Raw genomic sequence first — 121896 nt, forward strand, 5'->3', positions numbered from 1 at the left:
AAAGCACTATAGAATTTAAAGGTGCTTTCATTCAATTTTTTTTTTAAAAAGTGTGAACTATTACCTAAAATAAAAGTGACCTCAAAACTTGAAAAAAAATTTTTTTAATAAATAAATTTTAGGGAATTCCCTGGAAGTCCAGAGGTTAGGACTCCAGTTTTCACTGCCAAGGGCCTGGGTTCAATCCCTGGTCAGGGAACTAAGATCCCACAAGCTGTGCAGTGCAGCCAAAAATAAATTAAATATATAAATAAATGTAAAAATTTTTAAATTCCTTTTTTAGAGAGGTTCTCCATGACCAACCTTAATAAACTATCTCCTTTCCATCACTCTCATCCCCTCATCTGCTTTATTTTTATTCATAATCCTGTCATTGACTACCATCATTTTAAATGTTCATTGGCTGATTATTGTATATCCCTCCCATTGAAATGTCACCCTGTGAGCAGGGGACCATATCTTGCCCCAGTGTCAGAAATGTGTCATAGATCCCAGAGGGAAAGAGTGAAAATCACCCCAGAGCTGCTCACCTGCCCAGCTATGTGCATCTCCACACACTATCCAGGGCTGGTTGACGTCACACCCAGGATTGAACCTGGCACACCATTGGTGCTCAATAAATGTTTGTTGAGTGAATAAAGAAATGAACATCTAAAAGAATTTTTAATAGATGGACACATACCATCCAGAGGGACAAGCAAAACCTTTGAAGAGGAAAACACCTAGAAGAGATACTGGCATAGAGGAGTTAGGCCATATGTGGTAGTGACTATAATTATGCTAAATTGTAAATGACTTACCTGAGTCTCTTTCTTTGAGCAGAAAGAAGAGAGCCCTGAGAAGATTGAGAGGAAGCAGTTCCAGAGACCCAAAAGTCTTCTTTGGAGTTTTTCTCCAATAATTGTATCATTTCCTTTTCCTTTTCAAAAATCGTCTGTTGGTGTGGGCCTCTGCTTGCCTTCTCCCCTCCCTGCTGTAGGACATCTAGACAGGAGCCCCCATCAGAGAAGCTACAGCTTCAGATTCGTGATCAGGAAACCAACAGTCCCCACAAGGGACCAAAGGGGCCACACTTAGGTGTTGGGGACTAGGAGAGCAGGGAGTGACCGTCTCTTACTCCCCATCCACCCCCAGGGCCCCTCCAGGCCCGACTCCTAGCTGCCTTGAGAGGCTACAAATGTGCAGTGGAAGGGCCTTGACTTCTAGAATGTGGATCCTGTCCCAGCTCTCGACCTTCCAGTACATTCTATGCCTCAGTCACCTTACCCACTATTGGATATGTCTGGTTTTATTTCACCCCCACATCTTTGGGAAACAATTGTGCTATTGCCCCATTTCACAGCTGGGGAGGTTGAGGCCAGAGAATCGCTTGCTCCCACATTGTAAGAGTGTCCTAAGCCAGGAGTCCCGCCCAGCTGACCTGTGCTCCCATCCCCTACCACGCTGCCTTAGGCAGGTGCTCCGCCCAGGGATCCTCAGTTTCCCTACCCGGAAAATGAGGAAGATGGAGGCTCCTCTTCAAGTTTATTGTGAACACCGAGTCACTTAAAAAATGACTCACGGAAGCGTTTGACCCAGGAGGGGCTCGTCAAACGTCTCCTTCCCTCCCATGGGAAGCCCTGCATCCGCTCCCATGGACGGCAGCCTTGGACGTACGGCTTCTTCCGTTTCCCGTGGGAGTGGGATGAGGGTGTGGGGAGGCACAGATGGAGGACGGCTGGGAGGATCTGCAGGGGCGCCGTGCCCACCAAGCCCGGCGTGGGGAGGGGCTGGGGCTGACAGCCCACGTGCCAGGACCCTGGACCCCCTCCGCACCTGTCCCCACGGGACGCGGTGCCTGCTGCCGTCCGCGCTCCAGCAGGGCTGCGAGGATCTGGCAAAGGAAACTAGACAGAGACGAGACAGTGGCTCCCTCCCAGCTTTTGTCTCTTCTTTGCAGCGCTGATTTTTGGTGGGTTTTTTTTGTTTTTTTTTTTTACTTTTAATCCAGCCACGCTGTGGTCCCATCCGGGGCCCCCTGCCTCCTCCCATCTCCTCACTGGTGGCTGTCACACGATAGACATTTTTAGTGGTGACAGCTGGCCTTGTGGAACTCGGCTCCAGTACGGGAATGGTTTTTTAAAAAACGAGCGAGCCAAACCACCGTCACTTTAAATAGCACTGCCTGGGGAGGAGAGGCGGGGAAACACGTGCAGGCAGGAGCTCCGTGTCCCCACGTCCCCACGTCCCCACGTAGGGCTGGGCTTCCACACGCAGCAGCATCGATGGAGGGAGGTCCAAGCCGCCAGGACCTCAGAACCCCTGGCTCCCTCCTCTGCATTTGACTAACGGAGAAACTGAGGTCCAGAGCGGGAGGACGTCAAGCCCAGGATCACAGGCGCTTGGGGTTGGCACGGTGTGTGTGCGGGTCCGGCACCACGCCCTTCACTGTGAAAAGGCCCCGCCTCCCGATGCCCCCTGTCCTTCCCTGACTTTGGAGACAACCCACTGCAATGGACGCTGCTGAGACCAGTGTTCCCAGGCTGAGCCACCATGAAAGCAAAGCCCCCGCCATCCTGCCCGGGAGCCTAGAACAGGCTGGACCTCAGTTAACATCTGTAAAGGAAAGTCAGGTCCAGGCTTGGATTCCCAGGGGTCCACAAGCCTCCCGGCAATCCTTCCTCTTTGTAACTGCAGGGGTCTGAAGCCTGTGGACTCCCCGTCCAACGCCAAGTCCTGTCACGTCTGTCCCCGCCACATTCCCTTCGGTAGTGTGAAACTGACCACCACGGGCCACTGACATCACAGGATGGACAGATGCCACCACCGCTTCACACACAGGCCCTGAGCTTCTGCTCCAAGCCCAGGAGACCTGGGCTCGGATCTCGCCTCTTCTCCTTGCTGTGGGCCAGGCAGTTCATGCCACACTGGGCCTCCATCAGCATCTTTGTGGGTGAGGATAAGACTATCTGTGGACCTGACTGTGAGAATCAATTACAAAACGCACGTAGCGCCCAGAGCCCAGCACCTGCCTCAGTTAGGTGGCGGCCGCTCTTACAGTTACTAAGGCGACACAGTTCCTTGTCCTTTCACCACCCAGGTCACCCCTCTCTGGACATCTGCCCCTTTGCTCTGACACCCGTGCGGGGCAGCCGATGCTCAGCACAGAGGTACACCCCCTTCCTTGTTCCAGAGACCGCGCTGCTCCTAGTGTCCCCTGAGGCTGAATCCCCAGGCTTCCCCACCCCTGTGCTTTCCTGCCGCGTTCTCTCCGTGACACTTACCTTCAATGCCATGTTGGTTGGTTTCACGTGCATCTCCCCACCACCTACACAATGGGGCTCCATGAGGGCAAAGGGTTTGCTGCAACATTCAGAGCCCTGCCTGGCACATCCGGGAATTTAATACACAACCATGAGGCTTGATGGGGCTTCCCTCATAGCTCAGCTGGTAAAGAAACTGCCTGCAATGCAGGAGACCTCGGTTCAATTCCTGGGTCAGGAAGATCCCCTGGAGAAGGGATAAGCTACCCACTCCTGTATTCTAGGGCTTCCCTGGTGGCTCAGTCGGTAAAGAATCCATATGCAGTGCAGGAGACTTGGGTTCAATCCTTGGGTTGGGACGATCCCCTGGAGAAGGGAACAACTACCCACTCCAGTGTTCTTGCCTGGAGAATTCCATGGACAGACAAGCCTGGCAGGCTACAGTCCATGGGGTCACAAAGAGTCAAACACAACTGAGCGATTTTCACTCACTCATGAGGCTCTAACGTGGCCCTGGGGCACCTCAGCTAACTGACAGCTTCTCCCTGTCTCATCCAGAACAACCTGGGCAGTCATGGGAGATGTTAAAAATTAGAGAAAGGAAGTATGAAGTGGAAGGGAGAGGTGAGAGAACAGCTCCTGCATAGCAAGAGCGAACCTTTGTATCCCAGGAACCTTGGTTTAAATACAAACCTCCATATGCTCTCCTCCGCTGACCTACTGGGTGTCTCTCATTTGATCTGAAGACAGCCTGGGAGGTGAATTTTTTTTTTTACCATCTCTTTACCTGATTTAACAGAGAAGGACACTGAGGCTCAGAGAGGTGAGTACACTTGCCCAAGGTCACAAAGCACAAAGTGTGAGACTTAGAATTCTAACCCAGCTCTGACCCTAGTGCCTGAACTCTTGCTGTTAGTAACCTATTGACCGTCTTCAGCCCTGCCCAAGAGTCATCCTGCATCAGGGCAAGGAGAGAATCCTCTTCACCATAAGGAAGATTCGGAAATTAAACAGGTTGGGGACTTCCCTGGCAGTCCAGTGGTGAAGACTCCATGCTCTCACTGCAAGGGGCACAGGTTTGATCCCTGGTCAGGGAACTAAGATCCCACATGCCTTGGAGTGTGGCCAAATTTTTCCTTTAATTAAAAAATTAAACAGGCTGTTATGTAAAGCAGAGAGCTCTCCATCATTAGAAGTTTTCAAGCAGAGGCTTAGCAACCCCCAGAGATGGACAGGATGCCAGGGTTCCTCCACTGGGTGTGAGAGTGGGTGTCAACTAGAGGGACTTTAGGATCTCGATGCTGACTTTTTGATTCTGTGATCTATACCACAAACTGTGAACTTTGGGTCTGTGCTTCCATAAGCAACACAGTTACTCTCTGTTTCAAGGCTTAGAAAAGAAAAAACTAACCCAAAGGGTGAAAAAAATGTACTAGCATATCATGTCATAAACTGAGAAACACACTTATTTTTACCTAAGAAAAATTTTCGTTAATATCTAATATTTCATGGAGTTACTACATGCCAGACTATAACAATTATTTTACTATATCAAGTTATTTAAACATATTAGCCCATTTAATCCACACTGCAATCCTGTGTAGTGTATCCTATGATCATACATGTGGATTAGTCAGCTTTCTCCTTCAATCCTGCTGTGTAACAAACTGCCCCACCAATCTAGAGGCTTGCCACAATTTCTCTTCCTCTCTCATAGACCTGTGAGTCAACCCGGGTGACACTGCTTCATTCTGTGGGTCAGCTTGATTTAGCTTCAGTCCACGGGTCAGATTCAGGTCAGCTCCATGAGTGTCTCCTTCTAGAACCATCAGCTATGTGGGACATTTCGCCTTGTAGCACATGGCGGAAGCTCAGGCAGCCAAGCCCCAAACTCAACCATTTATCAAGCTGGTGCTTTCGTCACATCCACTATGACCAACCTAGACAGCATATTAAAAAGCAGAGACATTACTTTGCCAACAAAGGTCCGTCTAGTCAAGGCTATGGTTTTTCCAGTGACCATGTATGGATGTGAGAGTTGGACTATAAAGAAAGCTGAGCACCAAAGATTTGATGCTTTTGAACTGTGATGTTGGAGAAGACTCTTGAGAGTCCCTTGGACTGCAAGGAGATCCAACCAGTCCATCCTAAAGGAAATCAGTCCTGGGTGTTCATTGGAAGGACTGATGTTGAAGCTGAAACTCCAATACTTTGGCCACAAAGCGAAAGAGCTGACTCATTGGAAAAGACCCTGATGCTGGGAAAGATTGAGGGCAGGAGGAGAAGGGGACAACAGAGGATGAGATGGTTGGATGGCATCACCGACTCAACGGACATGGGTTTGGGTGGACTCCGGGAGTTGGTGATGGACAGGGAGGCCTGGCGTGCTGCAGTTCATGGGGTCACAAAGAGTCGGACATGACTGAGCGACTGAACTGAACTAATGTCAAACTGGCCGAGGCAAGTCACATGGCCGAGCCCACACTTCAGCAGGCTGGGGATTATACTCTGGCGACTGCAGTGGGAGGTGTACCACAAACTCACATAGCAAAGAGCATGGATATATCATCCTGTTACAGGAGGGAATGAAAATTTGAGAATAATATCCAATCTGCCCCCAAGAGGTGTCACAGGTGAGAACCCAGCCTCACCTAACGACACAAGTGACCCAAGGTCACATGGCTGGTAGCTGGAATTCCAACCGAGATTCTGACCTAGGTTGTCTGACATCGAAGCTCTCCACTCCCACAGGCTGTAGGGCAAGTACCTGATACGTACTAGGTGCTCCATAAATTATCCGTTCACTGTTAAGGTGTGCACTTCAAATGGATGCAGTTTATTGCACGTCAATTATAGTCAATGAAACTGATGAACTGTCTTTAAGAAGAAAATTTAAAGAACAAGAGAGAAATAATCAGTCGATGCCTTCATTAGATGCTAGCTCCTGGCGCGAGACTTGGTTTTGAAGAATGTCAGCTAAGGACTGGTGCTCAGCTTCCACAGTGAGAACCAAGAAGCCTCTGTGATGTTCGTAAGGGGCTGTTCACAGGGGAGGTCAGGCCTCCACGGTGAGGCTGCCCTGGAGAAGAGGCCAAAGAAGCTCTCATTCTTCAGAACCGAAGGTTGAGAGCGAGCAACTATAGTCAGCCTGGACGTCGAGGAGGTAAGGAGAGAGGTGGGTGCGCTGCTTGCTGGGATCTGCCCCAAACATCCCTTGCACTGAACCAAAGAGGGTGATGGCCCGGACTCAGCCAGTGAGCTGGGGTGGTCTGCCAGATGCAGGGGACAGGGCCAAGGCTGTGGCCCAACGTCAATCCCAACACTACATCTGCCCTTGCACTCCCTGGGTTGCAGAAGTGACCAAGGGTGACCACAGTGAGGATGTAGCCCTTGCCCAGAAAGGGCCCTTTGCCTTGCAACCCAGAATTTGGGTCACACGTTGCGGCAGAGTCCCAGATTCCTCCTTAGTTAAAAATAAGAGGGCAGGAGAGGAGGTGGTAAAAGATGGTAAATAAAGGGAAAGGTTGGACCATCTGTTCTACCTGTCCAAGCAAACTGTATCACCTGGTGCCCAAACATAGACGAGGAACATCCCAGCTAATTGGTGAAGCCAGGAGAGTGCTGGGCTAGCTGCACGGGGCAGCCCCCAGTGATTTAATGGGTCTGGGCCGTGATGGGCAACCAGCTGCAAACCTCCCCAAACCAGAAATCAGAGGGTATCATGCCCAGCGGGGAAACAACGCCACCACTGTGAAGTCATCTTACTAAAAACAGCGAACTCAAATCTGGAAGAGCCTCAGACCCAAATACCAATTTACAGAAAATACAAGAGCAGAGAAACAGGTTAGAAACTGCCACGGAGACATAGTCGGCAAGATCCAGATCAAGGGGAACTCTTCATGACAAATATATCGCAAGGAAAACAAGACTCAGAGAGCCTATTTAAGAACAGATTAAAAACACTTGTCAATTTCAGTGTGTGGTCCTTATGTAGATGCTGATTCAAATGAAAATAATCACATATGAATGCATGTTGTATATATATTTTCACATATTAAATACATAAATATAAGTATACATTAAATATCTAATATAAGAATACCCTAAATATCATATTAAATAGATAAGTGTTTATGTGTTTAACACAAATTGAGACCATTGGAAATGTGATGACACCGTATGTTTTATGTGTATAATTAGGTATGAAATATATTTACACTTAGAAACATGATTATTTGATTTGAGGTTTTTAGGTGTTAGAGTGATAGGTTACAATTTTTTCTTTTTTAATTAATTTTTAATGGAGTATAGTTGCTTTACATGTTGTGTTATTTTCTACTGTACAGCAAATTGAGCCAGCTATACATATATATGCGTGTGTGTGTATATATATATATCTCTCCCCTCTTTTTTGGATTTCCTTCCCATTTGTCACCACAGAGCACCGCGTAGCGTTCCCTGAGCTGTACCGTAGGTTCTCATGAGTATCATTAGTAATCTATTTCGTAATAGTAGTGTATATATGTAATCCCCATCCCCCAGTTCAACCTATCCCACTTTCCCCCCTTGAGGTCCACACGTTCGTTTTCTCCTTCCATGTCTCTTGATGCGCCCCGGGTACCTCAGTTGGTAAAAGCATCTGCCTGCAATGTGGGAGACCTGGGTTCAATTCCTGAGTCGGGAAGATCCCCTGGAGAAGGAAATGGCAACCCACTCCAGTATTCTTACCTGAAGAATCCCAGGGACAGAGGAGCCTGGCGGGCTACCGTTCACGGAATCACAAGAGTTGGACATGACTTAGCGCTACCTTTTTCTTTGGTTTCTGTGTCTCTATTTCTGTTTCGCAGATAAGATTACCTACACGGTCTTTTTAGATTTTATGTGTGTGTGCACCGTTGCTCAGTCATGTCTGATTCTCTGTGACCCCATGGACTGTAGCCCACCAGGCTCCTCTGTCCATGGGATTCTCCAGGCAAGAATACTGGAGTGGGTTACCATTTCCTACCCCAGGGGATCTTCCTGACCCAGGGACTGAACCTGAATCTCCTGAGTCTCCTGCATTGGCAAGCAAATTCTTTACCACTGAGCCACGTGGGAAACCCCCAGATTCTACATATATGCATTAATATACAATACTTATTCTTCTCTTTCTGACTTACTACACTCTGTATGGCAGTCTCTAGGTCCATCCACTTGGATAGGGCTTTATTTTCCAGAGCTTCATTCTGAAGTATTTCCAGATGAAACAATATGATGTATAGGATTTGCTTCAAAGTGAATAGAGAGGAAAAGCAAGTGGGACAAGAGGTGAAATGACACTGATCATGAGCCAGGTTACAGGCACACGAGCTCACTGCACCATCCTCTCCATTTTTGGGAAATGCTTTATATTTTCCATCCTGAGAAATTAAAGCTAAATAACTCCCATAATAGAAAAAAATTTAGAAAGGTTTTTTTTTTTTCCATTTTTTATTGGAAACACAGAAAAACAAAATTTACTGCCTTAGATATTCTTAAGTGTACCATTCTGTAACATTAAGCACATTCATACTGTTATGCAACCATCACCACCATCCATCACCAGAATCCTTCTCATCTTGGAAAACTGGAACTCTGTCCCCATCAAACAATTCCCCATTTCTCCCTCCCCACAGCCCCTGGACAGTTCAGTTCAGTTCAGTCACTCAGTCGTGTCTGACTCTTTGCCACCCCAAGGACTGTCAGGCCTCCCTGTCCATCACCAACTCCCAGAGCTAGCTCAAATTCATGTCCATCAAGTCAGTGATGCCATCCAACCATCTCATCCTCTGTCGTCCCCTTCTCCTCCTGCCTTCAACCTTTCCCAGCATCAGGGTCTTTTCCAATGAGTCAGCTCTTTACATCAGGTGGCCAAAGTATTGGAGTTTCAGTTCTCACAGTTACAACTCTCACATTCAAACATGACTACTGGAAGAACTATAACCTTGACTAGATGGACCTTTGTTGGCAAAGTAATGTCTCTGCTTTTTAATATGCTGTCTAGGTTGATCATAGCTTTTCCTCAAAGAAGCAATCGTCTTTAATTTCATGGCTGCAGTCACCATCTGCAGTGATTTCAGAGCCCAAAAAAATAAAGTCTGTCACTGTTTCTATTGTTTCCCCATCTATTTGCCATGAAGTGATGGGACCAGATGCCATGAACTTAGTTTTTTAAATGCTGAGTTTTAAGCCAGCTTTTTCACTTTTCTCTTTCACTTTCATCAAGAGGCTCTTTAGTTCCTCTTTGCTTTCTGCCATAAGGGTGGTGTCATCTGTATATCTGAGATTATTGATATTTCTCTCAGCAATCTTGATTCCAGCTTGTGCTTTGTCCAGCCCAGCATTTCTCATGATGTACTCTGCATATAAGTTAAACAAGCAGGGTGACAATATACAGCCTTGACGTACTCCTTTCCCGATTTGGAACCAGTCTGTTGTTCCATGTCCAGTTCTAACTGTTGCTTCTTGACCTACATACAGATTTCTCAGGAGGCAGGTCAGGTGGTCTGGTATTCCCATCTCTTGAAGAATTTTCCACAGTTTGTTGTGATCCACACAGGCAAAGGCTTTGGCATAGTCAACAAAGTAGAAGTAGATGTTTTCTGGAACTCTCGTGCTTTTTCAATGATCCAACAGATGTTGCCAATTTGATCTCTGGTTGCTCTGCCTTTTCTAAATCCAGCTTGAACATCTGGAAATTCACGGTTCACATACTGTTGAAGCCTCACTTGGAGAATTTTGAGCATTACTTTGCTAGTCTGTGAATGAGTGCAAGTGTTCAGCAGTTTGAACAGTTTTTGGCACTGCCCTTCTTTGGGACTGGAATGACCTTTTCCAATCCTGTGACCACTGCTGAGTTTTCCAAATTTGCTGGCATATTAAGTGCAGCACTTTAACAGCATTATCTTTGAAGATTTGAAATAACTCAACTGGAATTCCATCACCTCCATTCAGTTCAGTTCAGTTCAGTTGCTCAGTTGTGTCCGACTCTTTGCGACCCCATGAACTGCAGCCTGTCGGGCCTCCCTGTCCATCACCAACTCCCAGAGTCTACCCAAACTCATGTCCATTGAGTCAGCGATGCCATCCAACCATCTCATCCTCTGTCGTCCCCTTCTCCTCCTGCCCTCAATCTTTCCCAGCATCAGGGTCTTTTCAAATGAGTCAGCTCTTTGCATCAGGTGGCCAAAGTATTAGAGTTTCAGCTTCAACATCAGTCCTTCCAACGAACACTCAGGACTGATCTCCTTTAGAATGGATTGGTTGGATCTCCTTGCAGTCCAAGGGACTCTCAAGAGTCTTCTCCAACATCACAGTTCAAAAGCATCAATTTTTGGCACTCAGCTTTCTTTATAGTCCACTGCTCACATCCATTCATGACTACTGGAAAAACCATAGCCTTGACTAGATGGACCTTTGTCAGCAAAGTAATGTCTCTGCTTTTTAATATGCTGTCTAGGTTGGTCATAACTTTCCTTCCAAAGAGTAAGTGTCCTTTAATTTCACGGCTGCAGTCACCATCTGCAGTGATTTTGGAGCCCCCAAAAATAAAGTCAGCCACTGTTTCCACTGTTTCCTCATCTATTTGCCATGAAGTGATGGGACCAGATGCCATGATCTTAGTTTTCTGAATGTTGAGCTTTAAGCCAACTTTTTCAATCTCCTCTTTCACTTTCATCAAGAGGCTCTTCAGTTCTTCTTCACTTTCTGCCATAAGGGTGGTGTCATCTGCATATCTGAGGTTATTTATATTTCTCCCAACAATCTTGATTCTATCTTGTGCTTCATCCAGCCCAGCGTTCCTCATGATGTAATCTGCATATAAGTTAAATAAGCAGGGTGACAATATACACCCTTGACATACTCCTTTTCCTATTTGGAACCAGTCTGTTGTTCACTAGCTTTGTTCATAGTGATGCTTTCTAAGGGCCACTTGACTTTGCATTCCAGGATGTCTGGCTCTAGGTGAGTGATCACACCATCATGGTTTTATATGGGTCATGAAGATCTTTTTTGTATAGCTCTTCTGTGTATTCTTGCCACCTCTTGTTAATATCTTCTGCTTCTGTTAGGTCCATACCATTTCTGTCCTTTATTGTGCCCATCTTTGCATGATGGTCCCTTGGTATCTCTAATTTTCTGTGAGAGATCTCTAATCTGTTCCATTCTATTGTTTTCCTCCATTGCTTTGCATTGATCACTGAGGAAGGCTTTCTTAGCTCTCCTTGCTATTCTCCTTGCTACTCTGCATTCAGATGGATTTATCTTTCCTTTTCTCCTTTGCCTTTATCTTCTCTTCTTTTCTCAGCTATATGTAAGTCCTCTTCAGACAACCATTTTGTCTTTTTGCATTTCTTTTTTGGGGGGACTGTCTTGATCACTTCCTCCTCTACAATGTCACAAATCTCTGTCCATAGTGCTTCAGACACTCTATCAGATCTAATCCCTTGAATGTATTTGTCACTTCCACATAATCATAAGGGATTTGATTTAGGTCATACCTGAATGGTCTAGTGGTTTTCCCTACTTTCTTCAATTTAAGTCTGAAGGAGATCATGATCTGAGCCACAGTCAGTTCCCAGTCTTGTTTAGCTGACTGTATAGAGCTTCTCCATCTTCAGGTGCTAAGAATATAATCAGTCTGATTTCGGTGTTGACCATCTGGTGATGTCCATGTGTAGAGTCTTCTCTTGTGCTGTTGGAAGAGGGTGTTTGCTATGACCAGTGTGTTCTCTTGGCAAAACTCTGTTAGCCTTTGCCCTGCTTCATTCTGTACTCCAAGGTCAAATTTGCCTGTTACTCCGGGGATCTCTTGACTTCCTACTTTTGCATTCCAGTCCCCTATGATGAAAAGGGCATCTTTTTTTGTTGTTGTTGTTGTTGTTGTTAGTTCTAGAAGGCCCTGGACACCACCATTCTATTTCCTGTCTCTAAGAATTTGACACCTTTGGCACCTCATATGGGTGGAATCATACAGCATTTGTCCATTTGTAACTGACTTATTTCACGTAGCAGAGAAGCCTAGCGGGCTACCGTCCACGGGATTGCAAACAGCCAGACACAACTTAGTGAGTCAACAACAATGTCCTCAAGCTTCGTTCACTTTGCAGCATGAGTCAGGATTTCCTTCCTCTTTAAGCTAATATTCCACTGCACTTATAGACCACATTGTTTTATCCATTCATCCATCAGTGGTCACCTGGTGTCTTCCACAGTTTGAATATTGTAAATAATGCTGTGATGAACATGGCTGTATAAATGTCCTTTTAAGTTTCTCTAAGAAGATAATTAAGGCAGCCATTCTTTCCACATCAGAAGTGGGAACTCATAGCCTGACATTCCTGCAACATTCAAAATAAGACACATTAGGGGATTTCCCTGGTGGTCCAGTGGTTAAAACTCCATGCTTCCAGTGCAAGGGACACCAGTTCAATCCCTAGTCAGGGAACTAAGAATCTGTCTGCTGTGTGTCATGATCAAAGATTTTTAAATAAATAAATGAAAAATGCTGGGCACCTGCTAAATGCCAGGTGCCATGTTAGAGTCTATGGGTCCCCCAGTGAGCAAGACAGATACACCCTTGGCTGAGTGGAGCTGCCTGTCCCTTAGGACCCGTCAGGGCACAGGCCTCAAGGGCATTGCAGGTCAGGCCTGTGCTTTAGGGAGCTCTGGCAGGGTGTCAGGCTGAAAGGGAACAAGTTTACCAGGCAAGCAAAGGGCAACAGCATCATCAATGTCACTGTCCTGCCCCATCCAGGATGTGACCCCTCATCCCTTCCCTCCATCCCTCCCTCCTAACATTGGACTCAGGCAGCCCTGCCTGTCAGGCCAGCCAGCCCAGCAAGACTCAAGGGGTCACCTCTGCTTTTAAAGTGAAAGTGTCAGTCACTCAGTCATGCCCAACTCTTTGCGACCCCATGGACTGCAGCCCTCCAGGGTCCTCTGTCCATTGGATTCTCCAGGCAAGAGTACTGGAGTGGGTAGCCATTCCCTTCTCCAGAAGATCTTCCAGACCCAGAGATGGAATCCGGGTCACCCACATTACAGGTGGCTTCTTTGCCCATCTGAGCCACGAGGGAAGCCCTTACTGGAGAGGGCTTGCCCTACAGACAAGCTTTTCGAGAGAAGTAGAATGCCTTTCTTTTCTCTTTCCTAATCGGTGTCCAGGAAAGGAGGGCGGTTCCTGAAGTGATGATGGCTTTTTTTCAGAACCTAAGAAAGCTGGGCCCATGCATTCTGTCCACTCACTGTGAGCCCGCATGTGCCAAGGCTTGAGGGACCATCAGGGAGACGGAGGTGGGCACATCCCGATTTCTGTTCTCAAGGGGTTCACAGTCTAACTGGAGAGCCAGACACACACCCAACGGCAATGCATCCCAGAAAGTGCTATGATGGGAGATGTACAGGCACAAAGAGGGTCCCAAGCCCGCTGCACGGGGATACCTGGGCCAGAAGGCACACCTGGGCTGACTCTGGAGCATGGGGAGGCAGTGTGCCTCCTGAGGCTCCGAGGGGAGGGTGGCTGTGGGACTTCAGAAAAGAGGCTGGGCAGTGGGCAGGGCCAGGGAATGAAGGGCCTGCAGGCAAAAGGTCTGGATTTTACCCAAAGGCATTAGGGAGCCATCGAAGACTGTTCAGTAAGAGAGAGAACTGAGCACATATGCCCTCGAAAGTTCCATCACTCCGGCTGCTGTGGCAAAGATGGGAAGTAGGAGGGGGCAGGGTAGAAGATGGCAGATGGGTTGGAAGGTTCCACAGCATCACAGAGGGTCTCCAGCACCTTCTTGGGAACCTGCCTACAGGGCAAACACCCTCCCCGCCACCCTCAGCACTGGAAAACTCCAGAAATGACTAGGGCCACTTCTTTGGCCTCCACCCCAGTCCCCTGCCAAGGCATTCAGGAAGACATGGCTAAAAACTCAGAGCTGCGAAGAGTCCACACAGGCCTAAACGATTAGCAACTTGAGATGGAGATCAGAGAGACCGGCTGGCACACCTGGTATTTGCAAAGCCTTGAGGTCATCACTTCTCTGGGCTTTGGTTTCCTTGCCTATAAAATAGAGATAATGCATGTGCTTCCCCTTCAGGGAGGCAGAGAGAATCAATGAGAAAATAAAATCCAGTGCTACCACGGTGCTTGCTCAACAAAGGTTAGTTACTGATCATCAGTAACAGTATTACTATGACACAGGTCCCAGCAGTTCACAAACTCTCAACCCCTCCACCACAAGCAGCTTTGTTCAAGTGTTCCTGGCCTTTGCTACCTGCTTTTTTGTGACTCTTTCTGCTCTGAACAGTCCCTTCCCTGACTCTCAAGCCAGTGAAATCCTGCCTGTGCCTCAAAGCCCAGCCCAAAGATCACCTCCTCTGCAAAGCCTGCCCGAATTCCCCCTCCCCACAACACAGAGACTCTCACACCCACAGCCTTCAGGGCTCACCTCTGGTGGCAGTTCCCAGTTTCCCACGAGGTAAGAAGCTTGTGTCACCTTGTCACCTCCCGCTCTGGTCTTTGAGGGCTGAGGTTCCAGCATAGGGGCTGGCATACTGACAGAAGTTCAGTAAATGTGGGATGGCTGTGTGGACAGGTGGACAGAAGAATGAGTGAAATGAGCTTTCTGCATCAGTCAGAACTAGTTGCAAGTACAGAAACCCAGCTCAAACTACTGTAAACCAGAAGGCAGAGACTGCTTCAGGCAAAGCTGGATCCAGGTGTTCAAACAATGGCCTCTCTTTCTTTTTCTCCATCTCTCTCCATCTCTCAGCACTACTCTCTATTATGTTGGCTTCATCTTTTCCCAGGCTGTCCACTGATGGTTGACCACATATCTTATACCCTACCAACTTTGACCACCAGCAGAAAAGATTTTCACATTCCCCTTTATCTGAGCCCACATCTCAGGATTATGTCTTGTTGCCCTTCTTTGGGTCACATGATGACACCCACCAAGCCCTCTGGCCAGGGAGATGGCCAGGCCAGGATCATAGGCTCATCCCCAACAGAGGATGAGGAAACCACTTGAACCAGGAAACTGAGGGTGAGGCTGGGGTGCTGGGCAGGTAAAAACAACAGCCACATCCCATGTTCCCAGCCCCATCCCCAGTAGTGGATCTTCAGGCCAGGTTTGGCTCTGACCAAAGTGGAAAGAGTAGACAAGAGGGCCGTCCTCAGAGAACTCAGCCCCAAAGAGGAAATGGATGAGTAAACATATCACTAGGAGCCTCGCTGTCCAGCCATAGGAGCCAAGCAGATGGCCTGAAGGAGGTGACCAAGGAGGAAGCCTCCTGGATGGTCAGGAGGGGCGTCCCCAGGAGAAGCTGAGCAGGGTCATCACACCCACCTTGGCCAGGCATCCCAGAGCCTCCTCCACGGGCTCACCTACCCCCCCCCCCCACAGGCCACACTCAGATGGGGTAGGACAAGGCCCACAGATCTCCAGCCTCCACTGGCTCTGATCCGGAGGGTGGTTTCCCCCAACACGCAAGAGAAGGGCACCCACCCCACAGTGCGCACTCAAGGCAATAAGAACAGGAGTCATTTAGATGGCAGTCAGTTCAAAAGCTGTCACCTCCTCTTCCGCCCTCCTAGGAACCATGGCAATAATAATAACAATATGCACACCACACCCCGTGCAACCCCGGGAAGCAGCTGCACACCACGTTATCACCATTTCCAGACAAGGACTCGAGGGCCAGAGAAGGACGCCCCCTGCCCAGTGTCCCACAGTAAGCGCCGAGCTGGGACTGGAGCCTGGGTCTGGGTGACCCGGAGCTGTGTTTTCAATGCTTCACTGCTGCCTTTCACTCCAGCCCACTGTCTCCACACTCAGATGCCCATCACCACTGCCTGGGGAGCTGTGTATAAAGCCTTATTCCTGGACCCCTCTTCAGATCCTCTGCACCAGGGTCTCAGGACAGAAGGAGCCCAGGAATCTGCATTGCACCAGTCTCCAGGTAGACGCTAATACAGCCAGACTAGCAGGAGCCTGGGAAAACCATTTGGTTCCCAGAATAGCCCCATCAAAAGGGTGAGGAGCCAGGTAGAGACAGTCCCCAAGGAAGGGACCTCAGTAACAAACACCCCCCCTTGGTCTTCCTTCCCCCTCCTCATGGCCCCACATATTCTAATCTTTTAACTTAAATGTTCAGAGTCCCCGCCCCTGTTCAAGCACAAATGTGTAGTTTCCACCAGGATTTCAGGGGGTGTGGGGGGAAGGTCTCAGGCCAACACTTTCTGTGTGTCCCAATCTTCTCATGAAGAAGAGGCCCTCGACCCTCAAGATAGATTTTTTTTTCCTACCGTCTGAATTGCATTTGTGAAGGGGTCATTGATTCGCTTCCCCATTTTTTATTAATCAAAGACAAACCACAGCCAGACAGGCCTCTGATCTAGGGGACGTGGCCACTCTGAGATGACCCCATCCTTACCCGGATCACAGACACCCAAAGTTTCTGAGGGGATCCTGGGAGCTTCGTTCCTACTGGACTTTCTCAAGAATCCAAAACACTCCTCAGAAGTCCAGGAGCCCGAGGTGCCAGTTAGGGGGCCTGGGTTCCAGGCAGAGGGGAGAGAGAGTAGGCTGAGAACAATCTGCCAAGATTACCTTGGAAGCAAAAAACCCACGTGCTGTGAGCAGTAAGGCAGGGCTTCCTGCCAGTCCCTGTAGATGTGACCAGAGCCCAGAGCGTCCCCAGGGTCTCTTGGCCACAGGGCCAGAGCAGAGCAAACCAGAGCGGCGACCCAGGCAGAGCTCATTTTCAACAGCAGAGACCCAAACACACACCCCCCAACCTACCCCCATGCAACTAGCTGGGCCTGCGGACACCCAACATCTGGCCTGAATCCTTCCTGCTTCTGCCACATCTGGGATGGGAGGGAGGGTGTGAAAATAACCTCCCCTATTTCCCAGGGCTTGTCCCTGACAGTTGGGAGAGTCGGAGGAGGAGAAGGTTCCTCTTGGATCTCACACAGAAGTTCATTGGGCAGAAATTTGCCAAAGTCTCAGTTTCCCCTCCCAGTAACAGGGATGCTGAGCCTCCTCCACCCCCAGCCGCAATTCCGCTCTCTCCCTGCCTGACTCCTGGAACAGCTCCAGGACGGTAGCAGACTGGCTTCTGCTGCAGCCCTGCCCTGGAACAAGCCAGGACCCGGAAACAGGGTCCCCTAGGCTGGGCCAGGCTCCGCCACTGACCCCTTAGGCCGGACATCCTGCCCGAGAAACAGTCACCCATCCATTTGAGATCAAATGAACACTGCTCCCCGTGATTCCAGGTCCTTCAGAGGCCCCCCACTCGACTCACCACCTCTCACACTGGCCTCAGCCCCGAGACCCCTCTAATAAGCCTGAGAGCCCTCCCTCATGCTGTTCCCTCCGTCTGGAACACCTTCACCTGCTCCTGATCTGGCCAGCCCGGGCCCAGTCTTAATAACACCGTCCAGTATCTTGAGCCTTTTTCAGGCCCCTGGGCCGCCCTCGCCACGATTCAGGTGGGGTCATCATTATGTGTTATTGATGGTTGACTGTGATCCCTCCCTCTCATGCGCACTCTAACCCCAAAGCACCAGACACACAGTTGACAACGTTTGGCCAACGGAGACTGGAAAGTTTTCCGTGAGATCACGGGTTTTAAAGCGCGGGCTCGGACGCCGCTGGGGGCTGTCAGTGAGAGGAGGGTGGGTGACTCAGAGATGAGGGCAGGCGCCCGGCTCCGCCCCTTAAAGGGCTCCCGGGGGAATGCGAGCGAGTGATCCAGAGGTCTTCAGCGTCCTGAGGGTTAATTCAAAGGGTCTTCCAAGAGTGTGATCTCCACCCAGGAGAAGGGCCTGCGCTCCCACGCCGACAACGAGCCCCGCGGGTGCCTGGGTGCCCGGCGGCTCGGCGTACATCTGCGCCGGCGGCGGCGCGCCCGGGGCGATGGGGATGGACTACAACTCCCATGATGCCGCGCTCCGTGGTGTGCCCGGGCGGAGCGAGCGTCCGCAGCACCGCCCCTCACGGCCTTCTGGGGACTGTAGTTCTCCCCAGAGGGGCGCGGCCTGGGCACTGAGGCGTCTGGGCGGGCTCTTAAGGGAAATACGGAGCCTCCGCGGCCTGCTGGTAGGGAGGGGCTGAGGACGCCGACGCCCCGGCTGGGGCTCCCTCCACTCCAGTAGCTGTGTCTCCCACCATCATTTCTTCTTCATCTTCATCGTCATCATCACCACCATCAGCTGCAGCAGCATCACAGACTGTTTCGTGAGCAGCTACTTTGTGCCAAACCCTGAGCTCATCTCTTGGAAGACAGGGATGAAGACAGACATGGTCCTCCGTCGTTGCTGGCACACAGTCCAGGCAGGGAGACAGACTTGGGAGATTTAACTGCACAAATAATTACTTGTGTGTGAAGGAGTACAGCATGAGGCTCTAAGACAGGGAAGGTGACGGTGACTATTTTCTGAGCTAAAGACAGACAATGAGTGTAGACTGGAATCTCTGAAATTCAAAGAGTGAATTTGATGGGTGGAGTGGGAAAATCCAGAACCCTTCCTGTGCAAATCTCTTCATTCTCCCCCAAAAGAAATTTGTCCAGAGAGGTTCGGGGACTTGCCGGAAGTCACATAGCAAGTCAGAGGAAGCTGGTACAAGTAGGCAGCCCCGGAGGTTAAACTCCCCAGGGACTGGGCCTGGGTCTTCTGTCTTCTAGATGCACCACCATTCTCTCTCTCTCACACACACACACCCCCCTCTCATCCCGCCTTGCACACAGTGATGTGAGGAAGAGTTCCAGGGGCAAAGACATCTCATGCCCAGCGTCTCCCTCAATGTGGCAGAGCCCAGCCCTTCACCCCCTTGCAAAAGTCTTCTCCCTGAGCTGTTTCCCCATCACGGTAAAGGGGGCACAAAACGCCCGCCTCGCGGGGTAGTTCTAGCAGAAAAACCAAAGATGGTGAACCTGAAACCCATGTTTGACAAGCAGGAGAGGTGTCAGTGCGAGTCACTTTCTGTTCTGTGTCCCAGTGCAATATTATGGGACGACCAGGAGCCATCTGTGGACAGCCATTGGGTGCCAGCCAAGGGACAGCTGCAGTGCGGGAGGTGAGCAAAGGAGAGAGCTGGGAGTCGGAGGCCCTTCTCTGAGGAATTCAAGTTTAATCTGAGCCCTGAGGACGTCCCCCTTCAAGTCCCCAAAGTGAGGGTGGAATGTGTCTCCGTCAACAACACATTGCAGGTACTCAGCTTACATAGCAAAGCTTCAGTGCAAATACAGCCATGTCACCCCTCCTGAAAAGTCATCCGTGGCTCCCTGTGGCCTCCGGTAAACTCCACAGTCCATTGTCTGATCCCTGCCCACTCCTTACCCCAGAATTCACCAAATCCTTCTCTTTTAGGGAGGGAGGGCTTTTGGCCAAAGCTATGAGTTGGCAACCCAGAGGGCATTCCAGTCCCTCTCTCTCTCTTTTTTCCACTGTAGAGATGAGCAAAATTGTAAAATTCCTTTTTTCCCAGCCTCTCTTGCAGTTTGAGGCAGCCAGGTAACCCAGTTCTAGCTAATGAAAGGGAACAGAAGTCCCTGGGGAGCAATTCTTTTCTGAATAAGGAGATGGAGTTGGGCAAGGAAAAGGCCTTTTCACCCTTTGCTCTTTGGCTTCTATCTCTTTCTTATTCTTCCTGCCTGGAACACAGACATGAGGCCCAGAGGTTCGGCAGCCATATTGTGACCATGAGGCAGCAATGTGCATTTTCAAGGCCGCCCTGCTGAGGATAGTGAAAAGGAAGATAGAAAGAGCCATGGTACCTGGTGGCATCTATAAACCTCTATATCACCCCCTGATTTCTCACAACCCCCACCCCACCCACCATTTGTTGTTGTCCAAGTCAGAACCCTCTATCTGTTTAAGCTGCTATAGTATAGTTTATTTATTTGACATGAAAGCAATGCTGATGGTACATGACCCTACCTGAATGTCCCCTTGTTGCTCTCCTTGGGGTTCAGTGCTGCACCCTCTGTCCTGGCCTCTTTTGGTGCTTTGACCACACTGAGTTCATTTCTGCCTCAGGGCCTTTGCACTGCCCATATCCACTCTTGGCTGGCTCCTTCCATCATCCAAGCCTCAGCTGAAATGTTACCTCCTCCAAAAGTCCCTCCCTGGTCACTACACAGTCTGGGGGAGCCTCCCTAGAGCCTCCCCTCTACCATTATGACCTTGCTTAATTTTACCACCATTCCTATTGCTAGCTGATAGTTTCTCTGTAAATTTATTTCTTAATTTGCTTTTTATACAGAACATGAGCTTTGTGGGAGGGAAGTTGTCAGGATTTATGCCTGAATTATTCACCTCTATATCCCCAGTGCAAGGCACATAGTAGGCGCTAAGGGTTTGTTGGATTAATTAATTAATTAATATGCTGATTAATGCTGCTGCCCTGCCTGACATGCGCTCTCTCTCTCCCTTTTTGCTTGGGAACTGGAAATGCCCACTCTTTCTTGGAGCCACCCCTCCTAGGAAAGCCTTCTTGGTGCTCCTGTATTTGAGCTTGGCCAGGTCTAGTTCCCACACTCAGGGCTTTGCATGTCTCGCCTCCTCTGCCCTTTCACAATCATGATCACAGGGCAGACGACGACGTCTTCATCTGTTAGATGTCATCTCCCCCTCCAGGACGTAATCTCTTAAGAGGATTGTCTTCTTTGTTCCTCATTCCATGGCCAGTACCTGGCACAGGTAGAAGTGTTTGGGCTTGTTTTTTTCTTTGTTTTTAAATTTTATTTATTTATTTTTGGCTGCACTGGGTCTTCATTGCTACATGCAGTCTTTCTCTAGTTGTGAACAGGGGCTTCTCTCTAAATTGCAATGCACCGGCTTCTCATTGAAGTGGCTTCTCTTGTTACAGATCACAGGCTCTATGGTGTGTGGCCTTCAGTAGTTGTGGCTCACGGACTTAGTTGCTCCATGGCATGTGGGGTTGTCATGGATCCGGGATCAAACCCGTGTCCCCTGCATTGACAGGTGGATTCTTCACCACTGGACCACCAGGGAAGTCCCAGAAGTGTTTGTTGAGTGAATGAATGAATGACAGGAGCTACTTGCTGTGTGCCAAGCACTGGGGAAGGGGCTGTTTCAGTGACTTGATCACTGCCCCAGACTGGAAGATCTCGGTCTTAAGGGCAGGGACCACTCAAGTACCATCTCCCCTGCCCCACCTGCTACAGGAAAAAACGAAATCAAAGCCGCGCAGCCGGTTCAGATCTGCCCAGCTCTGAACAAAGGGGCAGCCGGGGCTTCTGCCCAGACAGGCGCCGGCACCAGCAACACAAGCAAAACCAGGCTGCCTGCGCAACCCCAGGGGCTCCAGGCTACTTCTCTGCCAGAGTTTGCCCCTTCCCTTCACCACATCCTTCTTCCTCACCCTTTCCCCCAAATAACAGCACAAACCCTCAGCCCTCGCGTGGAATTTTTCTTCTTCTAAGCACTTTACAAACATTAGCTCATTAGCCAAGCGGCCCCTTGACACCAGGAGGGTGCTCCCTGGGTGTCTTCTGAGTCATAGCGCTGGAGTTTACCGACAAAAACAAGTTTTTCCCATAGAGCGAGTGCTGCGCCCCAGCCAAGAGCACTGTCTCAGAAAAAAGGAAGAAGGGAGGAAAGAAACACCGCCTCTGGTGAGCACAGCCAAGCCTGGTGTCAGCATCAGGAGAGCCGAGGGGTGCCAGGCTTGGGGTGGTGCCACCCAGCTTCGGTCCCCTGCCCAGGGCCCAAGACCCCCACTCGAGAGGAACTGCTGGAGCATCGCCCCTAGCACCCTGGCACCTCTTCCTGCCTCTCCCTCCTGATCCACATCTGCCTCCCCACCGCTGGGGAGCTCCTCACCCTCCCACCCCCCCAGCCACACGCAACCCACCCATGGTGCGTGGAGGATCACCACCCCGAATCTCAAAGAGGTGGCATCAGTCATTGGTGCAGAGGGCGGCTGCTTTGGGACTGGGCGACCCGGGTTCAATCCAAGATTGGCACCCACAAGCGTGGGGGCCCACGGGCAAGGGACTGAGGGTCTGTCTCCCCCTCTGCAGGGCAGGGCCAGGTTGGCACCACCTCCCTCAGGGGTGGTCCTGAGCCCTCGGTGGAAGACAAGTGAGAAGCATATGGCACTCAGGGGTCTGCACTGTTCTCAGCGAAGGGGGCAGCCCCCTCCCTCCCTCTGCAGGGCGTGTCAGAGGTAGGCCACAGGTCTCCGTGGAGGGACCTCACCCCCGGGCATCACTGAAGCCCATCACAGAAGTAGGCTCTCTCTCCCAGGGAGGGCCTGGTCCCAGCCACCCCCGCCTGCATCGCCTGTGCGCCTCATCCACGGAGGAGGCATTTAGTGAAGGCCTAACTGAGGGCCCAGAGAACCCCACCTAAACCGCTGCAGAAGCTAGACCGGCTTAGGGTAAAAGCCTGGCAATACTGCTTTCTAGAACTCCCTCCCCTTTTTCCCAACAAATATTGACTGAGCCCCTACTGTGTGCCAGCCACCGCATTGGACAGAGGATCCTACTTCCAAGGATAGTAAGAGAGAGCTAAGGGTCTCTCCTGTGCACACACCAGCTGCTTGCTACTTCCTCCTACAGTGGAAAGCTCCAAATGTATGTGGCCCCCCAGATGTGGGCTCCTTGAGGACAGAGAGTCTGTTGGGCAGATAAGAACACTGCTGACCAACTGGGTGTCCATTTCACCCCCATCTCCCCTCCTAGGGGAACCTTGGTTTTAAGTGAGCAAGTATGCTCATATAAAATATTCACCTCCCAGATCCCATTGCAGCTAGCTGGGTTGGTTGACCCAATTCTGGCCAATGAAATGGAATTAGGAGTCTCCTGCTGGAACACCCAGGAAATCAGTTGTTTTTTTCTGATTAAAAAAAAAGAGGAATTCATTTGACAGAGGCCTTTTGTCCTTTTCCCTTCACTTTTCCCCAATCTTTGCCCTAATTTTCCTGCCTGGAATGCTGTCATGATACTGGAGTTAAAGCAGCCATTTTGTGCCATAAGGATAAACGGCACATCGTAGGGATAGTGGAGCAGGAAACCAGAACATCTTGAGGTTGCCCAGCTATGACCGCCTCTCCTAGGACTGTCTGGGATGTGTAAGCTATCTTGGTTGGGTTTCTATAACTTGCAGCTAACTGTAACTCCTGCCTCATCACCAGGCCACCTCAGAGACCCTCACAATGCCCAGTAGAAGGGCCAATACACATGAGTGAACAACAGAGTGAATGAATGATTGGGGACAGACCAGCCCGGAGACTGCAGGGCCTGAACTGCAGACTCAACCCAAAGGGAAGCCCAGCAGACAATCCCGTCAGTGAAGAGACCTGTGTTCCCAGCCAGCCCTCCTTGAGCCATGCCGTGTGACCTTGAGCAAGTTTCTTCCCTTCTCTGAGCCTGTTTTCCTATCTGAAAAATTCATGTGAGCCTTTGATGGGTTTGCCAAGGGAGCAACTAGATTCACAGGCAGTGGCCACCGTGGTTCTCCTTTCTTTTCTTTCTGGTGAGGGCGGAAGGGCGCTCCTATCACTGTCAAGCCAAATTCCACAGTGGGGGCAATAAAGGAAGAAGCTGCTGGGTTTGGCTGTTATCTGGGAAGCACTGCCCTTGAAAGAGCTTGCCCCTGTGCCAGACACCACCAGCTGTGTGTCATCTCCCTGAATCTTCACCTCACCCAACTAACTGGGTGCTCTTACTATCCCGACTTAAATGAGGAAACTGAGGCTCATGAGTTTAAAAGTTGGGCCTACTTTACAAGGTGAGCATTTGGCAGAGCAAGGACTTGTGAGCCAAAGGAATGAGTCCAGACACAACTGTGATCCCCACTGATGGGAACAGACAACCGGAATCTACAAGAGGTGACATTAGTTTTCCCAAGGTCCCAGGGAAAAATTCAACAGGAAGTCCCCAGGACCCGACCCCAGGTCTTTCTGCCTCCAAAGTAGTTGCCTCCTTCCAGAAGGAGCTGGCCATTGAGGGTGAGAGAGGGATAGGAGAGACCGACATCAGTGTGAACCCAGCCCGTGGAATTGGCTTGCTCAGCAGAGATGCTCAGAGCCACGGAGACAAACAGAAATGAATGATTCTGATGGGGACATCAAGAAAGGCTTCCTCGAGGAAGGGGCATTAAAAAGGGACATTTTAAAGAGTTGGGAACAGGGAAGGGATTGGAGTCCAGGCCTGAAGAGCCAAAGGAGGGCAGGACACTTGCTCTACCGTGTTCTCTGAGTGTGGGGGAGGCCGACAGTGGAGGCAGCCTGCCCATGACTGTCTCCCCCATCAGACAATGTGCCCCTCAGAGTCTTCCTCACGACTTAGCGCAGGCTGGGGATCAGGGGAGGGAGAGTGGCCAGATGAGGTCTAGCTGAGTCCCAGAACATCTTGGGGTGAGCAAGGAACGAGGGCAGGAATTTTTGCCCAGCCCCAGCATGGCATACAAGGCGGCATCCTCCCTGATGGGCTCCTACCTTTTCCTGCCACTCCCTCCTCTGACATCCCCCACCCCCACCCAAAATTCCCCAGCTGCCCCTGGGCTGCAGGAAACGCTGGCTGGCAGTGGAGGCCAGAGGGGAGTCTGGGGTGATTAGACTCACCACTCCAGAGAGCCTTTATGATCTTACTCTCCCTCCATACACTTCTGCATAATTAACAAGCCCTCATGTGGTCCTGAGGCACAGCCAGGTTTGAGAACCACTGACTTAACCTGCTCGAGTCTCAGTTTCCTTATCTGGAAAATGGGCCAATACATGTCCCACTCCCATAGCCTAGCTATAGAGACGGTGAGATGGTGGACAGGAGTGTTTAGCAAGGGGGAGGAGCCCTGCAGGTAGGTGCTGGTGACTGGCCTTCCACACATTCAACTGGTAACCGACCACAGCAATGGCCCTGACCTCCACCATAGCCCAGGAAGTGGCCCAGAATCTGTGCAAGAAGTGGAAGTGTTATTTTATTTGTGAAAAATTCATTGTGACCAAGTAGTTATTCAATACCTCCCAGATCATTTTTTAAAATGCAAATTTTATCAACAAAGAGAAGAGCTTAGTGCAGTAATTAGCGGAAGGGAAAGCAGAAAAGTGAATAAAATTGAAAAGCAAATCAGCCTCTTCTACCCACTCCCACACATCCCCAGCAGGAGTCAAATATTAATTAATTGCTTCTTCCACTTGGACTCCCTGTTTGCAGGATTCATTCATGTTTGTTATAACAAACACTGCAGGAGCCAACCAACAAAGCCCATCCATCCCTTCAGAGGAAGACGTGGAACCCAGTCACCAGCAGGACAGACACCAGGGTGGGCTGGACCTTGCAGAGTTCTCTCTTAAAACAAATGTACCCTAATTTTCAGTCATTTGTATATGATACCAAGGAGTGGGAGTAGGGTGAATTTACCTGGAATACAAGTATTCACAGGTGTTTGGAGCTATCAAAAACTTGCATTCTTGAAAACAATAACCCCACAGAACATTTAAATAATAATCATGGTATGCAGGCACAGAGATCATTTCAACAAATTCCAAAGTCAAGCACATTCTCCACACAGTGAAATAAAATTAAATTAATAGCTATAGAGGGTTCTTTTAATCTACCTTGGTGGAAATTTGAATACTTTTTTCCAAGTTAACTCTTGAGATAAACAGGGAATTTGAAAGGAGATTACATCCTACTTGGATGTTTCATACTATTTGAACATTAAATACAATGAGAGCGTTGAACACTAAAACTTACAGGGTGCAGCCAAAGCAATACTCAAAGGAAAATTCATATCCATAAATATACCTAAAAGATATTAAGTCCCTAAGAAAGAGATTCTTTTGGCAAAAAGTTGGCTTACCCATCAAACAGCCCCCAATAAGAGGAAAAACTTCTGTCTAGTTGCCTTGCCAACGTTCCTTAAAGCTCATACAAAAGACAGATTGCGAATACACAGTTTTCTTTCCATTTCCGAGCTTGAGATGTATGGTGACGAAATTCCAAGAACAGCACAGATGCATCAGTATATACTGGGTTTACTATTTTCAATAGACAAATAAAGAAAACAAGCTAGAGAAAGTCAGTAATGCCTACACAGAACCCTCAGCCCTGGTTCTATTCTCTTTACTGGCTTAGTTACCAGAAGCCTCCAGATAAGCAGTGGACTGGGAGTATCAGTTCAATTCAGTTCAGTTGCTCAGTCGTATCCGACTCTTTGCGACCCTGTGGACTACAGCATGCCAGGTTTCTCTGTCCATCACCAACTCCCGGAGCTTACTCAAACTCATGTCCATCGAGTCGGTGATGCCATCCAACCATCTCATCCTCTGTCATCCCCTTCTCCTCTCACCTTCAATCTTTCCCAGCATCTGGGTATAAAAAGACCAAAATTCTAGACCCTGGCTCTTCCATTCATTAGCTGTGTGACCTTAATGAAATCACTGAACATTTATGTAGTAGTCAGCTTTTGCCATAATGATGCTGTTTAACAGACAGCCTCAAACTCTCAGAAGCTTCCTCAGTTCAGTAGCTCAGTTGTGTCCAACACTTTGTGACCCAATGGACTGCAGCACGCCAGGCCTTCCTGTCCAACACCAACTCCTGGAGCTTGCTCAAACTCATGTCCATCGAGTCAGTGATACCATCCAACCATCTTATCCTCTGTTGTCCCCTTCTACTGCTGACTTCAATCTTTCCTGGCATTAAGGTCTTTTCCAATGAGTCAGTTCTTCGCATCAGGTGGCCAAAGTATTGGAGTTTCAGCTTCAGCATCAGTCCTTTCAATGACTATTCAGGACTGATTTCCTTTAGGATTGACTGGTTTGATCTCCTTGCAGTCCAAGGACTCTCAAGAGTCTTCTCCAACCCTACAGTTCAGAAGCATCAGTTCTTTGGCACTCAGCTTTCTTTACAGTCCAACTCTCACATCCATACATGACTACTGGAAAAACTATAGTTTGACTAGATGGATCTTTGTAGGCAAAGTAATGTCTCTGCTTTTTAATATGCTGTCTAGGTTTGTCATAGCTTTTCTTCCAAGAAGCAAGTGTCTTTTAATTTCATGGCTTCAGTCACCATCTGCAGTGATTTTGGAGCCCAAGAAAAGAAAGTCTGTCACTGTTTCCATTGTTTACCCATCTATTTGCCATGAAGTGTTTGGACCAGATGCCATGATCTTAGTTTTTTGAATGCTGAGTTTTAAGCCAGCTTTTCAGTCTCCTCTTTCACGTTCATCAAGAGGCTCTTCAGCTCCTCTTCACTTTCTGACATGAGAGTGGTGTTATCTGCATACATGAGGTTATTGATATTTCTCCTGGATTCCATCTGTGCTTCATCCAGCCCGGCATTTTGCATGATATACTCTGCATATAAGTTAAATAAGCAGGGTGACGATATACAGCCTCCTTTCCCAATTTGGAACCAGCCCATTGTTCCATGTCCAATTCTAACTGTTGCTTCTTGACCTGCATACAGATTTTTCAGGAGGCAGGTAAGGTGGTCTGGTATTCTCATCTTTTTAAGAATTTTCCAGTTTGTTGTAATCCACACAGTCAAAGGCTTTGGCATAGTCAATAAAGCAGAAGTAGATGTTTTTCTGGAACTCTCTTGCTTTTTCTATGATCCAATGGATGCCTATTCATTTATTCTCATTGGTCTGTAGGTTGGTTGCAGTTGTCTGGACTCAACTGGGTAGTTCTGTTTTAGGCTGTGGATCCCTTGAACTTGGCTCCAGACTGTGAGCTGGGCTCATGCATCCCATGAGTTTCCAAATTCCTTTTGTGATCAGAATCTAAATGGGGTGTATTTTGTTGTGACAGATCACAAACATGCAAGATGTAGGGCAGTAGCATGCACTATCTCCCAAGGCCTCCTCTTCAGAGACATACCATCTCTTCTTCCCACAGTCCCTTGGCCAAAGTCATGTGGCCCAAAGTCAGTGGGTCAGGAAAAATGATTCTACCTCAAGGAGAAGGGGAGTGAAGAATTGCTGAACAATAATCCAATCTCTTCTACTTTCTTAGCTTCAACTTCCTTGTCTGTGAAAGGTAGTTGATGGATATTTCTGGGTTTGATCCCTGGGTTGGGAAGAACCCCTGGAGGAGGGCATGGCAACCTACTCCAGTATTCTTGCCTGGAGAATCCCCGTGGACAGAGAGGAACCTGGTGAGCTACTGTCCACAGGGTTGGGAAGAGTCAAACACAACTGAGCAAGGGAGCACAGCACAGAAAAGCTCGGGTCTCTTCGTCCGCAGATCGGGGACGATACAGCAAGCTGCCCGACACGGTGTATGAAAGTTCTGCGGTGTGAACCAGCAAGTGCAGGGCCTCGTACGTACTCAGTTCTCAGTAAACGATGGTTCCCATCCCTTCCCCATGACTGTGAAATACCAAACAGGCTGCCTTTATCAACACAGGGTCAGAACTAGTCACTAAATGTGGGGTGACAGGGCAAGTTGTATGAAGTGCCTTATAAATGTCAATTAGTCCAATGAGTCAAACATCCAGACTTTAGCAAATCTAAGATGTTATCAATGGTAAGACACATAGAAATTTCAAGGGTGTTAGATTGAGGTCAGGGGACGGGCAGGGTGGGGAATGGGTGCCTTAGATTAAACTCAGTGTTTGGTACTACAGGTGAGAAATCAAGCCATGGTCCCAAGGAATTCAATGGCATCTGCTTCTATTACCTTGAAATCACCTCATCTCCCTGAGTATATTGCATCCCCTGGAGAATGACTGTCCTTTCCCTTTCCCTAGTGCCCTGAAAGGGATTAGCACATAGCAGATACCCCACACACATCTGTTAAAGAGTGAATCAGTCTCTCCTCCCATGCGTCTGCGAATCAATGGACAAATCAGCAATGAATGACACTTGTTTTCTTTTTAATAATTGTATTTATTTATTTACTTGGGCTGTGCTTGGTCTTTTCTCTAGCTGCAGAGAGTAAGGGGCTCCTCTCCAGCTGCGGAGCTGGGCTTCTCATCGCGGTGGCTTCTCTTGCTGCAGAGAGTGGGCTCTAGGGCACAGGGGCTTCGGTGGGTGCAGCATGTGGGATCCGTAGTTGCAGCTCCCAGGCTCTAGAGCACAGGCTCGATAATTGTGGCACATGGGCTCAGCTGTTCCCAAGGCATGCGGGATCTTCCCAGATGAGGGATCAAACTCATGTCTCCTGCAGGCAGATTCTTTACCATTGAGCCACCAGGGAAGCCTGACACTTATTAATTTAAGAAAAAAAACTGTGTTCACCACTAGGAAAGGACTGCTGCTGCTGCTGCTGCTAAGTCACTTCAGTCGTGTCCGACTCTGTGTGACCCCATAGACGTCAGCCCACCAAGCTCCCCCATCTCTGGGATTCTCCAGGCAAGAACACTGGAGTGGGTTGGCATTTCCTTCTCCAATGAGTGAAAGTGAAAAGTGAAAGTGAAGTCACTTAGTCGTGTCTGACTCTTAGCAACCCCATGGACCGCAGCCTACCAGGCTCCTCCATCCACGGGATTTTCCAGGCAAGAGTACTGGAGTGGGGTGCCATTGCCTTCTCCGACTAGGAAAGGATTAGATTGGTTAAAACATTTTTTTTCTTTTCAAGAGGGATTTCCATGCTAGTTCAGTTGCTCAGTCATGTCTGACTCTTTGCGACCCCATGGACTGCAGCACGCCAGGCCTCCCTGTCCATCACCAACTCCCAGAACTTGCTCAAACTCAAATCCACTGAGTCGGTGATGCCATCCAACCATCTCACCCTCTGTCGTCCCCTTCTCCTCCTACTTTCAATCTTTCCCAGCATCAGGGTCTTTTCCAAAGAGTCAGTTCTTTGCATCAGGTAGCCAAGATGGACATTAAAAAAGAATTTTGTCCACATCTAATCCATGCAAAGCTAAAACAGTTGCTCACCAAGATCCTTTCACACAATGTTTGTTCATGGAACAGATAGAAATTGGGCGCCTATTATGTTAGGGACTAGAACAAGGTACCAAGTACAGAGAGCTGTTTGTGGGCTCTGCCCATGCGGGACTTCCCTGGTGGCTCAGTGGTAAAGAATCTGCCTGCCAATGCAGGAGACATGGATTCGATTCCTGATCCGAGAAGATCCCACATGCCACAGAGCAACTAGACCTGTGCACCACAACTATTGAGCTTGTGCTCTAGAGCCTGGGATGCCTCTGAGACCACAGGCCACAAATACTGAAATCCATGGACCCTAGAGCCCATGGATGCTAAGTAGCAGTCCAACTTTTTGAGACCCCATGGACGGAAGCCCACCAGGCCCCTCTGCCCATGGGATTCTCCAGGCAAGAGTACTGGAGTGGGTTGCCATGCCCTCCTCCAGGGGGTTTTCCCAACCCAGGAATCGAACCCACATCTCTTATGTTTCCTGCGCCGCTAGACAGGTTCTTTACCACTAGTGCCACCTGGGAAGCGCCCCTAGAGCCCATGCTCTGCAACAAAAGAGAGGCTCTTTACATCGCCCTGCAATGAGAAGCCCATGCACCGTACCTAGAGAAAAGTCCGTGCAGCAACAAAGACCAAGCACAGCCAATAAATATATAAATAATACAAAGTTATTTTTTAAAAAAAGAAATGAATGGAACTAATGATGTCCTCACTGCCAAGGAGGAAAACCAGGCACTGAGGAAAGATCCTGCCATGAGGAGACTGCACGAAGAGCAGATGAGGCTCTAGCCTCGCTGTCCAGAGAGGTTCAGTAATGGAGTGAACCACCCTCCCAGCCCTGAGCGCTACAAACCGGTGAAATCAGGCTGAAAAGATGAACCAGTCCTGCATCAGAGGTTCACGAGTTCACAAGGACAGTCACCAGCCTCAGCTCTCAGAGTCCTGGAGGCCACCTTCTTCTTCCGGCCACCTGCATATCCAGGTGTCAAGGTTAAAAGAGCCGGCTCCGGAGGCACGCCAGGCTAGATTGCAGTCAATTCACCTCTCTGAGCCTCAGCCTCCTCCTCTGTAAAGTGGACAGGATAACAGAAGGATCTTAGTCATAGATTCTATCATGAGGATTCAACAAGATGATTCATGTCTAGAGCTTGGCGGCTAGTACCCAGTAAGCGCTCAATAAGTAGGCTAAGAGGAGGCCACTGGGAGCCGCTACCAAGGACGCAAGGCAGAGACCCACTTTGCTACATCCTGGGGTCAGTTCCGGGGAAAGGTTCTGACCCTCTAGCACTAACCACTAAGGTTCACTCTCCAACCTGTAGGTCTCTCCCCTCTTCCTCCTTCTCAGCCAGATTATTCCCAGCCCCTTTGAGGTCACAGGCTGGGGTCCTTCCCTCATTTCCACCCCTCTTGAAGCCAGAGTTGTCTTGAGCGTGTGTGTGTGTGTGTGTGTGTGTGTGTGATGGGGCAGGCAGTGTGAAGCCATGTGCTCCAGCCTCCCTCTCCACCACGCATTAGTGGAAGGACCCACACAGATACTTCTTATTTCTGCACCTCGGTCTCCTCATCTGTATGACAAAGGTAATGATGGGGCCCAGGTCCCCAAAGGGCTGGGTGGGTTTGCTAAGGACATGGATATCGAGAGCCCTCCCGGGTTCCCTTTCACCAGCACAAAGTGGGAATTGACATCCTATTTAGGCCCATGTTTTTAAAAATCTCTAAATAAAAAGGAGCTCAGGAGATGAATTGAGGACAGATCATCAGTACTCACAGGGCTGTCTCTTTCGCACTCTCTTTGTTCACATACACACGCTTGAGAAATGATTTTTTTGTTGTTGTTTGAGAAATGCTCTCAAAACAAAAACAAAAACTCTGCTCTGTTCCATGTAAGCAGCATTAAAAATTCACCAGTTGTGGGGAGCAGGAGGGACAGAAGTGCAGCCTGAGCTCAGAACAGATTGCTAGAGAGTCTGGGCCTCTGAAGCAGGGACTTGGGCCTGGGGAAGGCCAAGGGTTGGACGGAGGGGGCCCAGGGAGGGGTGGGAGCTTGGGAGCCTGGGAGGCTGGTCAATTCCCCACCACAAAGCCCCGTTTACTTCGTTATCACCCTCTTTGCAATCTTGTTTATTTATCTGCTTACTTTTTGCTTGTTTCCTGTCTGGTCTAGAATGTAAGTAAGGTCCTCGAGAGTGGGGTTGTCGTGGTTCTAGGAGTTGATGCAGAGCCTGGCGCACAGTGGGAACCTAACATTTGTGAAAGAACAAAAATACGAAGTGAATGAAGAAGTAAATGGATGAATGGACAGAAGAACCAGGATGAGGCATAGTCAGTCAAGACAAATGAGACAGTCTTTCTCTAGCTCAGATCAGAGTCTGGTACCCACAGACCAGCAGCAGCCTGGAGGTGTGTGGCCTCCGAGTTTCAGGTCCCTGGGCCTCACTTTCCTCAACGGTGAAAGGGGGATTACTCTGCTACCCACCTCATCAGACTGTTTTGAGGATTAATGGGAAAAATCCATGTTAAACATAGTTCTGCACCTGGCACAATGGTCTAGTTTTAATCACTGAGTGGGGACGTGGAGGAGGCAGGTGGCACACACACCAGCTCCCACCAGTCAAATGAAAACAAACAAACGAAAATTCTAAGATTCAGTTCCTAAGATCCAAGGAGCTTCTTACTCCTTAGAAACTCCCAGCTGAGGCCAGGGAGAGGACAAAGGTCTGTACTAAGTGAGTTATAAAAACAACTCTGAGCCAGGAACCACTGAGGGGCCCCCCCACCCACCAGTACACACACACACACACACACACACACACACACACAGGACCGTTGGGATTAACTCTACCCTACCCAGCGTGTTCCATTTCTGGGAAGATTTTGAAAGAAGAAAAGAGGGAGGGGAGCAGTTTCCCATTTCCTTTCATTACCAGTCTCCTCAGCTCTTCAAACACTTTCCTGTTATTTGATGCTCACAGTGCCTCCTGGAGGAAGGTGACAAATGAGGAAACTGAGGCCCGAAAAGGCTGATGTGTATTTCCTGAGGGTTACAGGGCCAGTCTGGGGCTAGAACCCATTTCTCCCAACCTCCAGACCCATTCTGTCTGCTTAACCAACCCAGATGTCCAAAGCACTGAGCAGACACTCCCTCCTCATCCCAGGGGCAGCTACCCAGCAGGTTTGCCATAAAGGCTCCCAGCTGAGCCCTTGGCAGACATCACTAATCAACTGGGGCACCCGCCAAATCCCTTCCAACCCAGGGTTCCAGGCAGACACTACCAATCAATCAGAGTTGGCCAAGGAGATTAAAAGGATCCTCTCAGCCCTGCTCTGGGCAGACAGAGCTTTCTGGTGTTCCTTTAGCATGGCGACTGCTCATTGGCCGGTATTTGTTGCCGTTCGGTCACTAAGTCGTGTCCGACTCTTTGCGGCCCCACAGACTGCAGCAGGCCAGGCTTCCCTGTCCTTCACTATCTCAGTCCCTGGTTATTGAGTGAGTGAATGAATGAGTGAGTGAGTAAGTGAGTGAACGAACAAATGGGCACCCAACCTGTGCCAGGTGCTCGGGCAGAGGCCCCCAGGTGAGATCACGCCCGCTCTGCATGCACATTCCATCGGGAAGGACAGAATTCGTTCAAAAGCCAACAAATCCAAAACTAGCAGCAGGGGTCTCCACTCCTCCCCTGCTGCTCGTGGTGCCCCCCGCCCCGCCCCTGCCCCAGAGCCCTGGGATCAGAGTCGCTTTTCCTCCCTTGCTGGAGGAGCCCAGTGAAGTCACCCAAGCCCTGTGAGCCTCACATGCTTCATCCATAAAATGCAGATGATAACCGAACCTGCCTCAAAGGTTGCTGTGGGGCTTCAAGGAGACCAGCACGGGAGGCAGTGGCTGGCAGAGAACAAGAACTCCAAAAAACCAAGCTGCTGTCAACCTTCCACATTACATGTAAGACCTTGAAGCCAGGAGCCATGATGCCTTCCTGGGCACTGAGCCTGTTGCCTTGGACCATGCTGGGCAAACACAGACGGGTCGTTAACCTGTATGTGGGACAGTGACAGGATGCTGGGTCTTCAGGGCAGGAGGGGTGTTCCCCAGCTCTGGGACCCCAGCCAAGCTCCCCAGTGCCCAACAGCCACAGAGCAACTTTTGCAGGGTGTAGCACCTGGCTCCCGCATCCAAGCACCATGGACCCCGAACCTCAGAGAGGACTCAACAGTGACCCCTGCGTCCAGCCCTGCCCCACGCTTTCTCTGCCACTGCCCACAGTGTCAAATCTCAGTTCCCATGGAGTAACCCCCACTCCAAGCCTTGGAGACAGCAAGCTGGGGCAGCCAGAGGCTGGACTGGGAGGTGGGATGTCTGGGTTCCAGTTCCATCTCTGGGCGACACACTCAGCACATCCTTCCTCCTCTCTGGATCTCAGTTTGTGTGCGTGTATGCTCAGTTGCTCAGTCATGCCCGACTCTTTGCTACCCTTCCAGGCTCCTCTGTCCATGGGATTTTTCAGGTCAGAATACTGCAGTGAGTTGCCATTTCCGCCTCCAGGGGATCTTCCCAACCCAGGGATCGAACCCACATCTCCCGTATCTCCTGCGTTGGCAGGCAAATTGTTTATCACTGAGCCATCTGGGAAGCCCTTGAACCTCAGTTTACCTATCTGAAATTAGGGATGGGGGCAGCCTGATGCCTAGGACCCTTCCAATCCTAACAGTGTCTTCTGCATACTTACACTTACTGATTGATTGATTTCACAAATGTTTATTGAGCACCTACTGCATACCAGGCCCTGTGCTGAGCCTCAAGCTGTTCTCTCTTCTAAAAGACCCCTCCCCATCCTTGGCCTCCCAGTCTCAGCTTCCTGCAGGAAGCCTTCTCCAGGACAGCTTTGGGGACCCTCCTGTGCCCGCCTCCAGCCCCTTCCTTCCTATCATAGACTTATCACTCTGCGTCATCTGATCTGTTTATCTCCTCTGCTTTCCTCTGAGTTGTGGTCTCCTGAGGGCAGGATCACAACTTGTTCCCTCTAATCCATTTGCAGGGATTCCAGAGTAAGATTCTAGAAACATCTATCTGGCCAATGAACAAAGGAATGAATATGTCAATTCCAAATCCTCCTTCTCCCAACACAGACCTTCAATTAACCTTTTTGCCTCTGCATCCTCTTCCCCAAATTGGTCCCTGAGAACCCACCAAGCGAGTCCCAAAGCTGACTAGGAACTTCCTGGCATGTCTGCCCCTCTGAGCCCAGTGACCAAAGGTGTCCCCAGGCCTAAGTGGCATTTCAAGGTGTTCGCAGCTCCAGTGACACTTCCTGAGGTTTGACAGGAGCCCAAGTCCCGATAGTTTTGTGACCTGCTCTTCACTGTCCCAGCACTCTCTCAGTAAATATTTAGGCATGAATTAACTTCCTCCAGAGAGCAGCGACTCAGGGCCAGATGTAATCCTCCAGCTTTAGGGGGAAAGGTGAGTGCCCCAACCTTTCTCAGGCACCCAGACCAATAAGGCCAGTTCTTCATCCCAAGAAGCCTTGTCTCACTTGGACCTGCCCTCCGGCACACATGCGCACGCGGATATTCATACACACATGTATACATACACATACTCGATGCCCTGGACGGTCCGTAGTCCCCTGCTCTGAGCCATTGGCCATCGGAACAGAAGCCTTGTGTGAGACCCACCCATTCGGTAAATATCTGTGAATTCATACTGTGTACCCTCCCGTTTTCACTGTTCCCAGGGGCACCAAATAGCTCAGCTGTTGCGTTACCTCCTTCAGTAACTGTGTCCTTACAACAGCTGCAGCAACTCCCCCTCTCCAGGCCACCCCAAAAAAGATCAAGGGTTTTTATTAATCTAGACAACTGCTTAGCCCTCTCCACTAGCCCACCTCTCCATTCCCGAAAAGGAGATGAGACCAAGTGAACATGGGCCCCAGAAAGGAGGACCCAAAGAATGGGGCCACACAGACGGGACTGACCACTCCTCAGCTGGCCCCAGGGAGCAGAAGAGCCTTAGCAGAGCTCAGACTTGAGGCAGAGGCTGAAGGGGAGGCTGGTTCCCCTGCCCTCAACCTGTGGCTAGGGAATCCATTTCCCTCCCTACCCTGGTGTCCCATCTAGGCCCCCAGAGTGAGGAGGTGCTGCTCTGAGAACGGCTGTCAATGATGAGCTGAGCTGTGAGAGAGATTTTCTTCTTTGTGGATCCCACAGGCCCTGGTTTCAGAGCAGTTGGCAGGAAAGTGGTGGGATGTTGATCAATCAAGTTTACGTTCACCATGAGCTGAGCCCTGAGAACTGGACTCAGATTCACCCACGGCAGAAGCAAGTGGCTGATTTCAAAGAACCTAAAGCAAGTTCCACTGCTAGAAACAGACCTGCGTTCAAATCCTGCCTTCACCCCTTCTTGACTGTGTGACCTTGAGCAAGACACAAACACTCAAAATCTTAGCTTGCCCCAATAAATTCTGGGCAAAGACAGAATGAAGGTCCCAAATGAGCATTAATAATACATTCTTAGACTCTCACAACGTGCCAGACACTGTCCATCCCAGACTTGACTGTAGAAACAGAACCTCCCACTCCTCTCCACATGGTAATGACATCTCAAAGGTGGACTTCAAAAATAAATGAATGAGGGATCTCCCTGGCTGTCCAGAGGTTAAGACTCTGAGCTTTCAATGCAGGGGGCGCAGGTTCGATCCCTGGTCAGGGACTGAGATCCCACATACCTTGCAGTGTGGTCAAAACAAAATAAATAAAAGAATGAAGTCTTTGTGTGTCTTTAAGTCAGGCCCTAGGGAGGTAAGGAGCAGTATATTTTTATTATTACAAATACTATCACATGAACAAGTTGTATTCTGTGTGTCCCTGTCAGCAGATCACCAATACAATGGAAGTAAGACACCTTTTCTCACAGTTCCCATAAAGTGTCAATCCTGGCTTCTCTGGGTGGGGGCAGAAGAGGTTCTTCCGATCACAGGGGCTCAGACCAGTTTGGGGTTGTGCACATGGCATGCAAATGCCAGAGCACTGGACCTGGAGCTGTGGGACCTTGGGCAAGTCTCTTCTGCTGTCAGCGCCCCAAGTTTCGTCTGAAAACGTGCTCCTTAAATCTGTTTTTATCCTTGCTGCCTGGCACTGAGTAGATGCTGAAAAATTGTTGGAGGAAACAGACTTGGAGAATTCCTAAATCTGAGGGGACACTGAGAGAGTACTGGGTGGGCTGGCTGGGTCTCTTTACTCCTGCCAAGGGAAGAAGCAGGTGCTGAGGACAACAGACCCAACAAAAGAAGAGACTCGGAAGAAACCCCAAGGAGAGGGTGAAACAGCAGAAGTTTGCTCCTGAAACCTCCTCCCACCCAGCATCCCCTCCACACACACACAAGGCCCACCTAGCCTTCATACTCTCTGTGAAGCCTGTTCCTCCTTCAAGGGCCAACTCAAGGACCCCCTCCTCAGGCAAATGTCCTGCCCACTTCAAAGAGACCCTCCCACCCAGGTGCCTTGGACACCCCCCCCCAACTCTAAGCAGCAGTCACTCCCTTTCAGGGTAACCAGTCCAGATCAAAAGCCCTCTGGAGAAAATCCCCACCGTCTCAGCTCCCAGCTGGAAGGAGGTGGCCCCATGAACGATTCAGGACAAGAAGGAAAACTATCAACAAGAGTTAATTTGGCGAGTTCCTCAGCAGCATGATTTCCCTAGAGTCACCCTTCTCCTCTAAGACTGAGGTCCCTATCTGCAGGCAGTCTCGGGGAGGGAGTCAGGGGGTTTCTGGAAGGGCCTCCCCCATACTAGGTACATAATAATAGTCCCTATTGTCATTATTATTAGTTAGGGAATAAAGGAGAGGTTACAGGACGGGTGATTAGGACACTGGATGTCAGCTCTCAGAACACCTTTTAGACCTCAGGTGTTTGCCAGAGGCAGCCTCCAAGCCTTCTCCATCTGGGGAATTCAAAATTCACCGTGTTTGGGGTTCTTCCATCAGACCAACGGAGAGGACGGCCCTTCTCCGAGTGTTCTCTGAGGCCCCTCAACCAAAAAGTCAAGGAGTCAGATCCCACATTCCCAGCGACTGAGGGGACTTCTTTCCCCTGAGGAGTCCCCACAGGTCAAGCCGGCGGCCCCACGAGTCTCTTGCAAAAGCCTTGGGTCCAGTGGGTCACCCAGGGGGGCGACAGATCAGAAAAGAGGTGCCGCGTGGCCGGGAGTGGGAGTTGCGCGCACCTGCCGCAGGTGAGGCCCAGCCATGCGGAAGGGGGAGGAGCCGTCGCAGCAGCACGCAGGTGAACAGACCCTGGGCTCCCAGGAACTAGGCCGAGGGCTGCCACGGGCTCCAACGTGACGGCTGCGAGGCGGCCACGTCGCAGATAGCGGCCCCCGTGACTCCAAGTCCCGCGCGGCGCGGCAGCCCCATGAGAACATTCGAGGCAGTGGCGGCGTTGGAGGCCCGGGGTCCGTTCGGTATTTGAATAGCACAAAGGAACCGCCTTGGTCTGATTGGCCAGCTTAGTGGCCCCGGGGCGGGCAGCGTCTGTCACTCGGGAGGTTTGGGGAGCTCTGATTGGCTTATCAGGTGTGGGGCGGGGCCCGGACGCCCGGCTAAATAGCTGGGGCCCGGGCCGGCCGAGGCTCATTGCTTTGGCGCCGTCTGTGGAGCACGAGCCCGCGGGTGGCGCGCAGCGCATGGTGGCGGCTCCTCTCGGAGCGCAGCCGACCCGCCGACTCGGGCTCCGTTTCCCCTGCCCAGCGCGTCTCGGAGGCCGGCTGGAAGCCGAAACAGCAGCAGCCTTAGCAGCAGCAACGGCCGCGGCTGCTCCGCCGCCGCCGTCTTCAAGGGAGCATGGAGTGCGCCCTGGACGCCCAGAGCCTGATCAGCATCTCCCTGCGCAAGATCCACAGCTCCCGGACCCAGCGCGGCGGCATCAAGCTGCACAAGAACCTCCTGGTGTCCTACGTGCTCCGCAACGCGCGCCAGCTCTACCTGAGCGAGCGCTACGCCGAGCTCTACCGGCGCCAGCAGCAGCAGCAGCAACCGCCCCACCACCAGCACCAGCACCTCGCGTACGCGGCGCCGGGCATGCCGGCCAGCGCGGCCGACTTCGGCCCTCTGCAACTTGGCGGCGGCGGGGACGCGGAGGCGCGCGAACCGGTCGCCCGTCACCAGCTGCACCAGCTCCACCAGCTCCACCAGCTGCACCTCCAGCAGCAGCTGCACCAGCACCCGGCGCCCAGGGGCTGCGCGGCGGCGGCAGCGGCCGGGGCGCCCGCGGGCGGCGCGGGGGCGCTCTCGGAGCTGCCCGGGTGCGCCGCGCTCCAGCCGCCGCACGGCGCGCCCCACCGCGGGCAGCCCTTGGAGCCGCTGCAGCCGGGTCCTGCGCCGCTGCCGCCGCCGCCGCCACCCGCCACTCTCTGCTCGCGGGACCCTCGCGCCTCGGCCGCCTGCTCCGCGCCCTCCGCGCCCCCTGGGGCCGCCCCTCAGGCCGCGGCCGCCGCCTCCCCCCCCGCCTCCCCGGCCCCCGCCTCCTCCCCCGGCTTCTACCGGGGCGCGTACCCGGCCCCCTCGGACTTTGGCGTGCACTGCAGCAGCCAGACCACCGTGCTGGACCTGGACACTCACGTGGTGACCACGGTGGAGAACGGCTACTTGCACCAGGACTGCTGCGCCTCCGCCCACTGCCCCTGCTGTGGCCAGGGCGCCCCGGGACCCGGCCTGGCGTCCGCCACCGGCTGCAAGCGCAAGTATTACCCTGGCCAGGAGGAGGACGACGACGACGACGACGATGCGGGCGACCTGGGGGCCGAGCCCCCCGGGGGCGTCCCGTTCGCCCCCTGCAAGCGCGCTCGCTTCGAGGACTTCTGCCCGGACTCATCCCCGGACGCGTCCAACATCTCAAACTTGATCTCCATCTTTGGCTCGGGCTTCTCCGGGCTGGTGAGCCGACAGCCGGACTCCTCCGAGCAGCCGCCGCCGCTCAACGGGCAGCTGTGCGCTAAGCAGGCGCTCGCCAGCCTCGGCGCCTGGACTCGAGCCATTGTCGCCTTCTAGGGACCCCCGAGGGCATGGGGACCCGGGGCCCCGCGGGGCTGGGGCCAGACAAAGACTCGGCCAAGGGGCGAGAGGAGGGAACGAACGGGCGCCCGGCCACTTCGGGCTGAGCAGGGGGCGAGCAGAGGGAGAGGGCTGATGTTTTATAAATTGTAAAATAAAAAAAAAAGAAATCTAAGATCTTGGACTTTATTTTTGCAGAGAGAAAAAGCGCCTATTTAAGTATGCTTTGTGTTTCTCCTACTCTTTTTTTTTTTTTTTTCTTTCTTTTTATTGTAGTGATTGCAGTGGTGTTTAGCGAGGAGCCAGCCACGTGAGGAGGGGCTGCTGCCCGGAGGAGGTGCCGGGCAGCCGGGGGGCGAGGCAGGGCGCCGGGACCGACGGGGCGCGCCGGGGGCGCAGCGCAGGAGGGCGAGGGGTCCCGGACGCCGATTCCAATCAGTTGTCAGACCCAGGAAGCCCGGAGCTCTGTTCTCTCCAGTCCCTCCGCGGGGTGAGGAATGGGTCTTGTGAAATCCTGAGCAAAAACAAAGGCAAACTCTATCTCCGAAAGGGAGGTTTGGGTCACATTTCCTCTCTGGGGGCGGCCTCCAAAGTTCTCAAAATGAGAAGGCAGAAATGAAAACACTTCAACTTTTTTTCTTTTCTTCCCGGGGCGGGTGTCTTGAACCCCTCGTCTCCCCGCCCCTCTGGCTCTGTTATCCTCCCCTCCTCCACCCGTCTTCCAGACTCGGGGGTGGCGCCGGACACCCCGACACTCTCGGACACTGTTTAGGGACGGGGTGGGGGGCGGGCACGGCCGACTACATTTCCCATCATGCCCAGCACTGCGGTCCCCACTAAACAAAAAAGGAAGTCGATTCCTTCACCTGGATCCCCGGCGGCCCCGAGAGAGGGAGGGGCCGGGACCGCCGACTGCGTTGGAGACTTCACTAAGTTCCCGGTCAGATGTGGTGTTTGTGTGTGTGTGTGTGTGTGTGTGTGTGTGTGTGTGTGTGTGTGTGCTTCTAAGTTGCACTATCCTGGTTCAGCCTTCGATTGCATTTCATGAAACCAGCATTGTTCGAGCCCGTGAGAACCCCGTCCTGTGTCTTCAGCTTGATAGATTTTGTTTAATTTAAAGCCTTTTGTTGTAAAAAAAAAAAAAAAAAGGTGGGGTTCGCCTGCAGCCCCTCTGGTTCTCTGCCGTCAGCACCATGTGGACTCCAAAACAAGTTGCCAACCCTTCCTTTCTTGGCCCTTCTCCCTCCTACCCCTGTATTTTTGTGCATTCTCAATTGTGTATCAACCGGGTAAAACTGTTCAGATTTGTTTAAATTTAAAATCTTAATAAAAAAGTCGACTCTAGAGGATGGCGGTGCCTTGTTTTCAGGTCGGCCTGGAGGTGGCGGGGAGGATAGAGGGAGGTGACACGAGACCCCTACCCTCCTGCAAAGCCCAGCTTTCCTAGCCTGGGAGGGCAGGAGCTGCCCACATCCGCAGGGCCGAGGGTGGGAGAGGGATGGGAGAGTGCTGTTTGCTGGGGAAGAAGCTGGTGCTGCGCGCTTCCCCGGCCCCCCCGCCTCTGCAGAGGTGCCTGCCCCCCACGGGAACCGGTTCCCCCCGCCCCCGCCCCCCAGGATCTCCAGCAGGAAGCCGAGCGAGCCACCATCACATTTCCTAACCCAGCCAGGGGCGCAGAGCCTGCTCGGCCTCAACTCAGAGCTCTCTTGGGCCCGGGAGAGCCGCCGGGGGACATCGGGGGCTGCTGGGCCACCCACAGTCCCCGCCCTGCGCCTCCGCCCGCACGTCCGCACATCTCCGGCTGCAACTTGGGGAAGTTTTTTCCTTTTTTTTTTTTTAAGTTGAGTTTGTTATCACTGCTCGGTGCCACTTGGTGGTGTGCTGGCGGCGTCTCCCTCCCTCCTCGCGCCCCTCCCCTCTCCCTCTCCGCGCCCTCCCGCCCGCCTCTCTTCTTCCCTCCCCAGTGGATGGAGGCAGGAAGGCTCCAGGCGCGCTCTGCGCTCTGACCACCTACGGAATGACCTCAGAGTGGGAGAATGTGCCAAGGCCCCGAGGAAGCTCGCGTCCTCCCCACTGGAACCAAATTCACATCTGGAGCTGCGCCTCGGGCCCAGGGGCGCGCGGGGTGGTTCCAGCTTAAGAGGGGATAGGAGAGAAAGACTGAAGGGGAGGGCAAAAAAAGAAAGAAAGAAAGAAAAAGCAAAGAGGCAGCTTGCTCTCGATTTGATACCGCCCCTCTCTCTGTCTCTCCCTCTCTCTCTCTCTTTCGGTCCCTGGCTGTCTCCCCAGTGCTCTCGCTCGCTTTCTCGCCCCTGCGCTCCCCTTGGCTGCGCAAGCACCCCACCCCCCACCCCGCGCAAAACGGTTCACGGCCCCCACCCCAGCCTTCACGACCCCCGCAGGGAGAGGAAGGGCTGCAGCCGCGAGGACCCCCACCCCCACCCTAAGCCGCCGAGAGGCGGACGCAAGCCAGTCCCAGGAGTCCGCTGGGCTCTGGGTCCCGGTGACGCGCGAGGCGAAGTTCTCGGGGACACTCCAGAGCCAAGGGGTTTGGGGGGGTCGGAGGTGGCCGCGAAGGGTCTACGATGGGGGCGGAGGAAAGAAGGAGGCTACGGAGGCGTAAGTTCCGGGGAGGAAAGGCACCTTCACCTCCCCACCAGGGCTGTTTTTTCGGCCTCCCACGGGAAGAGAAGAGTCTGGAGCTGCTGAGGAGGGGGAACGGTGGGTCGCCCTCCTCCCCGTGCGCTACCTACCCACCCACCCCCTGCAAGTCCAAGGAATAGCCGTTTGATGGGCGGTTTTGATTCCATCCACCAAGCCAGTTGCCACAGCTCCCCCTAGCGCCGCTTCCAGGGAGCTGCAGAGGCTGCGGCTGGGAGTGGGCGAGGCACAACGCGGAGTGGCAGAGGGCTGCGGGGGGCTGCTCCGCGTCCACCCGGGGCGCAGCGCGGTCTGGCTCGAACCCTGGCTGGAGCGGAAACCCGGGGGCTGCGTGCGTTCCCCACTCCGGGCCCGCCTCGAGGAAGGGCACGTGGTCGGCCGCCTTTGTTGGGAGGGCGGACCAGGGCACCCGAAGGGACCGGCCGAGCGGCTTGGGACCTCCCACCTCTCCCTTAGGGGCCAAGGAGCGTGGGTGGCGGTCTGCGAAGTAAGAGCTCTAAACTGAGCGGGCCCGGGTTGTCCTCCCCGTTGCTAGGTTTTCTTGAGCTTCAGCTGTGCCCAGAGACCTCAGGCATATTGGGATCCGGGGATCCCCGTGGGCAGGGGGTGGAGGACTCCGGGAGCACCCGGAAGAGAGATGCCCTCCCACTCAATTATCTTCTCAGGGCCGAGGGACCTTGGGCAGCCACGCAAACGGTCAGTCCCCTGAGCACAGCGTGCAGCAACCAATAACACAGTCCCCGGGCCGGCCACCTCTCACACTAAGAGGGTCCACCCGAAATGTTACAGCACACACCACACTGAAGGCCACACGCGCCCAAACGCCCCGTCCCCAACACCAGAGCCCCAAGGAGCATCCTACTCCACTCGATGCCATGGCCCCTCCCCTGGAGGTTGGCAAGAGCTCAGCCTGCTCTCCCAGGACATCCTGAGAAACTAACTTATGCTCCCCAGCAGAACACAGCTGAAAGGCTGGGAGTGGGGGGGTGGGGGTGGAGTGCGGGCAGTGTGGTCTTGGGGAAGGAGGACGAGGGGCAAGCCGGCCGGCAGACCAGGAGTCCACAGACCCAGGTCGACAGACAAGCCCTGCTCCTTCCAGGAAAATGACTCAGACAGACCCCACAAGAGCCCCTAGGCAAGACTTGGGGTTGGGGGGCACTCATTGAGGAGATAGGGAGATTGGAAAAGACTGGGGACTTAGTGATGAGACAGAGCTTTCAGAGTGGAGCAGTTCTGGAAGCCAGGGCTCTAGAAAGCTCTCCGCCCCCCCCCCAAGTTAACCAGCACACGCACACACGCACACACACAGAATTCCCCTAGCTCCTAGAACACCGCAGGTTCTGCTGCCCTTGATACGTGGTGTAGGGCTGAGCCAGGATCCAAGTTGCACTCCTAGCAATATGGAGCTGCTGGGATGACAGTTGAGAGCCTGGGAGAGCTGCAGGCTGCCCTCCAGAGGAGCCAGGGGCTGGGGATGCCCTGGGCTCCCAGGAGGGTCACTGTGTGGGATGCTGAGATCTGAGTGCTTCTATTCTGTGTGTGTGTGTGTTTGTGTGGGGGGTGGGGGGTGGGTGTCACTCTGGTAACAGGGCATCTCTTTCTGCCTCTCCGTGCATGGGACACACATTTGCCCCACTTAGTGCCTAGCCAGGGCAAAGCACTGAGCTGATCACTGCAAAAAAAGAACATCAAAGAAGAGGACAGCAAAGTCCCTCTGTATGAATTCACTGAGGTTTTCCAGCTATTCTCAGAGAAAGATACTATGAGCATCCTTGTTTTAAAAGTGAGAAAGTTTGCCCGAAATCACACAACTATGAAGTGGCCAGTCTTACTGCTGGAGTTCACAGTCTAGTGGAGAAGAATTTATTACATACTACAGTGTGAGCTGTCAGATGACCCTGATGTTGTCTAAATAGCAACACTGGTTAGTTCCAGCTGAACCTGAACTAGCAGATTGGGTGCACACATCTTCTAATGCTTCATGCTCTGGGTGGAGGGATGGAGAAACACATAGGACAGTGGTGTCTGTATCCCACCCCACCCAGCACAGAAACTGACCTCTTCCTGGTATTTGTCAGGACCCTTGTGATAGGGAACAGTGAGCTGACTGGAACCAGCATGGGAAGAAGTGGGATCTCTTGGTTCATGGCACTCAGCTGTACAGTGGGCAGAGATGGAGCGGGCTTCAGGTACAACTAGATCCAGGGACAAACCTCCAGATGCTCTCTCTGCCTCCTGTGATTTTCTCCTCTGCACTGGGCGCCCACTCTCCTACTGCTGACCCATTTTTCACGACAGCAGCCCCTGGCTTCCCATCCCACATCTTCGCCACCCAAGAACGACTATCCTCTTCTCTTGTCAGCCCAGAAGACCTCAGGGAAGGACCCCGTCCTGTCCCAAACCTGCAGCAGAGTTGGAGGGTGGGTGGTCGCCCCCGCTGAAAGCTCACGGGCAGAGAAGGGGCTCTCTTTTCAGAAAAGGGGTACTCTACTCAGAAAAGTGACAGACCAAAGATGGCCTCCAGAGAGAGGAAGTTAAAGGGGGCATTTTCGTGTGGGACTTGGGGAGACCCAGGGCACAGGCATGGTTGCTTCAGGGCCTGGGTGATTAAATGCAGCCAACACAGCTCTGGAAAGGAAATACTCGCCCTGCTCCTCGCCAGGATAATGAGGCCACAGGGCCATCTGATTCTTCCCGGGGCTGCCACTCAGGACTCACCAGGGGAGGGGAGGCTGCAGGCCCCGGGGCAGGGACAGTGACACGAGCCCCCCTCGGGGGACTAGGGCAGTGGTACCCACAAGGAGGCCAAAGTGGATTATCTTGGCTGGAGCTCATAGATGGTTCCCCCTGGCACTCCCAGACCCAGCTGAAAAGGCTTTGAAGGGAGGCCAAGGTGCTGGCCAGTGAAATGGAGAGGGACATGCTGAAATTAACATGCCCGCCTGTACACCCCCAGCTGGCAGGGCCCAGGGACATCTGGGGAACAGGTAACATTATCGATCACATGTGCAGACAAAACCAACGGAATAGAAGCTGGAAAATACTGAAACAGTTGAAAGGTGAAGAGAATACAGATGACCTTCGTTTCACCATTCACACATTTCTGTGTTTTCCAAATTTTCTACAATGAGCATGTCTCACTTTTATATTTAGAAGAAAAAAATTAACACCACATTTTTCAGAGAAAAAAATGTGATGTGACAGGTGCTATCGTCGATGCACAGCATGCTACAGAGCAGGGAGCACTGCTATTCAACCTTTCTGAGGCAGGCTCAACCCCTGAGAACAGAGCTCTCAACCAAGAAGCCTTGGCTCCCCAGAATTCAGCATCCTGCACTCTGTCTCTGCTAAGAGACTGTGAGACAAAAAGACAAACCCCAGGGAGGCATTCTGGAGGGAGCCTTGCTTGTTCTCACCTCTGACCCCTGTCCCAACTCCACCCCGTCCTTGCCATCAATCATCACAGAATGTTTTGCTCAGAGTTTTGCTAGATTATCTGGCCAGGTGGGTGGTAAGAGGGAAATGTGCTTGGGAAGGGTCTTCAGTGACTTAAGCTGTAACTAAAGATGAAGTGGCAAAGCTCAGCACAAGGGGCTGTGGACCAGGAGTCTGGAGACCCAGGGGCAGACTCTGGCTTGGCCACAGGCTCGGCTTGGGACCTGAGATGAGTCCTTTTCCTAGCCAGCCCACATTCCCAGGTCTGAAGGGATAGAGTGGGAGGAGACAAGGAAGGTCCGAATCCAATGTTGACACTCCAAACATAGACAAAAGAACTATTGCTTCCAGGCTTCTGATGTCTAATCACAGTAAGAAAACCACCGGTGGCAAGATCAGACTCCACATCTACCCACGAGTATGGCCACCTGCCTCTGTCACTGACTCATTCAAGAAATGCATGCACTCACCCATTCATTCAAATATATTGAGTACCTGTATATGCCAGGCACTGTGCTAGGCACCGAGGATGTGGCATGAACAAGACAGACGAGCACCCTGCTTTTATGGAGCTTATGTGCTAATGGAGAGACAGACAATAAGTAAGTGAGCCACTGAAAACTTAGATAAGTGTTGTGGGGAAATGAAACAGGGAGGAGCTGGCAGCATCACTGTAAATCTGGTGATCGGAGAGGACAATACGTGAGCTGAGATCTAAATAGATCAGCTGTATTAGTCAGTATGGGATAAGCTCTGCTGCAGTAACACATTAATCCCCTAATCTCAGCAGTTCAACACAACACAGATTAATTTCTTGACCATGCAAAGGCCAGCTGAATGGGACAATTCTCTGGGATGCTTCCTCCCACGCGGTGGCTCAGCGGCGATTCAGGAGTTGGATTATTCTGCAAGGGAAGGAATTCTCCTCATTTAACACGCACAGACCATTGGCCAGAATTAGCCCCTTGACCCCGCCTAACTGCAAGGGGCCCAGGAAAGAGAACTGAAGTGCAGATGGGTGAGCCCTGGAGATCTCTACCACACTGGCTGGGTGAACAATGGGGGAAGAGCATTCCAGGCAGAAGGACTAAACACAGGAACTCATTGGCATGTTGGAACTGGAAGATGGCTCTCAAGAGGCAGAGGGCAATGGGCAGAGTGTCAGGAAGTGGGACCGAAGAGGAAGGCAGGGACGGGAGGATTCAGTTATCACCCAAGAAGGGGCTTCTTGGAATGCCCGGCACACAGCAAGCACTCAAGAAATGGTAGTGATTATTGGTGTTATAGAAATTTCCTGCCTTCCCCCAGGGCAATGGTGGGGAGGGGGTTGCTGATGGGGACTGAAGGAGGGGATAAACCAGTATAACAACAGTCTGGGGCAGCTGTCCCAACCAGTTCCCCTGGTGACGCTGGAGAGGCGGAGGCTCCAGGCCAATCCAAGCTTTGTCCTTCTTTCCAATGGATGGAGGAGGGTGGGAGGGCTGTCCTAGGGCAATACACCAGTTCGCTGTGAGACATCCCCTCCCTGGAAGTATTAGTATCAGATGAGACAGTGTGGGCCATCACGCAGAGACCAACCACCAGAGGACTTCCTGGGGCCACCTCCCCACGAGGGGGCGTGTCCAAAGGTGGGACTTGTCGTTCCAAGTTCAGCCACCGGAGCCACACTGACCTGGTTGCACACGGGGCTCTGCCACTTTCTAGGTGACACTAGGCCCTTCGCAGCCCTTTTCCAAGTCTCCAAACCCTTGTCTGCACAATGAGGATGCTCATGAGCACCCACCTATGCCATGAGCCTTCTACAGCCCCGCGCCTGCCATACAGCCAGCGCCCAATAAACCAGAGTCGCGATATCGCCACTTGTCAGCTCTGCTCAGATAATACACACCCTCTGCAAAACGCAGGACACTTTTTCTACTGACTTTCTCCTGTTGAACAAAACTGATGACCTAAGAAGTAAGAAGAGATCTTTTCACTGCTGGGACTGCTGGGACTGCAGAAGGGGAGTTAAAACTCTGGTGGATTTTTTGGGTCTTTCCACAAATTGGCACTCGTGTCTTCAAAAAGGTTAATCTCCAGTGAGGTGTCTGGGTAACTTCGAGGCCTGGCTATGCCTGACAGTCAACATTCACTTGGTGCGGGTTTAACGATTTCATTCAGGATGTAGGCTTGGCGATGGAATGAATGAAGGGATGGATTCAGGGAGTGGGTTAAAGGAAAAACAGTGGGTGAGCGATGATTTGCCCACCCTCCCCCAATCAACCCCTTCCCCACTCCCAGCCCCCTGAGTCTCTAACTCCTCCCCAACTCTACCCCCCCACCCAGTCATTTTCTGATGTTTCTTAAACACTCCCTAGAGCCTTTCTCACTTTCCTTCCCTGGCTCCCAGCCACCCTCTAGGCCACACACACACACATACATCCCCCAGCCCAGGGGGGAACTTGAAGGTCTCCTTTGACACCCACATCAACCAGCCTGAGGAAGGTTGGAAGGCTGAGGAATAAAGCTTCCCTTTGTTGGGACAAAGAACGGGCAGTCTAACTCAGATAAAGGACCTGGCCAAGAACAGGATAGGTCCACTTGGGGAGGGGGCAGTCAGATCTCTGCGTGACTCACAAGACATTTTGGATGGATCGTGTTGTTCAGTCACCAAGTCATGTCTGACTCTTTTGCGACCCCGTGAACTGCAGCACGCTAGGCTTCCCTGTCCTTCACTATCTCCAGGAGTTTGCTCAAACTTACGTCCACTGAGTCAGTGATGCCATCCAACCATTTGGATGAATGGACAGTTCCAAAACGCTTTAAGCCAAGCAAGGAGTCCAGGTGTCCAGATTCCCAGGCCTGGATCCTCTCCTCGGCAGGTCCCCCCTTATTCAGGCCTCAGAAACTCAATCGAAGCTGACTGAAGCAAAAAAGAACTTCATTGGCTCAGGAACTGGAAAGTCCGTGGTGTTTTAGCTCCAGGCACAGCTGGACCCAGAGGCTCACATGATGTCACCAGGGCTCACTCACTGTCTCTTGGCATTTCCTGTTTCTTCTTGGCCTTTTCTTGGGTTTTCTCTGGGGCGTGAGCAAGAGGGCCACCAGCCAGGGCCAGCTCCACCGGCACATGACCAGTACAGTCACCACCAGGGCCCCACGTTCAAAAGACTCCAGGCCTGGGATTTCACGCCCTGCTGTCTTGATGGGGCTTAACATTTATGCTGTCCTGAAATCCGTAATCATTTTGACTTTGAATCTGCGTTTTGTAAGTGAAATGTGATGGGACAATGAAGCATGAGCCGAGGGCTTGGAATTTCAATTCCCTTGCCATCCTGCCTCCCGGTACCTCCTTCCCTCCCTGGAACAGGTTCTCTGCCCCTGACTCCCCTATCTCTGGCCCCCGGCCCTGCCTGGCATCCCCCCCTCCATGTGACCACTGCTCCCCTTCACCCTGGGAACAGACAGGGAGGTTGGGGTCAGGCTACGTGCCCAGCAGCGCCACAGGGCATGGTGACAGCCCTTGTTACCCTGGGTTGGAAGCACCACGACCCGTCTAGAAACCAACCAGAGACTGTGACTAGGAGGAGGCGGGCCTCTTACCTACCCTCTATCCAGGGACTGAGATCCTTAGGGAGAGGGAGGGGTCACCCCTCTGCTGGAGATTGAGGTGAGTCCTGTGGGAGGGGAGGTGCCTAGATCCAAGCTCTGGTCAGAACTCAGCACATCAGCCTGGTGGTCGGTGGAAGGAGTAATTCACCCTGGGGCAGGAGTGAGTTTGGCATCTTAGAGGGCCAGGGAGGGAGCACAGGAAGTAGGAGGAAAATGGAGAGGGTCAGAGGGGTCAGATCAGAGTGTGAGTTTCCTGTTAGGAGTGAGAAGCCACTGGTGGAATACAATGGGACTCACCTGTGATCAGCTCAGTGTCGAAGCCAGGTTCAGAGGGCAGAGTGAAACCAGAGAGGAGGATAGCATAGGGGCCTGCCGAGAGCTGACAGCAACTGACACCAAGGTGGCCGCAGTGCAGATCAGGGAGAAGTGGGCAGAGCTGGGTTGTAATTTGGATGGACCCAGGCTTCCCTAGTGACTCCAATGGTAAAGAATCTGCCTGTAATGCGGGAGACCCAGGTTCGATCTCTGGGTTGGAAAGATCCCCTGGAGAAGGGAATGGCTACCCACTCCAGTATTCTTGCCTGGAGAATCCCATGGACAGAGGAGCCTGGTGGGCTATACAGTCCATGGGGTCGCAAAGAATTGGACACAACTGAGCAAATAACACTTTTACTTTCACTTGGATGGATCCCGTTGGACCTGCTCATGGGTTGGATTTGGGGAATGGAAGAAAGACAGGCTAATGCCTGGATTGGGGGTCAGATGGGTGGTGCTGTCCACAGAGACAGGCTGCGTGGGCCTGGGGGAGAAGCAGGAGCCAGCGGCCACCAGCAGTTTCCAGGGCTGTAGAGAATCCTCCTCTTGCCCATCTGAAGTGTCTTGTCCTGCTCACCAACACAGGACCCGCATCAGACAAGCCCACTTCCCCTCCGATTCCCCAGGAGGAGCCAGAGACCTTGCGCCGCATCTAAAATCCTCCAAGCCCGTTTCATCATCCCTAAAATGTGAAAGTGATGCCAGTTTCCGGGATCGCTGAGGGCGCTCCGTGAAGGCACATGTAAGCACATCTTGCAAGATGACACGTGGCTGCCCGCCAGCACTGTCATTACCGACCTTGCTATCCGCCTCTTCGTTGTCTTTGTGTGGACCAGCCCTGCCTCCCAGAAGGAAGCAGGGTTCTGGGAGAAGGTGCCTCCCAGACAGGGCTGACCCTGGAGAGATGAGCTCGAAAGCAGGAGGAGGAGGGGGGCTCTCAGGCCGACTGAGTGAGCGTAGCACAAGGCAGCCATGGCCACCCTGAGGCCTCAGTCCAGGAGAGGCTCCTGGAGCAGGAGCTTCGACAGGAAAGAGAGACTCAGCGCTGCCCCATCCAGCCAGTACCTTGACCCGCTTGGGCCTTGATTTACTCCTCCAAGAAATGGGTACATAGTTGGCCCATAGTGAGGATGAGGTAAGACGTGCTTTCAGGCACTTCACCCAGGGTCAGACACACAGGCCAGGCTCAGGAGCCACCAGCTCTGAGGTCCCTCGGAGGACATCGGCAGGGGTTAGGGTGCATGTGGCTTCTGGGGCCTGGAGCAGCAGTGGCAAATGAGGATAAGCTGTGTGGGGGTGGGGGGGCGTGTAGGAATGTGTATGGAGTGGGGCAGGAACAGCCCCTAAAGGAGATTGTTCAGCCAGGAGGACTCACCAGGCCAGTGTGATCCAGGTTGGAGTTCAGGTCCGGGGTCGGCAGTCAGCAGTGGGACCACCAGGCCCAAGCCACACTTCAGAGCCTCCCCAGGGGTTCTCGCTGCTAGGGGGCCTGATCAGCCTGCAGGGAAGCCTCCCTGCCTCCCTCCCATCCTCTATGCTGCCATCACCCACCACAGGCCCTCTTGTATCGTCCTGAAACATCCGTGAGAAACTAAAGGCCACACTGGAGCTCAAGGGTTAGAACGTCCACATGCTGTGAATGTGCACTCAGTCGTGTCCAACTCTTTGCAATCCCATGGACCATAGCCCGCCAGGCTCCTCTGTCCATGGGATTCTCCAGGAAAGAACACTGGAGTGGGTTGCCATTCCCTTCTCTGGGGATATCTTCCTGACACAGGGATTGAACCCGGATCTCCTGCGTTGCAGGTGGACTCCTTACCGACTGAGCCACCAGGGAAGCTCCAGCATAGTCCCAAGCATATAAGGAGGGGAAAGGGACCGGCAGGCCAGGAAGTCTATGTAGAGGTCAGCGAAAATCCAGCTGCAGAAGCCCAGGAACAGCAGACGGAGACCAGCCCGGGACACAGCCCACGGCCCAGTGGGAGGGGATGAAGCCCCCGCTTCTTTCTGCTCGTGGGGAGTTGACTACATGCTGGGCGCTGTGAATGCCACCCCAGCCTCGGGGCTCTGGACTGCCATCCACACGCACACGTAGGAAAACTGAGAGGTTCAGAGCAGTGAAGACCCCTATTCAAGGTCACAGAGGCTTGCTTGGTTCCCAGGTCCTTCCCACCATCACACACCCTAAGAGCCCTGGTACTGTCCCCAACATACCTGGTGTTGGACATGGGGCCCTCAACGTCCCCTGCTCAGTGGAGGCTGCTACCTTGAGGCTCTGCCCCTTTGCTGGGACTTGGAAAACCAGCCTCCACAGTATTGAAAGCTCTGGGAAGAACGGAACCATTCATCCCATTGGTCCCTTGGTTTGTAACTGCGACCACTGCCAGCCCTAACGCAGGTCGCAGGCAGGGGAAAGTACACTTGACTCTAGCATTAGTTTCTATACGCAGGCTTTACTTGCTGTCATCCTGCAGGTGCCAACCAGGGGGCCACAAGCTCCCCTCAACTCCCCCCCGCCCAAAGGCTCCAGGAGGAATCCCAGCTGCCTCCCTGGCTGGTCCAGCCTGCAGGAGTTCTCGTCACTGGTCCCTGACGGGCTAGAGTCCATGGGGTCGCAGAGAGTTAGACATAACTGAAAAGACGTAGTCCCCCAGTACACTACTCCCGGAAGCCTCCAGCCCACCTGCCCGCCTCCCTCTCAGAGAGACTCTGCTAGAACATACGTCTTTTCTCCTGACAGATCTGAGCAAGTCTTCCCTCCCCACCTCTCTCCCACCTACCTCGCTGTCAGAAGTACACCAGACTCCAAGGCTCTTTAGGGGGAAAGTTTTTTTAATTCTAAAAAATGACATGTGGATATTATGCACGTGTGTGTGTGTGTGTGTGTGTGTGTGTGTGAGTCATGTCCGACTCTTTGTGACCCCATGGACTGTAGTCTGTACATGAGATTTTCCAGGCAAGAATACTGGACTAAATTGCCATTTCCTACCCCAAGGGGGATCTTCCCGACCCAGGGATTGAACCTATGCCTCTTGCATCTCCTGCATTTGCAGACAGATTCTTTATTACTGTGCTACCTGGGAAGCCCATGCCTTTGGATATTATAGAAATGCCTGTGGACATTATAGAATGATTTAAAAATCAAATAGGAACAACAAAAAGCAAAGTTAAAAGTTCCCCATAATCATTTGCTTTTTTCTTTTTGTGAGTTCAGTAATGATGTTTAACACTTTCATAACCATCTTTTGGAGGCAGAAATAGTGATGCAGAGTTTCCCAAAATCCTCACACCCCCACCGCTCAGCAATAAGCACATTACTATCCAGAGAAACAGCCTTCTGGTCCTTAGTCCATGTACATGGACAAACAGAGGGACAGACTGATCAAAAATATAGATTTTTCGCTTTTTTACAAAAAGGAGTTGTACTTTCCTCCAGCAGTAAAGAATCCACAAGCCAATGCAGGAGATGCAGTTTCAATCCCTGGGTTGGGAAGATCCCCTGGAGATGGAAATGGTAACCCATTCCAGTATTCTTGCCTGGGAAATCCCATGGACAGAGGAGCTTGGGCAGGAGCAGCTACTGTCCACGGGGTCGCTAAGAGTTGGACATGAGTTAGCAGCTAAACAGCAAACAAGCAGTTGTTTTAGCTACCTTCCCTGCTTCACAACAGGTCGGAAGCATCTTTCTAGAAGAATACATGAAGAGGCATCGTCCGATGGCCCGTTGTATGGTTGCTCATCCAGCCTCTAACAATCCCCCACTGCTGGACACCCAGGATATGTCCAGTGTTCCATTAGGAGAAGTCATGCTAGAACAGGCTCTCGGAGGAGTGGTGGAAGGTGAGGGGTTGAGGGGAGCTGTCTGTCTTGTTCACTGTAGCACCCCAGCACTCAGCACAGGTCTTGGAGCCGAGTGGGCTCTGGCGATGTTTGCTGGATGAATGAACCAACACAAGTCAGCCTCTCCAGCTCCCCTCTACCCGTGACTCTGGTGCTCGGCCTGCGGGGGCACTCAGTTTCCCCAGGGTCGCCCACTGCACTTCTGCCTTGGTCTTTGTGCCTTGGAACTGCTCTCTGAGGTCCCTCGCACACCCCAGCTCCAGCGCTGGCCGGCTGGCTTCAGGACCCCCTCCACCTCAGCAGTGTCTCCCTGTCTGCAGGCTGGGTGCCCAGCTTCCTCTCCTCCCTCCCGATTCTCCTGGGCAATCTGGCCCACTTCTGTGCCTCCAGTGTCTGCACTGTCCAGCACCCTCCTAGGGACGGTGGGAGACCAGACCCATGGCAAGGGGCAGGGAGCAGGGAGGGCTGATGAGCCCTGAGCTTACGGGGTGGGCCTCAGGAACCCCAAGGAACACCAAGTAGAGAAGCTGTGTCTGCAAAGCAAACAGCCCCCTACCAACCCAACTTCCAACTAGGTGGCTGCCCCCGCAAGTCCCCTCAAAGACCCTGGGGCAGCGGCACAGACATAGGCAGCCTGTGTGGGGAGCGCTCAGAACAGGGACCGGTGGGCGGTCACACAAGCACGCCCAGGACACCTGCCTGGTCTGGGGGCGCGAGGTGAGGATCTCAGAGGAAGTGAGGCCTCTGCTGAGCCCTGAAGAAGGGCCAGGGGCTCCCAGCGGGGGAAAGAGTTCTGGGGAAGGAGCCGAACCCTAACTATCCAGTGGCCCCGAGAGTCTGAGAAGCTGAGAGGAGGCCAGGGTCGCTGGTACCCAGAGAGACGGGGTGGGAAGGGAGCCTGAGGCTGGAGCACAGGCAGGGCGGGGGCCAGGGTGCGTGGCGGGGGAACCTGGAAAACCCTGCAGCCTGACTCCTCTCCCCACTGGGGACAAGGTCTCAGCAGCCCCGACAGCCTCCCCATCAGCCAGGTCCAGCAGGTCTACCCCACAGAGCTCCCCAAACTCTGCAGGCCTGACCCAGTCCTGCTCCCTCCCCTGGGTGTGCCCAGGGTCCTCAAGAACCCCACCTTCTCCCTTGGCACCAAATCCCACCCCAACCTTCCCCTCCCAGCCCAGGGCGTCTCTCCGGCCTTCACAGGACCTTGCACGTCTCCTTCACCACCCCCCAGCCCTGGCACCAGCGCCAGCTTCCAACCCTGCACATGGACAGCTGCCCCCCATTTCCCAAATCCCAGGCGGGCAATCTGGGTCATAGGTTTCTTTCTCTCCATCTCCACACACACACAGGTGCCCACTACACCCCCTCTGTGGTCACTGCCCTGGGGTTTACCACTACCTGCCATGTGCTAGTCTTCACCGGCAATGGGATCCAGCCCAAGCTGGTCCCTGTCATCCTGTGGCTCGTCTTCTAGTGGAGAAAACAGACAGTAACCGTACATCTTGCAGATAATTAAACGCAGTGGTGTTGTGCGTCTTGAGGATGTATACAGGGCTTTGGGAGCCTCGCAGAGGTAACTTGGAGCCCCCAGGGGCCTTCCCCACCTGCCTTTCCAGCACTGCCCAACTGCCACACCTCAGCGCACAGCAGGGCCCCACCAGAATGCCCTCCATCTGTGCATGCCCACGTTCAAGGCCCGGCTGAAACATCACCACCTCCCCAGAGCCATCCCTGAGCTCCCCCGACTCCTTTATCCCCCTTCCTCCACTGCTGGTCCACTAGCTATTTTAACATATATATATATGGGTTTGTTTTTTTTTTTTGGCTGCATGGGGTCTTAGTCACGGCTTGTGGGATCTTTTGCTGCGGTGTTTGGTCTTCTGGTTGCTGCCCGTGCCTGCACAGGCGGATTTAGTTGCCCCAGGCATGGGAGATCTTAGTTCCCAACCAGGAATTGAATCCAAGTCCCCCACATTGTAAGGCAGATTCTTAACTACTGGACCACCAGGGAAGTCCCTCCACTAGCTCTTATTCCTCCCACTCAGAAGTTTCTTGAAAGCTGGACACTCACCTTTTCATCTCTGCATTCCCCCAAATGCCTTGGATGGAGTATGCATAAACTTAGTAATTTTTGGATTCAGGAAAAACATGTTGCCGGGCTTGGGTACAAGAAACCTTCACCTTTGTTCTCCTCCTACCCAACTCCTGCCTGGGCTTTTCCTCCTAGAAAAAAACCTCTTCGCTCTCACGACCCCTGAGCGTGGCTCCAGCCTTGGCCCCTTCGAGCCAGAAACGAGCAGCACTCCCCAACTGCCACACCTCAGCGCACAGCAGGGCCCCACCAGAATGCCCTCCGTCTGTGCATGCCCACGTTCAAGGCCCGGCTGAAACATCACCACCTCCCCAGAGCCATCCCTGAGCTCCCCCGACTCCTTTATCCCCCTTCCTCCACTGCTGGTCCACTAGCTATTTTAACATATATATATATATATATATATGGCCCCCCCTGTGCTCTGGGGCCCCGCTGGCGCAGGGCGGTGGGAAGCCAACACCCCCGCCCCTCCAGCTTTGCGGCCAGCTCTCAGATTCCCCGGGACCCAGTGACAGCGGTCCATCCTTCACTGAACACCGAGTGGGTGGGAGGCACAGACCCTCTCCAGGTTCCCTCTTCCCGGTCCTGTTGGGCTTCCCACCCGGCCCCAAGTCCTGGCCCACATCCTGCCTTTCCCCACCCCAGGGGCAGTTGATGGCCTTGCCTCACATCTCCAAGCCCGGAGTAATTCCCATAAGATCCGTCCAGTGGACGCCCCTCTGTCAGAAAGGACAGGCAGCCCAGTGCCTCCTCCAAGGCCTGCTCGCATCACTTGGCCTCTCCCACCAGCATCGCCACCTTCTCGCCTCTCCTGGGTCATTCCCAGCATACGGTGGACACGGACACGGTAGCCTGCAAGCCGGCCTGAACGTCCCCCACCCCAAAGCCTTCCCTGATCTCAAGCCCCCGCCCACCTACACACCCACCCAGTCTCTGCTCACTTCTCAACAAAAAAGGGGAGGTAAGCTCTCAAGAGTGAGGCCCTGATGCGCACCCCTCCTTCTGGACTGGGGGGCTTGCGGGGGAGGGGGCGCTCCGGGCTTCCACAAGCCCGTCAAGCCTCATTGTGAGCATCTGGCCCACCTGCACGTGTGTGTTCTGTGCCCCCTCCCTGCCCCCCAGCCTGTGCTCTCCCCACCCCCTCAGCTGGAGCAGCCCTTGGTAAGGACAGCCCCTTCTCTGACCTTAAGTCACATGTCCAGCAGGTCACCACCTCCTCCAGGGCCTTGACCTTGAGGTCTGCCGCAGCTCCCCTGCAAGTCTGCCCAGAGTCAGCCCCTTCTCTCCTTCACCCCCAGCTTCCGGTGAGCCGGGAGCCTGGGACCCATCACTCGCTGACCTGGCCCTGATCGGCTCCAGCAGCCCGGCTGCCTGCCCACACCTCCTCTTGGCAGCTGACAGCCTCTGCCACCCCCAACAGCAGATCCTCACTTCGCTCTGCCCTGACCTGAGGAAGTGGCATCAAGCTGCATGTCCCAGGAAGCGGGGGTCTTCTTGGCTCCTCTTTTCCTCCTTGCACCTTCTTCCTGTTGGTGATACTCTGAACACAGCCTAAACCAGACCACTTACCACCTCCACCCTGAACCCTAATCCAGGCCACCAGCCTCGCAGACTGGGTCACCTCCGCCCATACCCCAGGCCCTTTCCAGGTGCAAGACCCTCCACAGCTTTCCAGACTACTCCAAGCCCCGCCCCTGACTGCGAACACTGACAGAGCTCGCAAGTGCCGCCCCACTGCAGCCCCCCAGCCTGGCCTCCTCCCCCTCCCCTCCCCTCCCTCCACCCCTCCCCAGAGGGGCTCCGCCACCTCTGCTGCTCCCCTGCCTTTGCCAGCAGATCCTTCTCCTCTTTGGGGTCTCAGCTCAGGTCATTCCTGACCCTGGTAGCTCAAGTAAACTGCCCCCTCGCTGACCCTCTCTAGTTAACTGCTCTCCTTTTCTTTATAGCAACGCACCACCACCTAACATCTTGGTATTTTTGGATTTACTGTCATCAACATTAGAATGAGGAGTGTACAGCCACTAATTGTGAAACGAATGAATCCCAGAAACCTAAGTATTACTTTGCTCCTTTTTCTGATCAGAGGCTCAGACATGAAGTCAACTATCAGGGTCTCCAAGCCACCAAGTGGCGCGGGCTTTGGGTTGAACTCACATCAGTCTGACTCCAAAAGCAGGGCTCTTGGCCACCAGGCTCTCCTTGCCCTGTGCGAGGCCTCCCCCCGAGGCTGGGCCAGAGGCCAAGGGCTCTTGTTTTCGGAGGAGGTTCGTCTGAAGACAGAAGCCAAGTCTAGGGCACAGCAGCCCAACCCAGACTCCCAACTCCAGCAGGACATGGACACAAGGAGTGGAGACAGCACAGAGGGTATCCCCTCAAAAACTGCAGGGGCCCGGTTCACAGTCAGTCAGGCCCAGTCCAATGACTGCTCGGGCCAGTTCAGGGCTGACCCAGGGACTCAGGAACAGCCACAGTGACCGCAGAGCGTTTGCTGCATGCCAGGCCCTGTGCTGAGAATTTCACACCCCACACTGGCTCCTCGCAATCACCCTGTGAGTATCCCTTTTATAGATGAGGAAGCTGAGGATCAGAAAGAATCAGTAATTTACCTAAGACCTTGTAGCTGGGCATGGCAACAACCAGGATTTGAACCCAGGGCTCAGCTTTCAGCCTGCTCAGGCCCCCCAGACCCCAGCTGAAACAGCTCAAGCCCTAGACTCCTTGGCCTGAGGGAAGGGGACTTCATGGAGGGACAGACTGCCGTGTGGAGAGAAAAAGCATGTGGCTTGAAAAGACACACCTCACACAGGTGACAGGTGCAAAACAGAGGCTTTAATCTGAACAGCAATGAAGGCGCCATGGCTGGGGGGGCCCGGGGGGCGCAGGGAAGGAGGAGCCAGGAAGGCGGTGGTGTGGGCCCGGTGGGGGAGGCAGGAGCTGAGCCTCTACTAGGAAACTATTTCTGTGACTCTCGCAGCCCCTGTCCCAGCCTGTGCCCAGGCCATCGGCCCAGACCCAAAGGCAAGCCCCTCATTTGTGCTTCTCAGGTGCTCCCCCTTCCCAGAAGGGTGGGTGGGCCCAGAAACGGAGAACGGGCAGCAGAGAGTCAGAACTGGGAGCAGCCCTCCCCGCAGAAGAAAACTCTGGAGATGGCCAGCTGTTGCTAGCACCCCCTCCACCCCCCAGTCTGGCCCAGCCCTGCCCCTGCCCCTCTTCACAGCTCCTCCTGGAGCCCCAGCGGGCGAGTCTGGGGAGGCAGGAGGACGAGGGAGCTCAAGCTCCCGGAGGAGCTCTCCTGCATCCACTCACCCACCACCCAGAGAGAGGGGCAGGGAAACAGCGTCACAGGCTTGCAGAAGCAGCAGCAATGAGGGAGCAGGAGCAGCCGGACAGGAGAATGCGGGGAGCAGCCCAGGTGCTACCTGGCGGCAACCGGCCCCCGGCCCACCCTCTCTCCTCCAGAGTTTCTGCCACCCGCTCCCAGCCAGGGAGAGCCTGGGGAGCAAGCCCTGAGGGCCCTCCAGAGGGCACCCTAGAGCCAGAGAGCAGAAGAGCAAGGATGAGGCACTGGCCAGGGGCCCACACAGGCCAGGGGTCGGCATGAGGAGGGGCTGGGAGGGCCACTGGCCAGAACAGTCCACACTCCTCCCTTCCCAACCCCACTCCAGGCTGCTGCCAGCCTCAGCCTCCAGCCCTCAGGACCCCCAGACACCCACCCAAACATGGCTTAGGAAACTGCCCCACCCCGTGGGGGGAGCAGCTGCTCCAACCCCTAAAAAGGCAACCTGCAAGGGAAAGTGATGGCCACAGCAGAGTACCTCCCCCCACCCCATGATGGCTGGGTCAGCCTGGGCTCAGATGGGACTGAATGGAAGGAGAGGGAGGCCAGGACGGGAGCAGGGCCCGGGACCCTGCGCTGGCCCCCTCACCTTGCCCGTCCACCGCAGGGCAAGTCGGGAAACTGGCCACACTTTGGTCACTTGTCCCAACCTCGGTCCTTCAGCCCTATGCCCTGAGCCTCCATCAGCCCCGCACTCACCACCCACCCCAGTAAACAGCCTCTCATCAAACAGAAAGAACAAGGGGAGGGGGTGGGGAGGGGGCGGCAGCTGGAGTCAGGGAGGGCAGGCACGGGAGCAGCAGCCGGGATGGGCCACTCTCAGCACGACGACGTGACGGGATGGATGGGCAGCAGGCTCCCAAACTTGAAGTGCTGGATCACGGGGAACTTCTCCAGGCACTGCGAGGAGATGGGGCAGAGAGGACAGGTGAGGGCTGCGTGGTGCCCTGGCAAGGCCCGCCCAGCTGCTCAGGCCTTGGACGGACCCTCGGACGGACCCCCGGACGGCTCCTGAGGCCCAGAGCAGTGAGGTTGCAGCAGGTGTCCGCCCAGGGCCCGGGAAGTGACCCGGCTCCAGAGCAGCCCCCAAGCCTTTGGGGAAGAACAGAGCTTCCCACCCGTTCCTGACCAGCCCTTCCCACCCAAAGCCCCCCCAACTCCATGACAATCAGGCCAGGCCCTGGTAAGGACAGGAGAGTGAGAGGGAGGGAGGAGATGGGGGGAGAAGGCAGCCCAACCCCACGAGGCAGCAGCCAAGAAGAGGGGCAGCCAAGTGACACCACTAGGCCCAAAGGGACAAGCTGGGGCCCAGAGGGGAAAAGAACCCTCCATACCACGGGGACCCCTTGCCCAGGGCCCGCCCTGGAGAAGAGGCATGGGGACACCCTGGGACACCAGCTGAGACGGGCCCCAGACCCGTTTTCCCACTTTTCAGTTCTCCAGGCTGAAAACGGCATCCTGGCACTTCAGAGTGAGGCAGGAAGAACCGGCTGACAGCCCCCCGCTCCCCCCACCACAGGGCAGTTCCCAGCAGCCCAGTACTAGGGCAGAGAACCAGCACACTGGGCAGGGGGATGGCTCCCTGAAGTCAGTTGGGCCAGGGCCTCGGCCCAGGGCTGCGGCAGAGGAAGGGAGACGGGAGCAGCAGAGCCTGGGCCCCAGGCAGACGGGCCCCGGGCCTGCCCTCTGGCCCAGGCACTGTGGCCGCGCCACGCGGGACCTGGAAGGGAGGAGCCCGCCCCCACCCCCCACCCCAGCCCACTGCACAGGCAGCAGCCCCACGCATGCGAGGGAGGGGGCCTCCTCTCAGAACTCTGGCTGCACAGGCAGGCAGGATGTGCACCTCCTGGCTGGGCTGGAATAGGATTCTGGCCTCAGAGAGGGCAAGGGTCCCATCCTGTTACTGTCCCCTCCTCCTGCTACCTCAGAGGAACAAAGGCCAGCGCTGGCCCGGGGTCCCTGACCTCAAGAGCCAGCAGCAGAGAGATGAGGGGGCCTTTGCCAGCTCTGTGTGTGTGTGTGTGTGTTTCAGAGGGGTGTCCGTGTGTGTCAGAGCAGGGTGTGTGTGTGTGTGTGTCTCAGAGTAGGGAATGGTCCACAAGGCCTGAAAGGGGATGGAAGGATAGGGAGCTAAGCTGTGTGAGGGAGCAGAGCTCCAGGCCACAGTCAGACTCCTGGGCCTGGGGCAGACAAAGTGGGGGGCAGGCAGCTGGGGGTGGCCCCTGGGCAGGGAGGAGCAGCAGATCCAGGCCAGAGGCAAAGGCAGCTGCCATTGTGCTTAGGTCATGGAGGAAGTGGTAGGAGTTTGTCAAAGGGGGGCCCCCCAGGGCCCTGGAATTCCAGAAAGGGTCAAAGGTCAACCTGCTTCTAGCTTTCAGGCCTGAGAAGTTACAAAGCCAAGAGGCTTAGGGGACTGGAGCAGGGGTTCTGTTCACTCCACCCTCAGGGACCCCCCAGACAAGCTTCCCCAGGGCCAGAGGAGGCGAGGAACTGGGCTCAAGGCAAAAGGCTGCTTGGGGCAAAGCAAGAGGAGCTCCAGGGTCACAGCAGAGGCGCCTTGGGCCGGGCTTTTTCTCCGGACTGACCTGTGCTGGCAACACCTGTGCTCTGGACAGAGCAACTGCTTCAGCCGGGCTGAGGCCAGCGGGCAGCCCTCCCAGCTCCCAGTGACTCCCAGGTCCTGACAGACCCTTCTAAAGAGAGCACCAGCATGGGGCCAGCCCTTAGGAAAGACAGGCCCACCCCCCACAAGGGCCAAGAAGCATCTGGTTCTTCCGCTCAGAAAGGCCAAGACAGGTAGCTTGAAGGTGCAGACAGTTGAGCCCAATCTGACGCCAGGCCCCGACAGGCCTTTGTGGCAGCTCAGGGGACCAGCTCCCCTCCCACGGCCAACTCTGGCTGGGGCTCTGGCCTCTGCTAACCCCCATCTGCACTTCAGAACTGGCAGGCCTCGGAGGTCCCCAAGGACCGGAACCCGTTTGGAAGAGCGAGTCCTTACCTCGCTTTCCTCTGCTCAGGAAGCGTGTGACTCCACAGCCCCAGGGATCACAGACTAAGGGTGACCTGCTAGCAACTTAGAAACGGGTGCTGCAGGGCACAGGGACTCATGAGGCCACGAGTGCCAGGGCTGTCCTCCCAAGGCACGGCCACCACACAGTGCCTGGCAGGCTGCGTGCACCCAGAGCCATAATTTCTGGGTTTCAGGAAGGGCGCTGGGTTATCTGCTCAGCGCTCCCTCTATCTGGTCCTGAGCTGCGGGCAGCTTTCAGTCGCTGACCTCCTATGTTCAACAGGGAGAGACACATGGACAACGGCTCCACCTTCGACCGCCGTGTCTGTGCGGCACCATCAGGGCTGCGGTCTTACTCTGCTCCTCCCTCATCCTGTCAGCCAGGGTTCTTTTGCCTCTGGACATAGGTAGGGACCGGAGGCAGGGCCTCCTGTTCCGCCCTTCGGGGCCCAGGTCAAGATAAGTTTAGTCACTCAAGTAAGAGCCTGCAGAAGGACAGCATCTAAGAGTCCAGGCAGGAAAGACCCCACAGAGTCCAGCCTATGGGGGTGGGGGTGGGGAGACCCCTTCAGCACCCACTGTGGGACTGGGGTGGGGAGGGGTCGAGAACAACAGAACACACAGGGGACACTGCCCCGGGGGCTCTCCAGCAGAAGGGCCAGCGTGGAGGGCGCCTGCCCAGCCCCAGCAAAGGCTCCTCTCAGATTAGAGGCATGTGGGCTGGAACCTAAACACAGGATGTGAAGTCCAGAGGAAGGGGACCGCAGCGGGAGGGGGCGGAAGGGAGGGAGCGGGGCAGGCCTGGTCAGTCCAGTGCCTTTAACCCCTTCAGGGCCGCAGAGGGGTCCAGGCCCCTGGAAGCACTGGTACTCCCAGCCGCACCCAGCGCCCTGCACCCTGCCCTCCCTGCTCCTCTGCCTCTGCTGACAGCCCTGAGTGAGCTCTGGGTGTAAGACAACCTCCCCCTTCCCCAGAGAGGGATGACCAAGGATCAAGAGAGGAGCACCTCCAGGGCAACATGTGAGACCACCAGCTGAAGGGTGAAAAGAGGGGCGTTTGGGACCCACTGCTCCGGGTGAGGGACTTCACACCAGGCCCTCCCGGGTCAAGATCAAGCAGTTCTAGGACTGGTCTGCCTAAGATGTCGAAGGAGCTAGACGAAAGGACAGGGTGGGAAGAAATGTCTCCTCCCTACTTGCCAGAGAAAAAGTCACGTCCTTGGCTGGGAGAAGGGTGCCAAGGAGGACGAGCAGAGGGGGCAGGAGAGAGGGCGGCTGCCTCCCAGCAGGGGGAGCTCTGGAAGCCCACACCTCTTGCTGCTGCTCTGACCCGAGAGCAGGGAGGGCCCCAGAAGCGATTATTAAAAATGCAGCCCCAGGCCTCCCCGCAAGACCTCCCACCTGCCCAGCCATCAGACACACCAAAGTGGGAGAAACATCACTCTGGATGATGTCTCCAAAGGACAGAGCCTCTTCCCAAGCCTGTTTCCTTCTTCACGTCCCACAGGACACAGAGCTGAGAAGGGCCTCCAGCCATCCGACAAGTGGGAAGAGACCCTGGATCAGCAGGGTCTGGCCTCAGTCACAGGGCTTTTCCGGCTGCCCATCCCACAGACAGAGATTCAGAGGCCTCAGGTGTCAGAAGGGGCTGGCACACAACTCAGAGCTGGATGGAGAGCAGAACAGTGGGGTGGGGCCAGAACCGAGAGTGCCAGCCAGTCCCTGCTCACCTCGGCCTTATACATGCGGATGAGACCCTGGTTCACTTTGGACCAGGAGGGGACGGCGCTGATGTTCCACAGCTGGTTGGAGTGCTCTGCAAACGGGCCTGTCTTCATCTGGAAAAGAAGAGTTCACAAGCTGAAGAGGTGGGCCCTGGAGCCTACCCCCTGCTCCCCTCCAACAAGGCTGCTCCAGCACACACGTGTACACACACACATGTAAGCACATACATACACACGCACGCATACAAACACACACGGACATATATACAGACACACGCACACACACTCTCATGAAGACCAGGCGGCAGCATGCACCTATGGGGTGGCAGTCGTGCAGGCAAGCGCATGTGTGCATGTGCCCACACGCACGCACACACACACACACACGTGCAAGATACAGGGTCTCTCCTGGCCTGCCACAGGCAGAGCTGGAAGAGCCTAGGGAAGGGTCGGTTTGGGAGAGGGCCTGGACCAAGCCCAAGCACCTGACTGCCCTCTTCATGGCAGGCGGAGGGAGGAAGAAAGGGGGGAAAAACACGGACCACCTGCAGCAGATGCGGGAAGAAGGTCTTTAGAAAGCCAGCGTGACCTGCCAGCCGAGTGGAGGACGGATGGCAACCCCAGCGGCAAGGGACAGGCAGGAGCAAGGACCGCATGGTCCCAGGCCCTCCTCTTGGAAGAAATCCTGCAGCAGGCCCAATGGAGACCCCATGATCTCAGAAACCAGCACTGAGACGAGGAAGCACGTGTGCCTGAGTGCACCCCTCAGAGAGCACAAGGCCAGCACGTCTGTATTTATTAACAGGCAGTTCACAATCCCCTCCACACTGCCCCCTTCCCGGCTGATGCTGGGGGACAGGGCTCAGCACTTCTGAGCGCAGGCTTCAGAAGAGAGTCTGAAAAGTAAAGGCTGAGCTGGCGAGAAAGCAGACTTGGACCTCGAGTAGGTGGAAGGTTCCAGAAGAGGCTGTGTGTGGAGGCGGGGCTGGTGGAGAGCTGTTCTAGGGAGAAGGGATGGATGGGGGTCCCTCAGCCCTCTCTCCACACTGGGCATGAGTGCGGATCCCACGAGCACAAAGTCCTCACCCACAGCTGTAGACTCGCCTGGTGACCCACTCTCTCACTCGCCCAGTGAGGGCAACTCTTACAAAACTGCAAGATCGAAGTTGAAAAAGCTGCCGTTTTACCCGTCATCTCCCTCCCTGGCCCAAGTGCCCCCAAAAACCTATCTCAACCCCCAGGTTCAGGAACATGGACAATGGGCTCCTTCCCTGAGCAGTGAGGCCACAGCCCAAGGTCCCCATTGGGCTTCTCCTGGGCTGGTCCCTTCACCCAGACGTTCCCCTCCTCTCTAAGACTCCCTCCTCCAGGAGGGCAGCCAGGAGCCCCCAGCCTGCAGGTGCCAGCTCTCGGCCTCGTGGAGCTTTGTTCCCAAGCCCCACTCCATCAAGCTCCACCCCATCCTCCCCTGGCCCCGCCCCTCCCCCAGGCACCCTGCCCCACCAGAGGAGCCCAGGCTCCAGCCCCTCTCTTGCACACTTCCAGGCCCTGAGAAGCTCAGGATCACTGGAGCTATAGAACCAGTCTCACTCTGGACTGAGCCCTGTGAGAAACCACCCAGGAGGCACCCTGCCGGCCTCTGTCACAGTCACAGTCTGCTCAGCAAGGGCTCTTCGGCCAAGGCTAGCAAGGGGGCGTGGGAAACCAGAGGCTCTGCTTGCTGGGCCAGCCTTCCCCACTAGGGGCACGGGATGGCAAGCCAAAAGGCCTCTCTGGCATCCTGGCAGAGCCAGGGGGAGGCCTGAGCGCCAAGGCCCCAGAGGCCCTGGCCCCCCTCCCTGGAAAGGCCAAAGATGCTTCTCTAGAGGGGCTGCCCCACCCCCGCCACCCCCACCCTTCAGTCCTTTGGAAGGTGCCTCTGCAACTCTGGAAAGGAAAACAGATGAGGGGAAAAAGGAATGGGGTCGAGAAGACCGAAAAAAAAAAAAAAATTAGCTCATTCTAGCCACAAAGGGAGAAGAGAAAGCTAGAATGAGCAAGAGAGCTGCAGTCCCGCAGTGACCCCAGGGGAATTGTGTGAGTCAGAGCAGCCATATTGAGCAGGAAATTACTCACAGACGCTGCGTTCCTGCCTCTCCACTCCCAAGAGAATCGGCCTTTTGTAAATGGTTCCTCTGTCAGTAACTGAGGGGGGATGGGGTGGGGGGGAGGCTCTACACAGCGCCTTCCTGTCAGCTCCTTCCCTTCCAGCTGAAATCTGATCCCTCCCTTCCCAAAACTCCAAATTTAGAAGCCAGATTGAAACTGAAATTCTTTTCCTGCCTGCCCTGGGCTCTTAAAGGCGCCAGGGCTGCATTTCCTGAGGTGGAGAAGCCTGCCCGGTTGAGGGCCTTGTGCGGGAGGCCCAGGGCCACCAGGGCAGGTCCCAGGCTGGCTGGGTCCCCTGTCCGAGGCTTGTCTGTTCAGTCTCCCAGCTGCGCCAGCCCTAGTGAATCCCTGGGTCTGCAGAGGCAACACGGCCCCCACCCCAGCCACAGCACACAGGCCATGATACACAGAGCCCCTCGCACCTGTCAGGGCCCCGCGGCCAGGCTCAGGCCTCAGGCCTCCCTCACCACACCGAGGGGCTGCAAGAACCCTGTCTGGGTGCTGAGCCCAGAATCTAGAGAACTAGCACAATATGTGCCTTCAACAGGAACCACGCCAGCCAGCTCAGGGCCGGCCAAGTAGGTGAGAGGGGCCCCTGCCAGCCCTCTGAGCTCTGGGGCATGCCCCTGCTAGCATCCAGCGTCTCCCACCACGCCCAGGCACCCAGACCCAGGGTAAGAACCAGGCCTTGAACAGAGGGTGCAGAACAACCTAGAATGTGAGGGCCTACCAGCCTCCTCCCAGTTCAGGCCTCTCCCTCAACTGTTATCAAAACCCCCGCTAAGTTCAGTGTGTCTTCAGCACCACCTAGCGGCCACTGTAGGATTTCCTCTAGCAGAAGACCTGCGTCCCAAATTTTGGGAAGGCTTTTGGGTTTTCATACATACAAAGCGTAACCAAACAAACAAAAATACAAAATTTTAACGCAGAGTCAATTCCCATATTCCCTGAGGCCCAGCCTGGTCTTCTACCTCATTAGTTACTGATAGGGGCCCTGGGGCTTGGCCAGCCACCTGGAGGAGCCTAACAGGCTTAGCCTCTTAGGGGGGCCAGCGAAGCCACCCCTTCTCCCCGCCCAGCCCCAGGTGTCCCAGGGCTCTGCAGACCCTCCTGACCTAGTCTGGAGACAGCAGCATGTGACTGGCCCTCAAGGCAGCGAGCCAGGCTGCCCTGGAGTCCTTCCGACCTTGCACTGCCTACAGTGCTGAAGGCAGCAGATCTCAGAGAATGAAGCGGCGGCCACTCAGCCGTCAGAACAGGCTTCATTTGCTGACTTGGAAAAACGTGTCATTCCCCTCTGGCCTCTGGAGTTTGGCAGGGGCCTGAGCGGAATGCTGACCAGGAAAGCGTGGAACTACGGCTGTTTAACCGGGCGGCCCCCTCTTCAGGGGACACAATGGGCAGCAGAGAGAACAGCCCCCACAGGGAGGGGGGATCCACGAGTGTGCCAGGGATGTCGCTGGGGCCAGGGTGAATGTGTGCAGGTGTCAGGAAAGAGAATGGGGGCAGGACCTCTGCAAGAGGCAGAGCCAGGGCACCCCTTGGAAGTCTGTGGGGGTCAGGCACTAGGCAGGGAAGATGAAAGGGCCTCCTGAGAAGCCCCAAAGCAGTGGGTCCCCAACTTTGATGCACAGTCACCTGGCTCATGTCATGTGTTTAAATTCAGGGTCCTAGCGTTTGCCCCCAAGATTCGAATTCAGAAAGCTGAGGTAGGGCATTTTAACAAGCTCCCCAGGTGACCCTGAGGAAGTGGTCCAAGGCTGCACTGTGGGAGATCCTACTTTAGCAGGTTAACAACACCCACCTAAATGACCCCTGCTGGGTGGCCTGAGGGTCCAGGCCTACTAACTTTCACTTCCAGCACTTCATGTGGCCCATCCCCAGACACCAACAGAGGTGTGTCCCTTCAACAGAAATCTGTCTGGCTGTCCACTCCGGTCTCTCCAACTCCTGCAAAGGCTACATTACACACATCCACATATGCGTAGTTATACAGACACTGGGGGGCCCACTCAAGAGATGCTGACACCCACCCACCCTTCAGACCTGCTTCATCGGTCACCAAGTCCACCTAATGACCAGGTCTTAATCCGTCAGCTCCAGTAGAAAGTGATCTAGGGGAGGAGATCCTGGACAGCCAGAAGGTGGCTTAGCCTTTCAGAGAGGCCTAGCTGGGCTTCCTCTTCAATAACCTACTTCAGGGGTTGGCCCTGCCACCTTCAGAGAGCAGCTCTGGCTCCTCTGTCCAAAGCCCCCAGCCTCAGTTCCTTTTGGCCCGGAGGCTGCCGGGGGCTCCTTCCTCACTCCTTTCCTCTCACCTCGGTGATAAACAGGATGCACTCCAGGAACATGTAGTCCTTGTGGTTCTCGTTCACAGCCTTCTCATCCACAAAGTGCCGGGGCTCCAGATATGGGTGGTCTGGAAACAGCAAAGAGCCCTGGGGTTCAGAACCAGGCACTGGCACCACCAGGCCACAGCAGACCAGCCCTGTTAACGCCCGCCCGAGGGCCTAAGATCTGCCCCTGCGCCCTCAACACTTGATCTGCAGAAGCAATAAATGGCCCTGTGTGTATACTCTAGTGTAATGAGTATCAGCTCTGCTTCTTTCCAGCCATGCGACTCAGTTTCCTCATCCGTGCAGTGGGGGAAAAGAACACCCTGTAAGGGCTAGGGGTGGGGAAGGTACCTAACCATCAGCACCGCCCTAAAGCCCTCAGCATGGCGCCTGCACAGGTCAGTGCTGACCGTCTGCTGGCAAAGACCCTGCCCAGGGTCCCCGAGATGATCTCCCTGAAGCACTGAGAGCAGGGCCTGGCACCGGAGAAGGGCTCTTTACTAATGTTATTTTGAAGGCAGTTAATTCTACATGCAAGTAGACATGGAACCCTCACCCACTCTGGCTTGCCCGTGGGAAAGTGAGGGGAGCCACCACCAGAGCGGGCTCGTAGTGGGCGGGCCCCGGACCAGCATCTGGCAGCAGCTCCCTGACAGCCCCCTGTGCACAGCTCGATAATAACAGTGGATGACACTGGTCACCGAATCAAAAGAACCCCTTATTTTCAACACAAAACCCTGCAGCTGTGGCCAGGAGCAGGGGCGCATCTCACACCAGGCGCGTGCCCTCAACCCAGCCCGTGTCACTTCCCATTATCTCGGTGGTGCGTGGCCTTCGCCTCCCTGGCCTGCCACGCCGCCGGCTGCAGCAGCAGGTCGGCAGCAAGCCGGCTCCGTCAATAGCTGGTCCAATGCCTGCTTTACAAGCTGTCAGCGCATGCCCTGGGAGGGAGGGGAAGGAAGGAGGGGAGAGAGGAGGGCTGGGGGTGGAGGGGGGGGGGGTCTGTGCCCCACTTCAGTACCTATCAGCTGCGAACTGCCCCAGATGAAGGGCAGAAACTGGAAGTCATCCAGGCCCCACACACCCTGGCTGCCAGCCGGCTCCATCCGGTATGTCTTCTGGAGCTTCCTCATAACCTCAAGGTACCTGCACCGGAGGGCGGGGAAAGGCAGGCGGGTGGCAAAAAGCAGAAAGACAGTCTCAACCCTTCAGCCAGTAGAGCCGAGGAGGCTAGAAAGAACCACCGAGGAGTGTAACAGGTCAATTAAAACCTACATGCCAAAGTTACATATCAGCTGATACCCTCAAAATAATGTAGCTTCATTTTCTCTCTCGCATTCAGCCTCCTCTGGCCCAGGAAACAGGCGACACGCCAACCGGGAAAGGGGTTAGTGCCATGACATCCTGACAGTGTGAGAGCCCGGGCAGGGGCTTCTCTCGCCAGGGTCTAAGGAGCTCACCCCTCAGATCCCTTCAGGAACTGCCCTGGAGCTGCCGCTTCCACAGCACCTGAGTGGGGCCCAGAACGGACGTGTCAACGCCCTCTGGTGACTGAGACACGCCCATGTGCAGGGAGGTGGCCTGGGTGGTGAGGGGAACAGGTCAGAGCCTGCCTGCCTGGGTTCAGCTGGCCATGACCTCAGTGAAGAGACCTGATTTCTCTATGCCTCAGTTTCCTCATCTGTAAAATGAAAACAACAGTTGCTACTTCCTCGGGTAGTCATGAGAATTAAAAGACTTGCATGTAAGGTGCTTAAAAAGAACCTCTACATGATAAATGCCACAGAAGCATCAAGCCATTATGTACCTTTCCCTTCACTGACTTTTTACTTGAATCTGAGGCTCTCAGAAGGAGGCGTCTTGGACACCCCATTCACAGTCATGGCTTGATGGGACAGAACGAGAGAACTCACAGTCACTCGGGAGCTCCTACTAGGCCCCTGTCCCCAGTCTGACAGCAACAAGGAGGAAAGACACCTCCCTGGCCTCTCCTTCCACTGGCAGCCATCCTTCCCGCCTGGCTCACTCACCGATTGAACACCTTGAAGACAATGGCTATTTGGTCATCTACCCGCAGCACCCCAATCTTGCAGAGACAGCAGAGGAAAGCAGCAAAGGCTGCTTCATGCCCTGGGGAAGAAAAAACAGCCGAGGTTGCCAGTCTTCCAGAAGGAGTAGGACTGTTCTCAGCCTCACCAGAGTCCAAATCACCAATAACTTCCCATCTAAGGCAGGACAGTCAACGTGGAGGTAGAGGGGCCTCTTCCCCATCCAGAAAGACTGGGGTCCTTTTAAGAACCACCAGTACTATAATTCTACTCTTAAAGGCCCAGGCTGGCGATTCTTACATAGGCATTCACATTCTATTTGGAGGTTTAACTCACTCATCAATTCTACCCTGATTATTGAGCACCTACTATAGGAGCAGTCACCGTCCAGGTCAGGCACTAACAGGACAGAGGCAAAAGTCCCTGCCCTTGTTTGATAGTTTATGATTCCTTGGGCCCCTCCAAGGGCCTGGAATGCTTATGAGCTGTTACTTTCAGCTGCACAGTTTGGGATCGTGACCAGCTAGAGTCCAAGCCACCACCACACAGGGGCAGTCATCACCCCTGTACAACAAGGGGCGTCTGAGAGTGGAGGGAAGACCCAGTCCCTGCTGACCTGGTCCCTCTCCCCTACAGGTTGCTTGGTCACAGTCAAAGCTCTGCCCCTGAAAGTCTCACTTGATAAAAAGCCTGTTCCTCAGCATCAGGGGAGCAGACGACAAAACTTTCCCATGACCCAGGTCCAAGGGGGCCCTTCTCCAGGCCTGCCCCTCTGGCCTAGGCTCCTCTAGAGGCAAGGGAAGGGCCTGAGAGAGCAGCAGCTCCTGCATTTGCCTGCTTCAGTGAGGAAAGGCAAGGCAAGGCAAGACAGGCCTATCAAAGCAGGGACCCTCTCCAGCCACCCCAACCTACATAATAGAGAAAACCCTCTTTCTTTTTCAAGGTGCCTACAGCAAGCGCTCCCTCTAATGGGCACTGAGTGACTGAGAGTAAGGCTCCACAGCACTGCCACAGACTGCCAGGCTCTTTCAGTTCTCAGGGTTTCTATAAGTGCTGTTTTGGGATATAGTAAGTGCTCAGTAAATTGTCAGTTTGGGGATGGTGATGAGCTCAGTCAGGCCATCTTACAAGGAAGAGAAATCAGCTCTGTGCTTAAGGCCACCACACATGTGACACCAGCTCCCCCTGGTGGACCAAGTCGGAGCAGCAGGCTTCCCTGCACCGACTGCACCCCAAGGATGCCTGCTCAGGGCTCCCTCATCCCACACGACCCAGAGCAAACAGGCAGTCCAAGAAAGAATGGCAGTGAAGCCAAGCAGGCGTCGCCGGGAGTCACAGGTACCTGTGCCATAGTCGATGCGTGTGGAGTTCCCCACGGACTCCTTTAGGTAAACAGCCACCTCGGGCACAGCGGCTGCCAGGTGGGTGGGGACCACTGTGGCCACCAAGTTTTCTGCTTCCTGATAACACAAGAGACATGGTGGCGGCAGCAGATTAGGCAGGCGCCCAGAGGCAGCATCTCGGCGTGATATCCCAACTCCCTGCTCTGACTACCCACTGAAGAGATGGGAGAGCGTTTATTTCTACACAACAAAGACCACCCTGGGGTGGCTTTTCATCTGCTGACACTCCCTCCAGGGGACACGGCTCTGGGGACAAGAGGAGAGGGATCTGAAAAGAAGCCATTCGACTTTTCCATCGAGTAACTCACTGACATCCCCAGAGATGTCCTCCTTCTTCATACTCCCAGCAAGGGAGTTTGTGCCCAGTGTTCACCAAAGACATACGCAAGGATGTTCACGGCAGTATCATTTATAGCAGCCAAAACGTGGAAACATCCCACAGCTAAACTGTCCATCAGCAGCACAACAGATAACCTATGCTGTGGTCCCACACTGGAACACTACACAAGGAGGAAGGGGCACCGTTCCACATGACACAGGTCAATCACAAAGCTGAGCAAAAGAAGCCAGGCACATGAAGTTCAAAACAGGCAAAATCAATCTATAGGGGAGCAGTGAGAAAAATCTGGGCGATATCAACTAGAAAGGGGCACAAGGGCCCTGGGGAAGTGCTGGAATGTTCCACGGTTGGATAAGGGAGGTGGATGCAAGGTTAAAAACAGGTTAAGATCTATCAAGTTTTGTAACTATGACTTACTTGTCAGCTTTCTTTACATTATAACACAACTAAAAAATAAGCCATGTGCCACCTTAGCACCCAGAGGCAGCCCCAAGTCACTCTTACACAAGGACAATGTTTCGCTGGGTCCTTGGGACTCCCCTCTGTTCCATCATGTGAAAATACCGGGACAAGAAATTAGGACCCAAGTTTCTTTAAGTTCAGTCTGTAAACACCCAGCATGAGAATCTCCTGGAGACCTGGTGAAAATCTGGATCCCCAGGCCCCGCCCCAGACAAACAGACCTACAGGATAGGGTGGCTACTCTGCATTTTTATCTTTTGTTTGCTTTGAACAAATATTACCTTTGCATGACTCAAAAATGAATACACTGTAGGAGGGATGTACTCAGAAATCTTACTTCACCCTTCTCTCCTCTCCATCCACCCCCGCCCCCCTTCCCAGCTCCCCCCCCCACCGCCCCCCCCACAACGCTCAAAATGAAACCACCACTTTATTTGCCTCTTTTGTATCCTTCCAGTGTACACTGAGAAATACAAAGATATCTTTTTCGTTTCCCCTCTTTCTCACCAAAAGGCAGCTTGCCATGCGCACCACACCTTGCCTCCCCTCTAACAGGATAGTCAGCCCTTCGGACCCACTGATGGAGAACCCGTGGACACAGAGGACCAACAGACCCGCCTCATTTTATACAAGAGGGTATCTACGGGGGATCCTGGACCCAATCCCCCACAGACACCGAGAGAGGGACCACTGGAAGTCGCAGTCCTTCCCCTGAGTTCCTGAGTCGCCTCCCTGTTCTTTGTTAGAGCTGTATGGTACTCCCTGGGTGGCCTTACTAGCTTATTCAACTGATAATAAACTGCAGATGGACACGTGGGCCATTTCAGTCTGCTGCTACACACAATCACCTCCGAACAGCCCTGTGCAGAGGCGCGCACCCATGGTGGTGATTCCCAGAGGACAGCGGGGGCAGAGGGTAAACGCATTTGTACTTTCAGGGAACAGAACTGCCATTTCAACAAACTTCCCAGTGCTGGTATCTGAACGCTTCCCCCGCCCAGCCCCCAAGCCCGTCCTGCGGCAGCCTCACCTGGTCAAGTTTCGCATACCAGGTCCTGTAGGCCTTGTTCCCAAACCGAGAGGGCTGGTCCACTGGAGGGGTCTCATCGATCCACCTGTCCAGCGTGTTGAGAAGAGCAACCAGTTTCTCAATGGCCTGTGGAGGCAAATAGAGGGGGCCCAGCCAAAATCGCTGCAGATGGTGACTGCAGCCATGAAATTAAAAGACACTTACTCCTTGGAAGGAAAGTTATGACCAACCTAGATAGCATATTAAAAAGCAGAGACACTACTTTGCCAACAAAGGTCCATTTGGTCAAGGCTATGGTTTTTCCAGTGGTCATGTATGGATGTGAGAGTTGGACTGCAAAGAAAGCTGAGCGCCGAAAAATTGATGCTTTTGAACTGTGGTGTTGGAGAAGACTCTTGAGAGTCCTTTGGACTGCAAGGAGATCCAACCAGTCCATCCTAAAGGAGATCAGTCCCATGTGTTCATTGGAAGGACTGATGGCTGAAGCTGAAACTCCAATACTTTGGCCACCTCATTCAAAGAGTTGACTCATTGGAAAAGACCCTGATGCTTGGAGGGATTGGGGGCAGGAGGAGAAGGGGATGACAGAGGATGAGAAGGCTGGATGGGATCACTGACTCGATGGGCCTGAGTTTGAGTAAACTCCGGGAGTTTGTGATGGACAGGGAGGCCTGGCATGCTGCGATTCATGGAGTCGCAAAGAGTCGGACACAACTGAGCGACTGAACTGAACTGAACTGAGCCACCATGACTAGTGGCCCCATGCTAGAGCCACAGAGGGAAGCCCCAGCGGCTGCTGGACAGTGACCACCAGGCCTGGCACCACTGGCCCCTCCCTGCTGTCCCCCATTCTTCCCAACCCTCCTGAGCGTGAAGGAGGGGCCAGGGGAACACAGTGAGCCTTCCAGAAAGGGCCCGGCACGAGGCTGAGGGACAGGCACAGCTCCCACGCCCCGCTTCTCCAGCCAGCCTACCAGGGGCGGGGCGGGGGGCAGGGGGCGGCTGCTGGACAAGCATGAGCGGCAGCCCTAACTTTCCTTACTGCGTTTTATCAAGGTCTTCTGTCTAATGCATAATACCTGCTCATCACTGACAACAGAAACGTAAAAAGGAAGGAAACAAAGATGACCGGGAATCCCGCCACCCAGAAATCAACACCACAAGGTATCCTCTGCTTGTTGCAAGTTCACTTTCCAGCACTTCACTCTTGCTGAAGCCCTACAGTAGCAATGGTTCTTGCTAACCAAAAGAAACCTGAAGAGGCATTTCAGTGCAAAGGATTTTCCCTTTGCACCACTTCTACTCACAAAAGGTTTCACAGAAACACTCTACTTTCAGATAGCAGGGGAGTCTGTCTTAACATTTTAACATACTCTTCCATATCATCGTTTTATAGTGTTTTCCACTGCTTATCATAGTTAGAATTTTGAAGGCAGCTGGACCTGGATTTATATCCCAGCTAAGGGACCTCCCTGGTGGCCCAGTGGTTAAGAATCTGTCTTCCGATTTAGGGGATGTGGGCTCAATTCCTGATCTGGGAACTAAGCGCCCACAAGCTGTGGTACAACTAACTGCGCATGCCACAACTAGAAAGAGGACCCTGGGCTGCAACTAAGACCCAAAACTGCAAAAATAAAATAAATGTTTTATAAATAAATCCCAGTTAAAACATCATTTGGTTGCTGCAAGACCTTGACCAAGTAACTTCAACTCTCTGAGCCTGTTTGCTCATCTCAGAGCATAAAAATGGGTAAATAACTCTGAGGGCCACCTCGAGGCCTGAGGGACAAGCCATGAAGCACACCAGCGTGGTGTCTGGCACGGGGTGATGGGGTACAGCTACACACGCACACAAGACCCTCAAACCAGGGTCTTGGGGCACACACTACTTTGTAGACTGATCAGCTCCCTCTCAACCCTCGTTCCAAGCAGCACAGAAACGTAACCTTTGTGAAAGTCTCTTACGAGTGAGTGACATTTCACTGTACCAATGTGCTGTGATTATTTACTCACTGCTAAACGCTTCAGCTATTTCAGTTGTTCACTCTGTGAACGATACCCTGTGTGGAAAGCTGGCGCCACAGGTCTGCATGTGGGCAGCAGTAGCTAAGACCCAGCTCTTATCTCTCAGCTCCACCTTTCCCACAGAGGGCAGGCTCTAAGCAGTGGGATAGGTGTGACAGGCCAGGCCGTGTTAGCACACCTAACATTACTCAATGAGGAAATCAGGTGAGGCTGTCTCTCTCCAGCACAGGTCTGTGAGGGTGACTCCGAAGGTACCTGTTCCAGATTCAGCACATGAGATCAGTCAGGACAGAGGTGTGGAAGGCTCGGGGAGCACGTGACACGGGGACATGCGGAGGCAGGTGGCCTGGGAGGAGGGGTCCTGCCCAGAAGCAGGTCCTGCCTGAGTCCGCCGGGCACAAGTGGGCTGAGGAGACATCTCCGGGAGTTCCACGCTGGTAGGAACTCACAAGGGGCACCTGTGGGAACAGCTGTGACCCAGAGGGCAAGGCACGGTCAGGTATGCCATTGCTGAGCCCACGCAGAGAGGCGGCCCCGGGAGCTGAGCGCGTATTTGTAAGGAGGGAAAAGGAGGGCTTGAGCTAACGGAGTATGCGGGAGTCAGGGCACCCCCTCCCCACCGCACCGCAGCGCCAGGAGGCACGGACCACACGGCAGTCCACACAAACAGCATGACGGTGGCCCTGGAGCTGCCCTCCCTCACCTACACTTGGGGCCTGTGGGGAGAGGAAAGTTACCTGTAAGAGCAGTAGGTTTCCTTTCTAGCTGGCCACAGGGCCAGGATGACACAAATCTGCACTGCTGAAATGTGACCAAAAGCACTGCCACTGTCTGGTGCTGTGATGAGCTAGGTAACCAGGAAGAGCTGACAGGGTCCGAGCAAACCTGGCCCCACAAAGCAACTGAGATTTCTGAGGACAGGTTCAGTAATCGTGGCCCCAGGAGGCACCAGACTGCCGGTCCCCCACCGAACAGGATAAAGAAGGTGCTCAGAGGCAGGCAGGAGCCAGGCCGCAGCTGCCAGCTCATCTGGGCCAATGAATAATTAGAGGCTCCCAGATCCTCCTGGAGAGGGCTTTCTGAGTGCAGGGGCAGCTTCTATTGTTCCGCTGGCTGGGGGAGAGGGGCTGGAGGGGAAGGAGTTGTGGGCAGAGACCCCCAGAAAGCATGGGGAATCATTGGAGCCACCTTCTTTCACCTTGGACCAAAGAGTCCTTTTTGGATTTCATGGACCAGTACAATTTTACTTGCTGATTTTAAATTCTGCCTTCATTTTAAAAATCACACAGAACTACAGCAAAATGTAAGCCTCCTATCTACTGTCAGCTATATTTTACAAAAAAAAGAGAAAAACTCTTAAAAAACAATTTAAACCCCCCCCCCCCAAAATAGGACAATTCCAAAAGGAGAGCCTTCTAAACGTGGGTCTAGACAGCCCCACCGCACGGCCCTCGCCTGCGCCCTGTGCTGCAGGTGGTCTGGAAGCCGATCCCAGGCCCGTCGGCCCTTCCCCAGCAGCAGCTGCATCTCCTGCACCAAGAGCCAGCAGCAAGCAGCAGCAGGGGGGCCAACAGCTGCCCCGGGTGGCACAGGAGGCCGCATGCTGGGAAGAGTGCCTTCAGCTGCCCCTGCCAGCTGTGAGCAGCAGCTGAGAGACCCCTGGAGACCACGCTAGCCACCTCTGTCCCCCAAGTGAGGATGAACCCAGCTCAGGAAGAGCCCCAAGTGAAGTAACAACGTTACTGGAAACTGAAAAACAGCTAATGGTAACAATGGCTAATAAATGATAATGCCACCTAGTACGTGCCAGGCACGGTGCCCAAAAAAACACCTACACGTGGGATCACAGTGAATGCTCCCCAGGGGTCATGTCTGCAGCTCTTCCCACTCAACAGATGAGGAGATGGAGTGTCAGAGGGGACAAGGCCACCCAGCTCAGAAGTGAGAGGTTATCAAAACCTGGTCAGCCTGACTCTAGAACCCCAGCACTCAAGCAGGGTGCCATCCTGCCTAAAACACAGCCTCTGCACTAAGACAATGCCTGACTCGTATGGACAGCTACCATCAAAGTCCCAGGGCTAATTAAGGGACCTGAGAGGGACTTGGCGGCTCAGGATCTGCTGGGGTAATTACAGCTCTCCTTCAATCAGCCTTCCCCTGCCACATTCCCCAGCCCACTGAGCACAGCTCAGCGTTCCTTACCACAGGCTCAAGGAGGCGACCTCTCTCCCCACAGCCAAAGCCCCAGAGCAGTGACCAGGCCCAAGAGGAACCAAGAAGTCACTGGTGGGCCAGCTCCCTTATCTTGAAGGCTGTCAATCCCCAACACAGGTCTGGTGTCCCACAGGACCTCGGCCACCCAGCAGCCAGTCAGCGGCCAGGAGCATGAGGCCTATGCCAGCCTTGCGGCACGTGGACAGATGGCCAGGCCAGGGCCAGGCCGTCCCCAACCGGCCAAAGCTAAGGCTAGAGAGCTGGGTGGCCAAGGCATTGAGAGGCTGCTCGGGCCTACAGTCTGAGATAAGAGAAAGCTCAAGGGAGTGCGAGGCTGCCTGGGACAAGACCTCCGGAAGCCCCTGGAGGCCCAGGACCCAGAGCTGGGTGGTGGAGTCCAGCAAGAGCCAGCAGCTGGCAAGACCACACCTTCCCCGAGTAGGAGCTTCCCCACAACTCCTGCCCTCCCTCCATAAACAAGCCTGCCTTTGAAACACAGATAAAGAGCCCCCACCAAGCAATTGTGTGCCCTTCAACTCAGCATCGCCACCTGTAGGAATCAATCTTCAGGAAAGAATGCCCACACAGACCTATGTGCAATGGCGTTCAGAGCAGCAATGTTTGGAGAAATGACCTCAAAGTCTAATTTGGGGGCTGTTTAAACCAGTGAGGGCACGGCTCAAGAGCAGAGGCGCTCCCGGGGCAGGTCTGGGTGACAGCCCCCACACTGTTAATAGGGGGCTGTCCCCAGGAATCAGTTATGGGGAGGAATGTAGGGTGCTGCTGCTGCTAAGTCACTTTAGTCATGTCTGACTCTGTATGACCCCACAGGCGGCAGCCCACCAGGCTCCCCCGTCCCTGGGATTCTCGAGGCAAGAACACTGGAGTGGGTTGCCACTGCCTTCTCCAGTGCATGAAAGTGAAAAGTGAAAGTGAAGTCGCTCAGTCATGTCCGACTCTTAGCGACCCTGTGGACTGCAGCCTACCAGGCTCCTCCGTCCATGGGATTTTCCAGGCAAGAGTGGGAGTGGGGTGCCATTGCCTTCTCCATGGAATACAGGGTGAGGCCAAGCTTTTTTGTTAGTGTTACACATGTTTCCAACAGCAACCTCTTCAGTTGGCATGTTTACTTCTTTTGTGATCGTTTTTAATTTAAAAATTACATGAAACACCAGTTAACAAAAGTGCAGGCTGGAGAATTCCCTGGCAGTCCAGTGGTTAGAACTCCAAGCTTCCAATGCCAGCACCTGAGGTTCAATCCTCATCAGGGAACTAAGATCCCACAAGCTACAAGGCTTGCCCCCACTCCAAAAAGCAAGCTATAAAATAGCTTGTATACCTTGATCCCAATTCTATAAATACACATCTATACAGACTTTTTTAAAAATTGAAATATAGACACCTCAGTGTCAACTGCACACGTGTCTGGGTGATTGTATTTTCTGCACCCGGCCCACCTGTCCCACTGTGGGCTCTGGGAGCTCTTTTGGGAAAGGACCCGCCCCGACCAAGCCTACCTCGGAGACCTTGTACTCAAAGCTCAGCTTCTTCCCCTTCACACCTTCGTTGAGGGTGAGGATGAATCCGATGTAGTCAGCGTATGCCTGCCAAACAGAGAGGGGAGTGAGGACGTGGAGAAGGTGTCAGATCTTCACTCTCTACACCCCAGCCAGCCCCCAGCTTCGCCCAGTCACCGGAGAGCTCCAAGCTGCCCCCGGCTCCCAACTCCATAGCAGGAGAGTAGAAAGACAATGCCAAATACCCAACCCTGAGCCTCCACCCAAAACCGCTGGCAGGCCAATGACCACAATGACACTGAGACCTCTAGCCAGACTACTGTTTACTCACTACTGCTGCCAGTCGTTTCTTCACATAACAACTCTATCACTGTCCTCACTTTACACATGAGGAAACCAAGGCTTCAGGGAAAGTGACTCCTAAGACCAAGATCTCACTAGACATGGAGCTAGGACCCAGCCAGCCAAACTCCAAAGCAGAGTGGGGAGTGCTCCATCATTATACTATACCAAGGGTCCGTCCCCTGGGAACTTTCCAGATGTTTCCCCCAACAGGTAGACCAGCTGTGTGCCTGTGTGCAAATGCCCTGCCCCCAGGAGATGAAGCTGTTTTCCACCCATGGCCAGGTCTCCCACCACGCCCATCCCCAGCTTCCAATGGGGCACCCTCTTCCCTGGGGCTGCAGGTCACAGCCAGCACACAGTTAAGACAGCACTGAGGTGCAGGCCTCTGGAGGGGCAGCTCTCGGGAGCTAGCAACTTCCCTGTGGTCTTGTTTCTTCATCCCTTTCGCGTCTCACTTCCTTTCTTCTTCTTTGCCCAAGCCTTAGGGATGCCAGTGGGGGTCTCCCTTGGCAGCCCAGTGATTTAGACTCTATGCTCCCAATGCAGGGGGCATGGGTTTGATCCTTGGGTCAGGGAACTACGATCTCGCATGGCATGGCCCAAAAAAAAAAAAAAAACCAATGATGCTTGGGTCGCCACAGCAAGCCAAGGTAAGACCTGAGAGGTGACTGCTTGGGGTCTGGAAGGGAACATTCCTACAGCGGCCTGTGGAATGGCTGCAGGTGGAAGTGCAGGTCACAGGGCGGGCCCACTACATCAGCCACAGCAACACCCTCAGCTCAGGGCAAGCCTGAGTTCTCGTCCTGACTGCACCGGTGCTCACAACAGTTCCTGCGAAGTACACCAGGATGCAAGGAGAAGCAGCAGCATGAGGGCGTGTCGCTGTCCACCGTCACTGTTCCCACATGGTTCCCAAACTCTCGGTGACTAAAACTTGTGAACATGACTGTGCAAAGTCTCTGCCCACACCATCAGCAACAATCATCATTCCTAGGGCTCCGTAAAGCTCACTGTGCAACCGTGAGCGCTGGGCCATGCGCTCTTCTGGCTTTGTATCATTTGAGCTCCCAACGAACCCCATTTTATAGTAGAGGAAACAGAGGCTTGGCCCGGTTAGGCACTGTGCCTAAGTCACAAGAAGATAACAAGGCAGCCCTGAGGTTCCAGCCCTGAGCTCTCTGACCCCAGACCCGAGCTCCTGGTCGCTGCACTCTGCCATGTGATGAAGCGCTGGTGAAGGGCTGGTCAACGCACAGCTCCTTGTCTGGCCGCAGTAGTTTCACACATTTGATCGATGAACTTCAGAGCAAGTAAAAGACTTCCATCAAGCATTGGTCAAAACACACTTCCCAAAAGTGTGGGTGCCTAGAGCAGGGATGGCAAACCACTTGCAAAGCACCAGAGAGTCAATATTTTAGGCTCCAAGGGCCACATGTTCTGGTTCACAAATTCTCAACTCTGCTCTTACAGGATGAAAGTAATGACAAACAACATGTAAATTAAATGAACAGGGCTGTTTGCCAATAAAACTTTACTTACAAAAACAGAAGGGTCAGGTTAGGCTGCCAACCTGTGGCCTAGAGCCCAGCAGCTCAGTCCATGGGGCTCCAGAGTCTCGGGGGCAACTCTCTGGAATCACCTCAACCAGTGACTGCGCCACCAGGCTAAATGTCTTCACTTCCTGGCCTCAGTTTTCTCACTTTCAAAATGGAGATGACCTCAGAGTCCACCTCCCAGGTTTTCTGTGGCAATTAAATGAGCTAAAGTACCTGGCACATTATAAACACCCCATCTTTTCTGGAAAACATCTAGGGGAAAGCAAGGAACTACAGCCACATTTGGATTCAGACAATCCTGCAGGTTCAGGGAAGAGAAGAACAGTGGTCCTCAACCTGGACAAGATGGCTCCCAGGAGACTTCCCACATGCTTGGAGACACTCTTGGTTGTGCTAAGCAGGAGGGCTGCTACTGGCATGGAGTAGGGAGAGGCTGGGGTGTTACAAAACATCCTACAGTGCACAGGACAGCTCCTATGACAAAGGATTATCTAGCAACTCAACAGTGCTGAGGTTGAGAAACTCTGAGGGACAGCAAGCAAGATGATGAAAGGCCTAGAGCCACATCCTTTGATGAGCCAAGGGACTAAGGCGTTTATCCTGGTGAAGACTTGGGGAGAAGACAACTATGAAAAGACATGATAACCATCTCCTGATATTCAAAGGGCAGGCTTGTGAAAGAGAAGCCAGCCAGGCTTGTGTGGCCACAGCCCCAGTGAGGCCAGGACATGGCGGCAGTAGGGCTTGGGCTCAAGGTCAGCACAGCAGACTCCTCACACAGAACCTGCCAAGCTCACCAGGACCCCCGGCCACCCTTCTGCACAAGCAACGCTTCCTGCCCCACCTGCCCAGACCAGGTACAGGCAACTGAAAGCAACTAGACCCAAGGCCATTCCTGAGAACTTGAAATTGGTTTCTTTTTCATAGTCCCAGTCTTTTCCACAGGCTGTACCAGAAGCCTGGCAGATACAAGCTGTTATCTTCTGACTGCCATGGGGATGAAGTGCAGAAAGCTGGCTGGGATCCCAGTTCCCTGGTGTTTTAGGCTCAGTGACCTCTCTGGCCTGGGACTTCCCTGGCGACTCGGATGGTAAAGAATCCACCTGCCAAAGCAGGATACAGGTTCAACCCCTGAGTCAGGAAGATTCCCTTGGAGTAGGAAATGGCAACCCACTCCAGTATTCTTGCCTGAGAAATCCCATGGACAGAGAAGCCTGGTGGGCTACAGTCTACAGGGTCGCGAAAGAGTCAGACATGACTTAGCAACTAAACAACAACCACCTCCTTGGCCTAGGTTTCCATGTGGTAACCTCTTCTCCATGTGATATGCTGATTTCCAGACCTGCTATTACTTGCAACCAAACATCAAAGGGATCCACTCCATCATTTCAGATGTACAGTCAATACAATAACACCCAAGGAGCAATGGCTTAAAAGAACCAGGAGCAGAACTCTCCATGGCTATCTTCACCCTGGCTCCCAGAGACCTTCCCACTAAAGTGCCCTGTGGGAGAAAGCCAGCTCCCCTGTCACCTCTTTCCCTAGCTTCTAAACAGCTCTGGCTCCAAAAGCAAGAAGGGTCAAGAGCTCACAGCCCCACCCCAGCCTAGAAAACCACTTTGAAAAAGCCCAAGTCTCTCATGCCAGGTCTGAATCCACAGTGCAGACACCACTGGTACCTGAGAACGCTTCCATTTGCCCATATCTGGAACAGTGTGGATCTCTTTCTTTGGAATGATGAAGTTCTGAGTGGTGGAAGGGGCATCCTCTGAAGAATCTTGACAAAGAAAATGAGAAAGCAATCAGATAAATAAAATCCTCCCCTCCCAACACACACACACACACACATTTTTTTTTTTTTTCCCAGTGGGTTTTGTCATACATTGATATGAATCAGCCATGGATTTACATGTATTCCCAATCCCGATCCCCCCTCCCACCTCCCTCTCCACCCGATTCCTCTGGGTCTTCCCAGTGCACCAGGCCGGAGCACTTGTCTCATGCATCCCACCTGGGCTGGTGATCTGTTTCACCATAGATAGTATACATGCTGTTCTTTTGAAATATCCCACCCTCACATTCTCCCACAGAGAGAATGGGAACAAAAGTCTGTTCTGTATTTCTGTGTCTCTTTTTCTGTTTTGCATATAGGGTTATCGTTATCACCTTTCTAAATTCCATATATATGTGTTAGTATGCTGTAATGTTCTTTATCTTTCTGGCTTACTTCACTCTGTATAATGGGCTCCAGCTTCATCCATCTCATTAGGACTGGTTCAAATGAATTCTTTTTAATGGCTGAGTAATATTCCATGGTGTATATGTACCACAGCTTCCTTATCCATTCATCTGCTGATGGGCATCTAGGTTGCTTCCATGTCCTGGCTATTATAAACAGTGCTGCGATGAACATTGGGGTGCACGTGTCTCTTTCAGATCTGGTTTCCTCAGTGTGTATGCCCACAAGTGGGATTGCTGGGTCATATGGCAGTTCTATTTCCAGTTTTTAAAGAAATCTCCACACTGTTTTCCATAGCGGCTGTACTAGTTTGCATTCCCACCAACAGTGTAAGAGGGTTCCCTTTTCTCCACACCCTCTCCAGCATTTATTGCTTGTAGACTTTTGGATAGCAGCCATCCTGACTGGCGTGTAATGGTACCTCACTGTGGTTTTGATTTGCATTTCTCTAATAATGAGTGATGTTGAGCATCTTTTCATGTGTTTGTTAGCCATCTGTATGTCTTCTTTGGAGAAATGTCTGTTTAGTTCTTTGGCCCATTTTTTGATTGGGTCATTTATTTTTCTGGAATTGAGCTGCAGGAGTTGCTTGTATATTTTTGAGATTAATCCTTTGTCTGTTTCTTCATTTGCTATTATTTTCTCCCAATCTGAGGGCTGTCTTTTCACCTTACTTATAGTTTCCTTTGTAGTGCAAAAGCTTTTAAGTTTCATTAGGTCCCATTTGTTTAGTTTTGCTTTTACTTCCAATATTCTGGGAGGTGGGTCATAGAGGATCTTGCTGTGATTTATGTCGGAGAGTGTTTTGCCTAGGTTCTCCTCTAGGAGTTTTATAGTTTCTGGTCTTACATTTAGATCTTTAATCCATTTTGAGTTTATTTTTGTGTATGGTGTTAGAAAGTGTTCTAGTTTCATTCTTTACAAGTGGTTGACCAGTTTTCCCAGCACCACTTGTTAAAGAAGTTGTCTTTTTTCCATTGTATATCCTTGCCTCCTTTGTCAAAGATAAGGTGTCCATAGGTCCGTGGATTTATCTCTGGGCTTTCTATTCTGTTCCATTGATCTATATTTCTGTCTTTGTGCCAGTACCATACTGTCTTGATGACTGTGGCTTTGTAGTAGAGTCTGAAGTCAGGCAGGTTGATTCCTCCAGTTCCATTCTTCTTTCTCAAGATTACTTTGGCTATTCGAGGTTTTTTGTATTTCCATACAAATTGTGAAATTCTTTGGTCTAGTTCTGTGAAAAATACCATTGGTAGCTTGATAGGGATTGCATTGAATCTATAGACTGCTTTGGGTAGAATAGCCATTTTGACAATATTGATTCTTCCAATCCATGAACACGGTATGTTTCTCCATCTGTTTGTGTCCTCTTTGATTTCTTTCATCAGTGTTTTATAGTTTTCTATGTATAGGTCTTTTGTTTCTTTAGGTAGATATACTCCTAAGTATTTTATTCTTTTTGTTGCAATGGTGAATGGTATTGTTTCCTTAATTTCTCTTTCTGTTTTTTCATTGTTAGTATATAGGAATGCAAGGGATTTCTGTGTGTTAATTTTATATCCTGCAACTTTACTATATTCATTGATTAGCTCTAGTAATTTTCTGGTAGAGTCTTTAGGGTTTTCTATATAGAGGATCATGTCATCTGCAAACAGTGAGAGTTTTACTTCTTCTTTTCCTATCTGGATTCCTTTTACTTCTTTTTCTGCTCTGATTGCTGTGGCCAGAACTTCCAACACTATGTTGAATAGTAGTGGTGAGAGTGGGCACCCTTGTCTTGTTCCTGATTTCAGGGGAAATGCCTTCAATTTTTCACCATTGAGGGCACACACACATTTTTAAACCAACACTCCAACACCCAAGCCCTTGCATAACCAGACATGTGCTCCCAGGATTAAGTATTGGCTTGTTAAGCCAAACTCACTGGCTTCCTGTCTCTCCCTACTCTGTCTACAAGGAGCTGGGCAGTGCTGGCAGTGCCCTCAGCAACTGATATATCCAGTGGCTCTGCCATGCTCTCTCCTCCTGCTCTCCAACCAGGCAGAAAGGTTAGAAAAGTAAAGCCAAGTTGACCTTTTAGACACAAACAGGCAACTCAAAGAAGAAGACAAAAAATGGCCGATAAACCAAATTTAAAAATTACCAACATCCCGAATAAGCAATGAGATGGAAATCAGATGAGACTGCTTTTCTAAATCAGGTCAGCAGATTAAAAACATCTGGCACTGATCGGGGACAGGGAGAGAGGAGCACTCCTGCACTGCTGGTGGAGCCTTAGATGGTAAATTCTGCTGAGGGGGTGACTCAGTGCTGTCCCGTGAAGTAAAACTATACAACTTAAGCCAACAGTAGGAATCAATTCTACAGATGTGCCCAAAGAAATAAAGACGTATATAAAAGTGCTTACTGCACCGAAACAATCAGAAACAACCCAATTATCAATCAATAAGGTGATAGGTTAATAATGATATGCCCACATGATGGAAATCTTTCTGGCTTTTTTTTTTTTTTGGCTTTTTGAAAAAAATAAAATCTAAATTACTGACATGAAAAAAACAGCCTAAATATTAATTAGTGAAGAAATAAAACTGTACCATTCAACATCACAGTAATCCAAGTCTATGCCCCAACCCCTAATGCCAAAGAAGATGAACAGTTCTATGAAGACCTACAAAACTTTCTAGAACTAACACCAAAAAAAGATGTCCTTTTCATCACAGGGAACTAGAATGCAAAGCAGGAAGTCAAGAGATACCTGGAGTAACAGGCAAGTTTGGCCTTGGAATGCAAAATGAAGCAGAGCAAAACCTAACAGAGTTTTGCCAAGAGAACGCACTGATCATAGCAAACTCTTTCTTCCAACAACACTAGAGATGACTCTACACATGGACATCACCAGATGGTCAACACCGAAATCAGACTGATTATATTGTTTGCAGCCGAAGATGAAGAAGCTCTAAACAGTCAGCAAAAACAAGACCTGGAGCTGACTGTGCCTCAGATCATGAGCTTCTTATTGCAAAATTCAGACTAAAATTGAAAAAACAGGGAACACCACTAGACCATTTGAGTGTGACCTAAATCAAATCCCTTATGATTATACAGTGGAGATGATGAATAGATTCAATAGATTAGATATGGAAGACAGAGTGCCTGAAGAATTATGGACAAAGGTTGGTAACACTGTAGAGGAGGTGGTGACCAAAAGCATCCCAAAGAAAAAGAAATGCAATAAGGCAAAATGGTTGTCTGAGGAGGCCTTACAAATAGCTGAGAAGAGAAACAAAAGGCAGAGTTCCAGAGAATAGAAAGAAGAGATAAGAAAGTCTTCTTAAGTGAACAATGCAAAGAATCGAGGAAAACAACAGAATGCAAAAGACTAGATATCTCTTCAAAACAAACTGGGTACCAAGGAAACATTTCATGCAAAGATGGGCACAATAATGGACAGAAACAGTAAGGACTTAACAGAAGCAGAAGAGATTAAGAAGTGACAAGAATACACAGAAGAACTGTACAAAAAAGATCTTCACGACCCAGATAACCACGATGGTGTGATCAACCACCTAGAGCCAGACATCCTGGAATGTGAAGTGGGCCTTAGCATCACTATAAACAAAGCTAGTGGAGGTGATGGAATTCCAGTTGAGCTATTTCAAATCCTAAAAGATGATGCTGTTAAAGTGCTGCACTCAATATGTCAGCATATTTGGAAAACTCAGCAGTGGCCACAGGACTGGAAAAGGTCAGTTTTCATTCCAATCCCAAAGAAAGTTCACACTAGCACACAACTGCGCTCATTTCACGCACTAGCAAGGTCATGCTTAAGATCTTTCAAGCCAGGTTTCAACAGTACACAAACTGAGAACTTCAGATGTACAAGCTGGATTTAGAAAAGGCAGAGGAACCAGAGACTAAATTGCCAATATCCATCGGATCACAGAAAAAGCAAAGGAATTCCAGAAAAACATCTATTTCTGCTTCATTGACTACACTAAAGCCTTTGACTGTGTGGATCACAACAAACTGTGGAAAATTCTTAAGGTGAGAATACCAGACCACCTTACCTGTCTCTTGAGAAACCTGTATGCAGGTTAAGAAGAAACAGTTAAAACCAAACATGGAACAACAGACTGGTTCAAAACTGGGAAAGGAGTACGTCAAAGCTGTATATTGTCACCCTGTTTATTTAACTTGTATGCAGAGTACATAAAAAGAATTCTGGGCTGGATGAATCACAAGCTGGAATCAAGATTGCTGGGAGAAATATCAACAACCTCAGATATGCACATGACACCACTCTAATGGCAAAAAGCGAAGAACTAAAGAGTCTCCTGATGAGGGTAAAAGAAGGGAGTGAAAAACCTAGCTTAAAACTCAACATTCGAAAAACTAAGATCATGGCATCCAAGTCTCATTATCTCATAGCAAATAAATGGAGAAAAAGTAGAAACAGTGACAGATTTTATTTTCCTGGGCTCCAAAATCACTGCAGACGGTGACTGCAGCCATGAAATTAAGACACTTGCTCCTTGGAAGCAAAGCTATGACAACCTAGACCGCATATTACAAAGCAGAGACATCACTTTGCCAACAAAGGTCCGTATAGTCAAAGTTATATATATATATATATATATATATATATATATATATATATAAGTTTTTCCAGTAGTCACTTACACATGTGAGCCTCAGACCATAAAGAAGGCTGAGCACTGAAGAACTGATGTTTCAAATTGTGGTGCTGGAAAAGACTCTTGAGAGTCCCCTGGACTGCAAGGAAATCAAACGAGTCAATCCTAAAGGAAATCAATCCTGAATATTCATTGGAAGGACTGATGCTGAAACCAAGCTCCAATACATTGGCCACCTGATGGGAAGAGCTGATTTACTGGAAAAGACTGAGGGCAGGAGGAGAAGGAGGCGACAGAGGATGAAATGGTTGGATGGCATCACCAACTCAATGGACACGAATCTGAGCAAACTCCAGGAGACAGTAAAGGACAGGGAAGCCTGACTATAGTCCGTGATGGCACAAAGAGGCAGACAGGACTTAGCAACTGAACTTCAATAACATACTATATACAATATAATCTTACTGCTGTTAAAAAAAACTATTTACATACTAACATTAACAATACATACACCTATTAGCTCATGTCTTAGAAAAATCTAAAGAGTTAAACACCAAAGTTATTAGTTGTCATCTCTAGGAGGTAAGATTTATAAAGGACTTCCATTTTATAAGCTACATATTACTACTAAAAACTAGCATTATGATACTTTGGTAATCATAAATAAACTATTTTAAATGGATTTTCTATATTTTCAGAAGCTGAGGAAAAGAAAAACAGTAACATGTGTATCCCATTTAGCTGGAATTTATGTTTTGCTGCATAAATCTTCCTGTTTGACTATGGAACACTGCCTTCTGAAATCTGAAAAACTGTGAATTCCAAATACACCTATTTTGTAGGTTGGGAGTTGTGGGCCTGAATCTACTATTGGAGTTGTGTCAGATTAGTAAGACCCTTCCTTTAAAAACGAAAACTCTCAAAAAAAAAAAAAAAGAAAGAAAGAAAACTCTCAAAACTTCCCTGGTGATCCAGTGGTTAAGAATCTGCCTTCCAACCCAGGTGATGCAGGTTTGATCCCTGGTCGAGGAACTAGGGTCTCACATCCCAGGGCTACTAAGCCCGTAAGCCACAACTACTAAGCCTGCATGCCACAACTAAGACCCAACACAGCCAAATAAAAATGTAAATAAATAAAAATGAAAACTCTCAAAAAATAGTTTTAATAAATAAATGAAAACTTTCCAAGAAGAGTGATAGACTATCAGTCACTCACAATGTAATATACTCTGTTCCAATGCCATCCTCCTAAAACCTAGCTCACATCAGTTACATGAACAAAGGGGACAAAGATCTAAGTAGGTTCTAGGACATGTGACATCTGGGGGACTAGAGCCTTCCTGGAGTGGCCTTGAGGAAAGAAAATGTCCCAGGAGACCTGGACACCTAAAGAGACTCGTGGAGAATGGGGGATGAGAGCAAGGCAAAGCTCTGCCTAATTCAAATTCAACCCAGGGCCAAAAAAAGACACCAGAAACTCTTTTCTTCAGCCCACCTGTTCTGCAAGTCCTGTTCCCAGAACCTCAAATTGATGACCCTACTATTAGCAAATTGCTACTTCAAGTAAGATGCTGAATTAAAAGCTTTTTAGGTCAGGCCGGTAACGTAACCACATTGTTTTTATGGGAAAATGTACTCAACATTTCAAATTATCCATTTGCAAATGATCCTTGGGAACAGAGTCCTTTTCTAAATTTGAGAGAACTGTTCCTCTCTGCAAGGGAAGAACCCTCCTGATATTATTTCACAGGGTCCTGTTCTCAGAGGAAAAGCTACTTGGAAGTTTTGCATCAAATCACTGATGAAATACACATACACTATCACCAGAACGTGTAATTCCAAATTAAAAAAAAAAACAAGCCTTCAGACTTGAAACTATGATCAATGAGGTCAGATCCACAGTTTCTCTAGCCTCAGGTTATTGCTTCTCTGACAAAAGTGACATAGCACAGCTGGATCCCCAATAACGTCTCAGTATAAGATGGAAATATCCAGGGTTTTAGAGATGTTCCTAAAAACCCTAAAGAGTATATTACCATCTACCATTTGGGAACCTATCTGTATGTTCAACTCAAATCACCTTTACTGACTGTCACCATGTCCCACAATTTGCCTGCATCATCTAGGGAATGCATACTACCAACCCTGCCAAGAAGAGATAAGGAAACGGGCTCACAGAGGTTGCAGTTTGCCAAGTAGAGCCAGGTCCATGTAACTGCAAAATCCAAGGTTTTTATCACTACACTGAGTTAAGTAGTAGTTCTACTACTTGTTCCTAAACATCCTGAGTTTCAAACTTTCAAGAAGGACCACCTCCTGGGAACCTGAATCTTCTCAGACACAGAGAATTCCTTGAGCCCACCTCTGTCTCAGTGCCTAGGTTCTCGCCCCTACACCTCTCGCCACCCATCTTCAGGGACACATTCATCTCACTGATAATTCTGGTTGCCTTATATACCCTGATGTCATTACCAGAACTCCTAAGAGCATATGCACAGAAGTTTTGTACCAAGTAAAATAAATGTCTGGTTTCAGTTGCCTTGACAGACCATACCCAACTCTATGTCCAACTCTTTTGTGACCCCCTGGACTGTAGCCTGCCAGGCTCCTCTGTCTATGGGATTTTCCAGGCAAGAGTACCGGTGTGGGCTGCCATTTCCTTCTCCAGGGGAACTTCCTGACCTAGGGATCAAACCCGAGTCTCCCACACTACAGGCAGACTCTTTACCATCTGAGCCACCAGGGAAGCCCTGGCAACGTTCTTTTATGTGTGTGTGTGTGTGTGTGTGTGTGTGTGTGTGTGGCAACGTTCTTTTGTGTGTGTGTGTGTGTGTGTGTGTGTGTGTGTGTGTGTGTGTGTGTGTGTGTGTGTGTGTGTGTGTGTGTGGAGGGTGGGGGTTGCGAGGGTATACCTCTTTGATCTTCAAAATTTCTCCCTCCTGAGACCTTCCCAGGCAATGTTTGTGTGTGTGTGTGTGTGTGTGTGTGTGTGTGTGTGTGTGTGTGTGTGTGTGTGTGTGTGTGTGTGTGTGTGTGTGTGTGTGTGTGTGTGTGTGTGTGTGTGTGTGTGTGTGTGTAGGGTGGGGGGGGGGGGGGATGCGAGGGTATACCTCTTTGATCTTCAAAATTTCTCCCTCCTGAGACCTTCCCAGGCAATGTTCGTGTGTGTGTGTGTGTGTGTGTGTGTGTGTGTGGAGGGTGGGGGGATGGGGGGTACGAGGGTATACCTCTTTGATCTTCAAAATTTCTCCCTCCTGAGACCTTCCCAGGCAATGTTTGTGTGTGTGTGTGTGTGGAGGGTGGGGGGGGGTGGGGGATGCGAGGGTATACCTCTTTGATCTTCAAAATTTCTCCCTCCTGAGACCTTCCCAGAGATTATAAAAGGCAAGACAGTAGAATGGTTTACACTAGCTGTTTTGAAACAGCTGTTTGGCCAACCTATTTACACCTCTGACAATTGTAAAAGTCATCTACCGTCAGTTCTTCTAAACTCAAGGAAGGGGCAAGAGGAGTGGTCAGCAAACACACTTCCATTCACCTAAGTAACCGGCCTCTCTAAGAGGATCCTTTCCCTATTATCTCCATGCCAATTATTCGAGATGAACTAAAAAGAAACCACAGCCCCGTAAATAAAAGTTACAGAAGATGATGCCAGAAAAGTGACTCGTCTCCTTGCACAACCAGCCTTTTAAAATTAGTGGTTTAGACGACCGAGGTGCAGTTTGTCTCGATAATTTCTCAGCCACTGAAACTCGAGTCCCTTTTTCCCAGGGAAAGAGAGGGGAGGTGATAAGGAGAAGTCAGAGAGCGGAGGGAGGCCGGCAAAGCGGGGCGAGGCAAGCCCCACGGAGCACCAGCCCCAACCCCCAAGGCCGGGTCTAACAAAGACAGCAGTCCCCATCCGTGGGGTGGGGGTGGGGGTGCTTCCCCACCAGCTCAAGAGCTGACTTGAGCCCGAACAGCCCGGATGTGGAAAAGGCCTCCCCTTCTGGCCGCTGGGCTCTGCCCACCCGACCCCTCGGGCCGCTCAGGCTCCCCGAGTCCCGGTGTCACGCCCCACTCATCACCCCTTTTCAGCCCCGGGATCCTGCCCTCCCTCCCGACGCCCCCAACACTCTTCACCCGGGGGCCCCCTCAACTCTTGGTCCTTCTCGAGGGCCCAAGAACGTTTGACCCTAGAGGTCCTCCAGCTCCCGAACCCCGCTTCCCCTCGCCGAGGCGCCCCCCTACACAACACACCCCTTCCCCGCCCCCACGCCTAGCACCGCCCCCGAAACCCCACTCCACACGGGCCCCACCGCCCTACCTGACGGCGTCTGCCGCTCGCCCTCAGCCATCTTCCTCTCGCCGGAAGCCGGCCGGGATGCCTGCAGTACCTTCTCCCTTTTCACCCCTGCACCACACCGCCTTGCCCCGGCCCCACCACGCGCTCAGGGCTTGCTGAAAAGAAACGAGCCCCGGCAGGCTATAACCGAAAACCGAGAATTAAAGTCACCCCACCGAAGACGTCCGCCATGTTGGTGCGGGGCACTCAGGGAGCACGCCCAGCAACGGCCGGCTCCGGGCGGCCGCGCTCAGCGGGGGGCGGCAGCCATGTTGGTGCGGGGCGCCGGCGAGCATGCGCACCAACCGCCGACTCGGGGCGGCGCGCTCAGCGGGGCGCCGGCGAGCGTGCGCACCAACGGCCGGCTCGCCGCCCGACGCGCCAACCGCCTGCCGGGAGGGTGCTGGGATCGCGGCAGCCATGCTTTTGCGGGGCGGCCCCCACCTGTCATCTTCGAGCCGGGCTCTGACCCGACCTCGAGAACTATTAGAAGACCTGCCTCTGTCAACATGGTTGTGTTTTCCTACCACTCTGAGGGCAACGTTCAAGGCCACCAAAAGGACTGAGAAGGTGTCCACACCACTGCCTCCCACAGTCTGTGGACGCCTTAATGGAGATGGCAGAGGGCGAACTGGACGGCGGCCTCCGGCTTGCTCCTCTTCCCGGGTTCCACCGCCTCGCGGCTTTCCCCAACCGCTCACTCCGCCCCGGCCCCGCCCCGCGCTCGTGGCTTAGCCTCCGAGGCAGCAACCCGCCCGAGGCCCCGCCCCACGAGTCCGCCTTCCCCAGGCCGCCCGCCCGTCCGGCCCGGTGGGTGGGCGCGGGGCCGCCTCTACCGTCTAGCGGCCGTGACTCGGCGACCTTGGCCCGGAGGCTCTAGCAGGGACCCACCGGCGGCGTCGGCGGCGGCGCGGACTTTGCCCAGTCCGTCGGAAGTCGCGGACTCTGCGTCCGCGGGCGGGCCGCAGAGATGTTGGCATTCGCTACCAGGACCGTGGTGAGTGTGGCCGGGCAGGCGGGCGGGCGGCGGACGGGGCCAGCAGGGCAGCTACGCCCGAGTGGGAAAACCGGCCGTCGAGGCGCTGGGGTCTGGCGGCCTCTGTCCAACCCAGCTAGGAGCTGCTGGGGTGGGCTCAGCAGGTGGACTAACCCCGTTTGGCAGAGGGGGAGACTGAGGCTCAAGGTCAAGAGGCTTTTTGTGGCACTAAATTCCAGCGACCCGGAAAAGACAGTGAGGATCCTGACTTCGGGCAGCACCTCCACCCTTAGACCCAGAGCCAAGGAGCGGAGAGACCAGGAATGTCTCCCCATGGTTATTCTCTGACTCAAACACCTGTCCATGGCTCAGCCTGAGCCATTTCTTCCCCGGCCACTTCTCCAACCCCATCCAGTTGGTCACCCTCCCTGGGTTGATCAAATAGCCCCTGGGGAACTGTGTGTGGCCAGAGGCACTCCAGTGAGGGCATCAAGCTGGGATGCTCAGGAAGTCCTCCGAATTGGCGGAAGATTGCCGGCGGAAGCCCCACGCCCCCCACTCCACTAGCCCCTCCCCGCAACTTGATTAGCATCTACAATCCCCCACCCCCAGTCTTCCCCAGGGCAGCTTGGAGCAGGTGGCGCTGCTTTCTGATTTAGATCCCTCTCCTCTCTACACCTAGCATATCTCTGTATCTCCCTGTGTTTGCGCCAAGAAGGATATTTAGACACTGCTAGGCCCCGAGGGCTGAGGTACCAATCTACTCAGAGGCTTTTCCAGATATTCCAGGGCCCCGGAGTTCCACCTCCTCCTTGCTGGCACCACCTGAGCTGTGTTCCCATCCCACAGTTGGCCTGTAGGTCATCCCAATGACCTGATCACTGCCAGGAAAACTGAGGCAAACAGGCCTGCCTCCCCTGGTCAGGTGACTCAAATCTAGCCCAATCCCAAAGCCAGCATTCTTTGGTTTATTTTTAATGCCCAAAGGTCTCTACTGGTAACCCCCAGCTGAAAGAACCACACCTCAAAGGAACTATACTTTAGGGGAAGGGTGGCCCAGAGGGGTCAGAAGTCCTGGAGGAAAATGCCCACTGGCTGCCCCTTCCCGGGGTCTGCTTCTCGGCTCCATCCCGTTTTCAGGACCACATTCACAGTTACGGTATAACCTTGGTGGTCTAGCAGTTTCTGTCCTCCAGCCAAGTATTCCCTCATCACCCGGACCGATGCACATTCCAGCAGGTGGAGTTTTAATACCTCTTGGCCTGACTCCCTGGCACTGGGCCCATCCAGGGAAGAAAGGGAAAAGTTTTCCAGGTTTCCTTCTCCTCCATTGCACAGCGTTATCCCTCTCACCTGCTCCCCATTCCTCCATTTATGGAAGCTGGAGAGGGTGGAGCAGCCTCTCCCGTGGCAGCCAGAAGCCCAGATGCCACCACAGCCGCTGCAGCCACCACCACTACCCCGTCTGCCTCCCCCTGAATCTTGGCTCTTGTCTTCTCTTTCCAGCCCAGGCAAGTGGCTGCCTCTTGCTAGGTTCTGCTCACCCACTTGGTAGCACAGTTAGGCTTAGAGATCCAGCCCAAGAGGCAGACAGACAGGGCTCAGAACCTCAGTCCTGCCATGGAGAACGAGCAGCAGAAAGAGAAGGTATGAAACGGAGCCTCTGCCACTTGCCTGCCCACTGCTGCCAGCAGCCTCGGACCTTTCTGTCTCTCTCTCTCTCTGCCACCAGAGCCTCTACACTCTCCCTGTCTGCCAACTCTCACCCTCCTGCCAGGCCACTCAGGTCTCTCTTGGCACAGCACTGTTCCCATGCCACCCCTCTCCCCAACCCACAGACAAGAAAAAGCCCAAAGCTCCTGTCATCGTCTAGCTCTATCTGATTTTCTCTTCTTCCCTCCTATTTCTCAACTTGGTAAGGGTGGGAGAAAAGGAGGTGGGGACCTCCGAGAGGGAGCCATCACGTCACCACTGGTTGGCTCATCATCCCAGGGTGAGAAAGGCAGGGCCCTATGCATCCAACAGGTGAGAGGCCCCTCTGATCTCTGCCGCCCCCGGGCAGGTGCCATCCATTCTGACTTGGTTGCTCTGAGCCCTGCCAAGATCAGTGGCCCCTCCCCACCCTCCCCCATCCCTACCTACATCTCCAGGCCCCTAAGAGGTGGAGACACCTACAGCTCGAGGGCTGGGAAACCAGGGCAAGCCCCACCCAAGAGGCTGTCTCTGACACCAGGAATGGGCACATAAGTGCCCAGGACTTCAGCTTGGGGAGTGCCAGGGTCTCCCAGAGCTGGTGAGAGAATGAGCAGGATGTTCTGCTGCCTGCAGGTGAAGCCCCTGGGCCTCCTCAAGCCCTCCTCCTTGATGAAGGTTTCCAGTCGCTTTAAGGCACACCAGGACTCGCTCCCCCGGCTGCCCGTGCCCCCGCTCCAGCAGACCCTGGACCATTATCTCAAGGCACTGCAGCCCATCGTGAGCGAGGAGGAATGGACCCAAACCAAGCAGCTGGTGGAAGAGTTCCAGGTGGCAGGCGGCGTGGGGGAGCGCCTGCAGAAAGGGCTGGAGCGTAGGGCCAGGAAGATGGAGAACTGGGTGAGTGAGAAGGCAGGGGGCACACCAGTCCCTTTGGCTCATGTGGAGGGTGAGGGGAACAGGGCCACTCCCTTGAAGCCTGGGTGGTTGTGAGCGTCCCTCCTGTGGCCTGTTGCTGGCTGCACACCCCCAATTTTCCAACACAGGCTGCGCTGGTGCATCCATTTGCACCACAGAGTTTCCTGAGCACTTACTCTGTGCCCAGCACCAAGCAGGGTGCTGGGTGAGCAAGAAGGACATTGTTGGCAGCCTGTTGGAGTTGACATTCAAGTATATAGGGAGAGGACACGCATGAGAGGACCAGGTCACATCAGGCGATGCAGTCCTCTCAGGTGAAAAGGACGAAGCAGGTGTGAGGGTGGAGGACAGCAGCTTCTTCGTTCCAATGGGGCTGGGAGGGCAGGGCAGAGATGGTGCTGGGTCTGAGTCAGACAGAGGGAACAGCACAGGCAAAGGTGGAAACAGCTCAGGTTCAGGAATGGAGGCTGGAGTGGGGTGCAAGGGCAGGGTGGGGGCCCCAGGGAGCCCCTGGACTTGAGCTCGGTGGGAGGGGGCTGCGGGGTGATCGTATTGACAGTGACTGACTGTCCTGGTTCTGTGTGTCAGTCTTTTACAAAGATGTGTTCAGTATGTGCAGGTATGTTTGCGCTGGTGCCCTGGGCACTTTTCCGTGTTCATCCCACATCCGGCATGAACTTAGGACTGCCATGCTGTTGGAAGGGAAGTGCGGATGGGAACAGGAGCCCATGGGCAGGCTGGCAGGGAGAGGACAGGAAGTCATTTGGTCCAGGATGTTTTGGTGTCAGTGGCACTTGCTGATGGGGCTGAGGGGTGGACAGCCCAGGCCTAAAGCAACTGTGTGCGAGGAGGGAAGGAGGGTCATTGAGAGAGGGATGAATGAGGTGTGTAGAGAGGACCAGAGATGGGTCTGGCCCTGTAAAGTGAGAGGCGCTGTGAGGGAGCAGGTGGAAGGGCAGGGGCTGCACAGAAGAGGCGGAAGACGTCAGCCAGCCACCAGCACAGACAAACCTTAGCAGGTCAGGATCTTAGCGCATCTGGGATCTGAAAGTTTTCCAACTTTGTTGAGCCAGAACTGTTACTTCAGACTTAATGTTCTGGCTAAAGGGTTGGGAACACCACCCCTTCTCCACTCAGGGCCCTTGAGGGTTCTGCCCCTGCTCAGCAGATTTTCACTGAGGAAATGCCCCCATCTGCAGGGGCTCCCCTGGATTCCAGAGCTCTGGTCAGAGGCTCTGAGATCTCCAGGGCTGTCGGGGCCCCTGGCTGAAGGGCAGCCCAACCTAGCTGTCCCCAAGGGGAGGGAGCTCCTGTCTGCCCCTCCCCATCTATGGATGAGGAAACTGAGGCCCAGGGAGATGGATCGAAGAGCCACAGAGCAGCGTTCAAGGAGGCTCCAAGCTAGACAGGAGGGCCTGGCTGAGCGGGGGCCATGTCTCCAGACCACAGATCAGCAGACAGAAGTTGCCTGCAGGCCTGCTGTGTGACCTGAGCACATTGCCCTTCTTCACCCCTTGCCAGGGGCCCATGGCCAGCAGTTTCCCAAGGGGAGTCCGTGTGGTAAGAGGCACGTCCTACTGCATTTAAGATGGATTAGGAAGCACAGTGGGGGCTGCGTCTCCAGGGATTGAGGGACCTGCCACAAAGAGGTTTATGCTGGGGGGAATGTGTAGTGGGGGCAGTATTGCTGTCAGCACATAAGGTTCAAGGGTGATGGTCACCTGCAGGTCCCAAGACAGGAGCCTCTAGCTGCATATCCATGGAAAATACCCCGCCCTGGGCAGAGGGTGGCCAGCCTAGTAGAGAGTCACCTACATCTTGTCACTAGTACAGTGATCTGTCTTTATAGAGGCTCTGAAATCTCCGGGGCTATGTTCCAGATTGCCCTGACCTGGAGATCCAGGTGGCTGTCCATTCCCTAGTCTGACAGCAACAAAGCTGAGGGCACAGAGGACCAGGGTTTCTGAGGGCTCCTGCTTCCCTAGAGTATGCCCACCTGAGACGGGCAGAAACTTACTCATCAGACTTTGTTTTTGTATAACTTTCTCTCTTTGTTTCCTTTCTATCAGACGTACATTTTTATTTTCTAAAAGTACTAAAATCATTGACCTGAAATATGTGAGAGAAGGAAAAAGTGACTGCTATTTCTGCCTCTGTTCTTCCCCCAACCCCAGGTTTCCTGCCAGTCTTTTTTCCTTGACAGTGTTGCCCGATTTCCCCTTGCTAATGCTGACAGGCTCCATTAGAGGGACGAGGATGGGTCGCTGCTGGATTTACAGGACTCGGGGGTTCTGGATCTGAGCATTCAGTTTGAAAATCTATGCTCGCTAGAGAGGGCAGAGGGCACCCAGCCAGCTCTGTTGGCTCTGGTAGTGAAGGGGCAACCAGGTCCCCCATCCGTCTCTCCTCATGGGCTCTGGTCCTTCCCCAGCTGTCCGACTGGTGGCTCAAAACAGCCTACCTCCAATACCGCCAGCCCCTGGTCATCTACTCCAGCCCTGGTGTGATGCTGCCGAAGCAGGACTTTGTGGATCGGCAGGGCCAGCTCCGGTGAGTCACCAAGTTGGGGGCGGAGCTCTGGACCTTCCCAGGGCCCTGATGTCCACAGAGGGGCCCTAGCCCTGTTCATTATCTTTCTTTCCCACAAATAGCCTTAGGAAATAGCCTTAGGAAGCATCATCCCTGTTCTATAGGTAGGGAAACTGAGGCTAGGAGCAGTGAAGGGACCTGCCCAAGATCACCTTGCAGGATTGACTGACCTGGACATGAAGCAGAATCTTCCTGACTCTTGTTAACCACCAAACTGCAGACTAGGACCCCTCCCTTCCCCTAAACCTGAGGCTACCACTCACCCCAGTTCTGGCACTTCACCCCCTTCTTCCCACTTTCTTCAGCTGGCCACAAGGGTGACCTTTGTACACAGTCCCCTTTTCCACATTCGGTCATGTCACTTTGCCTTGGCCTCTATTCTAGTTCTACCAGGGATAAAAATACCAGTGACACGATCTCCTGCCCAAGGACTAGTCAGTCTCTCAGGGCCATACCTGCTTCTCTTAAAGGGACCAGGGCACCCCAGGAAGGACCAGGGGTTCAAGCCCAGAAACTCTAGCCAGCAGTCCCCCTGGGGCCAGGAGCACCTCCATGCATCAGGCATGGTTGATGTGGCCCAGATGGTTCAGGGAGGAAGGAGCAGGTTGACTGAGATGGCCTGGGGGACACACAAGCCCAGAAACAGGAAGGGATCTAAGAGAGGGAACACCTTAAGGCACTGCCCCGCCCCAGTCACCCTTTGCCTTCCCCCACAGTCCTAGGTCCCTCCCTAACTGATGCTTCAAAACAGGGCAAAGGCCTTCCAGGCTCCAGGCTGAGAATCAGGGCCTCGGACCCTCTGAGGATGGAGTCAGAGGACATGACTCGTAATCCAGCCATAGTCATGCTGCTCAGTAGCACCAAAGTCCTGCCAGTTGCTTGGCCAACACATTACCCTAAACCCTTTCCCCAGAGATTATGCAGAGTGAGATAGGAATACAGGTTCTACACTTGAACTCCTCAGGCTATCTAAGCAGTGAGAGGAGTGAAGCAACCTCCTTCTGGCTGTCCACACAGCCTTCTGATCTTTACTTTGTCCCTCCAGGTTCGCTGCCAAATTAATTGAGGGCGTGTTGGATTTCAAGACCATGATTGACAAGTGAGTGGCCCCGTCCCCACCCTGTCACCTCCCACCTGGATTGCCTAATTACTACAGCCACTCCAGCAGCCCAGCCCCACCTCCTGCCTGACTGCTGAGCAGGCCCAGAGCTCAGTGGCTTTCACTTCCCACTGACCTAGCCTCTTTGAGGATTGGGGAGGCAGAGCATGGGGGATCGGGACACCTGGGTCCTCAGCTCCAGCTGCCGTGACATCCTCCAGGGGATCCTCTCTCAAGAGATCCCTGGAATTGACGTCCCAGCTGAAGAGGAGACCCCAGGGGATGACTCGCTGCTTCATCTTCCCTGTGGCAAAGTGAAGCCCAGAGAAGGGAACGGAGTTTCCAGGGTGACTCACAAGCAGGCGGCTCACAGGCCTCCTGACCCAGTCGGCCTCCAACAGCCACCCCCCTTCCCCTCTTCCCACGCTAAGTTGGGGGGTGGGCACCAAGGGGCCCAGCACTGCTTGTGTGAGCCCCACTGCACAACCCAGCCTGCAGCTAGACCCAGCAGCTCCCTATGGATCCCACTACCTCCCTGTCCCTCTGCCCCTGCAGCGAGACCCTGCCCGTGGAGTACCTGGGGGGCAAGCCACTGTGCATGAACCAGTACTATCAGATCCTGTCGTCCTGCCGCGTGCCGGGCCCCAAGCAGGATTTGGTCACCAAGTTCAGCAGGACCAAGAAGCCGCCTATGCACATCACCGTGGTGCACAACTACCAAGTGGGTGGTCCCCCTGCAGCTGTTCAACCCCCACATGGTTGCAGGAAGGAGAGGGGCAGGGCTCAGAGTCAGCTTCCCCAGCACACTTGCCCACATGCCCTTGAAACAGGCAGGCCCTGGGCCTCTTCTCTCCACTGGTTATCCAAACAGGCCGCAACCCGGGGGAGGCCCGGAAGGGTTAGGGCCTGGTCAGCCCGGGGAGAGCAGTGCAGGGATCTCCTCCCGCTCCTCGCCCTCGGCCTGACGCCATCCCCTCAGCTGGGCTGGGAGGTGACCGCTGCCTGTCTGAGACCCCCACAAAACCCCTTCTCTCCACCTGCCTGTGCCCGGACAGTTTTTTGAGTTGGATGTGTACCACAGCGATGGGACACCCCTGACCTCGGATCAGATCTTCACGCAGCTGGAGAAGATCTGGAACTCGTCACTGCAAACCAACAAGGAGCCCGTGGGCATCCTCACCTCCAACCACCGTAACTCCTGGGCCAAGGCCTACAGCACCCTCATCAAAGGTACCCACACCAGGCCCCAGCAGCTCGTCATGCTGAATCCCCTCGGCTCAGAGCGGGCGCTGTTGTCCCCATTGCACATGAGAGGAAACCTCAGTTGGGTTTAGTTTCTTCTTTTTGTTCAGTAGCAAGTTGCAGTGAGAACACGTCCTTCTGAGGAGCCCCCCTTCACATTCCCTCCGAATCCCATGCTGGGCAAGGGCATCATCCCCAGAATCCACTCCCATGTTGGATCCCCAGCTGCCTTACCGGCTTTCTCTGTGACCTGGGCTTCCGTTTCCTGCTTTCTGAAGCGGGGCAGCCATGCCTCATGGGGTGCTCTGGGGCTACAGGGCCCTGTTAAAGGAAGCTCTGGAGGCCTCCCCAGGCCTAACCCTCACCCCCGCACCCGCGTCCCCACAGACAAGGTGAACCGGGAGTCAGTGCTCTCCATCCAGAGGAGCATTTTCACTGTGTGCCTGGACGCACCCATGCCTCGGGTCTCGGAAGACACCTACCGTAGCCAGGTGGCGGGCCAGATGCTGCACGGGGGTGGCAGCAAGCTCAACAGCGGCAACCGCTGGTTTGACAAGACGCTGCAGGTGAGGAGCTGGCAGGGCCAGGACTCCCGCCCCTGACCCGGCCCAGCCTCAGCCCACTGCCGCCTCAGGGCTTCCTGTCCCTCCCCTGGACTCCGGTGTCCCTGGCTTCCCAGCTTGTAAAGCAGGGGGAAACCAGCAGGTGGACGCGGCTGTAATTAGCAGCAGTCAACCTGTCTTTCCCAAGCCTGGCCCAGTAACCCCTGTCACCTCCAACACATCCGTCGATGATCAGGAGAGCCTGGAATGTGGGGCAAGGTTGAGCGGCACAGTCTTGGTCACGACTTTTCCTCTTACCTGTGAAATGGGGTGGTGGTAGGACTCCTGGGAACGGTAGGTGCAAGGACCCAGAAAAGTCTCTGAGCACAGGATGTGCTTAGCGTGACCTGGGACAGAGGTCCCGAAGTCCCTGGTAAGTGTTAGCTGTTATGAATAAGAGTAATAAATCAGCTGAAGTGCTTGAGATGGTTCAGAGCCCCCCCCCAGGGGACCCTGCCGGAGAATGACTGCCGGGGCCTGGAGCTGTCAGGGACCCCATCTCCCCCGCAGTTCATCGTGGCTGAAGACGGTGCCTGTGGGCTCGTCTACGAGCATGCGGCAGCCGAGGGACCCCCCATCGTCTCCCTTTTGGACCATGTCATGGAGTTCACGTGAGTGTGGGTCTCCCACCCTCCAGCCAGTTCTCCAGCTCCTGATGACAGGTGACAGACGAGCTCTCAGAGGAGGAATGGCCATCTCCCTTGTACTGGGAATCTATGCTTCTACAGAGGAAGCCAGAAGGGGATGTGGGTTTCAGAGTCCATCAGAGCTGGTTTTGCATTCTGGCTCTGCCACTTCTCAGCTCGGTGACCTTGGACAAGTCCCTTCCCCTCCTCCAAGAGTCTCCCTGGACTGGCCCCCTCTTCCCGATCGTAATCCCGGGGATGGACCCAGGCTCCGGAGGCTCCTGGCAGGAGCCTGAGACCCTCACATCCTGTGCAGGAAGAAGCCGGAACTCGTGCGGTCTCCCATGGTTCCCCTGCCCATGCCCAAGAAGCTGCGGTTCAACATCACGCCCGAGATCAAGAGCGACATTGAGAAGGCCAAGCAGAATCTCAGCATGTGAGTGCTGGGAGGGGCTCCTCCAGCCGGAACAAGAGCCAGCTCTGCCACAGTGCCCACTGGTTCGGAGACTGCCCTCGGCCCCTTTGTGGGCTTGGCAGAGGCTGCTGGGTACTGCTCCTCACCTCCCGCCCCCCTCCCCCCCAGCATGATCCAGGACCTGGACATCACAGTGATGGTGTTCCACCACTTTGGAAAGGACTTCCCCAAGTCAGAGAAGCTGAGCCCAGACGCCTTCATCCAGATGGCACTGCAGCTGGCCTACTACAGGTACACCCCACCCCCCGGGAGCGTGAAGCCTGGGGGCCGGTGGAAGGACCTGCCAGGGGCGAGCTCAGTGCCTCTCCCACCCAGGATCTACGGGCAGGCCTGCGCCACGTACGAAAGCGCCTCTCTGCGCATGTTCCACCTGGGCCGGACCGACACCATCCGCTCGGCCTCCGTGGCCTCGCTGACCTTCGTCAAGGCCATGGATGATCCCAATGTGACGGTGAGAGATCGGGGGCAAGGGTGGGAGAGCTGGGTTCAAGCCTTTCTGCCTGCCTTCTCCTTCTGTCAATGCACGTTGAGCACCTACTATATCCCAGTCCTGTGGTAGACACTGGGCATCTCGTGGAAGATGGAGCCATGAATTTATTGGTGCGGCTGCTTTCTGGCAGCCAAAGAGAAAAGGGAACTCCAGTGGATCTTTGAGCAACTCGGGGGTTTGGGGCAGCACACAGTCGAAATTCCCCGTATCCCTTTATAGTCGCTCTCTGTGTCTGTGGTTGTGCGTTTGCAGGTCCAGCCTTCCATGGGGTGTGTCATACTGTTGTGTTTTTTGATGAGAGTCCACATATAAGTAGGCTTGCACAGTTCAAACCGAGTTGTTCGAGGGTCAGCCATCAGCAGTGAGCACTTGCCCTGTGTCAGGCCTTGGCTGGGGACTGGCCAGTCTGTGCTTTCAGGAGAACAGAACATGGAGTGGGTGGTGGGCCCCTGAGGAGGGAGCAGGGGCAGGAAGCATCAGCGCCCTTTCCCCCCACCCCCCACCTAGGAGCACGAGAAGGTAGAGCTGCTGCGGAAGGCTGTGCAGGCCCACCGAGCCTACACCGACCGGGTGAGCCAGCCCCCGCTCCCTGCTCCCTTGGCCCTGGGCGTGACCCACCAACCTGTCCATCCCTGCAGCATATGGCTGCTCCCCTTAGCGTCAGGCACCCCTGCCCTAAGCACTGGGGCACTTGGAGCAAAGCTGAACATCCCCATTCTACAGTGGGAGAAACCAAGGTGAGGCCCAGCAGCTGCCCTGGGCCCAGGTTGGCCTCTGGATCTTGTGTCAGGCACTCTCCCCACCGCCCCGGAGCCCAGGATGCCGGGGTGTGCACGGTCTGGCAGACCGCAGGGTGCCTGCCCCCTGACAGCTGGGGCTGCAGTCCAGGGGTGGAGATCCGGTTCCCAGCCTGACCCTGAGTGCCTGCACACGCCAGGCTTTGCCCATGTTACGCTCAGGCAGCTACTTCAATCAGTGCCTCCCCACAGAGGGAGTTCAGTGACTGTCCCTATCTCACAGCTGAAGACACTGAGGCTCCAAGACGTCAGTGACCTGCCGAGGTCCCACAGCCAGGCCTGTGCTCTTGGGCTGTACTTTCCGGCCTCCCTGGAGGCAGGGGAGTTCCTAGGCCTCAGTTTCCCCATCTGTGAAGTGAGGGCTTTCCTGCCCGGCTGCTCTGGCCTCAGGGGTCTGCTGGCCAGTGAGTGAAAGAGCTGTTGCCGCCAGAGGCTCCTGGGGAGGGCGGCAACTGGTGGGCCTGCAGCCCCTGCTCCTGACAGCTCCCCTCTTGCAGGCCATCCGTGGGGAGGCCTTCGACCGGCACCTGCTGGGCCTGAAGATGCAGGCCATCGAAGACCTAGTGAGCATGCCCGACATCTTCATGGACACCTCCTACGCTATCGCCATGCACTTCAACCTCTCCACCAGCCAGGTGAGCCGCTGCCTTGACTGCCCTGGGGTGGGATGGAACGGAAGCCACAGGGGATGCACCAGGGTCCGAAACACAGTCACCTGGAGGTGATGTGACTCACACAGGCCCCTCCTGAAGCAGCTGAGTTCTGGGGTCGGGGGCTTCACTTCACCTCAGGCAGGCTGAGGAGTCGGGACCCCTCTTCTTCCTTGGCTTCATTCACACACTGATCAGATGCTAAGGAGCATTTGATCCAGGCCAGCCTGTGCTGGGCACTGGGATACTGCCCCCAGGGGCTCACAGTCTTGGCAGGACAGTGACAGCCCCCCAGGAATGTCAGGGAAATCTGGTGACACCAGAACTGCACCCCTAAGGACCCTAGGGGAGTCAGCTGTCCGCTGAAGACAAGCAGAGGGCGTCTCAGGCAGAGCACGGTGGGAGCCCACGTGGAAGGCAGGCTGGTGCCACCGGGGGGCTGGGATGAGAGCCGTGTTCCTGTGCCGTCCTCAGGTCCCCGCCAAGACAGACTGTGTCATGTTCTTTGGGCCCGTGGTGCCAGATGGCTATGGTGTCTGCTATAACCCCATGGAGACGCACATCAACTTCTCTGTGTCAGCCTACAACAGCTGTGCCGACACCAACGCAGTCCACCTGGCGCACTATCTGGAGAAGGCGCTCCTGGACATGCGGGCTCTGCTCCAGAGCCACCCCCGGGCCAAGCTCTGAGCCCGCTGCTTGGCCTGCCGGTGCCACAGCCACAGCACCTTGGGCCACGCCACCCACTCGGCTCCTCTTCTCTGCTCCCTCTCCCCCTGGGCCCCACAGATAGGGACAGCCACCCTCAGCAGGGTCTGCAGACCCAAGCCGAGTGCCTTTCATGGGCTTCACCAGCACCCAGGCTGAGTCCAGAAACTGAACAGGAGGTCGGCCCAGGCACCCACCTGGGTGCCTGGCCTCCTCCTGGGAAGGGGACTAGCCGAGCTTAGCCCGCGTGAGGGTGGAGACTGGAGAGGCCTTCCTCACTAGCTCAGCTCTGCCCAGTTTCTGTTGCCTGCATGGCCAAGCTGAGGTCTGTAGCCTGATTCCTCAACTCGCAAGGACCTAGAGACGGAATTACCTGGAGCTGAGGTCTCCAGGCCTCCCCACAGCTGAGGGGTCAGGAAGTGAGGTGTGCTGGTGGCGGGGAAGCCCATTCTGCATCGCTGCACCATCCCCCTGCTCTTCTGAGGATGTGGCTCAGTCGCCCTCAGCTCGCTTGCTTTCACACGGCTTGATTCCTGAACCATGTCCTGGTTGTATAACAACTTACAAGGCAGTTAATAAAGGGGAAATGTGTTAGTAAAGAGTTGTTTCAGCCGAGGAGGCAGGCAGGGTGGGGCAGGCACCTGGCTCTGCCCTCCCCTGGCTTTCCTTGCATCTGGAAGCTGATGTCCAGGCAGCCAGTGGGCCCAGGGCTGGCTCAGATCTCAGGGCTCTGGGCCAGCACAGCAGCAGACCCAGGCCCACATCCTTCAGATACAGCCCTCCTACCTATGACTTGGGCTTCAGGTAGGGACAGCTCTCCCAGGGGCCTGTGGGGCCTGGGGTCTGTGGTCTGGGCTCAAGGTTTCATCTGCTGCCCAGCACTGAGCCCAGCAGGAGTGGTGGCTGAGCAGCTGTCTGACCCCAGCCCTTGCCACTGCCTGGGGCCACCCAGTCAGAACCTTATATGTGTCCCCAACCCCAGTCACCCGGCACGGGCCCCGTGTCCTGCCACAGTCAACTGGGCAGCTTATGGAGAGCAGAGGAACTCTGGCCCTAGGGAAGACCCTGGCCCAAAGGAAGATGCTGAGGGTGGGAGGGACTACCCAGCCTGGGGGTGAGGTGCTTCTTGGCCTGGCTAACCCGTGATGTTCACTGAGGGAGGTTGTCTCCATGTTTCAGAGGATGGAGCAGACTCAGGGAGCCCAGGCCACATGCCCAAAGCCCCAGGGAGCAAGGAGTGGAGCCCCGACCCCGTGGGGAGTGGGTGTCGCCCGAGGCCTGGCCACTCCCAGCTTGGCCTGCAGGGTGGGATCTCAGCAGGGAAGGGAGGGTCCCCTTTAGGGACCTCGAGCAGGACCTGAAGAGGATCCCATCACGACAGCACAGAGGTCTTGCTCTGCAGCTGGGGAGCGGCTGGCCTCCGGCGCCCCCAGGCTGGATCTCAGGAAGCAGGGCCCACAGCAGGAGCTGAGTGCTTGCTGTGTGAGCCTCACTAATGGGGAGAGGGGGGCTGGTGGCCCCAACCCAGCTGGGGGCAGTCAGGGAGGGGAGGCAGTGATGATGCAGGCTGAGGACACAGCAGGGACACACGTCCACAACTCCAGAAACTCAGGTTCTAAGAACTGCTTGGGTCTGACTACAAGGCAGGATTTTCCCCCAAAATGTTATCCTTCAGAAGTGAGGTCATCCCTTTGCATTTGGGTTGTTACAGGTCTCATAACGTGGAGGCTCACTCAGTTCTGTAGAGCAGCAAAGTACTGCTTGAGGAAGACACATTTACCTAAAACAGCCCTAATCAGTACCCTGGTGGAACTTCCAGGGGGAGGGGGGAGTCAAAGAACCAGGAAGATGTAATCACTATCCCTGGGGGTGTGGCCTGTGACACAGGCCTCTGGACACGTGAGGGGAGGTAAGTTGGGAGATCACACGCTTCTACAGGATCACCTTTTAAATCCCGTCTGAATGCTGTGCCAGTGTGTTTGGAATAAAATTTCCAAGTACAGCACCATGCATGAAATACAGCAGGTCCTGCCGTATCCCAAATTGCTTGTCTAGTGGACCCAGGAGAATTAGGTCAGCAGACTGAGGCTGCCCAGAAATAGCCAGACCCTGCCCTGATGCCAGTGATGCGGATGAAGAACTTTTTTTTTTTTCTTGGCAAAATGAATGAAGAACTGTCATAAGTTTATATATTTTGTGTAATACATCATTTGAAATTTGAGAATGTAATATATATATAATTAATAAAATCATAAAGAATACTTGGCTTTTGCCTAGATCCTCTGGGAGTTTGTCTCTCCGGGTTGGCATGAACTTGATTTGGGCTCTCTCCATTGGGGAAGTGCAGGGGCTGGAATCAAGGGCAGGCCTGGAGTGGGGATGAGGGAGCCTGCCAGGAGGCTTTCCTGTGTCCTAGCAGGGGCTCATGGGCGGGGACCCACACTGGCGTAGGAGGTGGAGAAGGTGGCTATTTCAAAGATGCTCACAAGGACTTCCCAGGTGGTCCAATGGCTAAGTCTCCCTGCTCCCAATGCATGGGGCCCAGGTTCAATACCTGGTTGAAGAACTGGATCCCACATGTTAACAACTAAGATTCCACATGCCACAGTGAAGATCCCCAGTGTGTCAGCTAATACCCGATGCAGCCGAATATTTAAAAAGAAACAAACAAAAAACCCCCATAAACCTAACAGACTTAATAAAAAGGATCCAAATTTTGTCTTTAAATGCTCATGAAGTGGAATGAGCAAGGCTTGGTGACCAGCTGAAGGGAAAAAGGAGGAGTTAGGTGAAGTAGGCAGTGGGGTGCTGGTCTGAGAGCCCAGGCAGTACAGTATGTGGACAAGTGCCAACTGGGGTAAAAGCGATGTTTACCTGGGATTTGGGGGAAACCAAGGGCTCATCAGACAGCCCTGCTGCTGTCTGTCTTGCTGCATTCTGGATTTCCTCTGACTTCGCCAGTTTTTCCCTTCAACTGTGTCTAGTAGGCTGTTATTGACCTACCTATGGAGTTGGGCTTTTTTTTTTTTTTTTTTTTTGCTATTGTATTTTTCAGTATTCATTTAAAAATCTGCCAGGGTTCACATCTGTAGTTTCCTACTCTCTGCGGGTATTTTCAAGTTTGTCCTTTATTTCTTTAAAAAAGTGAAACAACTTACAATCTGCGTCTCATCACCCCAGCACCTGACATGTGTGCGGGTTTCTTCCTAATACTTGTTTCCTGCTGGTTCTCAAGGATGGTGGTGATTCCTTTTCTACCTGGTCATCTTTGTATTTTGTTCATGGTAATTTCTTAAAACTATATATAACTGAACTCTAGCACAAAGGTTCCTTCCTCCAGGGATCTGTTTGCTTCTGCCACCCACACGGGGTGAGGTCACCTGAACTAAATGTCAAGGTTCTGTGGACCACGGTGGGGCACCCAAACCCAGCCTTGAGCTCATGGGAGGATGGGATTACTTCTGATTCACCTTCACCCTAAGGGTGAAGCTCTTCTGAATCAGCTTTAATGAATTAAGGGTTAGAACCCCCACTCTGGACCCTTGAAATGACTTGTTTTCATTTCACTCCTACAAGGCCTACAAAACCCAGGTCAGTTTGCAGTTCTTTCTTTCAAAGCCCAATACCTGTCTGCACACTCAAGAAGTAGTGAATTCAACAAGGGGTGGAGCTGTTTATCCTGACAGAAGCTGAGGAAGGACAGATTTGCTGGTGTCCTCTGTCCTCAAGGGCTGTCAGTCACACAGAGGAAAGCCCGGCTTAGTGAGGGCAGAGCCAGCCAGGACAGCACAGGGCAGTAGATGGGGTCTGGTGGGGCTGACCTCAGATCCTGGTGCCAAGGGTCACAGAGGCCATTCCAATCCTGGCTTTGGGGGCCGGAGGGGACGAGATGTCTCGGAGATCCTTAGGATTTTTTTGGTCTTCGCCACACCCCCTTGCCCCTCAGGGTCATGTGTCCCCACAGCTGTGCCCCAGGCCCCTCCCATCAGCTTAGTCAACGTGCTCAAGCTGCGAGAGTTCAAGATTTTATTTTAAAACAATAGTAAACAATTTCGTTGATTTTTCTTAAGTCAAACCACCTCACACTTGGCTTGTCTCAGGCAAAAAAAGTAAAAAATAAAAATAAGAAGGGAAGGAAAGGAAAATGTGGGGACCAACCAACCTTCCCCAAAATTAGGCCCCTGGTCCTGGCGTCTGGAATGGCTTTGGACACTGTCTTGAACAAATGAGAAAAGAAAGCACCAAAATATTGTGCTTCAGCAGCAGGTTAATAACCTCCATAAAGAAAAGGGGGGGGGGGGGGGGGAATCGGAACGCAGGTCCCGAGCAGTCTGGTTCCGCTCTAGAAGCTTCCAAGTCTGGAAGCATCTCCTCTCCACAACTCCATTTCAAAGAGACTTCAAGATTGGGAGGAGCTGGCCTCCGAGCTGGGCCCTGGGGATCTGCTAGCCACACCCCGGACACAGGCCAGGGTGACCCAAGCAGGTTCCCAGCCTCTCGGAGGGGGTGGGAAGGACGAGGAATGCTCAGAACACACAGAGGGCGGGGGCGGGGGGGGGGGGGCGCTGGGGGACGAGACAGTAGACACCACTGCCTCACTCCCCCCACCAGTTCCCACTCCCTCTGCAGTTTGTCTGGGTGGAGATGAAGACGAACCACTACCGGACGGCAGGACAGGAAAGAGCTGTAAACAGCTTGGGTTTGCTCACCCACATGTGCAGGCTCTTTTTGTCAGAGAGGGACCACTGTCTTGGGGACAGGGGACCAGAGAAAGCCCTTGTGGTGCAGGGTCGATGCGGGCAGGACACAAGGACAGCAGCGCCAGACGCGCGCTCTCTCTGGGCCCAGCCCCACGCAGGAAACACTGACCGAGGTTCTGGAATGGCATTGGCGGCAGGAAGGACGTGGGGATGCTCCCTCCCCTGGGGCCCCCAGGCAGGCCACCTCTCGGGCCCAGGGCAAAGCGCCTGGGGAGCTCACCTGGGCCCCTCAGTACACAGGGAGGCCCCCGCACAGCAGGCTCTTCTAGCCTCCTCTCCAAAATTCCATCTGCCTTTGACAAAACCCAAAAATAAATAGTGTGCACTTTTCACGCCACCTGGATTTCCTGGCCCTGTGACCAGAGGTGCGAGCCCTCCTCCTCTACCCCACACCCCGGTGCCCATGCCAAGGGCACGCTCTGCCCGACTGGGGGCTGGCAGCAGCACTGTGAGGGTCTCTGGCCATGAGGCCACTCCCCCCCAGCAGCAGGCCCTCCAGGGTCCTGGCTGAGGGGCTGGCTCAGCCCTTTGGTCCACTCTGTTCATCAAAATTAAAATAAGCAAAAAAAAGGCTCCACTCGGTGACTTGGGTCTGTAGAGGTCTCTGCTTCGTCCCTCTTACTGTCATCCCATCCATCCTGCAAGGAATCGTGCAGGCCAGATCTGGAGGCTGGAGCCAGCCACGCTCACCCGTCACTGCAGCTTCGTCCCCAGCTTGCGTTGTCTGTTCCTACAAAATGGGGGTGGGGGGGGTCAAATGAGGGGGCTCCTGGCATTCAGTGAGCCGCCCCGCCCCCTCAGCTGTCCCCTTCCTACCTCCAATCCCATCAAAATGAGTGAAGGCCCGCTCCCAGGGGCCCCCAGGGTCGGCTTGAGCCGAGCCAATCAGAGCTCGTGCTCGGGGACCTGGGACTTGGGGCAAAGGGAGGGTCAGTGTCTCAGCTGGGCCTGCACCCCGGGTGCTCAGCTCTGGAGTCCAAGTGCGGAGCCAGGAGCCAGGCGCACGGCTGGGGCCAGGATGACAGAACACAGGCACGAGGGACCTGGCTGGATTCCAGAAAATCTGGGGCGCTCCCACTTACAAGTGGGATTCTGTTATTATCAAGCAAAACAGACGAGAAGATAGTTGAGTTCTCCGTCTGGGATATATGGAAGCAGAGAGGGGAACTGCTGACCCAGTGGATCCCAGTACCTGATTTGGGGGCATGGCTGTGCCTACAAAGGGCTCAGGAACCTGAGGGAATCAGGGATAGTCCTGTTCCCTGGAGGGCCTGGCTGAGGCTCAGATAGGAGGATGGGGCTCGTCAAGAGTCCCACCTGAAATGCAGAAACCCAACTGTACCCACGGATCCTGTATGATGCGGCCCCAGCCTCACCCCCTGGCCAGCCCCCTTCTTCCCCTGGGCTCTGGCCACATCTGCCTCTATCTGCTGACTCAGAAGCTTTATACAAGCTGTTTCCTATGCTGAGAGCATTCTCCCTGTCAAATCCTAACTCCAATGGGCCCGCTTTCTCCCGCCACGCCCAGCCAGCATGGCCAACCACCCCAACCCCGCATCACGTTCCCGCCGCAGGCTCTCAAGACCAAGGCCCTGGTCACACAGGTAGGTGCCTGATTCCTCGTGACCATCCCCTGCCGGCCACCACCCTCCTGCTCTCTGCCTGCCCCCAGCACACAGCCTGGCACGGAGCAGGGGCACGTGGAAGTTTCGGTGAATGAAGGGAGCAGCGGGGCGGCTCCAGGAGCCAGGTGGAGAGCCTGGGCCAGCTGCGGCCTCCGCCAGTAATGGGATTGACTGTTCTAACGCCCTCAAATCCCCTTTCCTCGCGGAGACAGGGCTTTACCTCTAAGTTCATTAGGATAATATAGACCATGATGTCCTGGACACATGTCCCGACTGCGGGGACCCCGCCCTGCAGCTCCTCTCACCAGGAACCCAGGGCTCCTCAGGAAACCTCCCAGGCTTGCATGGGAGCCCAGTCTTGCCTCAGCTGCCCTCTGAACCTGTGAAGGAGCCAGGCCTTCCCCACCCCAGAGGGCACCCCACCCAGGATTTGAGGTGCATGGACAGGAGAGCTGAGTCAGAAAGCGCCAACGTCAGCTCCATCCTGACTTGCTCTGCAACCTCAGGTACCCTTAACTCACCATGCCGAAAAGGGTCTGGGCAGAATAGCCCCGGGGGGTATTGACACAGGTCCCCCTGAGAGTCCTGGCCGCCCAGCTCTCTGGTTCTGGGCCACAGACGTTAAAAGCATGGCTCTGAGCCCAACAGCCTGGGTTCCCAGTCTGGCTCCCACACCTGAGGTCTGCATATCCTCAGTCAAGTGACTCATCTCTGAGCCTCAGTTTTCTCATCTGTAAAATGGGGTCCAGGGGAGGACTCAATGAGGCGGTATAAGAAAAGTGCTTAGACAAAGGCCTGGTTCTTGGGGTGCCTTCCAGAAATGCGAGCAGTGCTGCCTGAGGGCTGCACCCCACTGAGCCAGGACCTGGTGACCGCAGTCCCCTTGACTTACCTGGCTTCTGCCCGGGTTACTGTGTATTCAAACCAGAGGACGTTGGGAATAAGGCTCGTGTCTCGGATTAGGAAGAACTCAGAGATAGGCCTGGAGAGACAGACACCCCGCAAGCCAGGACCACATCAAGGTCTGTCACCAAGCCGGACGTCCCCCCCCTCCACGGGGCTGGCAACACACCCTCCCCATGCCGATCACAGTCTTTGCCCTAAGACGGGCCACTAAGAGACCCAGATGGGCCACAGGTGTGACACTCAGGCTGGGACACGGCCCCAAGATACATACAGTCCAGAAGGACACACGCTGCTTTCCAAGCCCCCGAGAGGCCAGGCGAGGACAGAGGCTTCTGGACTGAGAAAACCCCTGGGGGGGGATAGAAGCCAGGCGAGCGGGCCCTGCTTCCTACGCCCCTGCGCACTGGGGCCTTCCCCGGGAGACTGAGGCTGGGGTTGGCATGTCTGGGTTCCCCCCACTGATGGCCCCTTGGCGGGAGGGGGCCTGGGACATAGTGTCTGGGAAGGTGCGGGGAGAGGGGACAGCAACACGGGCGGGAGGCAGTTACCAGGCTGCTATCCTAGGGAATAGCGGGGTGAGGACCTCCTGGGTGAAGACGAACCAGGCGATGGCCATCAGGCCTCCAGCGACGCCCCCATAGAGCACTTGGCTCCAGGTGTGGTACAGCAGATAGACCCTGGGCCGAGGACAGAGGCGAGTTCACAAGAGCCAGCCGGAGACAAGCCCGCACAGCCCGCGCCCCCATGCCCAAGTATCAGCTTCCCCGGGGAGCCCTGCACACACACGGGAGACACCCACAGAAAGGACAGAGTCCTGGGGCCACACGGACTCAGAGCTGCTTCCAGAATCAGGCAAGGGGCCGCACCCCAACAGGGGCGCCCCCGACTCTATAGAGGTGAAGGGATGGCTTGGCTGGGATTTGTCCCCAGCCCTCGAACTTCAGAGTATGTCTGTGAAGGGCTCCTTCAGGACATGGCAACAGATGGCTGACGCTGGAATCACGGCCCCCACCAAGAGCAGAGAGCAAGGACTGGGCGGCACGGGGCAGCTGGAGCCTTGGCCTTTTAACCTGAGAGGCTGGGGGCCCCCTTCTCAGCCCTGCTCATAGGCTCCAGGGCTCGGGTCCACCGTGAGGGCCCAGAATTCAGCCAGACCTCAGTGGGCAGGGCGGGGGCAGGGGTGGGGGGGCTGCCCCCTCCCGCTATACCTGCTATAGGAGACTAGAAAGGCCACAGTGAGGAGACCCAGCGAGAGCACGTGCCTCCACAGCAAGTCCAGGAACCTGGCGTTGTTCGTTTGGTGCATTCTGGGAAAACAACCCTGTCAGGCAGCCTCAGCCCACAGCCTGGGGCCCCGGCCCCCCGCACACACAGCCCCCGGCCCCCATCTGCAGGCTCCCCGGGAGCCTCTTGCCTTCGCTGGAGCTCCTCCCACCCCTGGGAGGGGCCGAGCCCCAGCGAGCGGGCATCCCAAGTGCTCGCGGCACTTTGGCTCACCTTAAATACAGAAAAAGGAAGGAGTAGACGGAGAAGAACCACATAAACTGGGAGTGGCTGGAGGGCATCCCGTACTTGGTGCTCACTGCCGGGTGGGGGCCTGCGGGGAGAGAACAGGGCGTGGTGGGGGACGCGGGCCTCCCAGGGATGCCCTCACCTGGCAGGCTCCCGAGGCCTGGGCCCTACCTCCACAGGGTCGTGGCTCCTGGATGACGTGTTTGATCAGCCAGTTGACCCCCTCGTTCAGCGCCAGGCCCCCCAGGAACGAGATCTGCTGGGAAGATGTGTGGTCAGCGGGGCCTCTGGGTAACCTGCTGGCCTCCGACTGAACCTCCCAGACCCGGGGACAACCTGGAACCAGCCAGGAGGCTCCACACACTTCAAGAGAGGTGGTGGCATGGAAGGGAAAGCAAAGCACCTGGGATGGGATGGGGAGGCCCCTCCTCCCTGGGGTGGGGCCGTGGGGAACGGGACTCACTCACCGTGTGCAGCTCCCGTTTGAATATAATGAGGGTCACGAAACCAACAATGACAAATACAGGGCTGAGGCTCAGGTAGGCGAGAACGTGGCCAGAGAGGTCACCTGGGAAGACAGGGAGGACATGAGGGCAGGGAACGGCCATCGAAGACGGCCTGGCCCCCAGCAAGTCAAGCCGGGCCTGGGTCAGAGAGGCGGTCCCAATAGGGCCCCAGAGGGCAGGGCCAGGTGACCGGAGACGCCTCTGGGTACTGGCTGACCACACCACCTCGGTCACAGACACAGTGTGCCAGGGCGTTTACTGAGCCCTCAAACCCACAGACCGTGAGTGTAAAGCAGGTGCGTCACTGGGCCCATTCTACAGATGCAGGCACTGAGCCCTAAAGGGGCTGCATGACTGGTCCAAAGTCACACAGCAGGAAGGAGGCGGGGTCTGACTAAGATCCAGGGGATGAGATGGCTGGATGGCATCACTGACTCAATGGACAGATGAGCTTGAGTAAACTCTGGGAGTTGGTGATGGACAGAGAGGCCTGGCGTGCTGCCGTCCATGGGGTTGCAAAGAGTCGGGACACGACTGAGCGACTGAACCGAGCTAAACTTACCCATTATCTCGCCAAAGCAGGAACATGAACCTGGCTTTGTCGGGCCCCAGAGGCTGGACTCTGGACCAGGAGACAGCCCAGCAGGCACATGGATGCCTCTGGAACACAGCACTGTGCTGAGATGGGCCCAGCCAAGCCCTGGGCCTCCAGGGGAACCTGGCACTCTCTGGACAGCACACGGACTTGGGTCCACGCTGCAGACTCAGACAGGGAGCAAGGCCGGTCTGCTCTGCCCACTATGGCCGCCTATTGCAGTAATGGCTACCTGCTGCCGCTCTACTGGCAAAACAAATGGCCGCCTATTGACCGCTGCCTTCTGCCCCAGAAAGGCCTGGGGGGGAGGCAGTGTGAGGATCCTGAAGCCAGCCAGCAAGAGCCAGCTGCCCCCGTGTTCAAGGGCAGGGCTGACACCAAGTCCAAAGGCTCCCCTCGCCACTGGAGGCAGGGCGGCCACGTGGCCGCTCTGGGGTCAGAGTGTGCGGTTCAGCGCCCAAGCCAGCACTGGCGGCTACACGGACTCCGGCAAGGACTTTACCTCCCTGACCCACGGCTCTTTCACCTGTGAACCAGGGATATCAGTACCCACCTCCTCCAGCCATGGGAGCGTTGACGTGTGAGGCCTGTGTGATGCCCGCCTTGGTCCCTGGCACCCAGGGCACTTTTAGGTTTGGAGAACCCAGAATCGAGAAAGGGCCCCACCACCGGCCTGGCCTCGCGCAGGCAGCAGGGAGGTACCCACACAGAGCTGAGCCCCACTTCCAGGCTGAAGAGATGGGCACACACCTGGCCTTGCCCACACTTACCCAGGGTAGGGCAGGCTTTGAACTGGCCTGGGAGAACAGATTAGCCAGTGCTGCCCCAGGCCCGCTGAGTGATACCGGGGTGAGTCTCTTCCCTCTTCCGGGGCTCTGTCTCCTCATCCACACAGTGGCCCGGCCCCTTCCAGCCCTGAGATTCTGGGTCTCTCAGCCATCCACCTAGTGCCCATGACCCTGGGTCGTGCAGACAGGAAGTGGCTGGCACCCCCAAACCTCTGGCCACTTCCATGGCCTATCCCACAGCAAGTGCTACCTTATAACTTCCTGCAGATGCTCTCAGCGACTCTGGCCTCACCATTCTCCAATCAAAGCCCCGAGTGGCTCTCTCTGCCCTTGGGATAAGTCCCACCTCAGCCCAGCTCATCACGCCCTGCAATCCTGGCCCTGCTTCCCTCCCACCCTCTGCTCCAGTTCCAGGGACTACATTCTAGCTCCCTGAATACACCGGGCTCTGCCCTACTTCCGGACTCTTGCACATGGTTTCCCGCACCTGGGAGGCTGTCTGGGTTAACACGACATAAATTAAGCACCCACCACAGTGGCAAAAAAAAATAAAAGACGCTTTCCTGCCATTGCAGAGCTCTCAGAATCTGTAACCAGGGCGTCGTTTATGACACCACTCATTAGTGGAGACATCTGTCCAGTATCTTTCTCTTTCTCTAGAAAGCAGGCATCATGAGTGCAGGAGTGCAATCTCTACACCTCACTTGACCCCCAAATCCAGCACAGCACTCAACACTTAACTGGGCTCTAAAATGATGTTAGAGCTTCCCTGGTGGTTCAACGGTAAAGAATCTGCCTGCCAATGCAGGAGAAATGGGTTCGATCTCTGGGTTGGGAAGATCCCCTGGAGGAGGAAATGACAACCCACTCCAGTATTCTTGCCTGGAGAATTCCAAGGACAGAGGAGCCTGGCGGGCTATAGTCCATGGGGTCGCCAAGAGTCAGACACAACTTAGCTACTAAACAAAAACAAAATGATGTAAATGAACGGAGGAAGGAAACAAGAGTCAGTGTGATGAGAGGTGTGAAGGAGAAGTGCAGGGGGGTCACAGAAGAATTAGCAGGGGACTAGAAGACCCTCAGAGAAGAGGCCCTCAGGCTCAGCCAGGTCTCTCCTCTGGTCCCTGAAAAGGGTCCTTCATCACAGCCTGAGTCATGCTGCTCACATCTGCCAGGTTCGTTCCTCTCACTGTGAGCACCCAGAAAAGCTACTCCCTGCCCAGGGAGGGGAAATCATGAAGGTGCTGAGACCTTAAGGCAAGACTCTTCCCTTTTCCAGGGTGCAGTTTCCCTCCTGTATAGTGGATTTTGTGCCCCCCTCCCACCTGCGCCCAGTCCAGGAGTTCAGGGACATATCCATCTGTTCACCATTCAAAACACAGGGCGGAGCCCAGGGCTGGCATTCAGGAGGCACTCAGTGGACACCAGCTCAATGAATGACGGGTGAACGGTGGGCAGGCAGGCAGAAGGCAAGCTAGAGCAACAGAAGGGCCGCCCCACCCCCCACTAGAACCCAGAACACCTAGGGTCAAAGTTCCCTGGCATCCAGCCCTGGGGCCCTCAGCAGGGCTAGGTTCTCAAGTCTCTGCACAAGCAGGCCCTTCCTGGGGTCACCAGGGCTCACTGAGAAGACACCCCCCAAACCCCAGCCTCACCCAACACCCAACCATCCTACACAGAGATGGAGGCGTGGGTTTGAGAGGGTCCTGGGGAGGCGGGATCACGTTCATTGCAATTATCTCTTGAATGTTTACTCTACACCAGGCACTGCACTCAGCATTTCTCATACCTCCTGTTTCTGATTCTCGCACCACCACTAGAAGGAACGCACTGTGATCAGCTCCACTTTGAAAAGGCACAGAGGGATGAAGTCATTGCCACGGCTTGAACTCTGACCCCAAGTCCCAAGCTCTGCAGCACTCTACTAAACCGCCTCCGGAACAGGTCACTCCAAGACCTGCCAGGTAGAAAGCCCTGAGCTTCCAGAGCTGGGTCCGACGGGAAGCTCCAGGGGCTGTCTGCCCCCACCCGCCCCCAAGGTCCCCTGAGTTGTGGAGCAGTGCTCTGCCCAGGGCGTGGCATCAGAAGTACCCCAACAACGAAGAGCTGCCTGGCCTCGACTGGCACACTCCCAGCAATGGGGAGCTCTTTCTTACGGCTGCCCAATAGCACTGTTTGCAGAAAGCAGGCACTCCCTATGAGCCGGGGAGAAAGTCCAGCCTCTCCGGCTCCGAGAAGGGCAGGGAAGAAAGGCCCTGGTCCAGGCCAGTTATCCTTTCCCACCTCACCCAGACCACCGCCCCAAGACAGCCCACCGGCGCCCCGGGACCCAGGGGAGCTCCCCGGACGCGCAGCCGCAGAATGCGCGAGAGACGCTCACAATTTCGCCCAGCTCATCGCCACACCACTGCGCCTGCGCAGCGCGCGCGCCGGCCGAACCCCTCCATGGCTCACTGTTTGACAGTTCCTACCCGGGTGCCCCGGCGCCCCCTTCGCGGGCTTGCGCCTGCCAAAACACCAGGCACTGACAGGCCGGCCTCGGGAAGTCATCCTCGGAGCCGGGGTTGCCTTTTACCTGCAGGATACTCGACGTGGGTGAGGGTCACCGGCCGCCATGAAGCAGGGAGCGAGCACTGTCCGTCCGCTGCCATCTTACCCGGAGACCGGGCTTCGCACAGCAGCCAATGGGGAGCCAGGGGGGCGGTGGTCCTGACCTATCACGCTGGGGAGCCTCCTCTCACCCAATCGAAGGCCGATACAGGTAGCGGCGCAGCCATTCAGAGTGCAGGCCGTGGTGCTGGCCCGAACGGCGAATCAGAACGCAGGGCCCCTAGGAGCCTGTTAGCCGTCCCAGCCAGCGCCCAATCCGGGGCGAGCGCAGGTAAGTGCCTGACCAATCAGAGAGGAGGAGGGTTTCGGCGCACAACAAGGGACAGAACAGCCAATCAGAAGGTGAGACCGGCTCGCCGTGTGGGCAAGGCGGGCCAATCAGCCCCTAGCTTGGGGGGCGTGTTGAACTTTTGGTGGGAGCTTTGGTTTTGCGGGGACCTGCGCGGAGTGAAGACTTCCTCAGTACTCTGATCACGCCCGGGGTCTGCAGGTGCCTGGGCTCCCGTTAGAGTGCGTGCTCGAAGAGGGGAGGCAACCTCGGCGCGTTGGGGTCTGAATTCATCTACTCTTAGTTATGCGAGTAAACAGGCCAGAGACTCAAGGGAAATTTATTTTCCTTTGCCCTTTTTACTGACCGGCAACAAGACAGATCACACAAGACGGACGACCTTTCTATTAAAGGTGGGGGAGGGAAATCCCAGGGCGGGGCGCACAAGTCAGCCCCCCAAGATGCTTAATGGGACGGAAGCTTCAGTTCAGCTCAGTCGCTCAGTCGTGTCCGACTCTTTGCGATCCCATGAATCGCAGCACATCAGGCCTCCCTGTCCATCACCAACTCCCGGAGTTCACTCAAACTCATGCCCATCGAGTCGGTGATGCCATCCAGCCATCTCATCCTCTGTCGTCCCCTTCTCCTCCTGCCCCCAATCCCTCCCAGCATCAGGGTCTTTTCCAATGAGTCAACTCTTCGCATGAGGTGGCCAAACTACTGGAGTTTCAGCTTCAGCCATCAGTCCTTCCAATGAACACCCAGGACTGATCTCCTTTAGGATGGACTGGTTGGATCTCCTTGCAGTCCAAGGGACTCTCAAGTTAGTGCTGAATTGATGCGTAATTGAAATTAAGAGACTCTGTCCCTCATTTCATTTGGTTAACACTGATTTAGTCACATTTATGCTGCTTAATGAGGCATCTTGGAAGCAAACACCTATACCTCAGTTTTCACAAAACATTCCTCTCAGTGTCCTACATGGGGTTGCATGAATTAACCAGGACTTACCGCCCACCTCTCCCTCTCCTACCCTCACTATCTCTCTGGCTAGATTGCAGTGCTTACAATCTAGATAAGGTGCCCGGCTCCTCTTGTCTACTGTCCTTTGCATATGCTGTTCCTTCTGCCTGGAATGCATCACTTCTGCCCTCCTCTGCCTGGCCAAGTCTGGCTCAGATGTCTGATCTCACTTACAGGTTTCCATGGCCAGGAAAGGGGCTTTCACTGGGCTCCCACCGTTGCATCCCCTCTCCTACCCCAACACTGACCACTGCTGGACTGTAATTGAATAGAATTTGTATCCTGCTGGTGTGTGAAAATAGTATAAATCTTAATTATGTTGATTTGGTTGATAGTGCTTTTCAGGTCTACTATATCCTTCTACTTTTCTGTCTATTCATTCTATTAATTTTTGAGAGTTTGATACTGAAACTCAAACTAAAAATCTATCTACTTAAAAATAATTGTAATATATAGTGGAACTATATGTAACTTTGTTCTATATTTCCCAAGTCTCCTGTAAATGTGTTATCATACTTTGATAATTTAACAAATCAAAAAGAAAAAATGTATATATAATATATATGAAGCAGGAAACTGTGATACATAACTTAAGGAAAAATTGACCAATAAAACTGATCCGGGAAGGTTGTGAGGAAGCAGCACGCAGTTTGCAGCCATCATTTCTTCCGCCTTCAGTCTCTGGATCTTTTGTAGAGCTTCCAACAGCGCTATGTTGGGACAGAGCATCTGGAGGTTCACAACCTCTGTGGTTCATCGGAGCCACTACGAGGAGGGACCAGGGAAGAATATACCATTTTCAGTGGAAAACAAGTGGAGGTTACTAGCTATGATGACTTTATTCTTTGGGTCTGGATTTGCTGCACCTTTCTTTATAGTAAGACACCAACTGCTTAAAAAGTAATCCATGAGACAGATAGGAAGAGGAACACCTCTTAATAGAGGTGCAGTCTCTTTAAAGGATCAAACCCTTGAACTCAGCATCCTAGAGATGTTTGTAAATAAACTTACGGCATAAATCCTTAACACCTCTTCTCTGAAATATGGAATGTGATAATTGAACACGTGCTTACATTTTATTTGGGCAACATTGCATTATTAGTTTGTTAATTAAATATGTATTTGATTAAAAAAAATAAAATAAAATAAAACTGATCCGGGGGGAAAAAAATAAAAAGAAAATGGTGCCTGGATTGATCCAGTAGATCTGGGTTATAACCTTGGAGTCTACATTCTTGTTCCCCGGGATTCTGATATAACTGGTTTTACCCGTAGTTGGCGAAGACCTGGGCAACGTAAAGTCAGGGCTTGTTATGTATTGGAGCCTGGCCCAGGCTGATGCTAGAACACGTGCCTGATAGACGACCTAATTGCTTGTCAGGAGAAGTGAGAATACAGCGGAGTGGCTCCCTGACCAGAGTGGCTTATTCTGAGAACCAGCCAGGCAGCTCGAGTCCACACCATGGACGAGGCTGGAAGGACTAGGGAGATGATAGTGACTTGGAACCAACCAGCAAGCCAGGACGTCCCTCGGGACTCCTCAGCTGGACTCAGCGCTCCATCCGATCCAGCCTGGGCTTGTCTGGGTCAGCAGGCTCCACTTCCCTGCCACCTGCCCTCAGCTGCTTCAGGCACTGCCTCTGTTAGCTTC

At 53.7% G+C, this 121896-nt stretch overlaps 5 protein-coding genes across 8 annotated transcripts; 3 read left to right on the forward strand and 2 right to left on the reverse strand.

Annotated features, from left to right (window-relative positions):
- The first annotated feature begins 38756 nt into the window (after positions 1-38756).
- IER5L (immediate early response 5 like) lies at positions 38757-40338 on the forward strand. The gene has a single exon (XM_043917513.1). The coding sequence runs from the start codon at positions 38955-38957 to the stop codon at positions 40158-40160; it is 1206 nt and encodes a 401-aa protein (XP_043773448.1). The 5' UTR covers positions 38757-38954; the 3' UTR covers positions 40161-40338.
- An 18565-nt stretch (positions 40339-58903) lies between these two features.
- PTPA (protein phosphatase 2 phosphatase activator) lies at positions 58904-93008 on the reverse strand. Its single transcript, XM_043916640.1, has 10 exons — positions 92771-93008; positions 83268-83365; positions 79688-79774; positions 73932-74057; positions 72039-72156; positions 70679-70778; positions 69670-69794; positions 68631-68731; positions 64171-64278; positions 58904-60331 (listed from the first exon to the last, which is right to left on the reverse strand). The coding sequence occupies exons 1-10, from the start codon at positions 92799-92801 to the stop codon at positions 60251-60253; spliced, it is 975 nt and encodes a 324-aa protein (XP_043772575.1). The 5' UTR covers positions 92802-93008; the 3' UTR covers positions 58904-60250.
- A 380-nt stretch (positions 93009-93388) lies between these two features.
- On the forward strand, positions 93389-106251 carry CRAT (carnitine O-acetyltransferase). Of its 3 annotated transcripts, XM_043916638.1 has the most exons (15): positions 93389-93785; positions 95271-95411; positions 96093-96356; positions 98806-98924; positions 100009-100062; positions 100618-100783; positions 101118-101292; positions 101692-101870; positions 102417-102517; positions 102849-102968; positions 103116-103238; positions 103323-103458; positions 104005-104067; positions 104792-104929; positions 105419-106251. In XM_043916638.1, the coding sequence occupies exons 2-15, from the start codon at positions 95385-95387 to the stop codon at positions 105632-105634; spliced, it is 1881 nt and encodes a 626-aa protein (XP_043772573.1). In that variant the 5' UTR covers positions 93389-93785; positions 95271-95384; the 3' UTR covers positions 105635-106251. The 3 variants fall into 3 exon arrangements, with proteins under 3 accessions (XP_043772573.1, XP_043772572.1, XP_043772574.1); XM_043916637.1 differs by lacking the exon at positions 95271-95411; XM_043916639.1 differs by lacking the exons at positions 95271-95411; positions 100009-100062.
- A 3413-nt stretch (positions 106252-109664) lies between these two features.
- On the reverse strand, positions 109665-119039 carry DOLPP1 (dolichyldiphosphatase 1). 2 transcript variants are annotated; one of them, XM_043916642.1, is made up of 8 exons: positions 118920-119039; positions 114923-115023; positions 114627-114711; positions 114441-114540; positions 114152-114250; positions 113492-113620; positions 112930-113019; positions 109665-111142 (listed from the first exon to the last, which is right to left on the reverse strand). In XM_043916642.1, exons 1-8 carry the CDS (start codon positions 118993-118995, stop codon positions 111106-111108), a joined length of 717 nt encoding a protein of 238 aa, XP_043772577.1. In that variant the 5' UTR covers positions 118996-119039; the 3' UTR covers positions 109665-111105. The 2 variants fall into 2 exon arrangements, with proteins under 2 accessions (XP_043772577.1, XP_043772578.1); XM_043916643.1 differs by lacking the exon at positions 118920-119039 and adding an exon at positions 115524-116715.
- A 1870-nt stretch (positions 119040-120909) lies between these two features.
- On the forward strand, positions 120910-121203 carry LOC122702811 (cytochrome c oxidase subunit 7C, mitochondrial-like). Its single transcript, XM_043916644.1, has one exon. The coding sequence runs from the start codon at positions 120958-120960 to the stop codon at positions 121147-121149; it is 192 nt and encodes a 63-aa protein (XP_043772579.1). The 5' UTR covers positions 120910-120957; the 3' UTR covers positions 121150-121203.
- Positions 121204-121896: the final 693 nt, after the last annotated feature.

This window comes from Cervus elaphus, chromosome 11, assembly GCF_910594005.1.
Source record: "Cervus elaphus chromosome 11, mCerEla1.1, whole genome shotgun sequence".
Classification (NCBI taxonomy): Eukaryota; Metazoa; Chordata; class Mammalia; order Artiodactyla; family Cervidae; genus Cervus; species Cervus elaphus.

Bases quoted from the DNA above. Each gene is read 5' to 3' on its own strand.
- IER5L (XM_043917513.1), top strand. From the start codon at position 38,955: ATGGAGTGCGCCCTGGACGCCCAGAGCCTGATCAGCATCTCCCTGCGC.
- DOLPP1 (XM_043916642.1), bottom strand. From the start codon at position 118,995: ATGGCAGCGGACGGACAGTGCTCGCTCCCTGCTTCATGGCGGCCGGTG. The intron at 114,712-114,922 runs GTGAGTGAGTCC...TCTTCCCAGCAG, and splicing joins TCAAACGGGAGCTGCACACG to ATCTCGTTCCTGGGGGGCCT. The intron at 111,143-112,929 runs GTAAGTCAAGGG...CCCATTTTGTAG, and splicing joins GTAACCCGGGCAGAAGCCAG to GAACAGACAACGCAAGCTGG.
- PTPA (XM_043916640.1), bottom strand. From the start codon at position 92,801: ATGGCTGAGGGCGAGCGGCAGACGCCGTCAG. The intron at 70,779-72,038 runs GTACCTGTGACT...TTTCTTCCCCAG, and splicing joins ACGCATCGACTATGGCACAG to GGCATGAAGCAGCCTTTGCT. The intron at 64,279-68,630 runs GTGAGAGGAAAG...CTTCTTTTCCAG, and splicing joins GCATCCTGTTTATCACCGAG to ATGAAGACAGGCCCGTTTGC.
- LOC122702811 (XM_043916644.1), top strand. From the start codon at position 120,958: ATGTTGGGACAGAGCATCTGGAGGTTCACAACCTCTGTGGTTCATCGG.
- CRAT (XM_043916638.1), top strand. From the start codon at position 95,385: ATGGAGAACGAGCAGCAGAAAGAGAAG. The intron at 103,239-103,322 runs GTACACCCCACC...TCTCCCACCCAG, and splicing joins CTGCAGCTGGCCTACTACAG to GATCTACGGGCAGGCCTGCG. The intron at 104,930-105,418 runs GTGAGCCGCTGC...TGCCGTCCTCAG, and splicing joins TCAACCTCTCCACCAGCCAG to GTCCCCGCCAAGACAGACTG.